Source organism: Apodemus sylvaticus, chromosome 15 (genome assembly GCF_947179515.1).
Source record: "Apodemus sylvaticus chromosome 15, mApoSyl1.1, whole genome shotgun sequence".
In the NCBI taxonomy this organism is placed as follows: domain Eukaryota; kingdom Metazoa; phylum Chordata; class Mammalia; order Rodentia; family Muridae; genus Apodemus; species Apodemus sylvaticus.
In genome coordinates this window covers 83,657,834-83,799,473 of record NC_067486.1, presented here as the reverse complement: position 1 = coordinate 83,799,473, position 141,640 = coordinate 83,657,834, and the positions used below count along the sequence as shown (strand labels likewise).

Here is a 141,640-nt window from a genome sequence, read left to right as displayed (position 1 = left end):
AATAAACATACAACTATATAATATATACCTGATTACATATGACAATGATAGAGTGATATATACATATATGACTAAAAGTCTGTACGTTCATACACACGAATGTTCACGTTTACGGGTGATTACTGGAGCCTAACACGCAGTCTGACAAAGTGGAGGGTGACCTTCCAGATATCTGGGGACACTTGGAACACTGTGACCTCCTGATAGCCGACATCAGACGGTGCTACTGCTGTTCAGGGAACTCCCCCATCTCCTCACACTCACTCCCTGGACTTAACCACGCCGGTGCTCCTCCTCATGAGACAGTTCCACCACAGCCTGGAAACAAGAAAGCAGACCAAGAGACCTGGATGGTTCCGTGCCGCAAACCTCATCTCAGCCCACCATAAGCACCAGCACACAAGTGGCATTTGACAGCAAGGTTGGGTGATGCAGCAATGTGTCCTACAGTCTAGTTACAAGGCTGAGCAAGTGCTTGACCTCAGGGAGCAAGGCCATGACCCGGAGCAGCTTCCTAAAGATGCCATGGAAAGGAAAGACCAAGGAAGACATTTCCCACCGATTCTGAAGGGCCGGGAGCACCTGGCACTAAGGTGGACAGAGACAGTGCATGAGAAACAGAGCTCCTAGCCAGTGATAGCCCATATGTGGGCAGGTTCAGGACTCCTCAGCAGAATGCTAGCGAATCAGGGCTGGAGAGGCAGTTCAGCAGGCAGACGCTTGCTGCGGACCTTGACCATTCCAGTCCCACTCCTAACCATGATGGGAAGAGAAACCCGACTGCGGTCAGCTGTCCTCTGACCACTACATGTGTGCTGCGGCATGTGCACATGCATGCATGCACACACTAATAAGTCATATCTTTAAGATTTTATTTGTATTAACTTATTTTAATTATGTGTATATGTGTGGGCAAGAGACATGTGCAAGAGAATACAGTGTCCACACATGCTGTAAGAGGACATCTGATCCCCTGGAACTGGAGTTGTAGTGTGTGTGTGCGTGTGTGTGTGTGTGTGCACGCGCATGCGCGCACAGTTGCAGCACCTGATGCGAGTGCTGGGAACTGAACTTGGGTCCTAAACAAGAGCAACATACATTCCTGACCACCGAGTCACCTCTCCAGAGCCTAGTTTATTTATTTTTATTTTATGTACATTGATGTTTTGTCTGCTGGTATGTCTGTATTATGGTATTAGATTCCCAGAAGCAGGAGTTACAGACAGTTGTGAGTTACCATGTGTGTACTGGGAATCAAATGCTGGTGTTCTGGAAGGGCAGCCACTGGACAATCTGCAACCACTGAGCACTCTCTCTAGCCCTAAAATTGTTTCAAAAGAAAAAATGCTAACAAATTAAACACACCACACACACACACACACACACACACGGGATATATCCCAAGAATGCAAAGTTAACTTGATATATAAAAAGCAATCTGGCTGGAGAGATGGCTCAGCCGTTAGAGGCTAGGCTCACAACCATAAAAAGCAATCTGTGTAATAGACCAATAAAATAAATAATCAAACCCACAAAATTATCTCAATTGACACAGGAAATATTCTGCGAGCCCAGTATTGGTTTGAATGAGAATGTCCCCAATCCCCCCTGCTCATATACTTGAATGCCTGTCTCCAGGTAGTGACACTATTTGAGACAGGTTAACAGGTTCGGGAGGTGCGGCCTCGTCTCTGAGCAGGACTTGGGGGTTTCAGACACTCAGGCTCAGCCTCTGCCAGTGGATCTGATGTAGCTTTCACTTCTGCTCCCACACCACGCCTGCCGCTGTGTTTCCTTGGAGCCTGTGAGCCAGCCACCAATTAAGTGTTTTCTTTCGTAATACAAGAGTTGCCTTGGTCACGATGTACAAAAAAAACCCAAAAAAAACAAAACAAAACTACAGCTACTGTACTGAATGTCAAAAGACTGAATGTCTTCCCCTAAGATTAGTGATAGCATAAGGATATTCATTAATAGCCAGGCAATGGTGGCTCATGCCTATAATCCCGGCACTTGGGAGTCAGAGGCAGGCAGATTTCTGAGTTTGAGGCTAGCCTGGTCTACAGAGTGAGTTCCAGGACAGCCAGCGCTACACAGAGAAACCTGGTCTTGAAAAACAATACAAAACAAAAACAAAACAAAAGGATATTCATTAATGACACTTGTCCTAAGGCTATAGTGGTGGCGCCAGCCAAGGTGAGGAGGAAAAAAAAAATCAGTAAAAGAAGCCTGGAATAGAAAGAAATAAAAACTATCCCTTGTGTATATAACGACCCAAGGAATCTATCATTTCAGCAAGAGCTGAGGAGCTGCGTGTGGTAGTGCACACCATTAGTCCAGCGCTCTGAGGCAGAGGTGGGCAGAGCTCTGAGTCTACAGAGTGAGTTCCAGGACAGGCAGAGCTCTACATAAAGAAATCCTATCTGAAAAAAAAAACAACCAAACAAACAAATAAACAAAAAACAACAACAAAAGCATTAGAACTTATAAGTTCAGCAAAGATTAATGCATAATAATCAATTGTATTTCTATACACTAATAATGTACTAACGTGGAGTGGAGTTAGGGAAACAATTCTGTTTATGTAACACATAATAAGACACCTAGAATATATTTTAATTAATAATTTATTGTGTGTGCACGTGTGTGACACTCACACGCCATGACATGCATGTGGAGACTAGAGCACTAGTCAGCTCCTGCCTCCTCCTTGTGAAGGTCGAGGACATGTGGTTGTCCACACTTGCAATCAACACTTGGGGGGTAAGGTGGAGGAGCTCAAGGTCCTCCCACACAGCGAGCTCAGGCCAGCCTGGGGCATATGAGACCCTTCCTCAGCAAACCAGAGGGAAAGAACCTAAGGAAGGAAGGAAGGGAGGGAGGGAGGGAAGAAGTGGGGGAGGGAGGGAGGGAGGGAAGAAGGGAGGGAAGGGAGGGAGGAAGGGAAGGAGGGAAGAAGGAAAGGAAGGAGGGAGAGAGGAAGGAGGAAGGGAAGGAGGGAGAGAGGGAAGGAGGGAGGAAGGAAAGGAAGGAGGGAGGGAGGAAGGAAGGTAAGGAGGGAGGGAGGGAAGGACGGAGGAAGGAAGGGAAGGAGGGAGGGAAGGAGGGAGGAAGGGAGGGAAGGAGGAAGGAAGGGAAGGAGGGAGGAAGGGAGGGAGGAAGGAAGGGAAGGAGGGAGGAAGGAAGGGAAGGAGGAAGGAAGGGAAGGAGGGAGGAAGGGAGGGAGGAAGGAAGGGAAGGAGGGAGGAAGGGAGGGAGGAAGGAAGGGAAGGAGGGAGGAAGGGAGGGAGGGAGGAAGGAAGGGAAGGAGGGAGGAAGGGAGGGAGGGAGGAAGGAAGGGAAGGAGGGAGGAAGGGAGGAAGGAAGGGAAGGAGGGAGGAAGGAAGGGAAGAAGGGAGAGAGGGAAGGAGGGAGGAAGGGAGGGAAGGAGGGAGGAAGGGAGGGAGGGAGGGAGGGAAGGAGGAAAGAAGAAAAACATAAAAAATATATATTGCAAACCATTAAACATTATTAAAGATTTAAAACAACTTCCAAGGTGGAAATGTATACAATGTTTACATCCTGGAATGTTACTTTTCCTTTTCAGTGATGCTAGAGCTCAAACCCAGGATCTCCTGCATGGTCCTCAGGCTGTGTGGTCCTCATGCTGCATGGTCCTCACACTGCATGGTCCTCACACTGCATGGTCCTCACACTGCATGGTCCTCAGGCTGCATGGTCCTCAGGCTGCATGGTCCTCACACTGCATGGTCCTCACACTGCATGGTCCTCACACTGCGTGGTCCTCACACTGCATGGTCCTCAGGCTGCATGGTCCTCAGGCTGCATGGTCCTCAGGCTGTGTGGTCCTCACACTGCATGGTCCTCAGGCTGCATGGTCCTCACGCTGCATGGTCCTCACACTGCATGGTCCTCACACTGTGTGGTCCTCACACTGTGTGGTCCTCACACTGCATGGTCCTCACACTGCATGGTCCTCAGGCTGTGTGGTCCTCAGGCTGCATGGTCCTCACGCTGCATGGTCCTCACGCTGCATGGTCCTCATGCTGCATGGTCCTCACGCTGCATGGTCCTCAGGCTGCATGGTCCTCACACTGCGTGGTCCTCAGGCTGCATGGTCCTCATGCTGCGTGGTCCTCACACTGCATGGTCCTCAGGCTGCATGGTCCTCACACTGAATGGTCCTCAGACTGCATGGTCCTCAGGCTGCATGGTCCTCACACTGCATGGTCCTCACGCTGCGTGGTCCTCAGACTGCATGGTCCTCAGGCTGCATGGTCCTCACACTGCATGGTCCTCACGCTGCGTGGTCCTCACACTGCATGGTCCTCACGCTGCGTGGTCCTCACACTGTGTGGTCCTCACACTGCATGGTCCTCACACTGCATGGTCCTCACGCTGCGTGGTCCTCACACTGCGTGGTCCTCACACTGCATGGTCCTCAGGCTGCATGGTCCTCACGCTGCATGGTCCTCACGCTGTGTGGTCCTGTGTGGTCCTCACTCTGCATTGGCAGCCAACCTGCAATTCCTCATTTCTGTGAATCAGCTAATGTAGCTTGGTGGTAGAGTGATTGCCTGACCCGAACAAGGCCTTGGGTTCAATCCCAGCACAAAAACCAGAAAACAATTTCTTGTTTCCTTCCTTCCTTCCTTCTTTCCTCCCTCCCTCCCCCCTCTTCTTTCCCATCTTCCTTTCTTCTTTCTTTCTTTCTTTCTTTCTTTCTTTCTTTCTTTCTTTCTTTCTTTCTTTCTTTCTTTCTTTCTTTCTTTCTTTCTTTCTTGTTTAATGTGTGTATGGGGGAAAGAGTTGTAGACAGAATCTCACTCTGTAGTCCAGGCTGACATGAAACATAGACCAGGCTGGCCTTGAAGGCATAACCATCTGCCTGTCTCAGGTGGTTGTGAGTTGCCATTTGGGTGCTGGGAACTGAACCTATGACCTCTGCAAAAGCGGCAAGTCTCTTATCTGCGGGGCCATCTCTGCATCCCCACTTTCTGTTATTTATTTACTTATTTATTTAGAAACAGGCTGTACTGACTAGTTTTGTGTGTCAACTTGACACAGGCTGGGGTTATCACAGAGAAAGGAGCTTCAGTTGGGGAAGTGCCTCCATGAGATCCAGCTGTGGGGCATTTTCTCAATTAGTGATCAAGTGGGGAGGGCCCCTTGTGGGTGGTGCCATACCTGGGCTGTATTCTTGGGTTCTATGAGAGAGCAGGCTGAGCAAGCCAGGGGAAGCAAGCCAGTAAGAAACATCCCTCCATGGCCTCTGCATCAGCTCCTGCTTCCTGACCTGCTTGAGTTCCAGTCCTGACTTCCTTTAGTGATAAACTGCAATGTGGAAGTGTAAGCTCAATAAACCCTTTCCTCCCCAACTTGCTTCTTGGTCATGTTTGTGCAGGAATAGAAACCCTGACTAAGACACAGGCTCTCACAGTTTAGCCCTAGTGAGCCAGGAACTCATTATAGAGGACAGGTTGGCCTCAGACTCAGGTGATCTGCCTGGAATTAAAGGTATGCACCACCACACCTGGCCCAAGTTCCTAATTTTCATTTTATTGTTAGAAAGACTTATATATTTTGTGTTTATGAGTGTTTTGTCTGCATGTATATAAGTATGTGTACACACATGCATGTTTGCATGTAAGTATGTGCGCACATGGATGCCTGCATGCATGTGCATGCATGCATGTCTGCATGCATGTATCTGCACGCATGCATGTCTGCATGCATGTAAGTATGTGCACACATGCATGTCTGCATACATGTAAGTATGTGCACACATGCATGTCTGCTGAGGGTAGCAGATGGCATTGGATCTTCTGGAACTGGAGTTACAGATGGCCATGGGTCACCACATGTGTAGTTGCTAGGAACCAAACCTCAGTCCCCTGAAAGCACTTGTGTGTTCTTAACCACTGAGCTGGTTCCTGAGTTTTAAACTGACTTCAAAGTAACAATGATTAGCATGAATATTAACATATGGATAAGGCACAGACTTTAACTTTTAACTAGAATTAAAAATCTAGAAATCAGACTGGACCTGGTAGTATATGTATGACTTTAATCTTACCACTAGGGAGGCAGAGGCAGAGGGATCTCTGAGTTTGAGGCCAGTCTGGTCTACATATTGAGTTTTAGGACAGCCAGAGCTGCACAGAGAAACCCTGTCAAAAAAAGTTTCAGAATTTAATCCTTAGAGTTAGGATCAGTTGGTTTTTAAAAATAGACTTTAATTATGAGAGAAATTTTAAGTTCACAGCAATATTGGACAGAAAGTACAGTGAGTTCCTGAAATGCCCTGCCCCCAAGTACACAGCCTTCTCTTACTGCTGATAGCAGGCACCAGAAAGGACACATTTCTTACAACTAGTAACCCCCACGGACACTGTCACCCCTGTCCACGGTTTGTATTAGCCACTCCCATGTTGCACATCCCAGGAGTTCCAGCAGATGTGTTTGCATGCATAATTACAGCACCACACAGAATACTTTACAGCACCACACAGAATACTTTACAGCACCACACAGAATACTTTACAGCACCACACAGAATACTTTCTGCCCCTAAATCCTCCGCTGCTCATCTAGTCTGCTTCTCCCTAAGGTCCCTGGGAAACACTCATTTTCATTACCTTCATAACTAGTTTTACTTCACATCTCTCTCTCTCTCTCTCCCCTTCCCTCTCTCTCCCCCTCTCCCTCCCTTCCTCCCTCTCTCTCCTTCCCTCTCTCTCCCCTCTCCCTCCCTTCCTCCCTCTCCCTCCTTCCCTCTCTTTCTCCCTCCCTCTCTCTCTCCCTCCCTCTCTCTCTCCCTCCCTCTCTCTCCTTCCCTCTCTCTCCCCCTCTCCCTCCCTTCCTCCCTCTCTCTCCTTCCCTCTCTCTCCCGCTCTCCCTCCCTTCCTCCCTCTCTCTCCTTCCCTCTCTCTCCCCCTCTCCCTCCCTTCCTCCCTCTCCCTCCTTCCCTCTCTCCTTCTCTCCCTCTCCCCCACTCTGGGAATTGAACCTGGAGCTTGGCCCAGGGAGATCTACCAGGGAGATACATTCTTAGCACTTTGATGCTGCTGCTGATTTTGTTTGTTTACTGAGACACGGTCTTGCTCTCTGGAAATCTCAGGACCAAACCTTTCTCATCTTGCTGCCTCAATCACCCAGGCCCAGGGATTTTAGATATGAACCACCATGCCCAGCACAGTGGATGTTTAAGACCTGGAACTCATCCTTCTCCTCCCTCAGTCTTCAGGGGGTGGGCAACACTACACCCATCTTACCTTTCTTAGATTATCAAATGGCTGAAAATTCATAGTAGGGACAGAGAGATTGCTCCGTGGTGCACAGTTTGTACTACTTTTGTAGAGGATTCCAGTCCAGTTCCCGGTATCCAGGTGGGTGGTGCAGCACGTTGCTCCAGCGGCAGGGGAACTACTGCCCTCTCCTGGCATTCTCAGGTACTGCACTCACATGCGCCACTCCAACAGTAACACCCACACAAAAATGTATTCTACTCTATTCTCTTCTTATTTTATTTAATTTTTCCTAACAAGGGTTTTTCTGTGTAGACCTAGATGTCCTGGAACTTGGTCTGTAGACCAGGTTGTTCTCGAACTCAGAGATCCAACTGCCTTTGCCTCCTGAGTGCTGGAATTAAAGGAATGTGCCACCCACTGCTGTCTGGCAACACACACACACACACACACACACACACACACACACACACACACAAATATAAAAGAAAAATAATTACACAATATGGAGCCTTTTAGATTAGTTTTTATAGCTTAATAATATGTATTTATGATGCTTCTGTGTCACTGATTTGACCGCTCATCTATTTGGTCACTTGCTGAAAGGTTGCCTTCTTTGGTGGCTTCCAAGGTTTATAAATTATGAATAATGCTTTCATAAATATTTATGAAAGGAGTTTTGTCATTGTTCTCTCAAAACAGAAGACTTTTGTGCCACTTGCCACTGAGAAAGTATAAAGATTTACATGTGTCATGTGCCTTTACTACCAGCAATGGGGAGACGGAGATGGAGGTGGAGGCGGAGGCTCTCTGTGAGTTTAAGGCTGCCCTTGTCTACGTAGTGAGTTCCAGAACAATCAGGGCTACATAGTGAGACCCTGTCTCAAAGAAGAAAACAGAAAGAGAGAGAGAGAAAGAGAGAGAGAGAGAGAGAGAGAGAGAGAGAGAGAGAAAGAGAGAGGTGGGGTTGAAGGGAGGGAAAAAGGAAGGAAGGAAGGAAGGAAGGAAGGAAGGAAGGAAGGAAGGGAAGGAGGGAGGGAGAGCAGGCCTGACAGGGAAAAGGCAGCACATAGGAGTCCGGTGCTCCAGCACCCCACCCTACAGAGAACAAACAAGTTCAACAGTTAAGGCTGGCTTCTTGCTTCCTTTACAACTGAAAGGACTTGAATTCCTGATCCTCCTGCTTCTGCCTCTTAAGTGAAACAATTTAAGTTAAAAATCATTAAAAGAAGGGGAGGGAGATGTGCCCCAGGGGTGGGAGACATGGCCCAGAGGCTAAAAGCTCTGGCTGCTCCTGCAACCAAGTGTGGAAGCCACAACTGCCCATAATTACAGAACCAGGTAACACACACACACATACACATTATATTTTAGGAAATTTAAGATGATCAGAGAGAGATGTTTGATAGAGTGTTTGCCTAGTGTGGAGGAGGCCTTGGGGTCAGTCCTTACCACAGCATAAACTGGGCACAGCAGTGCATGTCTATGGTCACAGCACATGGGGGTGGGAGGCAAGAGATCAGAATTTCAAGGTTGTCCCTGACTACATAGTGAGCATGTAGAGTGACGGGAGCCTGGAACACAGGAGACTGTCTCACACACAGGGACGAGCACTGCTCCACGGCCCTGACAATCATATCCCACCGTGGAGAAAGAAGCAGTCACCGTGTAATTCAGTTGCTTCTTCACAACTTCCTATTCTTTATTGATTGGAATAAATAAGTAGCTGTCTTGAGGTCTTTATTTGCTGGAAAGCATTCCTGCAGCATGTAAATTGGTGTCTTTTTTTTTTTTTTTTTTGGTTTTTTGGATTTGTTTTTTTTGAGACAGGGTTTCTCTGTATAGCCTTGGCTGTCCTGGAACTCACTCTGTAGACCAGGCTGGCCTCGAACTCAGAAATCCGCCTGCCTCTGCCTCTGGGAGTACAGGTGTGCGCCACCACCGCCCAGCTAATCGGTGTCTTATGCCTTTACCTTTTTCCTATTAATCTGTTGTATATTGATTGAAGTCTCAGGCCAGGCTGGGGCACGCAGAGGGTGAAAGGAGGCCTTCTCCAGTCCTTCATTTTCTGGTGAGGATGATGGGATCCCCATTTTCTCTGGGGATAAGATCCTAAGAGGATAAGCCTGATCCACAAGGCCACAGTCCACGATGCTGTATTCTGCCTTGTCTGATTGAGAGATGAGTAAAGTCCCCCTTGTAACAATCAGCCCTTTGAAGTTTTGTTTTTGTGAGTGTCGTTCTGAATATTTATGGCCCATAATCCACAGACTGCAGCCCGTGCTCAGTGTTTTTTCTTATCTCTAGTTTGTGTAGTTTACCAGAAGAGAAAAAACTAAGGTTCTCCTGGCTGGCTTCAGATCTTGAAGCTTTGGCTTCGAGGCCAGTGCTGAAGTTCTGTTTCCATCTGAGGGTCCAAGGCAACAACCAGGTGGAATCTTGAAGGAGTAAGCAGGATGATGAAGTAGTCAATGAAGGAGTCAGTGAACACGGACATGGTATAGAATAGAGTTTATTCAGAATAGGGGATGGGAGTTAGTGGGAGAGAGAGAGAGAGAGAGAGAGAGAGAGAGAGAGAGAGAGAGAGAGAGAGAAAGAGAAAGAGAAAGAGAGAGAGAGAGAAAGAGAGAGAGTGGAGGCCGGCCATGACCACATGGAGGGGGGGGAAGAGCCCCAGGGGCAGAGAGGTAAGAGTAAGTGGGAGAGGGTGAGCAAAAGAGAGAGAGGAGGGGCAAGTAGCCCCTCTTATAGTGGGCCAGATCTCTGGGGCGGGGCATACCTGGCTATTGCCAGGTAGGTGTGGGGTGGAGCTTACACAAAACCCCAACAAATCTGACACAAAGTATCTCTTTGTTCCAAGAGGCGAATCTCTGGGGACCTTTCTCAGTTACCTCCGTCTTCCATGCCTTAACAAGATGGGCCTTGCTTCCTTAGGATATCTTGAGAGAAACCCTGTTTCCTGGTTTTGGTGTTTTGTCTTTTGGTTTTCTTCCAAACAGGATCTCATGTATCTCAGGTTGGCCTTGAACTACCTAATGTAGTGGAGCAAGGCCTTGAACTCTTGACCCTCTTGTGGTGACCTACATAGCAGCAGAAGCTGCACAGTGAGACCTTATTCCAAAACAAGCAAATGGATCTCACCACTTACATACATCTGTGCCCACGGCCAGGGAAGTAGTAACTGGGATGCTATGACAAAAGCCCTCCTCCGGCTCCCACAGGCCTGCCCGCCCTCTCCCCAAATGCCAGGTACAGAGACAGGGTCCTGGAGAGAGAGGGGTGACTTAATCACTGCTTGTTGGAAAGCAGAAAAGACAAAAGGGTCTCAGTGATGGAGGAAGGAGGGGCAGATGGGAGCTTCTTTACGCTCTGTGTTGTTGGCACACAGGTGGACTCCACAGGAGAGAGAGTGACCTGCAGTGCGGGCAGCCAGGAACACCACACTGAGTAACCCTTTACCCTGGGTGCAGAACATTAGCGGCAGAGTCCTGCCCAAACTCGGAGTGTTCATCGTACTCAAGTCCTGTGCTAAAACCCCCTGCTTCTCTCTGTTTAGCCTCATTATCCACAGACATTAAGATGATTAAATCTGGCAGGTAAGATAGTACACACCTTTAATTCCAGCATTCAGAAGGCAGAGGCAAGCAGATGTGAGTTCAAGACCAGCCTGATCTACAAAGCAAGTTCCAAGCCAGCCAGGGATATATAGTGAGATGCCATATCAAAAAACAGAACCGGGCTGGAGAGATGGCTCCGTGGTCAAGAGCACTGGCTGTTCTTCCAGAGGACCTGAGTTCAATCCCAGCATCCACATGGTGACTGACAACCATCTGTAATGGGATCTGATGCCCTCTTCTGGTGTGTCTGAAGACAGCTACAGTGTACTCATATACATAAAACAAATAAATAAATAAATAAATCTTTTAAAAGAGAGAGAGAGATGCAGTAAAGTAAAAAGGTAAATGCAGGTGTATTTTTTGGGCTACTTTATTGAGTTCTTATATCTACCACCTGTCCAACCCTTATTCCACCCTAATCTCTTCCAAGCCCAATACTAGGCAGAAAAGAAAGCAGGTTAGAGGGGAGGGACTCTTTAGACTACTTCTTGCTGATTATGGTCATCCAGTCCCCTGGGGCAGGATGTTTGTCAGAATATTCAGCAATACAGCAAGCTAGCAAGTGCAGCACAGCAGGGAAGCAGCAGCCAGCACAAGTCCTCTGGGGCTCTTGCACTTATATCCTCTCAAAAATCTCCAGAGTTCCAAGAACACTATCGCAGCTGGCAAAAATCCAACTCCTCCTACAGAGCCCGGGGCAAAACGTAGTCAGCTGCAGTGGACAGTCTGAAGCAGCCCCATGTTCCACACCTGGACTTAAAACAAAAACTTAGTCACATAACAGAACTAGATTTTAAAAGTGTTGGTTTCTGCGCTCGCTCGAACGCCCTGTCTGCTCGCTGCGTTGCGGCTGCAGCTGCCTGCTGTGCCCACACACGCGCACCACGGGCACCGTGCCACGGGATGCGGTAGAACCGTGAGCCGCAATGAGACACGCTAGACCAGATAGTTCCTCGTGGGGCTTTATTTAAGACAGGGAAGGGGTAGCAGGCGGGAAGGAAAGGGAGAAGAGAAAAGAGAAAGAGGAAAAGAGCGCTGCCCGGTTATATATCTGTGGTGACATAATTACAGGTAAAGGTGGGCTATGGAATTCTGGGTAAATGGCAGCTGTTGTCTTGGCAACAGACCTATACATTGCTTGTATGGCTTCACAAGCTTTGCAGGCCTCGGGTACCTACATTCCTGCATTTCTTTCATTAAAAAAGAAAAAGAAAAAGGGAGGGGGGGGACCCGATGATGAAAAGGAGTAAGGGCACCTTGTCTCTTAAGCTACTTCCTGCTGCCTAGGGGCATTGTCAATTTTGGGGTATAGCTGACTTTCATCATGGGGTCCACCTGGTGCATGTTGGCATCAGCTACATCTGGGGACGGGGGCTCTGCCGTGGGCAGCGGTTGGTAATTCTGTAACAGAAGCTGATTAATAGTTTGGTTAGAAATTTTTTTGCATTTGCCGTTGGAGGAATGTAGAAACAAGATTAATTAGGCAGGGAGCAAACAATAACACCAGGAAGATGACTAGAAAAGGCATTACAAAAGGGAGTATCCATTTCCATATAGGGTTTTCGAAAATGCCAGAACTGGTGGTCTCACAATCTCTGAAGTTCTTTATGTCTGTCTGAAGCTCCTGGATTTTGTTTCTCACTATCCCGGATTGGTTGACATAGAAACAGCATTCTTCTTGGAGGAACAGGCAAAGACCACCTTGGTTCTGAAGCACCACGGCTGCCAAAGAATCTATCTGTTTCTGGATAGTAAACACAGTTTCAGTCATTCCCTGGAGGTCACTTTTAAACTGAGAAGTAAATGTATTTTATTGGGCCAGAGAAGTTGTTATCCCTGCCACACCTGTACCAACACCTATGGCTATTCCTGTAGCTACCAAAAGAGGCACGATCTGAACTGCTCTCTTGTGTCGAGCAGCTACCATATTTATAACTGGGATTGGCAGGGGCTCATTTCCCTGGATCACTCCCAGCTCAGGGAAAAGGAGTACCAACGTGCAAACTCCTGACCAGCTGGCAGGTAGGCGATGATATACCTGGGTGCCACAAAGAATTGACGTGTTCTGGATTGCAGGGCATTGTGGCAGAAATGATATATCAAGGCTTATGGTTTTATTACAGTCTAGGGAGCTTAATGTTCCTACAGAACGTGTCCCAGAGGTCTTAAAACAGTTTGCCATGCCAAAGAGAGGGACAGAGGTAAGGTACGGAGCCATGGTGACATCGGAGTCAGGACAGCTAACAAAAGGTGAGGTAAGGTTATTTGGCAGTATCACTGGAGAAGCTGTAAGTGACAGTTTTGAGTCAATCCCTGGGGGTACACATAACCAGCAATCTTTAAAGTGACCAGGCCTGGTGACATTAAGGAGCTCCAGGGGAAACCGAAATCTTAGAGACAAGCCTAAGCTTTGGAATGATTGACTGACCACCTTCATTAACACTCCCTGTGTAATCTGCTAGCTGCAGAGAGTTTGTGAGAAACATTAAATCTTCTCTGTCAAACACTCTAAAACTTGTTTCTGAAGAGGAGTCCAGGCCTTTCTCCGTTCCCCACCTTGATACAAATGCTTGAATCTCTCCACTTTGGTTTACTCTAAGCTTGGCCCCCCCACTCACAGACCTTGTTTGCAGCCGCCCTGCAGCTACATACGAACTGTTCATACAAAGGGTTCGGGTTCTCTGGAAGAACCGAACAGAGTGGCTTCTTTGTATATATTAGATATTAGCCCTCTGTTGGATTTAGGGTTGGTGAAGATCCTTTCCCAATCTGTTGGTTGATGTTTTGTCCTTTTGACAGTGTCCTTTGCCTTACAGAAACTTTGTAATTTTATGAGGTCCCATTTGTCAATTCTTGATCTTAGAGCATAAGCTATTGGTGTTCTGTTCAGGAACGTTTCCCCTGTGCCCATGTCCTCAAGGGTCTTCCCCAGTTTCTTTTCTATTAGTTTCACTGTGTCAGGTTTTATGTGGAGGTCCTTGATCCACTTGGAGTTGAGCTTAGTACGAGGAGATAAGAATGGATCAATTTGCATTCTTCTGCATGCTGACCTCCAGTTGAACTAGCACCATTTGTTGAAAAGTCTATCTTTTCTACTGCATGGTTTTAGCTCCTTTGTTGAAGATCAAGTGACCATAGGTGTGTGGGTTCATTTCTGGGTCTTCAATCCTATTCCATTGATCCATTTGCCTGACATTGTACCAATACCATGCAGTTTTTATCACTATTGCTCTGTAGTACTGTTTGAGGTCTGGGATACTGATTCCCCCCAGAAGTTCTTTTACTGTTAAGAATAGTTTTAGCTATCCTGGGTTTTTTGTTATTCCAAATGAATTTGAGAACTCAAGAAGGTAGACCCCAGAGAACCAAATAACCCTATTAAAAAGTGGGGTACAGAGCTAAACAAAGAATTTTTACATGAAGAACTTTGGATGGCTGAGAAGCACCTTAAGAAATGTGCGACATAAAAAAAAAAGAAATGTGCAACATCATTAATCATTAGGGAAATGCAAATCAAAACAACCCTGAGATTTCACCTCAAACCAGTCAGAATGGCTAAGGTTAAAAACTCAGGAGACAGCTGGTATTGGCAAGGATGTGGAGAAAGAGAAACACTCCTCCACTGCTGGTGGGATTGCAAGATGGTACAACCATTTTGGAAATCAGTCTGGTGGTCCCTCAGAAATCTGGGCATGACACTTCCAGAGGACCCTGTGTAAGACCCCCCAAAATCGAGGGTGCCCCAGCACCCCACGCCTCGGAAGGCGACACCCAAATCACTCACGAGAAACGGTCTTGATGCAATAGCATGAGGATTTCTTTATTCCAGAATTCTGGGTTCCACAGCCATACACCAGCCAGGGGTAGAGAACTGAGAACCACAAGTGCCAAATTGTGACAGCTTTTATAAGTTTACTACAAAGCCCGCAAATCACAAACCAATCATCTCTTAGCATGGAGAGCCCGCTAAATGCGAGCCAATCGATTTGTACCACTCCATAACTTTTAGGCCAATCCGTTTAAATTATCGGAGCCCGTGCTCAGTGGACCAATTAGTTTCCTATTTTCTTGGATGTCTACAGCTGCATGAACTCCTGGATAGGGGTAATGGCATAAGCAGTTTACAGAATCAAGATAAGCTTAGCTCATTTCCAGTTACCTTATAGGGTCAGGATCACCTATTCAAGGCCTTTCTGCTAGCTCTAAACAAAGGGTGGGCTCTGGAACGTGACCTTTTACCTACTTTTTAACAAAGAGCACAAAGAATATGTGCTTTGGAATATGAAGTGTTTCAGGCTCCTTAGAAGGCTGGAGTTAGGCTGTATTTTCTATTCTTTCACCTGCTATACCACTCCTGGGCATATACCCAGAGGATTCCCCAGCATGCAATACGGACACATGTTCCACTATGTTCACAGCAGCCCTGTTTGTAATAGTCAGAAGCTGGAAAGAACCCAGGTGTCCCTCAGTGGAGGAATGGATACAAAAAATATGGTATATTTACACAATGGAGTACTATTCAGCCATCAGAAACAATGAATTCATGAAATTCTTGGTCAAATGGATGGATCTGGAGACCATCATACTAAGTGAGGCAACCCAGTCTCAAAAGATCAATCATGGTATGCACTCACTGATAAGTGGATATTAGCCTAGAAATGTGGAATACCCAAGACATAATCCACATATTAAATGATGTGCAAGAGGAACGGGGGAGTGGCCCCTGGTTCTGGAAAGACTCAGTGCAGCAGTGTAGCGGAACACCAGAATAGGGAAGTGGGAAGGGTTGGATGGGGGAATAGGGGGAGGGAAGAGGGCTTATGGGACTTTTGGGGAGTGGGAAGCCAGAAAAGGGGAAATCATTTGAAATGTAAATAAAAAATATATCAAAGAAAAAAAAAAAAGAAAACAGAGTGACAAGAGAAACGTGGACCCAAGGCAAGATTTCTGCTCAAACTTTATTAGGGGTCTGACAATTTAAGGCTTTGGGTAGAGACCTCTTCCCAAAGTCGAAAGTCTGCTCCTTGGCTGTTGGCTCCACTGCTCCACACTGCTCAGCCGGTAGCCTGCTTGATTCTGAAAACTGTAGGTCTAGCAGATCAAAGGACTTCGCCTTGAGCAAAGCACTCCGCCCCAGGCTAGCTCAGGTATTATCTAGTGACTCTCAGGTATTTCACAGGAAGCTGCAGGTTCTTTGGAGAACAATGGGCCAGAACTTCAAAGGCTGAGAAGTAGTAGCTAGCCCCCCTACTGGGGGGGAGTTCCTGACAGGTGGCAAGCGACACCCCAATTATGGCTGTCTACACTTGTTGGCCTGGACTGATACCTCCCCTTTCATTTCCTTTGGGCTGATTCTTTTAAAACTAACCAATCACTTAGGACTGCTAGGCAGGCAGCCCCCAGTCGATGGGATCACCAGGTGCTTGGTTAGAATAAAAAGCAAGTGTCTTCCCAGGGCGCCTGCTGTTCTGCTTCTATGAGCAAGCAATGCATTCTCTTGATCTAGAGTGAAGTTTATCCACATCCATATAGTTTAGTTGGAATTTTCTTCTTAGCAACCCTGAATTTATTTCTCATATATTGAAGGCACATGGTTAGACAATTCTCAAGTCCTCTCTAGAAACCAATAGATATATTATGTAAAAAGGTCTCGAAATTAAACAAAACAAAGCAAAAAGTAAAAAGAAAGAAAGAAAGGAAGGAAGGAAGGAAAAAAGAAAGAAAGAAAGAAAGAACAAAAGAAAGAAAGAAAGAAAGAAAGAAAGAAAGAAAGAAAGAAAGAAAGAAAGAAAGAAAGAAAGAAAGAAAGAAAGAAAAAGAGAGAACACCAACATGGAGGTCTGGCGGCACCTCCTTGGTGTATTATAAAAAGGGTGTGGTGATGTTAGAAACAGAGAATGGTCTCATGGACCCACAAAGCCACCCACAGACAGAGCAGAAGCAACTGGGCAGGCAAATCATTTTTTGCAAAAAGGGTAGGCCAGAGCCCAGACAAGGTGAGGAGAGCACGTAGGGCCAGCATGGCGCCCATCTTTGTTTTGTTTTCTTTTAGAGACAGGGTTTCTCTGTGTAAGAGCTCTAGCTGTCCTGGACTCCCTTTGTAGACCAGGCTGGCCTTGAACTCACAGAGCCTCTGTTTGTAAGTGCTGGGACTAAAGGCTTGCACCACCATGCCTAAGTCCTTTTTCTTTCTTTTCTTCTTGTTCTTCTTGTTCTTGTTCTCGTTCTTGTACTCCTCCTCCTCCTCCTCCTCATCATCATCATCATCATCATCAGAAAGGGATTTTGTTGATGTTTCTCCAGCCCTAAACTGCCTAGTCAATTTCTACCTCCTTTTCATATTATCCCGTCCCTCTGAAGAGATAACTCTCACTAGCATTGTGGGATTGGGGTGATGACCCGTCTGGCTTCTTCCAGCTTAATCTATGGATATTAGGATATGGCAGTTTTGGGGCGCCCTTCCAGAGAGCCTATCAGTAAGACCCTATCTGTCAGATGTAGGGAAGAAAGGAAGTCAGCGACTGTGTCAGAAAAGAGATGTGAGGGAAAGAGAAGACACAAGTTATCAGCGTTACGAATCCTAGGGAGAAGACAGCAGAGGATGTGTCCAGTTCCACTTGTTTTAAGCAGACCCGTCTCTCCGCCATAGATAGGTGTGAAGTGAGGCCAGGTCTGCCATTCTTTATCCGAACAGTACCCTCTTATCAATAAGATTAGCCGGGGACAGTGGCAAACCCTTAGCCCTGGCACTCAGGAGGCAGAAACGGGGATCGCCGTGAGTTTGAGGTCAGCATACTCTACACAGCAAGTTCCAATCTAGCCAGGGCTACACAGTTAGACTCTGTCACAAAACAGAAAGTATTAATGAGAAAATGGTTGTCTAAATAACATCTCATTTGGATTTAAGTCTAGTATCTGGGATCCCTTGGACTGTTTAAAAAATACCAATCATTTTAGGTTTGGGTTACAATTTCTTTGCTGGGTGTTTGAAAGCATGTAAGTGGCCAAAATTAATCATTTGTTTTTACTATCAAGGCCAGTTGAGGAGCTTGTCCTCAGAAGTCACTTGAAAGGAACATTTGGCTCCTCTGTTGGGGTCCAAAATCCCAAACAACCCAAGCAGACACAAGAGTCCAGCAAAGAAAGACCTTTATTTGGATTATGGAGCAAAAACTGACTGGTCAGGGCCAACAGCACAGACTCGGGCATGACTGCATCCTCAAATGTTCTTCTTAGTAAGTAAGCAGATGACAAAAATGTAATAATCTTTGGACTTTTTAATCCCCTGGTTGGTTACAAGAATCATGGCTCCTTGGGCTGCTTGTTTGGCTGCCATGTCAGTCATTTGATTTCTTTTGGCAATGGCATTTCGGCCCTTTTGATGGCTGGGGCAATGTATAATGGCCAGTTTTTTGTTTTGTTTTGTTTTGTTTTTTGGCAAATGTATGGCTTCTAGCAGACTCAAGATTTCTCCTTTGTTTTTAATGTCTTTTCTAGCAGACATGAGTAGCCACCTCTGTTTATAGATTGCCCCATGTATGTGAGCGGTGGCAAAAGCGTACCTGCTGTCTGTGTAGATGTTGATAGTCTTTCCTTCTGCCAGTCGCAAGGCTTGGGTGAATGCAATCAGTTCTGCTTTCTGAGCTGACGTTCCTTCAGGCAGACTGCTAGCCCAGATGGTTTGCTTTTTATCTATTATCACCAGCCCAGCTCTCTGCTTACCGGCAACCATGAAGCCGCTACCGTCCCCGACCAGGGCTGATCGGTGAGGTCCTTCTGCGTTCTGGTTTCTTCTGCCAGGATGGATGATGCGCATCGGCTTGAGGAAGGTGGACTTGTCCAATCTTTGGCACCCAGCAGCAGGATCTTGACCAGCAGCTGCACCGCATGCGCTCGCTCGCAGGTCAGCAAGGCTGCACTGTCGGGCCTCACGCTCTGTGTTGTGCGCTGTGCCCCGCCAAGCCCAGCGCACCCTGGACACCCCTCAGCCAGCGCAGCCTTGCCAGGTCAGGCACTGCCCCATCCATTGCTCCCTCAGGCTGTGTCTGCCGCTGCTGCCCCGAGGTCCTCTCCATTTGAAATCAAAGATCGCCTGGCTGGCAGGATATAGTAGTCTCAGGCAAAAGAATGTGTCTTTTAGGTCCAGAATCGAATACCAATGTCTGTCAGGAGGGAGAGAACTGAGCAAGTTGTAGGGGTCAGGGACAGTGGGGTGGATATCCTGCACTCTTTTATTAACTTCTCTCAGATCCTGTGCTGGCAGGTAATCATTAGTGCCAGGCTTCCTAACTGGCAGCAACAGAGTGTTCCAGGGAGACGGACAAGGAACCAGAATGCCTAGTCGCAGGAGTCTTTGGATGTGCAGTCTGATGCCCTCTCAGGCCTCTCTGCTCAGGGGGTATTGTCGTACCCCAATGCGGATTGCATCAGTCTTTAGGCTTACGATGATGGGGGGCACTCCTTTGGCCTCTCCCATGCCCCTCATCTCTGCCCATGCTTTGGGGAACCTCTCTAGCCATCTTCTACCCAGGGTTTTGCCTGGTGAGGCCGCAGGCTCATGCAATCTGTATTCTTCTTCTAGTTTTAAAGCTAAAATCATAGAAGTGGGGGTCTGCCAATTGACTATGGCTCCCTTCCAGGAAAAACTTATTTGAGCTTTTAATTTTGATAATAAATCTGTCTCCAATAATGGTATGGGGTACTCAGGGACGACGAGGAAAGAGTGAGTTACTTGACCCTTTCTCAGATCAACTTTTTCTGTTGGTGGTCGAAGAGTATGGTTTCTGGCCAGTGGCCCCAATTATTATGGCTTTTTTATTTTTTAATTTTTCTAATGGTTTTTGTTTTAACTGAAAATTCTGCTCCAGTGTCAACAAGGAAGTCTGTAGGGGTCCCCTCCACAGTTAGGGTTACCCTAGGCTCCGGGAGGGGTCCGAGCCCCGCCCCCCCAGACATTATCTTCTAGAGTGAGAACCTTGGGCAGTTTTGCACCTGGTTCCTTCTTGGGGCAGTCCCTTGCCCAATGTCCCTTCTCTTTGCAATATGCACATTGGTCCTTGGCTAAAGGTTGTCGTAAAAGTCCTCCAGAGTTCCGGGGTCTTCTTGGTCCTGCACTGCCCAGGTACCCTGTCTGTCTGTTTCCTTGCTCTGTTCTATAAGCCTCCCTATCACCTACTACTGCGGCCAAAATCCTCGCCAAACTCGTTTCCTGCCTTTTATCCCATCTACCTTCTCTTTCTTCTGCTTCTTTTCTCTTTCTCTCCCTTCTCTTCCTCAGTCTCCCTCTTATGGTGCACTTTCTCTGCTTCCTTAACTAGGTCCTACAAGGATAGTGTTTGCAGACCCTCTAGACGCTGTAATCTTCTCTTACCTTGGTCAAATTGGTGGGACGTCTGCTGGGTCCCCTTGAGACCTGACCCGTCCAGCAGGTCCAGTTATTCCCGGGTCCCGAAGGGGTACTACCTGAGGGTCAAAAATGGAGGGGGGAGAGAAAAGGGAAGCCAAGCACGCTAAGAAAGACAAGTCAGTCTGGGTTATGTCAAGGCTTCATTTAATGTTGGGGAGGTAAGTGGGTTTTAAGGCTTACAGAGAAGGAAATAACCTTCACACCAGCCAAAGGAGGGAAGGGCAGAGACACCCCTAGGGGTTGAAGCAGGAAGCAAGCGAGGAGGTCATCTGGTCATCTGGAGAGGACACCTGGAGTTAACGGAGTTAACGCCGGCAGGTACATTCCGTGGTTAGGGCAGGAACATCTTGTGGTATTCTCGGGATCTTCTCACACTGGGCAGGAACATCTCGTGATATTCTCGGTCGTGATATTCTCGGAATCTTCTCACACCGATAGCTCAAGGAGAAGGCTCTAGTTAATTGTTCTTATATTTTAGCAGCCACCACCTTAGGGCCATGAGTAAGCATTAGTCCGAATAGCTCAGGACGGTTTCCCACAGAGACCTTTTATGAGAGCCCGGCGATAGACCATCAGCCTCCCCTTACCTTTAGCGGTATTATAAGTTGAGTAGGTTCCTGGCACGTTCTTTCGTGCCTCTAGCAGGATTCTTTTCTTCTCCTCGGTGGTAAAAAGGACCTGTAAAAGCTATTGACAGTCATCCCAGGTGGGCTGGTGGGAAAACATGAGAGATTTTATCAAACCTGTAAGGCTAGAGGGATTTTCTGAGAAAGGGGCGTGGTTTGTAATTGTTCAGGGTTGGCCATATGCATGCAGAGGCAACATCGTAGTTAAGTCTGGTCCCCGGGGCTCTGAGCACATCGTATCCGGTGGCTGGTCCTTTTGTTGTTCCTCCAACGGTGCCCTGTTGAGAATTCTGAGGGGGTGTAGGGAGGGGATAAGGAGGCGGGGTACCAGGACATTTTGGGGGCTTCTCAATCTTGGGTAAATCTTGGGGGGGGGGCAAGAATTGGATTCTGCCTGCCAGTGCAGACTCTGACTCGGGCGGCCCGGGTGGCTCAGGCTCCGCCTCCGCTGTGTTTGCTTTTGTTTCCTGCTCTGAGTCGTGGTGCACCAGGACTCGGGAGCCCGGCTAATTTTCCTAAGACCAACGCTTTAACCAGGATGGAGGATCTTGCGCCAAATCCTCCCAAACAAATATATAAGGTCAGGATGAGACCGAGACCCTGGTCTCTTCTGAAAAACAATGTCTTTGATGGCAGAAATCACAGTCAGGTCAAGTGAACCCTCCGGAGGCCAGCCGATGGCCATTCTGAAGAACAAAACGTTCTCCATAATCCCTTCTTAACTTCTATAGACAGATTGCATGCTCTATTTCTAATTTCAGTCCAGTGGTCGAGAGTTTGACTGAGTGGAGTGCTAACAGTCCGTCCCATTGTCCAAGTCACACAAACCACAAACAGAACACTCAGAAAGACCACGAAAGCCGAGACTAGAGCCTGCCTCTTGCGGGACTTCCAACACCAGGAAACAGAATCAGATGGCTGAGAGGACATGAAATCTCTCCTCTCTAGGAGAGATTTGGGTTCCAAGTCGGCACTCAGATGGAAACTCTCTGAGCATTCTTGGAGTTCCCTCAGACTTCCTGGGACATCTCCCAGGGTGACAGTCGGTTATCTCTTGACACTCCCAGACAGGGAGTCCCTTGCTCTCACGAGTGTGGGCGACTGCAACCCAGATTTACCAGATTCAGAAACAGCTGACAGACAAGGACATAGACAAAGACAAAAGACAGAATCTCACCTCCAAGAGGGGTCTCCGAGAATTTGGGTGGTTGCAAATCCCAGACGAGCCCCCAAATGAAAGACTCCCGAATCCTGGGAAATCCTCACTCAAGTCTTGGGATAGGATGACGCCCCCAAAAATTCACGAGAGACTGTTCTTGATGCAAATACATGAGGTTTAATTTCCAGTGCACTGGGCCACTCTCATGTACCGAGTAGGGACAGAGGAGTTCGGCCCCATGCAGCTGCTGCTGGTTTTTTTTTTTTTTTTTTTTTTCTTTTTTAAAGAAACAGACCATAAAGAAAAAGGTGCGGGGATGCTCAGGCTGTGATCTATGTCATAAGGAATGGGGAGATCAGCGGCAATTCATGGCTCAGCGGAAGGTTACAGGTTATCTTGGGCAAACACAGTTACTTTGAGCGGGGATGGGGCACTGGTCCTTGAAGCAAGGGGAGTGCTGGTTCTTTGAAGCCAGGAGGGAGTGCTCGCCCTAGCAGCCAGAAGGAGTGCAGAGGAAGTGCCGGTCTTTGAAGCCGACGGCAGTGCTATCTTAAGGTTGACAATTTTCTAAGTTGCACTGTGTCTAGGCTAATTGTTAGTGGTCTCTCAGGAGCTAACAGGTTCTTCCCAGCTGGCAGAGTCCGCCCCAGGGATAGGCCACTGTTTCTGGACTCCTTGGAGTCAGAGGACTCCAGTCTGACACAGGCTTTGGTGGAATCGGCAGGATGCTCCTGATTGGCAGAGGCCATTTTGGGGGACAGGCTGCCATTGGCTCCCTTTTGGTTTCTTTTCTGGACCCCTGTAGCCTTGTTTTCATGTGTCTGTGTTTGTGTTTTAATTGTTTTTTTTCTTGAGAACCACCATGGGGCAGACCACTGGGCCTACTCCAGTCACAGTTCAGGACTTCAAATGCCTGGTGGGAATTTGGGCTTACTTGTATGGTCAGATAGACTGACTGGTTTTAGCCGGCTTCCAGTGTGGGGTGACCAGAGGAGCCATTTCCCACCTTCCTGCTACCTACTTGGTTAAAGGTGCTGCATGTGGAACTCCCGGGCACTGGGTTCCACACATCAGTGCCTGGCAACACCTGGTGGAGAGTCCCCTACCTGACTAAGACCTTTTCTACCACCTCCCCCAGTGATCTCACAGGTCAAGAAGCCAGAGAATTGTCAGCCAGCAGTCCTACCACTCAGCTGCAGGAGGAGACTCCTTCCACACCCTCATTCCTGTGTCCCGGTACAGGCTGCTCCCTTGCAAAAGGATCCAGGGCCTCCTCATACACAAGCCAGCACAGCAAGGCCAGCAGATCCCACCACAATTGCATTGCCTTTGTGGGTAGCAATTCCCCACCATGGGCAAAGCAGACAGAACAGGAAACACATCCTCTTTTCCATTAGTGATCTATATACAGCTGGAAGAATCCCAAGTTCTCAGAAAAACCCTCCGCCCTCATCGACACATTAAACTCCATGATGGTGCTCACGAACCCACTTGGGGTGATTGACAGCAGCACCTGAATGTGCTCCTCACCACCAAGGAACAAGAGCGGGTGACAGCAGCAGCCCAGAAACGTGTTCTGTGTGCCAATGGCCAGCCCACCACTGTACAAGCTGACATGATGTGGTTTTTCCCATGGTCTGTCCTGACTAGGGTCCCAACAACTCTTTGGGTGAGGAGAGGCTAAAAGTCTATTGCCAGATTCTTCTGAGGAGTCTCTGTGAGACTCCTAGAAAGGCCATAAATTTTCTAAGATAGGACAAGTTATGCAAGGTAAGGAGGAGAGTCCAAGGGCATTTCTGGAGAGGTTGCTGGAAGCCATCACACCTATACACCTCTGAACCTGCTGGGAACCTGGCATTTGTCAACAAGGCAACACCAGACATTCATCAAAAACCTGTAGCTGGAAGGACGAGTACATGGCTGAGCTCTTGGCTATAGCTGAAAATGTCTTTAGCAACAGGGAGGTTCCAGAGACTAGGTGACTCAGAAAGATGGTGCAAGAAGCTAGTGGAAGAGAGAGAGCTGATGTCCACGAGTTGAAGAATACAGCATATGGAAAGGAAGGGGGAAACAGGCCGTCCCCAGGAAGGACAGACAACCTCATCTGGACAGAAGGCCTGTCTCCACAAGGATCAATGTGCACACTGTAGAGAAGCAGCCACTGGAAAGAAGAAAGCCCAAGAGACATAAAAGGGGAGAATCAAAGGTGTTGGAGATAAAAGAACTGAGTAACTGAGGGTACTGGGGTTCACACTCACTCCATGGACTCTGGGTAACCCTAAAGGTGGAGGGGAAGCCAACAGATCTCCTGGCAGATTCCAGGACACAACATTCAATCCTTAAACAACCTATAGGACCCCTATCCAATAAAAAACCATGGGTCCAAGGGGCTACTGGGACCAATCAATAATCATGGACTATCTGAAGAAAAATAGATCTAGGAATGGGACGTGTAACTCACTCTTTTATGGTGATCTCAGGCTGCCCATTTCTGCTCTTAGGCCAAGACATCCTAACCAAAACGGGGGCACAGATCCATTTCAGGAGTACAGGTCCTAAATAAAACTGACCCTATACGTGTCCTGTGGCATTGGAAGAATATAAACTCTATGTCACACCTCCTCCAGACATTAATAAGGACATATACCTAGAGAGGTTATGGCAAGCATCCCCAGGGGTATAAGCTGAGAAGGATCCTGGGGGCCTGGCCAGACATCGTGCCCCAATCCTGGTGCAGCTAAAGACCAATGCCAGCCTGGCCAGAGTCTGACACTACCTTGTGCCTAGGGAGGCAAGACCGGGAATGGTGCCACACATAACTCCACTCTGGGAGCAGGGGATGCTGGGATCTTGACAATCACCTGGAACACACTCCTTTGCCAGTTAGAAACCCTCCCTCCAATGGCTGTCAGCTTGTGCAAAACTTACGAAAAGCCAACAAAAGGAAAGAAGATATTCATCCCACAGTGCCCAACCCTTACACCCTACTGAGCAGCCTGCCTCCCAAACCAGACATCTACACTGTACTGGGCCTTAAGTAAAACTTCTTTAGCGTGCCACTAGTACCAGCTAGTCAGCCATTGTTCATTTTCAAGTGGAGCGGCCCAGAGCATGGGTTCAATGGGCAGTTATGGACTAGGCTGCCACAAGGATACAAGGACTCGACCACCATCTTTGATGAGACATTGCATAAAGACCTGGGTGAGTACAGGCAAGCCAACCCCAGATAACTCTCTCTCTCTCTCTCTCTCTCTCTCTCTCTCTCTCTCTCTCTCTCTCTCTCTCCCTCTCTCTCTCTCTCTCTGTTTGTTTTTGAGACAGGGTCTCTCTGTATAGCCCTGGTTGTCCTGGAACTCACTCTGTAGACCAGGCTGGCCTCGAACTCAGAAATCCACCTGCCTCTGCCTCCCAAGTGATGGGATTAAAGGCGTGCGCCACCACCGCCTGGCTAGATAACACTCTTGCTGTATATTGATGACTTTCTCATAGCTGCCCAAGTGAAGAGACTTGCTGTTTGGCAACTGATGCCTTGTTCAGAGAGCTAGAGCAGATGGGATATTGAGTGTATGCAAAGAAGGCTCTGCCAAAAGGAGGTAACATCCCACCTCGGGTATGGGGTGGGGCAGTGTCTGCTACCCCAGGCTAGAAAAGAAATGATTCTCAGCATTTTTCCGTTCCCAAGACCTGGCATCAGATTCATGAGTCTCTGGGTTCATCAGGATTCTGCAGACTAGGTACCATGATTCACAGAGATCGCAAACCTCTCTACCATGCCACTAGAGGGCAGGAGAGTACCTTAAACTGGACAAAGCTGTTCACAGGCTCCTGGAAGGCCTCAGCTCTTGCCCTTTCCACTTTTATGTCTATGAAAGCAAAGGCATAGCCAAAGGGGTACAAACTCAGACCCTGGGTCCTTGGAAGAGGACAGTGGCCTATCTGTGTAAGAAATTGGACTCTATCGTACGAGGGTGGCCAGCTTGCCCACATATTGTGGCCGCTGCTGCTTTGCTGGTCAAGGATGCAGATAAGATCACCATGAGACAAGAACTGACAATAACCACACCTCATGCCATGGAGGGAGTCCCTGCCCCACATTAAATACCGCCCTGCCTCCACCTTACACCTGGCTACTCTGCTCCCAAACCCGGACCTGGACGTTAAGCATAGCTGCTTGACAATGCTGATCTACTCCCAGAACCTGAGGCCAGACCTGACAGACATCCCTTGGCCAGATATGGTCTTCTTCGTGGGGGGGGAGCAGTTTTGTGCAAGGTGGAACCAGACATGTGGGTGTGGCGGTGGCTGCTCCTGACTCTATAGTGTGGGCTTCAGTCCTACTGCCTAGGACTTCAGCTCAAAAGGCTGAATTGATTGCCTTGACTCGGGCCCTAAAACTGATAAAGGGCAAAATTGCTAACGTCCATACAGACAACCGATACACCATCACTACAGCCAATGCTCTTGGGCTCATAGCAGAGGAGAGACTATCAAAAACAAGGATGAGATTCTGGCCTTAGCAGAGGCACAAAGGCTGCTGCTCAGAGTGGCCATTTTCCACTTGCCAGGACATCAAAAGGGCATGGAGGAGAGGGTAAGAGGAAACAGGCTAGTTGATAAGGCTGCAAAGGAGGTTGTGTCAGACTCCACAGCTAAAGCCATGATAGCTTTAGTCCCACTAGAGCTTCCCCCAACCCCACATTACAGCCAAGAGGACAAATAAAATGTCAAGGACTCTATCTAAAAGAGGGGTGGCTCCCCCCACCCCCCGACTGCTGTGTAGCCCCCCACTCAGAATCCGCTAAGCGGTTATTACTGTTCATCAGAACACCCACCAGGGCCACAGGGAACTCACAACTTCTAAGGACAGCCAAGTATAAAAGCTTTCACCGAGGATCCTTAGTAGATGACATCATTTCCCACTGCCCGGCCTGTGAGGCAGTAAATCCCCTAAACATGGAAACTCAGGACCTAGGCTTCGAGGGCGAGGCCAGGTGCAAACTGGGAAATAGACTACGCTGAAATCAAGCCAGGTCGGTATGGCTACAAATACCTCCTAGCTTTGTAGATACCTTTTCAGGCTAAGTAGAAGCATTCCCCCACCAAAAGGGAGGACACCACTATGGTAACCAGGAAGTTGCTGGAGGACCTTATCCCCAGGGATGGACTGCCCTCACTGTTGGGGTCTGACAATGAACCCCAACAGTGTGACAACAGACACAAATTTCTCAGGTCACACAGTCACTTGTTCAGATACTGGTGACAGATTGGAAATTACATTGTGTTTATTGTCCCCAGAGTTCAGGGCAAGTAGGAAGGGTGAATCTGACCCTAAAGGAGACGTTAACCAAATTAACTCTAGAAACTGGATGTGACTGGTTAGCTCTTCTCCCCAATACCTTATTTAAGGCTAGACACACCCCTTATATTTTGGGTTTGATCCCTTTTAACATACTGTATGGAAGGCCTCCTCCCTACTTCCTAACTTCTAGTCTGAAATTCTTGCAGAATATGACCACCAGAAGTTCCCAGAGTCAGTGCAGGCTCTTCACCGGATGCAAAAGGAAATACGGTCAAATCTATGAGTCTGTACCCCACCCCAATCCCCACTGTTTTGAACTAGATGATGAAGTCTGGATTAAGAGGCATAATCACCTCTTAATCCAATGCCCCTTGAGCCTCGTTGGAAGGGCCCACACACGGTGATCCTGACAGCGTCCACTGCCATAAAAGTTGACAGAATAAAGACATGGCTTCACCACTCCCCCATCAAGCCTGCCGGACAAGAGACAGCGCTGGAACACTGCAGAGAACGGCTCCCAGGCGACTGCACACCCAAGGCCAGCACTGGACTGTGGAGAGCTAGGACCCACCCTTGAGATCCACTCAAGCTAAGGACACAAAACACTCTTGCCTCACACACATCCAGCTGTGCCCTAGACAATGGCGGGCTTCCTAGGTCTCCAAGGGTTCCATCTCCCTGCTCCTCATACGTGCTCTGCTTAGAAAACCAGACTTCGGTGGACACAAACCCTCACCAAGCTGTCGTCACCAAACGGATACCTCAAGGCCCCAACAGAACCTCACGAGACTTACGGAGAGAGGTACAGACTTGGACATTGACTAGCCTGGTGAGTTCCCACCTTTCCTGCTTTTTACCTAGACCTTTGTGCCCTGATCAGACATATATAGAAGGATCCAGGTTCAAGAAGTAAACCTGTTCCTCATATCAGGAACTGCAAAGTGCTAGGCCAACTTTCGGCAAGGATTGACAAGAACAGCAACTCATGAACATGCAACTCTGTGTGTGCCCAGGGACAAGTGACCATGGGACTTGCGGTGGTACTGCAAACTTCTTTTGCCAAAAAATGCGGCTGTGAGATCAATGCCCCACGGGTGCATAATAATCAGGATCTTATCCAGATAGGCAGGCAGCAAGCCCGACACCCAGGGATTGCTGGGGTCAACCTGGGGGAAGAACCCCATCTCCATCTTGATAACAGAGAGGGAAAAAGAGTAGAGGATGGAAGGATGGAAAAGTTTGGGGTTTAATAGGATATCATGGACACAATAGGGGAGTCCTCTTTCAGATCCAAAAGCAAATAGTTCCACCTGGCCCTCTTCCGATAGCCATGGGACCTGCAGCCTTGGTAATGGCAATACCTGTCCTGAAAACCACAACATCAGCCTTAGCTCCAGATCCCTCCTCCCTCATAAGCCTGGCCTCTCCCCAGTCATTGCACCCTCTCTAGGGCCTTTGACTCAATCGTCCTGTTTAAGCTACTTAACTTCACCTCCAATTTTATTAACTCCACCACTAACCTTACTAGAGAAGGTTGTTGTTTCTGTTTGGACCTCAGGACCCCATACTATTCTGGTTGGGCTACCACAAGAAATCTATTGATAACCCTAAAAAGCCCACAAAGGTGTTCTTGGAAAAGCACTCCTGTCCTCACCATTCAAGCAGTGACCAGAAAGGGACCATGTATAATAAATAGGAAAGAGAGAGGACAAAATAGCGTCCCTCACCTTAAACATCTTTGCAATGAAACCTTTACCTTAGAAGTCACCAATGCCTATGCCTTCGCAATGGAACTTGGTTTCTATGTGCCTCAGGCCTAACCCCTTGTGTCCATCCACAGAGACTTTGAAATTCCAGCTTATGTGACCTGGTTCCCCTGTTCCCTCAAGTCTACCACCTCCCCTTCAGTACCTAGATGGAGATGACTCTGAACCAGCACTAGGAAAAAACTAGATTTTGAGGCCTCAGCAATCCTATTTATGATGCCTGTAGGTTCTGGCATAGCTGTGGCCCTTGTCAAAGCAGATGATGAGACTCTTCAGGTCCTAAATAATCTTACAGACTCAGACTTAGCTCAGTCAGAAAAGTCTATCCATCACTTAGAACAGTTGCTAGACTCATTAGCTGAAGTAGTATTACAAAACAGAAGGGGATTAGACTCTCTTCCTGGAACAAGCAAGGTCTGCCAAGCCCTAAGAGAGCAATGCTACTTCTACAACAACCCAAGCACTATCAGAAACAGCCTGGCCCTGGTCAGCCAGAGACTAGAGGAAAGGGCTACACTCTGGCAACAGAATCAACACTGGTATGAATCATTATTTTACTGGTCTCCCAGCTGACTACACTAATATCCACACTAGTGGGACCCACTCTGCTCTTCCTAACTGTTCACACCTGTGACCTTGTGTGGTAAGTGCTCTAGCCAAATTCAAATGAGAACAAATCTCTATGTCCAACCTATAATTCTTAAGCAGCAATATCAGCCCTTGGAGACATCTGAAGGATTCAAGAGGGGCCTTTCTCAAGCAGGGAGTGAAAGGACTGCACAAACGCATTCGTCTCCATTTAAGAACCCCATTCGTCTCCATTTGACCACCTCATTTGTCTCCATTTTGAGGATCAGGCCTGATTTCAGAGATGGTCATAAGATGCCAGCTCTAGGAACAGACCAAGGTCAAGAACAAGATCATAAAACCCTCTCCCAAAGAATAGCCTAGGGATAACCACAAAAATGGGGAAATATCTTATTTCAGAATGGGCCATTGTGCTGGGCAGCCCTATCTCATCACATGGTCGAACGTTAGTGACATAGGAATACAGACCACTGACCACACCTGATTGAATGTAATGACATAAGAATGCAGACCGCTGACCACCAATGAAATTTCAGATTACCTAATCCTAGAGAGTTCCCCCTGTTCCCTATAAGAAGGCCTGAGTGCCTTTGTCTGGGGTCACAATTTCAAAGAATGGTTGGTCCCTGCATGCTGGTTGTTTCTACAGAATAAACACTCTTTGTTTTTGTGTACTATCTGAATCTGGGGTCTTCCTTCAATGATTTTTAGACCCTTACAGACCCAGCATGGCCTGCATCTCCTGCTCCCAGCTGTGGTAGCTGCCCACTAGTGGCAACTTGTTTGCACCTGATTATCTCCCCTTTGGATCCTGGTTGGGTCTCTGTCTTTCCAAGTCCTCCCTGAGCTGCTTCACAGGCACGGTGGTTTTCCAAGTGTAGACAATTCACAGTGTGACTTTGACAGCTGCCAACTTTGGAGGCACATGGTGGGAAAACTCTCAAGTTCCTTCTAGATACCAGTAACTATATCCTAAAGCAATGTGCCAACATCAAAATAAAACACAACAAAAATCTATCATGGAGGTCTGATGTTGCCTCCTTTCTGAAATAAAAAGGGGTGTGGTGCTCATTTTAGGGCTCAGTGGTACCACTGAAGGCTCAGGAAGTTTTATAGGTGCTGCCATTTTGGTTTATGTCATGTGGTTGAATTAGTTAAGATGGTGGGGAAATCACATGACCTTCATCTTCCTGGTTTCCCAAACAAGATGCACCATGTGGTATAGCTATCTCTTTCTTGATATTACTAAATAAATAGTGACCAGATTACAAGGTTGCCAACATCCTGATGAGGTTACTAGACAAGATAGCAAGGAAGCACATGGTGAACTCAGCTCCATGATAAAACAAGCCCACCCCCACCATAGTACAAAGTTCTATGGGGTTCAGGTATCTCATAGATTAGATGTGGACAGTTACTCTCTTTTCTTTAAAAAAAAAATAAAGATATTGCACTTAGGTCAGTGGGTTGAACAAAAAATAACAAAGCAAAGAAATAGGAAGGAATTCTGTGATCTCAGTGCAAGAAAGATGAGTTCATATGTCATACCATTCAAATTATAAGTGTGGGCACTGATAGAATGCCTACATTGTAGCACAAAATTCCTATGAGGTAACAGATATGCTGCCTCAGCTCTCATCTTAAAAGGAATATGATATAATTCATTCTGCAGCCATTTTGAGTGATCAAGACTCAAATATCAGGAACAAATATTTAGGTTACCCCAAATTCCATGTTCCAGTGTGGAAACAGTTATATAGTTTTACAGAACAAAGAACATCACAAATCAAGACGAGTTTAAAATATATTGCTGGATACATCATAGAGGCCTTTACAAAAAGATGGAGGAAGCTTCTCTACAGGTCCAAGATGCTACAGGGTTGCATTCTTAGCTTTCAGATGGGTGGGACCCAGGAGTCTGATATGCCGATAGATTTCTATTGGCCACATGATGTTGGTTCTGACACAGAAGTGGGCAAAGACTGGCTTTTCAGAAAGTTAGAATTGGTGTGAAACAAGATAACTAGCCATTTGGACTTGCTGTACTTTAATCTCTCCTCCGTACTGAAATTCTAATCAATCCATCAGTCTTTGCAGAAACATTCTTTTCAGGAGTCAGTTCTGTAGTAGTGTCCACAGCTAAAGAAGATGGTTAATGGCTTTTTTTCCCATCAGCCTACATACACCCATACTATGAAAGCTAGCCAGTAGGGAAGAAATATCCATCTAAGTTACAGCTTGATTTCTCTTTGGTCCTATAGAACGATGAATGCATGTGATGTTTTCATCCATATATAGATATTGACATAGACAGATACAGATATGTATTATGTACTTTTAACAGGGTCTTAGACAGCTGTGATGGTTTGTATATATGTGATCCAGGAAGTGGCACTATTAGAGGCTGTGGCCTTGTTGGAATAGGTGTGTCACTGTGGGTGTGGGCTCTAAGACCCTCATCCTAGCTGCCTGGAAGTCAGTATTCTGCTATCAGCCTTCAGATGAAGATGTAGAACTCTCAGCTCCTCCTGCACCATGCCTGTCTGGACACTGCCATGCTCCTGCCTTGACAATAATAGACTGAACCTCTGAACCTGTAAGCCAGCTCCGATTAAATGTTGCCCTTGTAAGAGTTGCCTTGGTCAGCCGGGTGGTAGAGGTGCATGCCTGTTATCCCAGCACTCTGGGAGGCAGAGGCAGGTGGATTTCTGAGTTCGAGGCCAGCCTGGTCTACAGAGTAAGTTCTAGTACAGCAAGGGCTACACAGAGAAACCCTGTCTCGAGAAAAAAGAAAAATATGCCCCACAGTCTTATATATTTGAAAGTTTGTTCCCAGTCCAAAGATTGTTTGGGAAGGATTAGGAGGTTTGACCTTCTTGGAGGAGGTGTGTCTCTGGGGGTGGGTTTTGTGGCAGCAGAAGCCTGTGCCAGGCCCAGTCTTGCCTTTTCTATCTCTATCTTGTGGATCAGACATTAGCTCTCATCTCCCCACAATGACAGTCATGGATTCATCTCTGAAACCTTAAGCAAGCCCCCAAATGACTTTGCTTCCTTTATCCATGCTTTGGTCATGGTGTCTCTTGGCAGTAACAGGACAGTGACTAAGACCATTACCCTAAATTCCTGAGCTTCTCACTTCTACTTTATGGGTGCTGGGATTGTAGGCGTACACCTCCATGCCTGGCTTTGCCACCAACTCTTTTTGATTTATTTCATTTTCTCCCTCCTTCTTTCCTTCCTTCCTTTCTTCCTTCCTTTCATCCTTTCTCTCTCCCTCCTTTCCTCCCTCCATTCCTTCCTTCCTGTTTTGCGCTGGTGTTGATTACTTGCTTGACTGATTGGTTGACCAACATGGTCTCTTTGTGAAACCCTGGACAACCTGGAACTTATTATACAAACCAAGCCATCTTCAAATGTGTGGCAATCCTCCTGCCTCTGGAGGCTCCCACAGGCTGCGATTATAGGCCCATGTCACCGAGCCTGTCTTGTCTGGCCTTGCCATACATTCTTTTTTGTTTTGTTTTGGTTTTGGTTTCAGTTTTGTTTGTTTTTGTTTGTTTGTTTTTCTAGACAGGATTTTTCTGTGTAGCCCTGGCTGTCCTGGAACTCACTCTGTAGACCAGTTTGTCCTCACACTCAGAAATCTGCCTGCTCTGCCTCCCAAGTGCTGGGATTACAGGTGTGCGCCACCACGCCCAGCTCTTGCTCTTCATTCTTAATGAAGATTCCTTTTTTTTCTGAAACAGAGTATGCTCTGTAGGCCAGGCCTGGAACTCACAGAGATCTTCCTGCAGCTGCCGTCTGAGTGCTGGGATTAGAGGAAGTATATGCAGTTATGCACATAGGCTTCATTGCACTGGCTGTGATGACGATTCTTTGCTTTGGGATTATCTCCACCGGATGTTGCAGCAGGGGCCTTATTTTATATTGAAAACCTATCAACCCTGTGGAGATTGTGTGTGTGTGATCATCGGCAGAGTTTAGCACTTGTACAAAGTCTGTAAAGCTTGGGAATTTTAGCACTCTGCCCTCTGAGAACCACTTGCTGGTCCTTGCCCCATTTGATCCTAAGCACGGCTGCTGACCCCTCTGCACAAAGTAATTTCTTGGTTCTGAAATGCACGGTGCCTTCCCTTGGCCTCAGGATGGTCTCTTCTCCATCCCTGTGAGCAAGGAGCACTGTAGTGACAACACACAGCAGGACCTCTGTGGTGACAACACACAGCAGTACCTCTGTAGTGACAACACACAGCAGGACCGCTGTGGTGACAACACACAGCAGGACCTCTGTGGTGACAACACACAGCAGGACCTCTGTGGTGACAACACACAGCAGGACCTCTGTGGTGACAACACACGGCAGGACCTCTGTGGTGACAACACACGGCAGGACCGCTGTGGTGACAATACACGGCAGGACCTCTGTGGTGACAACACACGGCAGGACCTCTGTGGTGACAACACACGGCAGGACCTCTGTGGTGACAACACATGGCAGGACCTCTGTGGGTGACAACACACAGCAGGACCTCTGTGGTGACAACACACAGCAGGGCCTCTGTGGTGACAACACACAGCAGGACCTCTGTGGTGACAACACACAGCAGGACCTCTGTGGTGACAACACACAGCAGGACCTCTGTGGTGACAACACACAACAGGACCTCTGTGGTGAAAACACACAGCAGGACCTCTGAGGTGACAACACACAGCAGGACCTCTGTAGTGACAACACACAGCAGGACCTCTGTAGTGACAACACACAGTAGGACCTCTGTGGTGACAACACACAGAAGAACCTCTGTGGTGACAACACACAGCAGGACCTCTGTGGTGACAACACACAGCAGGACCTCTGTAGTGACAACACACAGCAGGACCTCTGTAGTGACAACACACAACAGGACCTCTGTAGTGACAACACACAGCAGGACCTCTGTAGTGACAACACATAGCAGGACCTCTGAGGTGTCAACACACAGCAGGACTTCCTTAGTGACAACACACAACAGGACCTCTGTAGTGACAACACACAACAGGACCTCTGTGGTGACAACACACAGCAGGACCTCTGTGGTGACAACACACAGCAGGGCCTCTGTGGTGACAACACACAGCAGGACCTCTGTGGTGACAACACACAGCAGGGCCTCTGTGGTGACAACACACAGCAGGACCTCTGTAGTGACAACACACAGCAGGACCTCTGTGGTGACAACACACAGCAGGGCCTCTGTGGTGACAACACACAGCAGGACCTCTGTGGTGACAACACACAGCAGGACCTCTGTAGTGACAACACACAGCAGGACCTCTGGCCTTGGGTATGCCATCTGTGCACAGGCCTGTCTACGTACAGGACCGTGGTTGGTGGGCTAGCCGGGGGCTGACCCCAGGCTCATCACAGCTGTGACAGTGTGGCAGTGATCATCACAGCACTTCTTCAGCAGTCACAGGTCCAGTCCTGGTCTCCTATCCCATATTGAAGCTGCTGGGAGACCGACCTTCTGGCCTGTGGGTGTAGAGAAATGGTGTGAGGATACTGCTTCCATCTTGCTAACTTCAGGACAACCTAGGATCTTTGTCACTGTGAGCAGACTGAGATGGAGGAGGTGTACTCTCTCAGGCAGGGAATCCTGGAGTTCCGCCAAGTAAGCAGCAAACCTGAGGAAGCCACCTGACCTTCCCCGTCCCTCTTTCATGAGAAAGTAACCTTGTTTTTAATTATAAGAAGCAACACAGGCTGGAGAGATGGCTCAGAGGTTAAAAGCACTGGGCGCTCTTCCTGAGGTCCTGAAATTTAATTCCCAGCAACCACATGGTGGCTCATAAACATCTGCAATGAGATCCAGTGCCCTCTTTTGTCCTGCAGGTATACATGCAGGCAGGATGCTGTATACATAATAAACAAGTCGAAGAAGAAGAAGAAGAAGAAGAAGAAGAAGAAGAAGAAGAAGAAGAAGAAGAAGAGGAGGAGGAGGAGGAGGAGGAGGAGGAGGAGGAGGAGGAGGAGGAGGAAGAGGAGGAGGAAGAAGAGGAGGAGGAGGAAGAGGAGGAGGAGGAGGAGGTGGAGGAGGAAGAAGAGGAGGAGGAGGAGTTGGACTGCTGACAGATTTCTTGGTCTGCAAAGAGGTTTGGGTCACTTTGAACCAAGATAAGCTATTGCTGGGTAAACAGCAGCTGGTGAGAACTAGAAACTGTGGGAAATCTTTATTCTGTTTTGCCTTAAAAGAAGTTGACACTGAATAAAATGTGCATTGGCTGACTTGGCTGTGCCCTCCGTGTCCTGGTTAATGCGGCTCTACCCTGGGGACCACAGCTACTAGACACTGACATGTGGGACCCAGCCATTATGACCAACTCCCAAGTTCCTTTTTCCCTACTCTTTCCTTGCTGTCCCAGCACTGTGCTTGGGGGAGGTTCCCAAGAATGCAGGTAGAAGGAGGTCCTGGGAGCTCTGGCCAAGGACCAGGGTCTGTGCGGCCGTCCAGCAGCACTATACTGGCAGATGCTTGGGCTCACTTGTTCAGATACACCAAGAAGCCACTGTTGTGTGGGAGAAGGCATCAAGAGGGAGATGTTTCTACGGCCCGTGTAACCTGGCAACTCTGGATGAGCTGAGCATGGAAGCCATAGAAACAGGAACTGGAGAGGCGTAGGTGCAGCTGGTGGGTGTCTCCGCCAGCTTCTCTTACAGTCCCCTTTGCATGGCCACCGTGGCATCATTTGCAATTACAGTTTTTGCAGAAGCCCATCTCGACAGTGCTGCCTGTGTCTGCTATGAGTGGATAGAGTCTTGAAGCATTTGTGAGGGCTGGTCCAGGCTCCAGTGTAGGCTTACATTCTCCAAAACCTGCTTTAATAAGTGTACTGAAATATTTTAACCTCCCTTCTAGCCCACCACCCACCAGAGGCAGTGGAAGGAAAGGTTAATAGGGCAAAGGAGGACATGGACCTGTTTAGAAATAGTTCCTTGGGGAAATTCCGATCGTTGTCAGAAAGGGCAGCCGTTCAGTTCACAGGAATCAGCAGTGGTAGCAGGATCCACTTCAAACACCATTCACAAATCAGCAATGGCGGTTCATCAAGAAGAAACTATGAGGTCTGCCAACTGGCCTGAGTCTGTGGAAGCAGCAAGCAGCCACTAGAACACCACCAGAAGTTCTTTGGTGTGTTTCTCTCTACAAAGTCACATCAAACAATGATCAGCAAAGAGTGGCAGGGTGTTGGGCTATATTTATACCCTTTCCAAACATCACGTCTTCTCTCAAGTGCTTGCTCCAGCAAAGCATCACTTGCCCTGTTTCCAGGATGCTTCCAGAAAAACACCACGTGTCTGCTTCAGGGGAAAAAAAATCCAGAAAAATATCACATGACACAACTCAATCGCCAAAGAAACCAGAAATTTCCACTCCCCTCCAGTCTGCTATATTAGCATGGGCAGCAAGGCCAGCATTGCTGTCTGGTTTGATTCCTAGACCCCACATGGTGAAGAGAGAGATCCAACGTCCAGAAGATGCTCCTTGACTCTTTGACCCCTATCCACTACTTGGGAGAGCTCTCCATTGATGGGCTTGCTGATTACTTCATACAAACTTAGAAATGGAAGGTGTAGTTGAGTATGGTAGTGCACGTCTTCCATCCAGTCACTCAGAAGGCTAGGGTTTTGTGAGTTCCTAGGCCCTGTGTCAAAAAAAAATGAAAGGAAGGAAGGAAGGAAGGAAGGAAGGAAGGAAGGAAGGAAGGAAGGAAGGAAGGGGACTGGAGAGATGGCACAGTGATTAAGAGCACTTCCAGAGGAACTAGGTTTGATTCCCAGAACCAACAAGTTGACTCACAAACTGAAACTCTATTCCCAGGTGATCCAAAGCCCTCTTCTGGTCTCTGCCAGCACCAGGCATGAACATGGCGCACAGACACACATGCTGACAAAACACTCATACACATTAAAGAAGTAGATCTTAAAAAAAAAAAAAAAAAGAACTGGTTCAAAGGTTCAGCTGACAGAAGCATCTACCGCTAAGCCTGATAGCCTGACTTTGACCTCTGAGGGACCACAGGAATGTAATTTTAATTTTTTAAAATTTTAGTTTTATTGGTGGTTTTTAAACCTTTTAATCTTTTTTTGTAACCCACCACCCACCAGAGGTAGTGGAAAAGAAAGGTTACAGGGGGAAGTGGACCTGTTTAGAAAGGTTCTTTGGAACAACTCCTGCCTGTGTTGTCTGAAAAATCAGCAGTTCAGTTCACAGGTTAGCAGCGGCAGGTTGATCCACTTGAAAACACCTCATGGATACACCAGCAGTCCAGTTTGGTAGAGTTGGGTTAGCAACAGCAGTGACACGACCTAGCAGAGTCAGCCAGGCCTCAGCCTCTGCTCAAGTTAGCAGGAGGGACCAACAGGAACACCAGGAGAAGTTCTCAGCTGTGCCTCTCAGAGAAGCGAAGATCGGGGAAGACTTGAGACCCACAAGCGCTGCACAAGCTGCACAGCTGTACCAGCAAGCCGGGCTCTGTCTCCGTCACTCCGTGAGTCCTATTTCTACCTCCAACCATCACGTGTCCTCCAGGTGCCTGGCCTCAGCACGTGTGTCCAGCCAGCCTCAGTCCTCGGAAGTGGCAACACACTGCAGCATGGCACCAGAAGTGTTTTGGTGCATTTTTCTCTATGGTGTCATGACAAATGGAGCTCAACTACACAATGTAAGGTGGGCCAATATGTGCATGTCGTTAGCAAAGAATCTTTTATCACATGTCTTTTCACGTGCTTGCTTTAGCAGAACATTCTTTTCTCCTGTGCCTGCTTCAGCAAAACATTCCTTCACGCGTCTGCCTTAGCCTTTCACACCTGTGTCCACTTTAATGAAACATTCCTTCACATGTTTGTCCCAGCAAAACACCATCCAACCGACTTTCCAAAGAACCCTTAAATTTCTACTTCAAGGAAGGACTCCAGCAAGCTGACCTCTGACCTCTACAGGCATGACATGGCATACATATGCACAAGCACACACTTAAAAAAAAAGAAAATATGTAGATTACTATCTTTTATAAACAGATCGACATATTTTCTAGACATGAAACCTTCCCTCAGATACCAACCCTGCAGTGCTAGCAGACTGGGGTAGAAGTATGACTTTCCAGTGAGCCCGGATATGACGTGGACTAGATATACTGTGCTGTGACTCATGCTTGCTATAGCGAGTGGAGTAAAACACCTCTGCCACCAACATTTAGTCTAGTTTCAGAAATTTCATGAACATTCCTCGCCTAGAGATCTGATTTAAACGTTTTTATTACAATTTATTTGTGTTTTTTTTTTCTACACAGGGTCTCACTATTTAGCTCTGTTTGTCCTGGAACTCACTTACTGATGGACTGACTGCAAACAGACATGGCTCCTTTCTTCCTTGTGTGGTTTGAATGAGAACGGCTCCCACAGACTCATGTACCTGCATGCTTAGTCCCCGAATGAACTGTTTGAGAAGGACTGGAGGTGTGGCTTTTGTGGGAATAGGTCCCACACAAGGTGTGTCCTTGTTGGAGGATGTGTGTCACTGGGGGTGGGCTTTAAGGTTTTAAAAGCCCATCCAGTCCCAGTGCCTCTCGCTCTGCCTGCTGCCTGTAGGTCAGGATGTTAAGCGTTCAGGTACTGTCCATCACCATGCCTGAGTGCTTTCAGCTATGACGATAATGGACTAACCCTGTGAAGTGCTAAGAAAGCCCCAGTTAAATGTTTTCCTCCAGGTGCCTTGGTCACGGTATCTTGTCACAGTTCTAGAACACTAACTAAGACACTCCCCAAGTTGCTTTTGGTCATGGTGTTTATCACACCAATAGAAAACAAACTAGGCCAGGAGTCAGCAGGGGTAGCTCAATATACTCATGAGACAGCAAAAAGTGTGCTTTGTTTCCAGGTTAGTCTGACTGTAGCAAAATCAGGACCCCACATAGCAGGGCCAGAAAGAGGTCTATGCACACGCATAAGTGCGTGTGTGTGTGTGTGTGTGTGTGTGTGTGTGTGTGTATGTGTGTGTTTGTGTGTGTGTGTGTATGCGTGTGTGCGTGCAATTCTGCAGAGGATCTGGGTTCTGATGGTGCCATGTTGCCTTGGTTTCTGTTGGTAATGATCTTGCGTTTGCCTTTTGCCATCTAGTTTTCTCTCTCTAGGAAGTATCAGGAGATGGTGTCTTCACTGTGGCAGACCTCACAAGATTCTGCCATAGCAGAAAGAACAAATGCCCTGAGTGACTGGTTCTCTAGGAAGTATCAGGAGATGGAATCTTCACTGCGGCAGACCTGGCAGGGGGAAGGGCTGGTGGCGGTTTTCTGCAGAAGATCTGAACTCAGTTCTTAGCATCTGCATCAGACAGCTGACAACCATGTCACCTCCAGCTTCCGGGGATCCAACACCCAGTTCTGACCTCTTTGGGCGACCTATACACATAACACAGAGGATTGAAATAAAATAAAAGCTCTTAACACATGGTAGAGAAGTTGGGTATGGAGTCTTATACCTTTAATAGTAGCACTCAGGTGGCAAAGGCAGGAGAATATCTGAGTTTGAGGCCAGCCTGGTCTACAGAGCAAGATCTAGGACAGCCAGGACTACACAGAGAAATCCTGTTTTGAAAAACAAACAAACATAAGAGTGGTAGAGAATGTTTACAAACGTGTTGAGCTTCTCAAAGTGGCTTAAGGGAGGAAGAGAGGTTCAAAGCCAGCCTTGCTGTGTGTCAACTTCAAAGCTAGCCTGATCTATAAGGAGATTTGTGTTTGTTTTGTTTTTTGTTTTTTTAAAGAAAGTGTTAGGTTGGGGCTGGAGAGATGACTCAGCAGCTTAACACACTTGCTGTTGCTGAGTAACTGGGCACCCACAACCCTCACAACCCGCAGTTACTCTAGTTCCAGGGTATCTGATTCACTCTTCTAGCCCTCTCAGGCACTGCATACATGTGGCACATATGTGTACATACACACATACATACAGTCAAAATACCCATACACATACAGTAAAAATAAATGAATATTTAAAAAATTAAAAAGAGGGGCTGGTGATATGGCTCAGCAGTTAAAAATACTGGCTGCTCTTTCATAGGTCCTGAGTTCAATTCCCAGCAACCAGAAATTGGCTCATGACCATCTGATGCCTTCTTTTGGCATGCAGGTGTACATGGAGACAGAATACTCCTACAGTAAAAAAAAATATTATAAAGATAATGTGAGGGGCTGATGAGATGGCTCAGAAAATACTGTTGTGTGTTGCTAAGCCTGGAAACAGAACTTATCCAACAAGTTGTCCCCTGATCACCACATGTGCACTGAGGGGCTCTCATGATCACACACACACACACACACACACACACAGAGTAGAGAAAGTAAATAGCCAATAAAAATTGTTGGGGTTGGAGAGGTGGCTCAGTGGTTAAGAGCACTGACTGCTCTTCCGAAGGTCCGGAGTTCAAATCCCAGCAACCACATGGTGGCTCACAGCCATCCATAATGAGATCTGATGCCCTTTGCTGGTGTGTCTGAAAATAGCTACAGTGTACCTACATATAATAAATAAATAAATCTTGAAAAAAATTGTTAGGATATTTATTGTTTGTTTGAGTCAGAGTACCAGGTACACAATGACCTTGAATTCACTACGAAGCTGGGACTAGTCTTTCCATGTGTACAACGCGTGTGCCACAGTCCTGTAACCCCATCAGGTTATAGGCGGTGAAGCCAGACGGTGACAGGTACATAGCTCTGGAAGGCTTAGTGGCAGGTTCTTACCTGGCACATGTGAGGCTCCAGTGCCCAGGGTGGGAAGCAGAGCAGGGTAAAAAGCTCTAGGTCTACTCCCTAGTATAGTGTCAGGGAAATGTTAGTGATCCCCCCAAAACAGACAGAAGCCAATCTGATGCAACTCACAGCAGGTTTTTATTTTATTGGAGCTAGCTCGCCCCTCAATACACCATTGTCACGCAGGATGGTTTTGAAGGTGGGGGAGCCCTGAGTGTCTGTGGGGCAAGGCTTTACAGTAAGCAGCGAATGGGGGGGGTGAGTGTGCAAGCCTCTAGTTGGAAAACTACTGTGGTCTTCAAAACAGCACGGCTTGTGCTGGGAGTCACATCATAAACTTAATCTCTGCTTTGCTCTGCATTTGATGGTCATTAGGCAGGGGGTGAACTGGGCAGTGGTGGCGCACGCCTTTAATCCCAGCACTTGGGAGGCAGAGGCAGGCGATTTCTGAGTTGGAGGCCAGCCTGGTCTACAGAGTAAGTTCCAGGACAGCCAGGGCTACACAGAGAAACCCTGTCTCAAAAAACCAACCAAACAAACAAACAAAAAAAACCAAGCAAGCAAACAAACAAACAAAAAACCTTAAGAAGGCAGGAGGTGGGCTTGAGACTTGGGGGTACATGTTTGTTGGGGGAATAACCTAGAGATGCTGGTCTTGTTGGGGATTAGCCTAGAGACTGGAGCTAGGTTAGGGTTTTGATGTAGGCAACTTGGAAATTAATGCTAGGTACCAGCCTGTTAGTTTACCTGAGTTCAACTGAGAACTGAGGTCAGGTTCTCTAAAATGGAGTCTGGCCTTACAAGAGTTGGCATATCACTAGCGCTATGGAAATAGCAATACTGAAGAAGAAAGAAAAAAGTATCAGACGGGATGTGCATAGGTTACGTGTAAATACATGTAAATACTATAGCTGTGTGAGTAAAGACTTGAACATCTATTGATTTTGGTTCTCATGGAAGACGGCTGGGCTTAGAATGAATCCTCAACAAATATCAAGGGATAACTGTATTGCCATCTGTGATAGTTTGTATATGCTTGGCCCAGGGAGTAGGATTATTTGGAGGTGTGGCCTTGTTGTAGTAGGTGTGCCACTGTGGGCATGGGCTTTAAGACCCTTGTCCTAGCTTCCTGGAAGTCAATATTCTGCTAGCAGCCTTCAGATAAAAATATGTAACTCTCAGCTCCTCCTGCACCATGCCTGCCTAGATGGTGCCATGTTCTTGTCTTGATGACAATGGACTGAGCCTCTGAACCTGTAAGCCAGCCCCGAATATATATGTTGTCCTTTATGAGACTTGCCTTGATGATGGTGTCTGTTCACAGCAGTAAAACCTTAACTAAGTCATCATCTCAACATGTCATCTGTGTATATTTATAAGCTGTTGCTTTTATTTTCTTTGGGCTTTTGGTGGGAGTGGTGTAGCCTTGACTGCCCTGAAACTCAGAGAATCTGCCTGCCTCTGCCTCCACAGCACTGGGATTAAAGGTGCGCGCCACCATATCCAGCTCCCTCTTATTTTAATACCAGTCCTTTAGTGTGTTCACACAACTAGTGGTCCTTGACAACAGCAGCCTCGCGTGGCTCAGGGCACCGACCAGACAGTATAGCTCATGTGGGCTTCTGACTTCTACACAACAGAGTATACCTTACATGTTCTGATGGGACATGTGTTAAGAAACATGGTTACTCCAAACCTAAACAGAAGTGCTGGAATGACTCACTTTCCCTCCATGACCACAGACTGTTTTGTCCTGTGTCTCTGCGCATGTGTATATATGTAAGCTTTGTATGTGTAAAAAAATGTGTATGTGTGTGGTGAGCACGAGGCCTACTGCTGACCTGATGTGGGTAGAGACTGGACACAAGGTCATTAGCTGCTACCAAGCACACATGTGCTTCAGCATCAGGAAGGAGGCGAGGGGAGCCAGGCTAAGAGTTAGTAAGTCTTGGAGGGTTCTGAAAAAAACAAATTCAGTATTCAGTGAGCTTTGTGGCTTTAGGACAGACCTGGTCCAAGACTTGACCCACTGGGGCCATCTGGGTTATGGTCCTGAAAACCTAGCCTTTAATCCCATCACCCCGAAGGCAGAGTTTGAGGCCTGTGTGGTCTACATAGTGAGTTCCAGAAAGAAAAAAGATCCATAAAACAACAACAACAACAACGACGACAACAAAACAAAAAGCCTAAACAAACAAACAACATCAAAAATAAAAGGGAGAGAGTAGTAGGGAGGAAAGGAAAAGGGAAAACATGGACAGAGGTGTGTATGGTGGTGGTGGGGCCTTTTCAGAGTAGCAGATGAGGTTTGGGAAGAGTTCCAAACCAGGCATGTCTGCAGAGAATATGATCTAGAAGTCCGGACTCGCAGCCTGCCCAAGCTCCATCTCCTTGGTGTCCAGCACCTTTTTTCGTTCATACCCCTCGCCTCCTCCAGATTAGGCTCGCCACCAGCTGTCAGCCGAGCAGCCTGAAGAGGTGAGTGTTGGCTCTCCCCCACTTCCCTCTGCCCTCTCCCGCTGACCCATTCCCCACCCAATTCTTCCCTTCCACCATTCAGAATTCGTAGCAGTCTAGCTGGCGAGGAGCCTCCATAGCGCCAGCTACTGGCCACCTGTTTCCCTGCAGCTCCACAGCCCAGAGCAAGCATCCCGAGGAGATTTTTACATAGTTGCTTGACTTGTTCTGAGTGCCTACTGTGCACAGGGCAGTGTGTTAGCCATGGGTATGGTGTGGTGGGAAGCTGTCCGCTGCCTGACGATCAGATCTCTAATAGACGGGTGGTTTAGGTAGCAGCACCCAGAACAGTGCCTGGCATATGCTGGGTACTTGGTAAATCCTTTTGGATGTTAGGTATTCATGATTGCATGTACTTATCTATTTTGTGTAGGTTTAGAATTTGAGGTGCTCTCTAAGGGCTCTAAAAACAGCTTTCAACATTTTTAATTGGCTTATGAAGTATGAGGATTTTTATTTTGTTTTGTTTTCAAGACAGAGTTTCTCTATGTAGCCCTGGCTGGCTGGAACACACTCTGAAGATCAGGCTGGCCTCAGAATCAACAGAGATCTGCATGCCTGCCTCTGCTTTTCGAGTCCTGGAATTAAAGTTATGCGCTGCCACCACCGCCTGGTTTATTGGGGCTTTTTTATTGGTGTTCTTGTATACTTGTTAGTTATTAACCTGAATTCTTTCAAAGAAGTTCCATTTATTGATTGCTTGATTGTTTTTTCAAGACAGGGTTTCTCTGTGTAATCCTGGCTATTTTGAAATTCGCTAGAACAGGATGGCTTTGAACTCAGAGATCTGCCTGCCTCTGCCTCCTGAATGCAGGAATTAAAGGCGTGTATCACTAAAACACACCTTTGCATGTACTTATCAACACACGACATATATGTATATGTTTGCTTTTTGTTTTGTTTTCTGTTTTTTTGTTTTGTTTTGTTCAAGACAGGATTTCTCTGTGTAGCCCTGGCTGTCCTGGTACTCACTCTGTAGACCAGGCTAGCCTCGAACTCAGAAATCCACTTGCCTCTGCCCCATATGCTGGGATTAAAGGCGTGCACCACCACCGCCCGGCTTTTGTTTTGTTTTCAAGACAGGGTTACTCTGTGTAGTCCTGGCTGTCCTCTTCCCTCCCCTCCCCTCCCCTCCCCTCCCCTCCTCTCCTCTCCTCTCTTTCTTTCTGAGACAGGGTTTCTCTGTATAGCCCTGGCTGTCCTGGAACTCACTCTGTAGACCAGGCTGTCCTTGAACTCAGAAATCTGCCTGCCTCTGCCTCCCAAGTGCTGGGATTACAGGCGTGCGCCACCACTGCTCAGCCTATCTATTTTTCTCGACGTGTATTCATGTTGTCCTCTGCATTTCAGACCTTTGATCAACTCGGATTCCCGTCAAACTTAGGGGGCGTGGCGCCCGGCGCAGCTTGATGACGACATTAGGCGCCGAGTGGCTGAATGGCGGCTCCCTTCTCTGAGAAGCTCGAGAGTTGTGCTATCAGCACGGCAGGTGAGTGGCGGGAGGCGCGCGCGTGGCAGCCCAGCACCGTGCGGTTTTCTCGGGTCCCCGCCGAGGCTGGCTCCGTTCATCCTCGAGCTTTGGGACCCGGGCCTCCCGGCAGCTCGGCCTGTACTGGGCCGGCCGGGAGCCCAGGGCCCAGCTGCAACCTCACGCCGCCCTCCAGGGTCATGGCTTTCTGCCGCCTTCCTGCGTGGTCCTCGCAGACAGTCCGGGTAGGGGTTTGATGAACGCTCGATGCGGGAGTTGAGGGAGGGGAACTTGGAGGGAAAATTGAACCTCGGGCTCAGCTAGTGAGATTGGTAGTAGAACTCGTGGGTCCAGGTTCTACCTTCCAACTTTTCCGAGCGTCAGTTTCCTCCTCTGTAATGTAATAGGGCAGTCTGGAAACTTTGGGAGTATAGAAGAGTTGTGATCAACAAATGAGGGCAAACCGCACTTTCTCAGAGTGCAGCCAAAGGAGGGCTTGACAGTGGCGCGATAAGCCAGGCTGCAGCGCGTTGACTCCAAGCTTGGCTGGAGCTCGTAGTCATCAGAAACCTCAAAAACAGTCGGAAGCCGTCCTTTTTTTTGGGGGGGGGGATTTGTTTTTTTCGAGACAGGGTTTCTCTGTGTAGCTCTGGCTGTCCTGGAACTCACTCTGTAGACCAGGCTGGCCTCGAACTCAGAAATCTGCCTGCCTCTGCCTCCCAAATGCTGGGATTACAGGCGTGTGCCACCAGCACCCGGCCGGAAGCAGTTCTTGAAGAAAGTGGGCTTTGAGGGGTCGACTGAAGCGAAGGCCTTCAGCACTGCATGCACCCTGGCATGGGGCCTAGCTGACAGGGCCTAAAAGCTAGTGTTTTGGCGTCGTTGCCCTCTTCGTGGAAAGACCTTCGTCAGATCTTTCAGCTGCATGCCTCTTGTGAGGAAGAGAGTTAATTACTTGTCTCCTAGAGATCTGCCCTTATCAAGTAGTCCACAATTTTATGTTGACCTGATCATTTCAGGGTAGTTTGCAATGTAGGTCAGGACTGAAACATTTGAAGTTTTCCTTAACTTTGCGACTGAATTAAGAATAGGAAAAAACCCTAAGAATTATTTCTCTTGCCAAATGGCAAGGTTGGTGGTCTCCTTTCAAAACCACAACTGCCTTAAACTCCTGCTGTCTAGCTTCTCTCCTCACAGACTGGCCTTGCCAGCTTAACACCTTTTTTCCTGTAGTGAGCAGAGCTGAGGCAGAAAAGCTGTCACTAGTCCATCAGTGTCGCACAGCAGGCTTCCTCTCTGCTCTTCCTACCACGGGGGGGGGGGGGGGGGGGGAGGGGTTAGGAAGCTGCAGAGCTATGCCTAATTTTTGGTGGTGAGTTCAAATGCTTCCTTCATAGAACTTGTTCTTCATTTGTTGCAAGAAGCACACGCTACTTGCTTTACCCTTCTCTTAACAGAGATTCTTAAGTTTACTAGAATCTTGGCTCTGCTGATTGTTAGGTGGGTCTTGAGAAATCTTTTGGTGCTTCTTAAGCCTGTTTCCCAGTGAAGATGTATTTTCTAGTCCTGCCTTACTTAGCACCCTTTGTGTTTGCTTTCTCATGGTGACATAGTGACTAGTTCAGGCAGGCACTTGAATTATCTGCTTCGGCTATTAGAGGGCCCAGATCAAGACTTGCTTTAATCTTCAGGCTCTAGGGAAGAATGTGCTTCTAAGCTTATTCAAGTTACTGTCAGAGTCTGGTTTCTTTGAGGTCTTGAATTCTAGCTAAGCTCTGCTCTGTGTCTTAAAGTCCACTGACATTGTACTGTAGTTGGTTCTTTTAAAGTGTCTTTAGAATGTGCTTTAGTCAAGCACTTAGATGAGTACTTGATTGAATTGACAAGCAAGAAGAGTCTTGGGGGATAATCAGGAACTCTGCCTGTCCCTGGTTATTAGGTAAGGAAATAAATGAAAAGCTCTTAGAGCCAACCTGGCATCTAACAAGCACTATATAAGCACTACCAAGGAGTCAGCACCATAAAGCTAGTTCTGAAGCTGGCTACTGTGATCTGTATGAGTTTGCATTTTAAAAATCAAAGGAATATGTGGTATAATTTGTGCTGAGTTCAAATGTTCTCCTGGGTATTGTGAAAATCTGTGGTATAGAAGATAATAAGATTTTGCCTTTGTTTTTCCACAGTGGTTCCCTAAGGCAGCCATTTCTTGCTTGCCCTGGGCGGCTGCTATGACGTCCCCTCACCTACAACAGCCTAGTTTTCTCCTGGTATGTATCAGCTGACTTTGGAAGTGTTGATGATGACAGTTCTGAAAACTTTTTTCTACTGATTTGAAGGACTCATTTTCAGGAGACAAGCTGCCTGCCCCATTTCTTTGTTTTGTTTTGTTTGTTTGTTTGTTTGTTTTGAGATAGGGTTTCTGTATGTAGCCCTAACTGTCCTGGAACTCACTCTGAGATCAGACTGACTTTGAATTTACAGAGATCCAACTGCCTCTGCCTCCTGAGTGCTGGGATTAAAGGTATGTGCCACCATACTTGACTGTGTAGGCCTCTTGAACTCAAGTCCCTCCTGCCTCAGCTTCCCTGGGATTATTATGGGCAGGTGGGCAGGTGATTTGAAAACTCTCCTCTCCTTTTTTTTTTTTTTTTTTTTTTAAATAAGAAACATTACTAGAATCAGCAATAGAATGCTTACCATGCTTTCTGTGATTGCGGGATATTGGGTGCCTTCAGTCTGTGAACTCTGATTTTCTTATTACCAAGGTAGTTGATTCAACCATTTCTGGGAAGGCTGAGACAGGAAGGCCATTAAGAGTTCACAGTCATGGTGGCATACTCTCCCAGCTCTTGGGAGGCAGAGGCAGGTGGATTGCCATGAGTTTGGGGACAGCAGGTTCCACATGGTGAATCCCAAGTCAGCTAGAACTACAGTCAAACTTCATCTGAAAACAAAAACAAAACAATAATTGAGAAAATCCCCCAAACAATAATTGATGCAAATGTTATTTTCCTTAGTTTCCAAACTGAGAAGAACATTTACCAGAGTGGTCATGACACACAAGCTCTGTGTCCGCATGAAATGTTGTAATTATAGTTGTTGCCAGTGAAACGGAGGGTGTGTCTCCCTGTCCGGCTTTACGTTAAATATTAGAACAGGAGGCTGGGAAAGCAGGTAGAAAGACATTCTTCATCACAGTTGCCAGAAAATTTTTTTTTGTTTTTGTTGTTTTTCAAGACAGGGTTTCTTTGTGTAGCCATGGCTGTCCTGGAACTCACTCTGTAGACCAGACTGGCCTCAGGTTAGATCTGCCTGCCTCTGCCTCCTGAGAGCTGGGGTTAAAATTGTTAGCCACCTTGCCTGGCTTTTTTTTTTTTTTTTTTTTTTAAAGAATATCTGTTTCTTAGTGTACCCCTCTGTGGCCAGCTGGCTTTTCCCACGACTTGAACAGTCAATCTGCTTTTCTGAGACAGGGCTCTTGCAGTCACTACTGGTATAGAGGTGGTCAGGGCGTTAGATGTCCTTGGCCCAAGCCTTCGTGTTGAGTAAGTAGCGTCTTCTGATCTCTTTCTGTTTGCCCAGAGGCTACTTCTCCACAGAGTCAGTGTTGTGCCCATGTCCAGGCTCTTTGGTAGATCTCCTTGGTTTCTGTTCTGAGTGTTTTGCTTGCTTATTTGTTATCTTGATAAATATTGAGTTGGCTGAGGCCATTTGTAGTTTTAGACTACCTTATTTTTTGTGATTTAAAAAGTATTTCTTTTAATTTTGGAGTTTATAATATAATTATATCACTTCCCACTTCTCTTCCCTCCCTCCAAACACTCTCCAGAATGCATTATTTTTTAAGGTGATGATTCCAGTAAATTGCCATGCTATGCACTGGGTTAAGAGAAAAGAGGTATTATGTACTATGCGTTTTTTTGGCTGTTCTCACGACCACAGTGGTGCAGTCTTGGGTTGTTAAGGAGTTGGGAAGTTTGCACCTTCTGGGTATGAACTCAACACTTGGGGACTGAATAAGGTTTTCCCATACAGCAGGGATCCTAGACTTCAGGGCTGATTCTAGTCTGACCCCTATTTGTGGGTCAGTGGGAGTCAGTTTCCTTTTGATAATGCAGCACTTTGAGGTAACAGTGTGCTTAAAGGAGAGCACTGGGGATTTCTGGTCTAACGGTGGTGGAATTACAGCTTCTCCCTTCTAGAAGCTTGCTGTGGGCCTCTGGCATATGCATGAAATGCTGGAACTGCACCGCGCTATGCATTTCTGTTGCTTGTGTTTCTGTTTTGATTAGACACAGACTATTTGCAGCTGCGTAGCAAGTTTCTTCATGACTCTTTCACATTGCCTCCTAGGCTAGCCTGAAAGCTGACTCTATAAATAAGCCCTTTGCACAGCGCTGCCAAGATTTGGTGAAAGTCATTGAGGATTTCCCAGCCAAGGTACAGCTTTGCCAGCAGCTCCCTTTCCACATCACCTGTAATTCTTATCTGTAGTAGGTAGAGGCCAGAAAGGTAGAACATCCTACAATACACATGGCAGCTTGCAACAAAAAGGAATCCAGCTGCAAGCCTGGCATGGTAATGTATACTATAGTCCCAGCACTTGAACAAGCACACAACAGGGTTGTGTGACAGGTTGTGTTGCTGTCTCACAACAGCAAAGTGTCCATCCCAAACATACATGGTGCTAGTAAGATTGAGTTGATATACTTCGAGAATGTGTATTTAATATACATTTAGAATTGCTGAGCCCAAGAAATTGGCCTGGACAATAAATTAATATGCTGTTATGTTTCAGCGATTTGATTTTAAAAGATAGCCCTCCTTTTTAACAGATGTCTGTTAAGAACAGAAGTTTTTTGGGGAGTGGTGTTTGTGTGTGTCAAGGTATACATGTATTTGTGTGTATATGTGTGTGTGTGTAAAGGTATACGTGTGTGTGTGTGTGCGCGCGCGTGCGTGCGCGTGCGCGCGTAAGCCATGCCAAAGGTTTGTTGCTTAGCAGCTGTCCACCTTTTTGGGGGGGGGGTCTCCCTGGGACCTGGGCCTTGCTGTTTAGGCCATACTGGGTAGCCAGCAAACCCCAGGGATTCTTCGTCTCTGCCTTCTTAGCACTGAGATTATAACACCTCTGTTTTTGTATGGGTGCCGAGTTTATGATTAAATTCAGGTTTTCATGTTTGTACAACGAGCGCTCACTGACTAAGCTCTCTCTGCCCCACTGTAAGTTAGTTAGGTGGTTGTTAGTGTTTTGCGATATGGCGACGGAATGCTGGGCTTGTACATGGTGTGTAAGTGCTCTGTCACTGATTACATCACCAGTCATAGAAATGCTATACTTGGCTCAGTATGAGGGTGCACACTAACAGTAGTCTCAGCAATTGGGAGACTAAGGCGGGAGGATTTCTGTGAGTTGAAGACCATCCTATTACATAGGAAGAGTCTTTTCTCAAAAAAGCAAAGCAAAACAAACAAACAAACAAACAAATAAAATACACATTTTGGAGGGAGCGAGGGAGATTGAAGAGATGGCTCCCAGCTTAAGATCAGTGGCTGCTCTTCCAGAGAAGCCCAAGGTTAGTTTCCATCACCCATGCCAGGCAGCTCACAGCCATGCGTGACTCCAGCTCAGGAGAATTGACATCTGCTCTGACCTCCACACATACCTGTGCTCATGTGCACACACTCATGCATATACATATCATTTTTGAAATAATAAAAATAAATACCTCTTTAAAAATATTTTAGTCATTGGGCGATGTAGCACGAATATAAGGTTGGTGTGTTATGCTAGTGGGAGAATTCAGTTATTCTTCGCCATTGGAGCAGAGCTTCTGCGGGTCTGTAACAGAGTGACGTCCAGTGGGCAGTGTGTGGTGAAACTGGAGCACAGTCGGGGATTGGCGGTGCATTGCAGCCACCTCACTGAGCACTGTTTCAGGAATTGCACGCCATCTTCCCATGGCTGGTGGAAAGCATCTTTGGCAGCCTGGATGGTGTCCTTGTTGGTTGGAATCTCCGATGCCTACAGGGACGTGTGAACCCTGTAGAGTACAGCATAGCAATGGAGTTCCTAGACCCAAGGTACGTCGGGCTGCCTCTTGGGAAGGGCGGCCGGGAACTTACTCTGTTGACACTCTCCTCATCTTCTAAATTCTGTGTTCAGTGGCCCAATGATGAAGTTGGTTTATAAGCTTCAAGCTGAAGACTATAACTTTGACTTTCCTGTCTCCTGTCTTCCTGTAAGTAAGCCCTGGTGGTGAGTAGCTGAGGGGCAGAGGGCCCAGATGGGAAGTTGTGCTGTGAGTGGCTGGGCAGAGGGAATTGTTTTTAAATGGTCACTGTTCTGCGGTGGAGACTGTGGCTCTGTAGTCTGAGGGACAGGAAGCCTGAGTGACTGCAGTGCTCTGCTTTCCTGAGGCCCCAGGCCTTCAGGGCAAGTCGGAGTGTGATGCTCAGGAGGAGAGAGACTCGGAGCTCCATGACTGGAGGGAAGATTCTAAAGCACTCTGTCCACAGGACGGACACTGTTTTCATGAAGCAGGACTGTGTGTGGGGTCTGCCTCAGCAGCCTCCCCACAGTGCTAGAGCAGCTGAGGTCACCGTGCTGTCGACTGCCTCTCTTTGCAGGGCCCCGTGAGGGCATCCATTCAAGAGAATGCCCTCCCTGACAGCCCTCTGTACCACAACAAGGTCCAGTTTCCCCAGAGCGGAGGCCTTGGCCTACACCTGGCTCTCAGTATCCTTTGATGACCCAAGGTGTGGGGGGTTGTGAGGCCAGCATACTGTGGAAGGTGGCCACTGCCTCTGCATCTGCCCCTTGACACTCTCGTCAGATCCATTTGAGTACTACATGTTCTACTTTGCTTTGAGCCTCATCTCTCAAAAGGTACAGAAGAGCTAACTCTGAGTGTGGCTTGTTGTACAGATCCCGTAGTGAAGGGCCGGGGCCTGCGATGCCACTGATTGGAGCACTAACAACTTTTGTTTTCTAGCCAATGCCTATGTCCCTCCATGTTCGTACTTCGGACTGTGCCTATTTCATCCTGGTGGATAGGTACCTGTCGTGGTTCCTGCCCACTGAAGGCAGTGTGCCTCCACCACTCTGCTCCAGTCCAGGAGGCTCCAGCCCTTCCCCTGCTCCCAGGTAAGGCTGCCTTGACGATTTAAGACCTCGTTCTTCTATGGGGATTGACCTCATCAAAGGCATTGACCAAGCACTGCCCAGTTAAGTATTGGCATCCATGTTCAGGGCTCCCCAATCTTTTGGGGGTTCAGTTCTCAAGTTCTTTTGCCCTGGCAAAGACAAGCATGGGTAGAACTTGTCTTTGGCCTCACTGACACAGCCAGCAGCCCTGACAGCAGATGGAGTCTGAGTTCTACCGAAGCAGTGAGTTGAGTGGAGGGGAGGGACAATTGGAGACATTGGTGGGAGAGCCTGGGCTGAAGAGCCAAGTGTGCCATGCTACCCAGGGTAGCTCTGGCTGCACCGCAGTGGGAGGCGTGTCACCCTTGTAGCTTGAGAGTGCCTCAAAATACGGAAATAGACCTGGGAATTGAGGCTTTTGAGGTGGTCATGGCCTGTGGCTGGTGACCTAACTGGATACTCTGGTAGTACTGTAGTTAGGGAGGAGGCCTTCAAGGCCCAGTAAATTCCTACCTACTCAAAGGCAGAATTCAGGTACGAACTGATTTGTGAGGATCTAGTGTGTTGGCTTGTTTTGGCTTTTCATTTTGAAGTAATGTCACACTTACAGAAAAGTTGTCAGCTAGAACTTTCACAAGCCTTTTAACCCAGATTTCTGTCTGCTCTTCTGTAAAACATGCATGGTTGGTGTTTTGTTTTGTCCTGCCAGTCATACTGTGTGGCTTAAGGCAACTTGAAATTTGTGTTTGTTTGTTTGTTTGTTTTTGTTTTGATTTGCGAGACAGGGTTTCTCTGTGTAGCCCTGGCTGTCCTGGAACTCACTCTGTAGACCAAGCTGGCCTCCAACTCAGAAGTCCGCCTGCCTCTGCCTCCCAGAGTGCTGGGATCACAGGCGTGGCCACCACGCACGGCCAGCCTTTAATTCATGGTTCTCTTGCCTCCACTTCTGGAGTGCTGAGGTAACCATTTGGTGTCCCAGCATCGCCCCTAGAAGGCATCACGCATCTTGACTGAGCTCAGTGCATCTGTCCACCGTGGGAAGCCAGCATGCTACCCGCCGACATTAAATCTTAGTCTGGTTGTGTTCACCAGCTCCTCCCCCGTGTCTGCTGGCTGCTCATTGTATGCAGTTGTCTTAGGTTCCTACTGCTGTGGTAAAGATGATACACAAAGCTGTGTGGGGAGAAATGTCTTATTTCCTCACCAGACTGAGGAAAATCAGGCAGGAGCTAAAGCACAGGCCATGGAGGAATGCTTCTTACTACCTTGCTCCTCGTGGCTGAGCAGCCTGCTTACCATGAGATGGAGTAGCATCTCCACAGAGGTGATACGCTCCTCCCCAGTTGCCTGGGCTCTTCTGTGTCAACTGTTGAACAAGAAAGTGCACGGCAGACTTGCCATAGGCACTTTTTCACTTGAGGTTCCTCTTCCCAGGTAAGTGTAGTTCGTGTCAAGTTGACGAAAACCCAACAAGGACAGAGGTCATCTCTAGTCCTGTGGCCCTTATTCTCCCTGTACTTGACTGGTAGATGTCCCTCGGCGTGGCTGCCAGGGAGGGGACCGTGGCAGATGTCCCTTGGCGTGGCTGCCAGGGCAGGCGCAGGCTCCCTCCCCTTGGCTGTCTGCTCATGCCTAGGCCCATCTTGGGAGAGGGCTCAGTAGGAGAGGCTCAGTCCCCACAGTCGTAGCTCTAAGCTCTTTCCAGAGGCCTGTTGGACCTTTGCTGTCCCTGGACTGCATTGGTGCTGATAGGTGCTTAACCATTGGGTTTTCCTAATGTAAATTCAGATCTGTGCTTTGTACCTGACTCAAGGGCTTGGAGGGGAAGAATGTCAAATCGTCATTTGTATTACTGTCTTCTTTTCTCAGTTACAGTTACTAATAGAGCATGTTGTAAGCTGTGACCTCATTGCATCCCTCATAGTTGCTAAGTGGACAGTTTATAACAAGGATGCCAAATGTTCAGCACAGACCTGTGTCACTGATTCAGTGTGTTGTATTGACTGTTGGTATCATTGATTTCGATGTCAGCAGAGAATCTAATTTACTCTTGTCTCTGTACCTCCTGTCAGAACACCAGCCATGCCCTTCGCCTCCTATGGCCTCCACACTAGCCTCTTGAAGCGACACATCTCTCATCAGACATCTGTGAATGCAGACCCTGCGTCCCATGAGATCTGGCGGTCAGAAACTCTCCTCCAGGTAAGAAAGCCCAGTCTCTGCTTCTGTTTCAAATCAGACTGCTTAGTTACCTTCCACTCTGAGAGGCAGAATCCCAAAGGCACCTAGGCAGCCCGTGGCTGGGTCTAAATGGCATCTTCTTGCTGTGGCATTTAGAAAGCAGGTGAGGAGAAACTGGTGTACTCCTGTAAGCTAAATGTCATAAGCAGTATTTTCTGTCTCTGCTTCTTTTGTCCATAGAATTGTTCTCACCGGATCTATTCATTCACCACTCTTCTGGTTTCCAGCAGTTCCGTCTGTGCACATGTTCCGTGTACCATACCTTGTCCCCCCGACTCTTCTGTGTTGCTAGAGTTGGTTTCCAGTGATTACCATCTGCTGGTTATTAGGTCCTGCTGCAAAAGTGCTTGTGTGATGCTGCATGGGGTGGGCCCCAGAACCTCCACTGTGGTCTGTAGCGAGCATTGAGCAGGAGATGCAAGGGATAGGACAGCGTCCCTTGGGGACTCACTGAGTGGCCCTGCCCTCTTCCTTGTCTTGGTGTCTGGAGAGAATCAGCTGGTTCCAGTGCTTTGTTCTGAGGCTGGTGTGGTAGCCAGTGTTGCTCTTGACAGAGAACACCGGATAGGCTGGAATTCTGTCCCCAGCTGTACACTATTGCCAGACTGTCTGAACCCACCAGCCACCCAAGTAAAGACAAGGAGACTTTTTAATAACTATGAAAGCTTGGCTTTAGCTTGGCAGATCTCCACTAGTTGATCTAAGCAAGCCCGGCTATCTAGCCGTGCTCTGCCACATGATTCTGACAGCCTAGCCATGCTCTGCCACACTGATGGAGCGCCTCTCCTCAGTGCCTGCCTGACAAGCCTCCCACCTCGGACTCTTTCCCCGAGTTCCTGTCTCTGCTGGGAAGTTCTGCTTATCCTCTCTTATTTTGCCATAGGCTATTCAACTCTTTATTAAACCTGTCAGGATGTGATGGAGAGAAGGGTTTACGATGCACTGAGAGGGGATGCTTCATAGAAATAGCAGTACAAAGTGGCCTGCACCCAGCTCTCTGTGGCTATGAAAATCAGCATTTGAATAATGCAAAGGCAGTTTTTATATCATGCAAGAGATTATCCCATCTATACAACTTAGACAACCAGAGTGTGGGACCTACTGCCTTTAGAAACCCTGTTGTCCTCCCCTGCTCCCATGGAGTTGTTGGTACAGGTGGCTCTTGAACTTACAAAAGGGTTGGAGTATTCAGTTTCCTAAACCAGAGCACCAGCTCTTTTGTTTGTCTGCCCTCCCTCCCTCCCTCCCTCCCTCCCTCCCTCCCTCCCTCCCTCCCTCCCTCCCTTCCTTTTGGTTTTAAGACATGATTTCTCTGTGTAGCCCTGGCTGTCCACACTGTGTTAGACCCAGACTGGCCTGAGACTCAAAGATTTACCTGCCTCTACCTTCTGAGAGCTGGAATTAAAGGCCTGTGCCACCACTATTCAGACCTTTTTTTTTTTTATTTTTTAATGAAAAAAATTTTAGGGGGCTGGAGAGATGGCTCGGAGGAAGAAATAATTATAGAAAAGTATGTATTGCATGAATTTTATCATCTTAACTTTTCTCCTTTTATTTTTTTGAGACACTTTGTGTGGTCCAGCTGGCCTAGAACTCCAGATTCATGTACCTCAGGCTCTCGTGTAGAGTTAAGTACAGTCGATTGTTGTGCATGTGTGTGCCTGTGTGGGTGTGTGTGCACCATGTGCATATAGTCACCACAGAGGTCAGGAGAGGGCATCGGATTCCTTTGAACTAGAATTACAGATGGTTGTAAGCCATAGTGTGGGTGCTGGGAACTGAACCACTGCAAGAGCAGCAGGTGCTCTTCACTGCTGAGCCCCTCCACACTGCATTAGACAGATACTTTTTAATTAGTTCATTGGGAATTCCACACATGCATTATGATGTATTTGGTTCATATTCATCTCCACTGCTCCTCCCAGATCCACTTCCCATCCCCCACTTCTCCTGGCTTCCTGTGCTTGTCCCGTCCTCCTTCCTTCCTTCCTTTCTTTCTTCCTTTTCTTTTTCTCTCCTTCCTCACCTCCCTCCCTCCCTCCCTCCCTCCCTCCCTCCCTCCTTCCTTCCTTTGTTCTTTCCTTTTTTCCTTTTGTATCTCAGAGGTCAATCTGTATTGCCCATGTACTCATGAGTATGGGGCTATCTATCGCTTAGGGTTCAGGAGGTATACCGTGCGTGCACACACACACACACACACACACACACACGTCATCAGTTGTTAGTTCCAAAGCTTTGCCCTGTGTTTTCTTCTGCATTCCGTGGTTTCAGCTCTTGTCACCATTCCGTTTTGCATTAATGCTCGTGTGGATCAGGTACTTTGGCTTTCTTTGGCAGGTACGCAGCCTGTCTCCAGCACCATTAGTTGGAAAAATTTTCCACCATTATGTAGTGTGGTGCCCCGGTGACAATTTGATACAGTACTGTCCTTTCGCAGGTTTTTGTGGAAATGTGGCTTCATCATTACTCCCTGGAAATGTATCAAAAAATGCAGTCGCCTCACGCCAAGGTACGTCTTCTTATTATCCCCGCCCGCCCGTCTTGAGCCCTGGGGAGCCTGCTCGGTCTTGTCCTCAGCATGAGTCACTTGACTCAAATTGGGTGGGGGGAAGCAGAAGCCCCTGCTCGCCTTCACTCAGACGATGTTCGGAAGAGGTGGCCCTGTCCTTTCTGAGGTCCTCCCAGTGCAGCCACACAGCCCCTCCCCGCCCCTGGGGAATGGTTCAGGTCTGATACACTTTGTCTTCTGGGACAAGACAAGCTGTGGCTCTCTTTGGGGTTTGTGTCTGATTTCTCCACTGTCATCAGTAGTACCCTGACACTTTCGGGTGGCCATGAGCAGACCCCCACATGCTGTGCTGGCCTTGATGGCCTGCTTGCTGCTTTGAATGGTGCCGTTTGTGCTGCTGGCCTCTGGGACTCTCCTGCATGCGGCCTAGCCTGCTTCCCCCTCCTCTCCTGTCCGTCAGCCTTTCCCTCGCCTTCCTCCCTGGGTAGCACACTCATTTGCAGAGATGTGGAGGTGGCAGTGTCCCTTGGGAAAGCACTCTCCTGGGCTGGTTAGAGTCAACCCGTCTGTTCAGTTAGTGAGTGGCCTGGTGGGTGTTGAGAGTCTCAGAGCCAGCCATACACAGGCAGTGTCAGTAGACACTACTGCTGGCCTCTCCTTACTGTGCGGACTAATCTTGTCACTGCTAGCACTTGCTTTAAAGTGGAGTGGGTGGATGATGGTATCCATGGTGAGTCTTGTGACTCAGTTGTGCACCCTGGGTTCTGCTACTGCAGAGTCCCTATGGCCACTGACTCCAATCTTATCCAGTGTTGAAGACGGAGATTCTCTCCTGCTGTTCTCAGTGCAAGCTCCCCAAACCCCCTGTCATGGCATCACAGTGGAGAGGGAGGGCAGGGAAGGGCTGAAGACGTTTCTGGAGCCTGTACACCACAGAGCTGGTGACACCCATCGTGCTTCCAGCCGGTTACTCATGTTCTGGGCTGGCATGTGGAAGGCTGGGACTGGGTTTCCCCAGGTTCCCAGAGCCCCCAGGCTGGCTCAGCCTTGTCCACGTGGCTTGGCCTTGCTGAGGCAAGCTTGCATTGCTGCAGTGTCTTCCTTGTTGTGCCTGCTGCCTTTCTAGAGAGTGGAAGTCACACTTGCTTTCGAGAGAAAGGCCCTCTGGACGTCTCCTCTGACAGCCCTGCCCCTGTGGTCACAGGGACTGTCTTTGTGCTGGGAAGGAGGTCCCTCCTCTGTCCTCACAATTGCTTCCTCTTGGCCAGACCTTGGGTGGGTGAGATGTGCTGGGAAGGTTGGTGCTCCCTGTCACACTGCACTTTTCTGCCTTCTGCTCATACAGAGCATAAAACCCAAAGGTTTCCAATGGCTGGAAACCAGGAAAGATGGCTGCAGAAGTTGCCCTCTCCCACAGCTCCTCTTACTGGGGTCTGCACTGTGCCTTCCAGATAGCCTTTCCAGTACCCACCAAGCCCTGACTGTCACATGCAGACTAGTTGACACCTGAGATTGCACTCTAGTCAGACTGCAGAGCACATGTTCACTGCCAGGACTGGGAGCAGTGCTGGGTGTGGCCTGCGGGAGGCTGACACCTGTGAAGGGAGCCTGGTTCCTCAGCACTGCAGCTGAGCCTGGGGTCTGGCACAAAGGAGCCTGTGTGGAAGGAAGGGCCTTAGCTCCTTCACTGGAGGACCAGTGTCTAGCAAGACTGTTCCTTCCTCTCCTGTTGCAGTCGATGGGCAGCTGGTAGGGCATGGCTTTTGTGCGCTGGTGTTGGGCTGTGCTTTGATGGAGGAGCTTTAGCGGGCAGTGAGCGGTGCCTGCCGTGGGGAAGGTAGGCTAGGGGGTGCTGAGTGGGGCTGGGAGGCTTGCTGGCTCTGCTGTTACTGCTGCTGCCCTGGGCTGCCCCGCCTCTAGGAGGATGCTACTCTGCAGATTCTTGAGGATTCTTTCCCTTGGGGGCCCTGTGTGCTGAGCCGTAAGAAGTAGAAAAGGCTGTCTTCCCAGGTGGAACTAGTAAGCACCTGTAGCAGTTTCTGGTGTAGGGACCGAACAGCCTGGTAGACAAAGCCTGGGCCTGGGCCCATCTCCTCAGATCTGAGAGAGCCAGCAAAGGACGGAGATGTGTGGCTTCAGATGTGTGAGAGTTGACTCTTTCATATACGTACTCCCTGATTGGTCTATATATTCGCTCTTCCCCCTTTCCTGGTACTGGGAATTCAACCTGGATCCTCATACACACTAGGCAATCTATCACTGAGCTATATTTCCCATGAATATGATAAAATTCTTGTCAGATCTGCGCATGGCAGACCCTCAGTACTCCTCACTCTACCTGAGCGGTGGCCTCAGGCCTGCCTCCCAGCATTCCCAGATCTCGCCATTAACTCCGTGTGTAAGATGCTCTTGCACATCGCTTAGCTGTCCTGCTTTAAGGTTTCCCTGCGTGGCCTGTAATCACAGCATGCCAGAGGCTGAGGCAGAAGAATCATAGGTTCTATGCCCACATAGTCTGCCATGTGAGACCCTGTCCCAAGACAAAAGAAATAAACTTCAAGATTACTTATCCTCTCCACACACTCCTCATCCACTCCACAAACTCCAGACAGATGCCTTTCTAAAATACATTCAGATTCTAAGGGGCAGCTGGGCATTGGCCTCTCCTGCAGATCCTGTGCCTTTTTGTTTTTGCTTTTGTTTCTGGGCCTCGAGGCTTCTGCCTTCTGGCCTTGGCGGCAGCATGTTCCAGTGACTGAGATTCTGGGCTTTAGGCCCATACAGGTGACACTGTCACATATATAACCACAAACCATCATCATCTTAGGGACAATGTTATACTTCTGGAAAAACAGAGCTGGGCAGACTTCAGAGTGGCTGAGGCCTTGAGCCCCAGTAGCCTAGGACCTCCTGGTGAGCTTGTACGGGATGAGCAGCTGTGGAGGTGGTCTTCAGGTCCCTCGCTCTCAGCTGGGGCTTACCATGGGACCCAGGGCTGCTGGGCAGGGTTTGTTGGGTATTACCACTGATGAACTTTTGTTCTTGTTTTTTGTTTTTTTCTCCTTTGTTCCTTCTCTTGGGCTCCTTGTGTTTTGTCCCCACCCCTTCCCCTCCCCCTCCCCTCCCCTCCCCTCCCCACCCTGTGTCCTCTGATCTGCCTCTTGGCCTTTCTCTGTCTGTTGTCTCTCAGTTGGAGGTCCTACACTACCGACTCACTGTCTCCAGCGCCCTCCACAGCCCTGCCCAGCCCAGCCTCCAGGCCCTCCACGCCTACCAAGTACTGGCCTTTCCTTCCCTTCCCCCGCCCCAAGGTGGGCTCAGAGTGTGTGTTGGTACTGTGCCTGAGTAAGGGTCTCCCAGAAATTCGCTATGGTCCTTAAGAGGCAAGTCATGAGCAAAATGAAGCCCGTGTGTGTTAGAGGCAGGCCTGACTGGGCCTTCAGATTGACCTGCCCTTCAGGTTTTCAGGCTAGCCTGGCTTAGGTGTATGACACAGCCTGGCAGGACATAGATTATGGAATCTTCCTCCTAAGCCCTAGCCTGCAGAGCTGTCTCAGCTTCTCCAGGTTTGTGGGAGAGCCTTGCAGAGGTGTGACTTAGCCTCACTATTCAGAGGACTGATGTATGATAAGGCTGCTGCTCTGCTCAGAGTTGTTACCCAGCCTGAAGGGTGCGGCTGCTTCACAGGATAAAAGGATTCTCCTAAAACCCTTAGGGCTGTCAGTTCTTCTGGTAAGCCCAGAAGCTATGAGAGCAGGTGGCCTTATGGGGTTTGCTGCCTCCTTAGGCAGAAATGACCAGTGTGTGAACAGATTTGAGGTCAGTAGAGTGCTGTTCAGACCTCAGGTATTTGGGGGAATGGAATTCTGTGAGAACCTGAGAGAATGGGGAGATGTGCTCCCAAACAGGGCTGTGTCTGATTTACCCTGGGGAACAAAGCCGAGGAAACAGTGCTTGCCCACTGACTGTTGCTGGCATGGGATGATCGATGCTTCTCCCAGTGGGGTTCCCTCCCAAGCAGCAGATAGTGCGGAGATCCTATGGGAGGGCTCAGCAGTGCCCAGCTTCCGGGAAGATGACCTGGGGGCTGGCATTGTGGAATGCTGTAGGGTTTGGGAGCACATTCTCTGTCATTACAAAGTGCAGATGGCACTAGGGACACCAGTAGCACGTGAGTTCCCCAGTCAGCACTCTAGGAGAGGGGAGGAGGTTGCTAGGGTGTTTATCTGACCAGGAAGGATGGGCAGGGCTGGCCACCCGGAACTCCATAAGAAGCTGGGTAAGATGTAGCCATGCTAGCTGCTGGGGAGTGGGGCTCCTGTGAGGTGCCACTGGCTTTCTAAACTGAGAGACTGGGCTGGTGGCACTGCTCAGGAGAGATGCTGTGTGCCGAGAGGGGAGTATGAGTTGGCTAGCCTGGCCCAATGGGCTTTAGTATTGATGGTCTGTGTGATTATTTTATGTTCTAATCCATTTCCTATTAAGTGTCACAGACTAGTCAGTTAGGAAGACAAAATTGTTTTGTTTTTGTTTTTGTTTTTTTCTCAATGCTGGTCCAGAGTGGGGGAGGGGGTTGCATATGATGATGGCATTATTGCTGGCTGACATCATGGTAGGAGACAAGTAGTGTTATTGAGACCAAAGTAGATCTGCACTTGTGAGGAAGCCGTGGGCAGATTACCATTTGAGGCCAGTCTGAGCACATAGTGCAACTGTCTGTAAAAGCTCAGGGCTGGGGTACAGCTCAGCGCCCCCAGACCTTGCAAACCTTACTCAAGGCCAGGGTTCAGTCCCCACGGGCCAGACTGGCTTTATGGCTCTCATTCAGGAGGTGGCCCATTAACCTACTGGTCATGTGATGGGATTGATCCCTGGTCAGGATCATCAGGCCCCACCTCTTAGCACTGCCCTGTGGGAGCGAGCGGGTTAGCTCTCTTGTTCAGAAGGGCGAGGCTTGGTTACTGTGTTCCGGCTGTTCTTCCTGAGAAGCAGCAAAAATTCCCATTTAAGTTTAAAGTTCCAATAAGCAGAAGAGAACAGCTCCTCCTTAGGTTTAGCTAGTGTGGTGCCACCTGGGCCATAGGGCCTTTTCTCCCCTTTTGTGTCTTACTGAGAGAGTTTTATTATATAACCTTGGCTGGCCGTGGTGGCCTAGAACTTATGGCAGTCCCCTGTCTCTGCCTTCTAAGTGCTGGGATTGCAGACGTGTGCCATCTGCACAACTATTATGACAGGGAGGCCTGAGTAGACAGAGCCCCAAGGACTCAGGGACTAGGTGTCACAGGCCAGGCCTTAGCCCCACAAGTCAAGACCCAACAGATGCAGTGGACAGGGATGTGCCTGGCTGGGCTCAGTCCTGCCTCCAGGTGGCGTCACTGCTCGATGCCCCATAAGACATTCCAAGCGCCACTTAAATGCATGCCAACAACCAGAGAGCCCAAGAACCCAGCAAAGGATCCCTTTCTCAGAGATCTTGTGTTTATGTATACAGTTCACCTGGCAAGCTTGAGAATGCTCTTGTCCTGGGGACTTTAGGTCTACTGGCAGTGGTGGAAGTAACTCCCTGGCTTCCTCCAGGGTGGAGTCCTCATCTGGCTGTGACCAGTACAGGCAGCTGGGAGGGGCTGGGATTGTGGCTGGAGAAGGAACTGGGAAAAAAACACTCCTGCTTGAGCAAGGTGAGTCCTGGAGAGCCTTTTGCACGTGCTGGGAAGAAGACAGACAGCCTTGGATGCGGAGTTTAGGTGGGCTAGGAGCCTACTGTTCTCACCCTCTGGCTCAGCAGGGGGCAGAGCCCTGTGGCCCAGCATAGGTTGCAGTGTCTGCTGGGGCATGGGCATGTGTTGCTAAGGTGGGGTAGAAATTGCTGATTTGTCTGCTCTCACCACCCACCCAGGGCAGGCACAAGGCACATGTTCCCACGTGTGAGCTGGTGTCAGTTCAGATCTGGAAGCATGAGGTGACATTCATGCCTGGCCTGGTGTTTATCTCTGTGGGGCTCCAAAACCACTAGAGAGGAGCTGAAGGCGCAGTAGCTCTTATCAGGCCTTGACACCCCCCCTCCTCCCTAGGAGTCCTTCACGCCTACTGAAGAGCACGTGCTGGTGGTGCGCCTGCTGCTGAAGCACCTGCATGCCTTTGCCAACAGCCTGAAGCCAGATCAGGCTTCGCCAGGGGCACACTCCCATGCCACCAGTCCCCTGGAGGAATTCAAACGGTGCGTGTAGGGAGGGCTGGGCTTCCCCTATGCCCACTCTGACTGAGTCCTGTTGGCCTGTTTGCTTTTTGGCTGCTTCTGCTTTGAAAACCTTCCCTCTTAGATCAGTGGGTCTCACCCTTTTTTTTTTTTGTAGTCCTGGCTGTCTGTCCTGGAACTCACTCTGTAGACCAGGCTGGCCTCGAACTCAGAAATCCGCCTTTCTCTGCCTCCCAAGTGCTGTAGTGCTGTGATTACAGGAATGTGCCACCACCACCCGGCATGGGTCTCACCCTTCTTAATGCTGGGTGTGACCGAGTAGTACAGTTCCTCATGCTGTGACAACCCCTAACCGAGTAGTACAGTTCCTCATGCTGTGACAACCCCTAACCGAGTAGTACAGTTCCTCATGCTGTGACAACCCCTAACCGAGTAGTACAGTTCCTCATGCTGTGACGACCCCTAACCGAGTAGTACAGTTCCTCATGCTGTGAGGACCCCTAACCGAGTAGTACAGTTCCTCATGCTGTGAGGACCCCTAACCGAGTAGTACAGTTCCTCATGCTGTGAGGACCCCTAACCGAGTAGTACAGTTCCTCATGCTGTGAGGACCCCTAACCGAGTAGTACAGTTCCTCATGCTGTGATGACCCCTAACCGAGTAGTACAGTTCCTCATGCTGTGATGACCCCTAACCGAGTAGTACAGTTCTGTAACATTATTTTATTGTAGTTTTGCTATACGTTATCTGCTGTATTTATCTGCGATGCAGGATATCTGATATGCAGTTCCTTTGGGGGTCTCCACCCACAAGTTGAGAGCCACTGCTCTAGAAGGCCCTGTGCCATGGGAGGAGCCGGCAGAATGGAGATTCGAGCCTTGCTGTTCTATATTATCCCTTAGTCAGGAGGAGGCTGGTGCCACTTACTTCAGAGGCGACTTAGACACTGTCTTCTCCACCTTGGTTTGTTCTGGAGATAGGGCTAGAAACAGATCTTACCTCAGGGGAGTGTGTTCAGTGTTTCCTACTGGCAGAACAGACTAACTAGCCAGGACTAGTCCTTATGGGCAGGCACACACTTCTGGGCAAGTGACAGCTCATGACTCCTATCCCCACAGGGCTGCAGTGCCTCGGTTTGTCCAACAGAAGCTGTATGTCTTCCTGCAGCACTGTTTTGGCCACTGGCCTCTGGATGCATCCTTCAGAGCTGTGAGTACAAACGCTTGCCCTCGTCCTCTCCCTCACTTTTGACCTCTGTGGTGTGATGTTGGCGGCCTGTGGGCTGACAGGACAGTACGGCTGTTACCACAGGCCTTAGGGATGAATCCTTGCTTTGTCTTGTCCTGTTGACCATACTCAGCTCTCAGGCTGGCAGGAAGTACTTAAGTTCCTGCAGGATGTTGGGAAGATGTAGGAGAACTTGTCCATTCACTGGCATCTGCACCGAAGTCAGGGAAGAAGAGCCCAGAGCCCCCAGCACTGCATCGGCTCTTCAGCTAGGGCACAGATCTTTTTAGCCAGGCCCAGATCACCTCTGGTGTGCCTGAAGGTCGAGTGTGCCAGCCTACAAGCAAGGCCTCAGGGCACGTCTATTCGTCCCAGGTCCTGGAGATGTGGCTGAGCTACCTGCAGCCCTGGAGATATGCCCCCGAGAAACAGGCCCAGGGCAGCGATTCCCAGCCACGGTGTGTGTCGGAGAAGTGGTGAGTGTCCCCAGTCCGCCTGTCTCAGGATGCCATGGCCCTCTGGAGCAGAAGCTGCCTGAGGGACAGGGGCTAAGCCAGGCAGATTGTGCTGTGGGTCTTGAGATCCCATCTTGTTTGGCCTAGCCTGGCTCCATGCTTTACCCTAGCAGCAGAGTAAGTGCCGAGTTGGCATTACCTTAGACTCCTGTGTGCTGGGGTCCCAGACCTGCCTTCCCATCCCGGTCTAGCAGGCCTTGCTGAGGTGTCCCCTGCCCTCCTGAGAAAGGGCCTATGTTTGAGGCTCACTCGTACATACCAGAGGACTGAGGTGTCCCCTACAAGGGGGAATTGTGACCCTCTTGTATGGCAGCAGAAGCTGGGGGCATCAGGAAGGGTAGGCTTTGGGAGTAAGGAGTAGTGTGGCCTTGCCTCTAACAAGAGTACACCATGGTATTGCTCCAGCTTGCCCCCATCTTGCTACCTGTCTCCAGGGCTCCCTTCATCCAGGAAAACCTGCTGATGTACACCAAGCTGTTTGTAAGCTTCCTGAACCGTGCCCTGCGCACGGACCTCGTCAGCCCCAAGAATGCACTCATGGTCTTCCGAGTGGCTAAGGTCTTTGCCCAGCCCAGCCTGACTGAGATGCTCCAGAAAGGTGAGCCTGCAGGTCTGACAGGCAGCACCGAGTGCGCTCCCACCTTAGCTGCCGAGGAACCTGGGCTGCTGCATGCCTCAGGGGTGGTCTTTGTGGCTTGGGGTCTTTGTACATCAAAGTATAGTAAAAGTGCTTAGTTTGGTTAACGTCCCCTTCCTAGTGCTCGCAGCCAGGTGATGGCTGTACTGAACTTCAAGACACGGGCATCAGAGCTCTAGGCTGTAGCTCTCTCAGAACTGCTGTTTCCCTATTGACTGGCGGGCAGTGGCAGGCATTGGCTGCTGTCCCTCTGATAGCAGTGTCTACTGTTGGCTGCTGTTGCTGTTGCTGAGGTTTCTAAGCATTAGAGCTGGGCCCTCAAGCTACCCACCCCTGAGACAGTACGCAGGTACCCCTGAGACAGAACACAGGTACCCCTGAGACAGAACACAGGTACCCCTGAGACAGAACACAGGTACCCCTGAGACAGAACACAGGTACCCCTGAGACAGAACACAGGTACCCCTGAGACAGTGTACGCAGGTACCCCTGAGACAGAACACAGGTACCCCTGGGACAGAACACAGGTACCCCTGAGACAGTGTACGCAGGTACCCCTGAGACAGAACACAGGTACCCCTGAGACAGAACACAGGTACCCCTGAGACAGAACACAGGTACCCCTGAGACAGAACACAGGTACACATAGAGACAGAACACAGGTACACATAGAGACAGAACACAGGTACCCCTGAGACAGAACACAGGTACCCCTGAGACAGAACACAGGTACACATAGAGACAGAACACAGGTACCCCTGAGACAGAACACAGGTACCCCTGAGACAGAACACAGGTACCCCTGAGACAGAACACAGGTACCCCTGAGACAGCACACAGGTACCCCTGAGACAGAACACAGGTACCCCTGAGACAGTGCACAGGTGAAGGCCCTGGAGTACCTGTGCCAGACACTCCGGGTGTGTCCTGTACAGGGCCCTCTGTGGGGGGGGTTCAGTCCGTGGGGATGAAGAGCTTCCTTCTTCTGAAATTGAAAGCAGAGGCCTTTCTCTGCAGCCTGGAGCCTGGAGGTACAGCATTGCCATGTCTCTTTAGCAGCCAGAGAGAATTTTCTGGAGCCCTACCAGGACTCAGGCCTGGAAGCACACGGCAAACGTGGCTTACATCTCGCCTTCTAGGTGAGCAGCTGTTTCTGGAGCCAGAGCTCATCATTCCCCACCGCCACCACCACCGCTTCTTCACAGTCCCCAGCAGCTTCCTGTCACCGTGGCCGCCTGTTGTGACAGACGCCTCCTTTAAGGTGAAGAGCCACGTCTACAGCCTGGAGGGCCAAGACTGCAGATATACCCCAATGTTTGGTCCTGAAGTCCGAACCCTGGTGAGTGGCCTAGGGGCCCCCTAATGTGGGGTTCCGGAGCTGTGAGGACAGCAGAATCAAGGAAGGGTTTTCATTGCGGGGGAGGGAAGACGGCTGCGACCGAGTGATGCTCTAAGGGTAATCGCTAGGTTTTTCTCGTAATGAAGATTGTCCACTCTGTTACTTATACGATGTCCCGTTTCCCTCTGGGTGGACACTCCTGGAGCTGGTTCCTCAGGGCCACCCTGCCCGTCGGGCGCCTCCTTGGAAGGGCGCCTGAGCCCGGCGGCAGTGCCTGTGCCTCTCTTGCAGGTCTTGCGCCTTGCTCAGCTCATCACACAGGCCAAGCAGACTGCCAAGTCCATCTCTGACCAGTGTGTGGAGAGCCAGGCTGGCTACTCCTTCCTGTCATGGTTGGGCTTCGGCCCCACAGACACAAGTAGCTGCTACCCAGCCAATGACCTGGATGAAATGTGTCAGGACAGCATCCGCAAGACAGACGAATACCTAGAGAAGGCCCTGGAGTACCTGCGCCAGATATTCCGGGTATGTCCTGTCCAGGGCCCTCTGAGGAGGGCCTCAGTGAGTGGGGTGAGTCAGGAGCTCTCCCTTCCTTCCCTTTGAAATTGAAAACAGCCCTTTCTCTGCAGCTCAGCGAAGCCCAGCTGGCCCAGCTCACGCTTGCTCTGGGGAGTGCTCGGGACGAGAGCGGGAAGCAGCAGCTCCCAGATTGCATTGTGGGGGAAGAAGGGCTCATCCTTACACCCTTGGGCCGCTACCAGGTAAGCCATCTCTGTCACGGGGGAGGGGCATATGATGGTCACATGATCTCTCCTTGCCCATGTTGTTTGCAAAGATATATTTTTGGAATTATTCCCACTGCTTGGGTTTCTAGATCATTAATGGTCTGAGAAGGTTCGAGATTGAGTACCAGGGGGACTTAGAGCTGCAGCCCATCCGGAGCTACGAGATCACCAGTCTGGTCCGTGCACTCTTCCGGCTGTCCTCTGCCATCAACCGCAGAGTAAGTGAGCTGCAGGGACACAGCTTCCAGAGAGCACTCCTGCCCCCTCCCCGTCACAGCCCTGCGGAGGGCGCCCTGCAGCCGCAGCCACTGAGTCCTTGTGTGTTCTCCAGTTTGCAGGCCAGATGGCAGCTCTGTGCTCCCGGAATGACTTCCTTGGCAGCTTCTGTCGCTACCACCTCACTGAGCCTGGCTTGAGCAATAGACACCTGCTGAGCCCTGTCGGGCGGAGGCAGGTCACCAGTCCTGCTCGGGGCCCCAGGCTCAGCCTCCGTTTCCTGGGCAGTTACCGGACACTTCTCCTGCTCCTGATGGCCTTCTTTGTGGCTTCTCTGTTCTGCATTGGGCCCCTGCCCTGCTCCTTGCTCCTGGTCCTTGGCTACGTCCTCTATGCCATAGCTATGACACTGCTCACTGAGCGGGGGAAGCTGCACCAGCTCTGAGCTGTGGCCTTCCTCCTGAGCAGACGTGGCCGGATGCTTAGAAGCCAGGGGTGGAGGGGTAGGTCATCTTCAGAACTCTTGGGAGTGGTTTCCCTGTAATGGTGGAGTTATCCAAAAGAACACAGAGTTGGAAGGGAGAGTGATCCAGGCAGGCCTGACACAGAAGGGGCAGCATCAGAAAGTTCATGAGCTGTTGTGTAAGACAGTACTGGCCATGGCTTGTGGGCCATGGACCTTTAGTCCAAGGGCCCACAAGCAACTGAGCTAGTATTGAAGGACATTGTGACCATTTCAAGATTCTGCTGTACAGAGCTAAGGAACTAGTGTGCCTACAGCAGGCGTTACTTCTAGGCTCTGTGGGAGCTGATCCTGTGCAGGTCTCTGAGGTGTGCAGAATGGGTTGTCCTGTTTTCTCTCCAGGGTACGAAATACCAGGGCAGCAGCTCAGTACAACTCCAGAGAAGCAAAGCTTTTAAGAGACTGAGCTTGGGGGAGGAGCTGCCCCCCCCCCCTCTGTGGACACAAAACACAGCAGCATTGGTTCTACCTGTAAAACTAAGGAATTTAAGGGAACTCACATTTGTAGCAACACCTGTTTGAAAAAAAACCACCTTGACATCAAAGCTAAGACCCCAAAGGGCTCAAATTCACCCTGCAGGTGATGCTGGTAACAATACCATCTCCATGGTGTTGTTGAAACAGCCCTTTGTTTGGGTGTCTATAGCTGTTTTTAAAGAAAAAAAACAAACTGTTTTTCTTCAAGCTTATCACTGGGCTTTGTATTTCAATGTAACTTCAGAATACATCATGGGACCCATGACCAAAAGTCAGCTCAAAACACAACTGGATCCGAATAAACAATTCTTGCTTCAGAGATTGTCTGGGCTGAATCTTAGCTTGTTTACCTGCCTAGGGTCCTGAGCACTTGGGAACACAGTGCCTCCTTACCTCGTGATTTGCTTCTTTCTGCCTGAAAGACCTGTTTTCTGCCTAGGGCATGCTGGATTCAACTTCTGTAGAAACAAGACCAAGGCAAACTAACCCTGAGGTGGGGGGTAGGCCCTGTGGTGCCCCGAGAACTGACTTCTCTGCTCAACACCTCAGAACTGGCTCTAACTGTCATCCAGAACAAATACCACATCGGCTTCCAGAAACATTCTTTTTGTTAAACAACGTCATTTTTATTTTGTGTGAATGAATATTGCTTGTCTGTTCATGACATGCGTGCATTGCTGAGGGAGGCCAGAAGAGGGAGTCAGTGGGTGCTGGAGACCAAACCCCAGGCAGCTACAGTGCTCCTAACCAACTGCTGAGCCATCTCTTCAGCCTCCAGAATCTTAAGTCAGGGGCAGATGGAGCAGCTGATCTATAGCCAGCTCCAGGCCAGCATCTTCCCAGGAGTACCTCCCCCTTATGGTGGGAGGGTAAGTTGCCATTTGAGTGTCCCAGTTCCCAATTCCCCTGGTCAGAGCTGAACGACTAGCCCTTATCAATAACCCTATCAATATCTTTTGTCACATCTACCCCTCCAAGTCCCCCTGGAGTTTAATCTTTTTATATTGACTTTTGGGGGGTGGGGAATGCAGTGCATGAGTGCGAGCTGTGTGCGTACATAGGTCAGGGTTGAAGGAGTCGACTCCTGTCATGGGGGCTAGGTTAGGTTTCAAAGCAAGTGTCACCTGCTGTCATTTAGCTTTCAGTTGTCAACCTGATTCACCTGGGCATGGGATCTTTTCCTGACTGATGTGGCCAGCTTTAGGTGGACCCTTGGCAGGTGAGTCTGGTCTGCATAAGAAAGGAGGCTGGGAAGGTGAGCTGGGGAGGAAGCCTCAAGCAGTGTTTAGTTCCTGCTGCAGGCTCCTGCCTTGAGCTCCTTGGCGGCTCCATGATAGACTATAACCTGGAAGCTAAATAAGCCCTCGGATGCTCATTTGGCTTTTCTTTTGGTCATGGTGTTTATCACAGCAACAAAAACCAAAATAGCTAAGCCATCTCCCTGCTTTGGTTTATATTTAGGATAAGATCTCACTGTAGCCTATGACAGAACTTTGCATCCTAGGCTAGGATTATAGGTATGAGTTTCAAGGGTCAGTTTGAAATTATCTTTTTGTTATTTGTTCGTTTGTTTTGAAGACAAGAATTCACTATGTAGCTCTGGCCGGCCTGGAACTCTGTGGATCAGGCCTTTTGCTATGCAGAGGATGAACCTTGGGCATGGACATGGTAGGCAAGTTCCAAACACTGACTCATTGGGAGGTGACTTCTAGAAACTTAGTTTTCCGGGCTGGAGAGAGTCAAGAACACTGACTGCTCTTCCAAAGGCCCTGAGTGCAAATCCCAGCAACCACATGGTGGCTCACAACCATTCACAACGAGATCTGATGCCCTCTTCTGGGGTGTCTGAAGACAGCTACAGTGTACTTGAATATAATAAATCTTTTTTAAAAAATTACACTTGGGAGGCAGAGGCAGGTGGCTTTCTGAGTTCGAGGCCAGCCTGGTCTACAGAGTGAGTTCCAGGACAGCCAGGGCTACACAGAGAAAAAAAAGTTACGTTTCCAAACCAGGCATTAATCTCAGGATTCAGAAAGGAAGCAGAGGCAGCTCTCTTGAAGCCAGCCTGGCCTATGTAGCTAAACAAGCAAACAATGTTTCAAATGAACGAATGAATGAATAATCTGTCATGTCATAAATTAAGTAAATGGCCCAGTTTTCAAGTGGATAAGAGATGAGCCAGCAGTTAAGAGCGTCCTGCTCTTCCAGAGCCTGAGTTTGGTTCCCAGCTGCTCCCAGCTGCCTGTAGCTCCAGCTCTGGGACTCAGTGCGCACACATTCACACCTGCAGTGTACACTCATGCAGGTACACATAAATGAAAAAATGAAAGCCCAGCAGGCCAGGACGTTGTTTTAGAGCCTGTGGCCTGGGATCTCTATGCAAAGCAAGCACTTCCTTTGAAGACCCCTCCTGGGCTTTTGTGTTCTTGAAGATGTGTTCTCACTATGTAGCTGACTGTTCTGGAACTCACTATGTAGATCAGGCTGGCCTCTGAACTCTCAAAGATCTACTGCCTCTGTCTCCCAAGTTCTGAGTGGACGGCCAGGTGTGTGTGTGTGTGTGTGTGCGCGCGCGCGCGCGCGCGCGCGCGCGCGCGTGCTGACAGCTCTACACATAAAGATTCGGTGAGTGTTAGATTTTTGAAACTATTACTATGTATCCAAAAATGTTAACTATTAAAATGAAAGAGTAAGTTCCACTTTGGCATACATGTATGATCCTGGTTTTACACAATGAATTCCAAGCTAGCTTGCGCTAAAGAGTGAGACCCTGGTTTAAAAGTACAAGCGGGGCTAGGGTGATGGCTTAGAAGGTATAGTGGTTTCTGCCCAAGCAGGAGGACCTAAATTCGGGTCCCTAGCACACACGTGAGCAGTGCGGAGGGAAGGCGCGCGCACACCCGGGATCTTAGCGCTGGAAGCCGGGGAAACGGGAAGATCGGGGGCTCATGGGCCGGCTCAGCTAGCCACAGGCGAGACAGACCTCTTCTCAAAAGCCATGAGTGTAGGGAGGGAGGCCCGGCGTTGAGAGCTGGTTTCCACACGCGAACGTACCACACCACAGAGCACTGTAATAACTACGGTTCCGACCTGTTCGAGAGGCAGGCGTCTTGGTTTGTGCCGAACGCGGCCACAGGCCCCGCCCCGCGGCTCGCCCCGCCCACCCCGCAGTCTCCGGCGCGCCCGTTCCCACGGCGACCGGGTGCCAGGCTCCAGCAGCCAGTACAGAGCGGCTGCGACGCCTTCATGAGCGGGGCCGGGCTGGCGGCCGGGGCGCGGCCCCTCAGCTCCGCGGCCCCAGGCTCCCGGGGTGCGGCCCGCCTACGCCCGCGCCCTCCCGCCGGCCTGCAGCACGCGGGGACGCAGCCGCCTCCGCTTGGGCTCAGCGAAGCACAGAAGCGGATCCTGGACCTGGAAAAGAGCCTGCAGTTCCTACAGCAGCAGCACTCGGATACGCTAGTCAAACTCCACGAGGAGATCGAGCACCTGAAGCGGGAGAACAAAGGTGAGCTTCTGGGTGCTGGCCCAGCATTTACAACTTGAAGGTCATGGCCATCAACTCTGAACAGTTTCCGGGAGGCTTCTCTTCACTAGGGCCTGCCGACAGGCTCAGTCCTGTGCCCACCAGCCCAGATGAACGCTGACCCTCCTGTGCACTCTGTGCAGGGTTGGGTGTAGTCCAGCTCGTTACTTAAAACTGGTGCCGAAGTTAAACAGCACAGCAGATTCCAGTAAATGGTCACCAACTAAGCACAGATTTTAGGCAGGGATTGCCAGGATGCCGCTCCACACCCCTTGAAGCCAGGGCACACCCTTTCTGCCCCCTACGCCCGAGGAGTGGCCTACTCAGAACTCCTGGCCACCTGGTGACATAACTGCTCTTCACTGTCTACATCTCAGCTAGGGTTCCTCTGCTTCCTCCCACTCCATGCCTATGCCTCAGTTTCTCCCCCTGTCTAGTGCTATCTTTACCAGGATAGCCAATGATTCTCTCACTGGGCATCTGTTTGCTTGAGGCTCACCCCATGTCTGACTGACCAGCCCCATGTCACACCCCACTTACCATTGCCAGGGGCTCCTGGAAGGCTAGCCGTCCTGTCTCACTTCTGCAGCCCTGCAGCCCTGCCCCTGCCTGGCCTAGTGGATGGGGACCAGGCAGTGTTGGGGGTGACAGGGATCAGCTAGAGGCATTTATGGTCTGAGATGCCTGAAGTAAAGGCTTGGTGGAAAAAGCTGGTGGGACCCATAGGAGAGGAGGCCACATCTGTGCTCTGAGTGGCTGTAGATTTTAAGTGTGGTAAGGATTCTTTGCTTGTTTTCAGACCTCCACTACAAGCTAATCATGAACGAGAAGCCCCAGAAAAAAGGTAAGACTCGGGCGCTTGCAGGGTTATCACCATGCCTATCTGGCAGCACAGAGCCCTGCATGCTAACCCAGAAGGGGCCAGTTCTGGGCACTCGGACAGGTGGCACCTTCCCCAGCCACAGCTTGCTTGCTTGCTTGCTATCAACACCAGAGGCGTGAAGTCTGTGCAGGAGGACCAGTGAGGAGGCTGCATGCCCTCCCTCTGCTGAACAGGACTCCTGAAACAGGAGCGTCCTGGGCAGCCCACCCCTGGGCGGTGGACGGTTGCTGTGGTGCCTGCTTCTGGTCCCCGCCCCTGTGCCACTGCTTCCTTACACTCGAGTGAGGTGTCTCTTAGCACACTCCGTGTGGAACACAGCTCTGCTTGGGCTCAGAGGGCCAGGTAGTGGCAGAAGCGGGTTCCCAGGCTGAGCCCTGCTTCTTCCCCACAGGCAGCGTCTCCACGTGGAGCCTTCACTCTGGCAAGTCCGCCTCCAATTCCACGACATCCGGTGAGCCAGGGCCCAGGCTGGGCAGTCAGCGGGAGGTGTTGCCTAGAGTTGAAAACCCTCTTTTGCAAAGGGGGTGGCCCTGATATCCTATGCACAGAAACAACCAAGGAGGAGACTGGGCCAGGAGTCCTTGAGGGGACGCTCTACAAGCAAGACCAGGCCTGGCTGTCAGTGTAGCCAGATGATGTAGCAGGCCCACCCAGGTAGGGTAGAGTGAGCGGCCGAGCCATTGACAGAGGAACTCGAGGCCCTGCCAAGTGCTCTCCCTATCTTCCCCGGGAGGAGGAGAGTATGTGCTCCACCAAGGGCCCCATACCCTACCCACGACATCTCAGGGACAAAACAGAGCCTCTTCTCCCACTCACCTCCTATGGGAGGCTACACAACTTCACTAGCAGCAGCCCCAGCCCCCAGCAGGCCAGACGCCAGGCCCCTACAGTCTGTTCTACCCCAGATGGAAAGCAGCAGCCCCCACTGTGGCTTTTCTGGCGCAAGCAGCAGGTCCCACCACAGGCTTCACTCTCCATGCTTCTCGGCAGCCCTCCCTCCCGAGAGCGTTCAGTACAGCAGAGGGAACTGATGCAGGGTCAGGGCTTCTGGGGCACATCCTATTGGTTGATCCTAGAGCATGGGCCCGAGGCGCCCATTCCTTTAGTGATAGCCCTGTTGGTGTGCCCTGCAGCCAACTCTCAAGGCAAGACCAGGCCCCAGCCCAGCTCCTTCAAGAAACAAGAGCTGAAGTCTGACGCCCTCCAAAAGACAGACCTGGAAGAGCAGTCACTCAGCAGTGCTGCCCTGTCCCACAGCAGCAAGCTGGACAAAGTCCCTGGGGCTCAGGGACAGGCCAAGTAAGGCCTGCTTGCACCTGAGGACCAGGCCTGCACCCCAAGGGCCCCAAGCTTACCCTTAACAGGTTTCCACCCTGGGACATCCTGATGGACCTGACTCCATTCTGATGGAGATGCGGTTCAGGGAGCAGGGAGCTGCCGGGCTGCTGTCCATATGCTGGGGGCTACTTTGCTCGCTCTCCTGGGGGTCCTGCAGAGACCCCTGGCTAACCTCACCTAAAGGGGACCAGTGAAAACCCCTAAATTACTGTTTTCTTAGAGAAGAGACAAGAGACAAAGTTGACCTGGCCTTTTATGTTGGCTTGGAGGGCTGGCCGGCGACCAGGTTCTTAGGATGCAGTCCTGGCCGGCCTGGAGCTTACTCTAGGCTTTTAGCCCCAGCAAGCCACCTGCCTCTTCCCCCAAATGTGTGCCACCACACCAGTCTTTAAAAACCAGAACCGAAACCAAGAACAGAGCTAGATTCCTGGGCGGCCTGTGTCTGCTCAAGCTGTCCTCGGGGCGCCTGGGTGAGAGGCAGAGCAGGGCCAACACTGGGACTCGGTTCCTCAGTGGTCCGACCAGGGCAGGCTCACTCTGCAGCCACAATCCCAGGAGCCACTCTGGGCAAGGAACACGCTGGAGGGCTTGCCTGGCAGCCAGCTGGTTGCTTCCTCAACATAGGGGGTGAAGAGCCAGACCCAGGTCACAGCTGGGGCCAGAGCCCCCGGGCAGTGGGCAGTGGAAACAGGCCTCTTCCACACTGGCAGGCATGGGTGCTGCCCCAGGGGGAGGTGGGTGGGTGGGCGGCCAGACCACTCCCACAGGTCGCCTCTGGGCCCCTGTAATGTTTCAGAGACGAGGATGCAGAGGCCTCTAATTCAGGGGCCACGTTGGTGGGGGGCAGCCATGGCCGGCAAGGGACAGGGATGGCCCCCTTAATGAGCCTGCCCCCGCACCTGCGCAAGCCTACCACAGTGCAGCAGTGTGAGGTGGTCATCCGTCAGCTGTGGAACGCCAACCTCCTGCAGGCCCAGGAGGTGAGGCCCTGGGCAGGCACATGACCCCAAATGCCAATGGCACAGGACATCGTACCCACCATGCCTCTCCCTGCCTTTCAGCTACAGCATCTCAAGTCACTCCTGGAAGGGAACCAAAGGCCCAAAGCTGCAGCTGAGGAGGCTGGGCTGGGCTCTCCAAAGTGAGTGGCCTTGTTCCCAGCGCCCTGCCCTAGCCTAGAGGGGGTGTGGGCCTCACAACTAACTTCCTTTCTCAGGGACCAGGACTCCATGCAGTTTCCCAAGGTCACCGCCAAGAGCCTTAGTAAGAAGTGGTGAGTCCCAGGCACAGGGAGCGGGTGTCCCCACAGCTTGGTGCTGCAAGGGGCAGGAGGAGAGGGTGTCCAGAGGAAAAGCCAGGCAGGCCCTGCTCCCAGCCCAGCCACTGGTGCAGGGCACCCTTGAGGCAGCTGGCAGACACTGTCTTGTTCTCCACCCTAGCCTAATTCTGAGCCCAATGCCTGCTGCAGAGCGCGGCATCCTGCCTGCCCTGAAACAGAGCCTGAAGAACAACTTTGCTGAGCGGCAGAGAAGGCTGCAAGTGGTGCAGAGCCGCCGCCTGCACCGCTCCGTGCTGCTGAGCCGGCGCCCTGGAGCCCGGCCGTCCTCTCTCGATAGCGGGTCACACCAACCCTATTTCGCAGCCACACGCAATTCCAAAACAGATAGAACCCACGACAGATAAAAGCACTTGCTCTCAGAAATGAGGAGACTGTCTATTTTCTCTATTTTACTATTCCTGCATTTATGCAAAGGCACATAATAAAATGTTACTGTCCTTCTACCTGTAGACTGAAAATAAAAATTGTTTCTCCAAATCCTAAGCTTCCTTCTTCACGGATATCAGCTGTCTCCTAAGCCAAGTGCCTCTGCTGCTCTGGAAGTGCCCTATCTAGGCAGCCAAAACTGGTGGATCCTAGGGGTGCTATACACCAGCTATCCTGAACGGCATTCTAGGGCCAGCTGGCTTTGTTATCTGGCTGGACTGAGAGCTGCCTCTCTTAGGCACTGGGAATAAGACAGTGTTGCCTGGACACCCAATGCTACTGACAGGAGTCATGCTGGACTGAGGTGCTTGAGGCCTTGCAGGATGACAACTGGAAGAGACCTGTCCCCCACAGCTGTGCACTGGTGGAAGTGGTCAGTCTGTGCACACGCCTCCCCACAGCACAGACCTCAATACCATTGCCCACTCCCTCAGTAGAAGCAGACCAGGGCCTGGGCAGGCCTCATGATGTCAGAAAGCAGAAGACGTCCAAGGTTTGCCAAGATGGACAGTGGGCTCGGACTGGAAAACAGGCAGATGCAATGAACTCCTGACAACACAGGAATAGTAAATTTATTATAAGAATCATATGACAGAGTAGTGCACATATAAAAAGGGGGATTTATTTTCACCAGAGTGCCACCCACTGCTGCCCAGTGTGGCAGGGGCCGTCTGGCAGCATTCTGAAGGGAGGCACACTCTTGGCGGTGGTGCGGAGAATAAGATGGTGTTGAGGCTGCTGGGTCCCAATGACAGTGCCTGGCTAGCTGCCTGAGTCTCACAGCACTGATAGCCCTTCACCCAAGATTGATGTGGGAGTGTCAGGGACATTCTAGCCCCCTGCCCTAGCTGGCTGTCCTCCCCACATGACTGTAAGGAGGCCCATAAACTGGAGGTTCTGTTGGTGGCAGAGAACCTGCTGATGCTTTATTGGCCTTTCTTCCAAACTGAAGTCTGTGCCCTGGATTCAGAAGTATTCCTGTGATGTGTCCACATGCCTCGGGAGGCACAGCCTAAATCCCAGTGTTACTGGAGAACTGTATGTACTGTGAGGGTTTCCTATGTCTTCCACATTCTCCAGAGATGAGTACAATGTATGTAACACAGATGCTCTGATGGGACCCTGAGTTCTCATGCTGCTGAGGGCACATGGAAGCCCAGAAAGGCTGTAGGAAGTGTGGGGCCTGACCTCATGTTAAAACTAAAAACAAAAACAAAAAAAACCCAAAACAAAAACAAAAACAAACAAAACAAAACAAAGCAATGGAAAACCATCTGGGGAAGCCCCAGGCCCTCATGCAGCCAGCTCCACAGCTGACCGGTCAGTACTGCACAAGAATGGGAAAACAGCTGGCAGGTCCACAGCTGGCGGGTCAGCACTGCACAAGAATGGGGAAAGGGCTGGCAGGTCCCCAAGACAGAAGGTAAAAGCAGGAAAGTGAACTTAACCCAGGCCTCTAAGCCAACACTTAGTAAAGTCGGTGGGCGGCGTGAGATCTTGAGAAGGCTGCCGGCAGCCTGAGGTCCCGGTTTGCTAGGCAGCTGAGAGGCAGGCCTGGTGGATGCTCTGGGCCCAGGTGTTGAGCAGGGCTGTGACTGAGTGCTTGTCAGGGAGCTGCAGCAGCCTGGAGGTCATGCACCGATGCACTGACTGCAGAAAGGGGTTGGCATCTGCAACACAGCAGTAGCTGTGAGTGCTGGGCCTGGCAAGGCGGCAGCGCTGGCCGGGGCTGGCTCTTGGAGCGCTTGTGGAAAGGCCCACCATTGCTTAGACTCTGCACCCACAGTGCTGGGATCTTCCGGTCAAACTTTCAGTTAAGAGCTGGGATTTCGATGGGGTCTAGGGCCCCACACAGTCCCTGCTATGTGCCAACAGAACCCAGGTCCTGTTCCCACCCAAGAGACTCTCACACACAGACAGACGTGCATGAACTCCTGATGGTGGCCCTGGGACATTTTGTAGAGCTTCAAAGGAATGTCCTGAACTTCCCTTCCCTCCCGCACTTGACAGGTGCCCTAGAGCTGCTGTAGGCAGAGGGCAGAGGACACAGTGGCCCTCCTGTCTGTCTGCTGGTCCCTGGACGGCTCCTCGAGGCTCACCTACCATATTGCCACTGGCGGTCGATCCACATTGGGCTCTGGGCAGGGTAGTCAGCAGGCACACTGAGCTCCAGTGGTGGCACACTAGGGAGGTCCTTGTCATCTGTAACACAAAACTGCTCGTGTGACCTGGCTGACAGCCTGGCAGGCACCAATACAACCCTGCCAACGTCACCCCTGCTCCTGAAAGGCTCTCTACAGGGTTCCAATGAAGCCTGCTACAGACCTAGAGGCCTCTTAAATCCTCAGGCTTCCAAAGGCAGGGAACACCTTGTACAGAGAGGATGCTGCCAATGGTTGCCCCAGGACCACGGCGACTTTTGTGGAGAAAGATAAATAAATGCACAGGGTCGGGGACTGGAGGATCTGGGGAGTTGGGAGAGGGATACCCCGAGGAGTGACAAGGGAGGCAGAGCAGCACTGAGCAGGCCTCCAGCGTGGACGGCACACTGCCCCCCATCCCCCTACCCCACCCCCCAGCCCCGGCCACTCACCCAGCTTGCAGATCAGGTGGACAGTACCGTTGTTGCTGCAGTGGGAAGGGTCCAAGTTCACCAGGAACTTGGGATCCAGCCTTGCCACTTCCCCTTGCAGCACATTGGGGATGCTCTGCCGCTCATCCTCAAACCTGCGCTTCCGGGGACACAGCACTGGGGACCTGGAGGGATCCACCCAAGTGAGTATGCAGATGTCACAGCCTCTGGGCTGCTGCTTATCACGAGGCTCAACCCGAGGGTACATACACGATAGGTGGGCCGTGGATGGCCACCATGGCTGGCACAAATGTGCGGTACAGGGAATGGTTGAAGACAGGCGAACGGATGTTGGCCAGGACTGCATCTAGGAGTGGTTGGCACAGGTCCTGCTGTTTGGTTGGAAGAACTGGGGGTGGTGGGGGGGTGGGCTAGAGACAAAATAGAATGGGTCAGTGGTAAGGGCTCAAGGCCTCATCCATTCTGAGGAGTCTTCTAAACCCCAGGTCCTCATTAGCATCGAGCTCCGGAGGCTTTGCCTGCAGCCTCCACCCTGACAGTGCACACACTGGCAGCCAGTTCGGGATGGATTCCCAGACTTACAGCCGCTCTCTCATCCTAGTGCTCCCCTCCCCTAGTGCAATGCTGGGGCCCGAACATTCAGGGGATGGAGGGAGGTGCAGAGTGACCTCTCCCCTTCTCGTTCCCTGGCTGGGATCCTGACAGGTCCTGACCAGAAAGCCTCCTTCCATCCCAGCAGGGCGGGTCCTGGCAGCCACTCACCACCGCCATGTCATTCTTGAGTTTCTCCAGGGCAATCTCACACTTCTGCAGGGTCTTCAGGGGACACCTAAGGGGAGGGCACATGAGCTGACATTCTACTGCAGGGAGAGGGTAGGTAACGCTCGTCCCGGCCACCATCCTGGTGGTTTCTGGAGCCTCAGTCACTGGAAACTGTCACGAGAATCCCAGCTAGCCCACCAGCTTCTTTCAGAGCAGATCCAGAACGCCTCATTCTCACCAGGAGCAGCTCTTGCCACACCCTGGCCCTGTGCCTCTAAGGGTCTAACCTAGGAGGGCCTGGAAGACTGAGGAGCTGCAGCGGCCCCATTTGGCAGCGACCGCTAGACATCTGGGAGGACTGAACTGAAGGATGGCAGAGCCTAAGGCGTGCTGAGCGGTGGCACTTGCCAGCTGTGTTGACATCCACACAGAGCCCTGAACACTGGTGGTAGCAGCAGCGTCCCTACGGCTGGTGGGCAGAGGAGCTGTTGCCTAGCAGCCCAGGGTCATCCATGAGCCGCTCCCAGGCTCCGCTGGGGTTCATGTATACAGCCAGTGCACACAGCTCCAGTCGGCCTGGAGCCCCCAGGGCCAGGGAGACAAAGCTGCCTGCTGAAGGTCAGGGGGCAGTCAGGGAAGAGTCCAGGGCAGACTCAGCTAGGCTGTCGTGCCTAGCTGAAGAGAGGGGACACTACAAGCCAGCACCCAGCACTGTGACCCCTGAGCCAGGCTATGACAGCCATGGGTGACAGTGTGAGGACCACAAATCCTTGAACGGGGCTGAAAGGTGGGTGCTGGAAAGGTGCCTGTAGGGTTGAAGTCTCCCTGAACACCTTATTTGTAAAGTCACCTGAGCCTCAGGCATGGTCACAGAGAGCTGTTGAACCTTTTGTTAGACCCACACTGTCACAAGCCTTGGGAGCCCACAGCACAGCCCCGCCCACGCCCCTGCGCACCGCTTAGAGGGGTCGGTAAGGATGTCCAGCAGGCTCTTCATCTTACTCAAGTCCTTCTTCCTGTCTGAGAAGGAAAGGGACACTAAGAACTGGCCCGGGGCCCAGCCCCACCCTGCCCCACCCTGCTCCTGGCCGGCCTACCTTCATTCTTATCGATCTTGTTGATCATGCGCCGCAGGGGCTCGATGTACTTGGAAAGCTGCTTCAGCTTGTCCAGGTACTGCTGCTCCTCCGCCTGGCTGGAGCCCGCTGGGCTCATGACGGAGCTGGGGTTCACTACAGGAGACAGGGTGTGTAAGACAGTGGCTACGACCTGCGGGGCAGCTGTCACAGAGGTCTGAGGGTCTGTGAGCCCTGGGGAGGGGGAGGGGATTTAGGCACCTTGTGAAGCTGTCCACCCAGCCCGGGCCCGACTTACCAGGGGTGTTTAAAGGTCCAGGGGAAGGGACGCTGAAGTTCTGTGGGGTGCGTGCTGTCACTGGGCTCTGAGAAGGCTGTGGTGAGGGGCTAGGCAGGAAGCTGCTGGGAGATGGGGCAGGGCCAGAGCTGCAGCCAAGTGAATAAAAGCAGGTCTGAGCCCAGAACACGATGCCAGCCCTGAGGCCAAACGGGGGTGAAGGAGGCCAGGGAAAGCACACACCCCAGCAGCCTACCTGACATTAGAGTTGGGCTGTGAGCCAGGCTGTGGGGATGGCTGTGGGGGAGGGGGCATCGACTGTGGGGTCTGCACCTGCTGGCCTGGTGATGGTGACGACAGCATGGTGAGGCTGCTTTGGCTGACCTGGAAGTGGAGAGACATTAGCCGGCTCCAAGCTACACTCATACAGTGCACAGACTCTGCACTGCTCTGACATCCCATCTTATCACCCTTACTTCCTTCACCCAGGCACAAGCCTCACCTCTAGGTACACACAACACACGGTAGCCAAGGGGCCAGCGGGAAGGCCAGCCAGGTCGCCTGGCCCTCGGTGGGCCCACAAGGATTCCGGTTTCTGGGCTGGTATAGATATGGTAATGGCCTGCTTCTCAAGTATTGGTCCTATGTTCTGTCGTTTTCTGCCTAATCTAGGGAACTCTTCCCTGAGGGTCAGTAAAGACCCTCCCCTACTAGCCCAGAAGACAGTCTTCCTCAGTGCCTTCATGAGTGTCCCAGGATGACAGCTCCAAGGACAAGGCCGTGGTCAGTGCGGCTGTGGCATGTGCAGGTGCTGCTGCCCTGCCTGGTCTTACCTGGAGAGGTACCCAGGGAGCCGCACGCACACCCATCGTGGCCCTGCACTGGCGCTACCTGAAGGAGTCCATGCCTTGTACCCAAGGCTCCTGGGCTCAGAGAACCTCCAGCTTCAGAGGCCTGGCACTGTCCACAGAGCCAGGGGCTGCCCTCCACTCTCTACGCACTCCAGACAAGAGTCAGGGCTGACTGCACCACCGCTAGGAACGGCAGCACTGGCTTTCTGTAGCATTCCAAGGACGGACACCATAGGGCCAGGACGAGACAGCGCGCACTCCCACCTTTCATCAAAGGAAGGATTGCAGTTCCAGATGGAGAAGCCTGTTAGCCTCTTGCCATCCTGGGGCAGCCTAGAGGCCATACCAACTCCAAAGGTCCCCAAGTATCCAAAGTGGCCCCCTTTCTACTCCAGTCAACCACTGTATACCAAGTAACCCCTCCAGCCTGGCTTTCACGGCTCAGCGGCCAGCCAGGTCAGCAGAGCAAGGCGATCAGATGCCTCTCCCAGGACACCAGGTGCTGGTGCCAAGTGAGGACGCACCTCCACACCTTCCCACACCATCTCTGAGTAGGTTCTTAGCTTCTCAAATTGGGAACAGACACAGATCAACAAGGAAAACGACACCTGCACTCCTCAGCTGCTCACCCCCACACTAGCCAGGCCACGGCAGGTCATGGCAGGTCACAGCCACTGTGGCCTGCTTGGCCATTTCGAAACACAGACTTAGCTCACAGACCCCACCTGGAGCACCCACCTACACGTAATTCCAGCTCCAGAGCCCCAATGCCACCTTCTAGTTTCTGTAGGCACTGCTCTCAGGGCACACACACACACACACCCCACGCCACACATAACACAGATACACATAACTAAAATAAAATATTTTAAACAAAAAGGTGGATCAGACAATGCCATAGCTGCCCGAGGGGAGCAGAGTGGGTTCAGGCTCTGGCTGTGGGGTGGTCCCCCCAGCCTCTCTTAGCAGACTCACCCTGACTGAAGGAGCTCAGGATGAGGCTGGGTAAACAAGCGTGCAGGGCTCTTCTATCCACACCCAGCTCACGTTTAGTGCTGGGATGCACTATGAATCCAAGGATACCAGGGCAGGCAAATGTCACACACAATATAAAACCTGCTTGGAATCAACCTATGTCCCAAAGTCCCAGGACCATACAGCTCCATGCAGACTACAGATGGTACCAACAAAGGCTGGGTCTAAGCCCTGTTCTGTTGGCCAGGCCTTCCTTACAGTGGGTTCTTGCCCTTTGTATGTTCCCAAGAAGAGGCCCTGGAACCCCTTCTCTTACTGGGTGTACACGCTGTCCCTGGCAGCTGCTCCTTGGCTCTAGTTTAAGGCTCAGGTCTACTACATTAGGCACCCAGAGGGCCGCAGGGCTAACAGTGCCATACAGTAGGAAGAGTTCTCACAGTTCATGTCCCACTTTAACACCCATACTTGGGCACAGGACATGGGCTTTGATACCATCTGTTCTTGTTGAGGACATAGTAGAGGCCAATGCAGCTGTCTAAGAAATGCTACGCTGGTCCAAGACACAAACGAGCAATAGTCAGTGGGACGTAGGAGACACAGAAGTCTAGAATATAGGGAACATCCCAGGCAAAGAGTCATGCTGTTGGGGACAAGAGGGTCTCTCCCTTATTGGGAAGTCTGGACTGCAGTGTCTTGATTCTCTTCCCTTAACATACTCTAGAAACTTCTTCTTCAAGGCCTCTGGAGTCCAGACTGAACACGTCTACTTATGCCCAAGGCCCATCCAGACCCATCAGAAACAGCATGTGCCCAGCAAACCTCAGCGCACTTCCCTAGGGCTGGGACTTCCAAAAGAAGACGAAGGATGTGGCTCGGCCTGGACTCACTGGCTACCCCAGGACAGGTCAGCTGACATGCCCTATAGGATGAGGAGAGTGGAAAGATTTAAAATAGTAAGAACTAACCAAGGCGAGGCACCATTCACCTCTATGATCAGGAACGCCAGGTCCACCTTCTAGGAGTCAGTGCCAGGCTGCTCAAGTCCTGGTCACCACAGATACTCCTGGTACAAAGAAGCAGCCCAAGGACTATCTATACAGAAGTGACCTAGCAAGAGTAAGGGTGTGGGGAAGAATCAGAGGGGGCATTGCTGGCTCCTGGGGCTTCTGCTGTGGGGAAGAAGACTTACAGGGAGGCTGTGCTCTCAGGTCACATTCTACGACCCAGGCATGGGCACATCACAGCTGCTATCAAATGCCAGAGTGGTTCACCTCAGGGGAAGAGCTTCTGATAGATCCCTGTGTCTTAGTCAGGGTTTCTATTCCTGCACAAATCACCATGACCAAGAAGCAAACTGGGAAGAAAAGGGTTTATTCAGCTTACACTTCCACATTGCTGTTCATCACCAAAGGAAGTCAGGACTGGAACTCAAGCAGGTCAGGAAGCAGGAGCTGATGCAGAGGCCATGGAGGGATGTTTCTTACTGGCTTGCTTCCCCTGGCTTGCTCAGCCTGCTCTCTTATAGAACCCAAGAATACCAGCCCAGGGATGGCACCACCCACAAGGGGCCCTCCCTTCTTGATCACTAATTGAGAAAATGCCTTACAGCTGGATCTCATGGAGGCATTTCCTCAAGGGAGGCTCCTCTCTCGGTGATAACGCCAGCCTGTGTCAAGTTGACACACAAAACTAGCCAGTACAATTGACCCTTTGTCAACTTGACACACAAACACATCACTATTTAGCCTCAACCCTTACTTTCTTATTCATCTCCCAAACCTAGATAACTAGTCCCAAAGTCTTTAAATTCTTACATATTAAAATTTCAGCGCCTTTTAAATATTCAATCTCTTAAAATTCAAAGTCTTTTTACAATTCAAAGTCTCTTAACTGTGGGCTCCACTAAATTACTTTCTTCCTTCTTTTGAAAAATATCAGGGCACAGTCACAACAATCAGAATCAAACTCAAACTCCAACGATCCAATGTCTGGGATCCACTCACCATCTTCCGGGCTCCTCCAAGGGCGTGGCTCACTTCTCTAGCCCTGCCCTCTGTAGCACACACCTTGTCTTTTAGGCTCCAGCTGCCTGCACTCCACTGCTGCTGCTGTTCTTGGTGGTCATCTCATGGTACTGACATCTCCAAAACACTTCTGTCTTCCACTGCAACTAGGCTTCAACTATAGCCTCTCATAGGCTTTCTTCATGGTATCAAGCCTCAACTCCTTTGCATGACCCCCTCAGTCCTGGGCCATCAACTGCAATTGAAGCCGCACCTTCACCAATGGCCTTCTGTGGCCTTTCACAGTGCCGAGCCTCAGCTGTTCTTCATGCCTTCAAAACCAGTACCACTTGGGTGACTTACACATGACCAAGTCCAGCTGCAGCACAAGGTACAAACTTGGCCATCTCTGGAACATAGCTTCTCTGTGCTCTCAGGAAACACTTCCCAGAAGACTTCATCTCAGTGATGCTGGTCTCTTCTTAATCACGGCTAATTTCTTAGCTCCAGCTAACCTGCATCAATAGTCCCAGTACTGCAAAGGTTTCGCTTTAGTAGTACTGGTATCTTGTTAATCACAGCTGATTCTTCAGCCCCAGATAACCAAAACCATAGAATCTTCACAATCAAAATAGCAACGGCCCTGATAAAAGTCTTTAATCTTCCCTCTGAAATTTCACAAGCCAGGCCCCCATCATTTGCATTGTTCTCAACATTATCTTCCAAGCTCCTACAGAACATTCCACAGAGCTCTTAACACCCAATGGCTCTTCTAGCCCAAAGTTCCAAAGTCCTTCCACAAACCTTTTTCCTCAAAACACGGTTAGGTTACCACAGGAATACACTATGCTGGTAACAATTTAGTTAGGGTTTTACTGCTGTGAACAGACACCATGACCAAGGCAACCCTTATAAAGGACAACATTTATTGGGGCTGGCTTACAGGTTCAGAAGTTCAGTCCATTATCATCAAGGCAGGAGCATGGCAGTGTCCAGGCAGGTATGGTGCAGGCAGAGCTGAGAGTTGTACATCTAGCAGAATACTGGCTCCCAGGCAGCTAGGATGAGGGTCTTAAAGTCCACACACACAGTGACACACCTACTCCAACAGGGTCACACCTCCTAATAGTGCCACTCCCTGGGCCAAGCACATATAAACCATCACACTTTGCAAACCATCTGTCACTTGCATGTTACAGGCAGGAACATTGGTGGCCACAGTGTCACTTGTCAGGGTCACAGAGCCAGAGGCTCACAGGGACAGCAAAGGAGGGCACTGTAAACAGCAGTGCTTCAGTAATGGTGAAGGTAGACAGGGAACTGTAAGCGTGGTTGGGACGGAAGCAAGAATCTGGGTAGACAGCCAAAGAAAATGGGGATTCAGGGGAGCCCCAGCTGGGTAAGAAGGCAACCCGAGGAGCCCCAGCGCCTCAGACAGGCTGGCTGGGGCCGTGGACTCTGCTCCTCTCTCATCATCTCACGCAGCTGTCCTCGTTCCTGCCCCACACCTGAGCATGAGCCACGGAGTCCCCGAGCGTTCCAGAGATTTGAGGAACACTCTCGTCATGGTCTTGCCTGCTTACATTCACCATGGTTCACAGAGAGACAACACGGACAGTGCTGTCCTGGGTTGAGATCAGACAGCTATTGGCCAAAAGGGAGGCCTTCAGGATTTTCTCCACTGATATCTCTCCCTTAAGTATTCTCAGGGCCTCTGAGTAGACAAGCAAAAGTGAATGTGCTTAAAAAAACAAAACAAGCCGGGCAGTTGTGGTGCATGCCTGTAATCCAGCACTTGGGAGGCAGAGGCAGGCAGATTTCTGAGTTTGAGGCCAGCCTGGTCTACAGAGTGAGTTCCAGGACAGCCAGGGCTACACAGAGAAACCCTGTCTTGAAAAAAACAAATCCAAAAAACAAACAAACAAACAAAAAAAAAAAAAAACAAATAAAAACCCTGACAAAAAAAAACAAAAACCCAGCCAGGCATGGTGGTCCACACCTTTAATTCCAGCACTTAGGTAGCAGAGGCAGGGGAAATCTCAAAGCCAGCCTGGCTTACAGAGTGAGTTCCAGGACAGCTAGGGCTAAGGACAAAGAAACCAGGACAAAAAAAATCAAGAAAAAAACAAAAACAATCAAAAAATAAAATAACTCCAAGCCCAACCCAGCATAGCCTTGTCTATCTCCTTGCTGCCAGGGCCCTGGCCAGCGCCCAGCTCGGATTCCTGATGCTGCTGCATTTGTCTTCAACCACAGAGCCCAAAGCCTTCGGGACATATGCCCTGCCTGCCAGCACTTACCAGGACATGGTGAGTCCATCTGGGAGGACTTAAGCTGGAAGGTTACCAGTGACTGCTCCATCAACCAAGCCACAACATTCTTGGAGGGTGACCCAAAATTTTCCATGTACCTTTTACTTTAGCACTGGTCTTTTTCTCCTCGCTCTTCCCTCCCCTCTACCTAAATTCCTTGCTGTCTGGGGTCAGGAAGTCCTGTAGATCTCAGGCTTATGTAGGTGATAAGCCGACAGTGCAGGGACTGCTTACTCCACAGCAGGCTATAGAGGCAAGATGCAGAACCCAGTCAAAGACACACAGACAGGTTCTGTTAGTCAGGAGAGAGAGCAAGGCTGTGAGACCGGCAACAAAAGCAGGGCCGAGGGGTTTCTGGGAGAGTCCTGCTGTTTGACTTTGAATTCTGATCCTCAACATGCTTCCTTTCAGTTCCTTTCCATTTGTAAAAGTAGCTAAATGCAGGAATCAGGACCTGCCCCAGTGAGAACTAACATATGAAGAACCTAGCTCAAGATCTGACATAATCGTACCCTCAAAATGTTGCGGACTTTAGTTTCTACCAAAAGCCAATCTTGTATGCTGTTAGTGGTTTATCCCCACAATCCCACTAAGCCTGTAAATCCAATGCACACTGTGCTAGGGGACCCTCCTTGGAAGAAAGCTACACAAGTGTCCTCTACCTGACTATGCAGAGAGGATAGTTCCTGCTCGTGGGCCTTCAGGCAAAGGCAGGGACTCCATCTGCTAGAATCATAGATGCACTTTCCAATGTAGGAAAAGAACTGTAAAGGTCTTTCAGCTATCAGATGGTGTGGGCGATGGTGACATTTTCCCATGAGGTCAGGAACTATACAGAGCAGTCTTCAGGCTCTATGTGGCGAGGACTCCCTCCGCCCAGAAAGCGGGTGTGGACAGTGCAGTTCCACAGCAGAATGCACTTCCTGAGGAGCAGCATGTGCCCCTAAGAAGCGGGTGCTGCAGAGTGCTATAGCGTTCAATAGACAACAGAGCCCTAGAAAGGCATACTTTATTTTCTTCTGACATAGTATCTCAGGAGGTTCAGGTTGGCTTCAAACTCTCTTCAGGAGTTCTAGAATGACTGCCACATTCAATTTTATACATGTAAATTGGTAAGGGAACCCAGAGCCTTGTACATGCTAGGCAACTATACCCTGCCCCTGTCTTCTGTTTTATTTTACCATGAAAACAAAAGTACAACAATTTTAAAGTAAAAAAAAAGCCCCTCATGATATATCAGCAAGAACTGGCCATGGGGGCATATGCCTTTAGTCCCAGCACTCAGAAGGCAGATCAAGGTCAGTCTGGTCTCAAGAGTGAGATCTAGGACATCCAGGGCTCCACAGAGAAACCCTGTCTCAAGAAAACAAAAACAAAAACAAAAATGGAAGAAAAAAAAAAGGAAAGAAAAAGAAAGAGGGGTGGGGGAGAGAGGGAGAGAAGAAACACCAGCAATGCCTGGCCTCAAATAAAGTTAACATTTCTTTACTGCTCTGAAAGCCACCCTGAAGGAGGTCACTGACAAAGGAAGGCATGTTTCATGGGGTGCTCAGAGGAACCCCGAGCTTTTGGGCCGAGCCCTGTGTGAAGCCCGATCTGTAAATACCTGTGTTGTGGGCTGTCCGCCCAAAGACATGGAGCTTGCCGCAGCAGACATGGTGGAGGTGGGCGGGAACCGGGCTCTTACGTGCATCCCGCCTTGGGCCAAGGCTTCAGCAATCATCTTTGAGGATAGAGGCACAACAGACAAGGTAATTGCAACAAGAACTGCAGTGCATGGCAGGTGAGGGTGTTTGCAGCCTCATGGAACAATCCAGAGGTGAGGCCCCGTCAAATGACCCAGATGTGTAAGGGGAGGGAGTGCTGGAGGGTGTGTTTGAACATTCCACACCTCTAGACTCAGGGAAGCACCAGAAGTCTAGAGACACCAAAGTAAGCCAGACCTTTCTATTCTCCTAGCCAGCATCCTGTGGTGGCTGTCCTGGACATACTTCTGAACTGTAGACAGAACATACCCTACACCTGTGTCGTGCAGAGCCAGACTGCTCAGGTGGCAGTTTGAGGAGACCAAGTTCTTGGGACAAACTTGAAAAGAGAACAAGTCAGCCGGGCTCACAAAGAACAGTCAAGTATCACCGAAGCAGCAGCCTGCTAGTAAGCACTACATTCTCTTAGGGGAGCACCTGGAGCGAGCCAAGGCACACTGACATAGCTGGCCTTCTGGGGCGCTGCTTCTGGAAGTATGGAGGAATGCGGGTGGGTGGCAGCAGAGGCTGGGGTTTTCCCAGGGAGCATGGTTGCTAATGAGGAAGGGCTCTCCACAGGGACATGAAAACACCTGCAGAGTCAGGAGCTTCAAGACCAATAGAGACCTTTCTTTCCCTTGGCTAACTTCTGTTTCTTGATTCACACAGACAGCCAAGGGCAGGCTATCATTGTCATGGCTTTAAAGATGGCTACCCTCTCTATGTTCTGAGGTGGCGGATGGAGCTGACTCCTGGAAAGCAAGGGCTACATGCATTCAGAATGTTACAAACAGGAACAAAATGACATGACCTGGTGCAGAACTTATGCACCAAAACAAAACAAAAACCTAGTAGCAGATGGGAGAGGGTCACTTCAGCACTGAAGTTAAGAGATAAGTGGGGGTAACATGGTAAGACTCCAGTTCAAAAACAAAACCATTGAGGGAGGCTATGAACTAGGTTGTCAGTGTGGGACCTTATTGCAGATTCAATCTGTGCAGCAAAGTGTGCTAGAGAGAAGGCTTCCACGGGATATAGGCCTGTAAAGACTATGGCGTCAGAGGGCTCATGATCACACACGGCAGGTGCATGCAGTGAGCACCACACAAGACTCCAATAAGAACATCCAAGCCAACAAAGGGGCAATTCTCAACATTTCTGCAGCCAGCCCAACAAACCTCTTGATTCTGGGGGTGGCTGTTAAAGCAGAAGTGCTGTCTCAAACAGCCTATTCCCTAAGAGGTGACTGGCAGGCAGACAACAAAGAGGGCTGATGTTTAAGGGCCCTCTGTCTACGCTGGGGGCAGGGATAAAAGATAATTTATTCTAGGGTTCTTGATAGAACTGGGGCTACTTAGGGAGGTCTATTCCCAGCCAGCGGCTACCATGCCAACTTGTCTCCAGGAACAAGAAAAGCCGTAAGGAAGGAATCAGTACAAACCCTCTAACTAATTTTTAAATTTATTTTATTTTTACCTTTTTAAAGATTGCTTTTATTTTATGTTTATGAGTTTTGCCTACAATTATGTATATGTGCCATATACATGCCCGGAAGCTGTAGAGGTCAGAAGAGGACACTGGTCGGATCTATGAAACTGGACTTAGCCGGTTGTGAGCCTTTGTGTGGGTGCTGGGCATTGAACCTACTTCCTCTTGAGGAGCAACAGGTGCTCTTAACTTCTAAGCTGTCTCTCCAGCTCTATTTATTTTTAAAGACTTCTGTTTGCTTCTTGTGCCTGAGTGTTTTCCCTGCTTGTATGTCTGTGCACAAGAACATGCAGTGTCCCTGGGGGTGGGAGAGAGTTACACATGGCTGTGAGCCCCAACACAGGTCCTTAAAGGCAGCCAGTTCTTTTCTTTCCTCTTTTCTTTTTTTTCTTTCCTTTTTTTTTTTTTAAATTTGTTCTTTCTCTGTGTAACAGTCCTAGCTATCCTGGAACTCACTCTATAGACCAGGATGGCCTCAAACTCACAGAGATCCGACTGACTATGCCTCCAGAGTACTGGGATTAAAGTCATGCACCATCACCTCCTGGTGCAGCCAGTGCTTTTAAACACTGCAGTCTCTCCAGGCCCTGATTAGTTTTCTTTATGAAGAACTTCTGACAAAGAAAGCTCCCCCCAACCCTCAAGGCAGAAAGCCCACAGAAACCACTGAAAGTGCTTACAGGCTCAGATGAGCAAGTGCACTCACTGTCAGAGACGACCCTGCTCTCTCCACACACTGCTACCTGCAAAGGAACTCTAATGCCAAGCAGAGTGCCTGGCCGGCTCCCAACGGTGGCAACTATCTAGGAGGGCTCACTGAGACACCAGCCCTCTGGGTCAAGGTTTGGTCAAAGAGCACTTCTAAGTCAGCTATATTGAATGTGCATACATGACAAACGCCTGACTTGGCTGACAATTATTTGTCACTTAAAGTTATCGCTTAGTTTTATATTACTAGAACAGAAAGTCAAAAGACCAGGAAGGAAAATAAAGACATTCTTCTGTTTTTTTGGACCCCAGAGAATTTCATTGAAGGGGATTTCATTACTCTCAGAAACATGAGTATAATGAGATAAGACATAAACAAACATCGGGGCTGGCTGATCTTTCCAGAACACTAAGCCTGGGAGAAGAGCCCTGCCACCACTGCCATAGAAATCACCATATCTGTCACTCTAGCGCTGGTATAGGCTCTACCAGAATACCCCTGCTGAGGGTACATTCTAGGAATGAAGCTCAAGAGCTGCCCACTTAGTGCCCCCACACTTGCAACTCTCCCAGAGCTGCCTGGTGGCCTATTCTGTGGTGTGTGGTATTTCATGTGCACAAAGCATATGTGGTTTCTGCATATTGACAGAACACATGGGCACAAGGTAGGAAATTCTAATCTAGGTCTTTGAGCTCCTGATTAATTAGGTAACTCGCTCCCACTGTGCAAGGGCCCTCAAAGCCACACTGTGACTCCTGGGAAACTACAAAAAACAGTCTGGAATGTATCCAACCAAACACTTATAAGATTGCTTCAAGATCCTAAAACAAGGCAATACTTGAGATCCATGGTAGAGCACTTGCTTACCACACTCAAAATTTAAACATCCTCAACACTGAAAACAATGATTTCAGAGCTTATTCCAAATTTTTAATAAGGGTTAAGGCCTCTACTTTGGGCAGTATATGTAGAAGTAATAGTGTTGTCAACTTGGTGGTCTCTAATCACCAAAAAGACAAGCTTGAAGTATACCTGTGAAGGACTAGCTTAACTAGTTTAGCTGAGTCAGTAACAGGCCTCCAAGGGCTGAGTCCACAGCTACATAACAAGAGAATGCAATGTGCACACAAGCATCCATTGCTCTCTGCTTTGCTCTATAGCTAGGTTTCACTATGTAGCCTTAGTAGGTCTGCAATTTGCTATCTACACCAGGCTGGCCTTGCTTACAGGAGTGCTAGGACCCAAATGCCCTACTGTTCCTTGCTTCTTGACTTTACATGCAATGTGGCCAGTTGCTTCAAGCTTCTGAACCTTGACTCTTCGACATTATTGGCTGAGCCTTGAACTATAAGCCAGAACAACTCCTTCTCACATTTCTTTTGTCAGAGTATTTAATTACAGCAGCCGGAAACTTAGCTACTACAAGATATAGGTCCCTTCCTCTTCTTTATGTCCCAGTTGCCTGATGTGGCAGCTGTGATCTACGACATGTTCCCTATCATTCTGAGCTGCCCCACTATGGGCCCAACAGCAATGGGGGCAAGCAGCTGTGGGCTGAAACCTCCACACCTGTGAGCCAATGCAAACCTTTCCTCTCTGCACCCACTTCTCAGGACTTTTCTTATTTTAACAGAAAGCCACTAACACACAATGTGGGAAACATCATATATAAAGCTGCACAGGGGCTAGGGACACAGATGACAGAGTGCTTGGCTAGAATGCAGGAATCCCTGGGTTTGTTCTAGTACTACTTCATTCACTGAGTGTGGTGGTGCATGGTTGAAAACTAAATACTCAGGAGGTGGACGAAGGAGGAAGAGAAGTTCAAGGTCAGCCTCAGCTCTACAGGAAGTTAAAAGCCAGCTAGATCTACAGGAGACCAAGTCCAAATAAATCAATGTGCACAACACAACTTCAGTGACGAGAGAAAACCCGCAATGCTACCACACTGCTTTCTGCTCTGGGTGTTTCTCTTATATCTCTCTATTTTCTGCAGTTATCAAAGCTTTGTTAAGGTTCACAGATCAGACTACTACAATCCTTGTCCTGACCACTAAGGAAACCTGGATTTCAAAGAACCCCTGATTGCAGAGCCCTTCCCTTCTGCAGGGCTTGTCAGACCCAAGCTAACCAGCCACACTCCTGTGCCCAGTACTGCTAGAACAATGCAACGAGACCAGCCAACCAGCCCCATAAAACTGTGACACAGTAAATAAGACAGAAAAAGGTGGGAGAAGGGTGAGGGGATAGCAGGATAGCAGTGATCTGGGAGCAGATGGGAAAGGTGGGGCTCTTTAGCAAGAAGGAGGGAGATAAGTAAAATAACAAGAAGGAGGTGTACAAAGCCACAAAGAATCATATTAACTATTTACCGGAAAAAAAAGATAAAAAATAAAAAACCTACAATTAATTCCATGAATGTGTATACATATATTAAATAACACATACAGTTTTAATGAACTTTTCTCATCTGAGCTAGTAGTGCTCTCTCGAAGACCCCAAAAGCATATAACAAAACCCCAACAGCAGACATAAGAAGCCCTCTTTTGAGTTGTTGGCCAGGGCTGTCCAAGAGACTCCCAAACCATACGGCCTATTGCTGTTACCCTTGGTTACCCACCACCACCAGAGGTGGGAAACACATCCCTATGAAGATGCCATGCAGTTCAGAAACAGCGCCCACAGATCCCTAAACTGGAACTGACCTGAATGCCCCTACTGCCTCAAGACTAGTTTTCATGATACAAGAAGGCACCATATACTCCTTCCAAAGGAGAGAGGCAACTCCACTTAGTTCTGATGCCTGTGAACTGTACCAAGGACCAGCATGGCTGGCTGGATAACCCTCAGAGTGCAGCTCTGACACACAAACCCTGATAGCAACCAATGGTTTTTCAAATGGCCTTAGAACAACTTAACAAGAGGGGAAACAATGGAAACCTGGTACTGGAAACCTGGCCTACCACTCAGTGCAAGTGAAGTGTAGTCCTTGCCCCCTCATCAAAAAAAAATGTTCTCTTTGCAACAGATGGAGATTGTTACAGAAAACTACAACCAATCAATATGCAGATTTGTGAAACTCTCCTTCACCTAAGTAAGGTTAAGGGAACAGTGCAGAGATGGGAGCACAAAGGTCCTAAGAGCCAGCTAGAGGGTCAAGGAATTGGCTGTGAGATTGTGTCTCCTAAGAATATCAGAAGCTATACCCATAAAGACTCACCATATGACTACACAAATGTAAACTGACTGAGATGACACCAATGGACATATCAAAGGGGACAGGTGAAAAGCCTATGAGAATTCAACCCTACATATAATATAAACAACTGAGAAAAGCTGAGAGCAGGAGAGGTAAGTCTTCCCCAGGGAGGGGCACACCAACTGTCAATAGTAATCGAGCATCCCTAAAACAAACAAACAATACTATACAGACAGAAGAGGAGATAAATATACGCTTTTATACACATATAGTAACAATTAGTGCAAAAAAGTCATGAATTTGAAGGAAAGTGGGAAGAAAGACAAGGGAGTAATGTAAAAATTTTATTAATCTCAAAAAGAAAGAGAAAGATAGTCAGCTGTGTCAGGCCTGATTCCTAAGGCATTAGGTCTGGGTTGAGAAGCACACTGTTTTAGAAACACATGAACCAGGAATGGTAACAGATACCTTTTTTTTTTTTTTTTTTTTGATTTAGTTTTTTTCAAGACAGGGTTTCTCTGTACAGCCCTGTCTGTCCTGGAACTCACTCTGTAGATCAGGCTGGCCTCGAACTCAGAAATCTGCCTGCCTCTGCCTCCCAGAGTGCTGGGATTACAGGCATGTGCTGCCACCGCCGCCGCGGCCACCACCACCACCGCCTGGCTAGTAACAGATACCTTTAATCCCAGTACCTGGGATGCAGAGGCAGGTGGATCTCTGAATTTAAAGCTAGCGAGGTCTACAGAGAGTTCCAGGCCAGCCAGGGCTATACAGAAAAACCCTGTTTCAAAAAACAGGATAGGAAGGAAGGAAGGAAAGCATACATACATACATACACACACATACACACACACACACACACAGCCCTCCCCCCCCCAAAAAAAAGGAACTGGAGGCAAGTGGGTGACACTTCTTAAAATACTGCTCTCAGGTGAGAACTTCTCACTGCCTCACCTGACGAGGTAGGACCTGTGCCTGCCTTACTGCAGCTGCCACTCATCCCCACTGGGCTAGAAGGGACACTAACAAGCAAGCTGGTGCTCCAGGTGACTGTGCAGACAGCTGACCACACCCCCACAGGGGAACTATGGGGAGCCCTGCACTCACTACAGAGGCCTGCTGCGGAGCACTAAGGACACATGGCCATACCCTGCTTCTGGTGGCTGACAAGACACCAATAAAGCTAGTGACAGGATACATACTTCCTCCAGCAAGAAGCCAGCAAGCAATCTGAACAGGTGCAAACCAGTGGCATCTGTTGTCCTTTCAGGGCTACGTGCTGTGCAATGCTGAGATGGATGAAAGGGGACAATCTCCCTTTCTGACTGGGCTGAGCCAGTGACGCAGAGGTTTATCTCTTCAGAGTCCCAGGTCAGTGGAGGGAGGGTTACGAAGCAACAAGAAAATGGCTTCCATCATCAGGGCAGTCACTGTGTCACTGCTGTGCTGATTCTAAGTCACAGCTCCTCTACACAGTACAGAAGAAGCAGCCATCAGAAGCCCTAGATACACGATGGGAAATGGACTGTAATCCCATAAAGTATTCAGCTTCCCCAAGCCACACAAGGCTTTCACACAAGGTCACATCTTAGCATGCAGGTAGCACAGGAACCCTGGACCCAGGTCAACTGGTGCAGTGACCAATTAAAGAGGCCAATTAAACATCTCTCCTCATCCTAGATCTAGCACTGGGGGCTCTCCTCCGCGGAGTAAGATGATGTCCGACACATCCTAAAGCACCTACCTCACCCATGGTACCCACCATGCCTGGACACTGAGCTCACCTGGCTCAGGAACCAGCCAGTGCAGGCCTTCTGAGGATACACAGGGTGGTCATAGCATTTGCTCTGGATAGGATCCAGTAAGAGCCTTGCCACAGCTCCTAGCTAAGCCCCAAATCAGGACCCCCCGTGTGCCCACATGATGGGAAGAGTTATGGCTGCACAAGATGAAGCATGTCTTTGACACAAATCACAGGGACCCTAGATGTCCAATTCCTCAGACACCAAGAAAAGCTAGCCCAGGCCTCTTGCATGCTGTCATCTACTGACATCTGATATGCAGAGAATGGCTATGACTTGTTAGTGATAGGGATGTTGTATGCAAATGCTTTCCTGGAACAGCACCCAAGCCCCTGAAGGTAGCAAGCACAGGATGCTCTCTCCTGGCTCCTGCTGCGGCATGTGCCAGAGCATAAAAAGATAGCTACTACTGTTCTGCCACTTTCTAAAAGCTGCCCTACAGCTCAGCCATCTGTGCTCAGAGGCCGCAGGGGAAGCTGAAGCAGGATGAAACTTCTGGAGCTTCCCTCTCTAAAGCGTCTCCTCCAAGTGCTAAAATGTAGGAAAGATGAGCATACCCGAGGAAAAACACAACCACACACACTAGACAACAAATAGGTTCTAGCAATGACAAAGCAGAGACAACCACCCTGAGGGCTTCAGGGTATTGCATGAGTGTATGTGTGTGTGTGTGTGTGTGTGAGTGTGTGTACATGTGTCCAAGTGACAGGAGATTCCTATACTTTATCAACTTTGTGTGTGTGTGTGTGTGTATGTGTGTGTGTGTGTGTGTGTGTACGTACATGTGTCCAAGGGACAGAAGATTCCTATACTTTAGCAACTTAACCTCTAATCCAACCAGAACTCTCATCACAGAGCTTTATGCATGGGCCAACATGCACCTGCTAGAGACTAAGGAAACCCTGGGCTCCCAAGGCCCTCACCTGAACGCCGGGAGCTACCATCTGGGCAGACTGTGCTGTCTGCACTGCCGCCTGCGGCTGCACCTGGGGCTGTACCTGCTGCACCTGGGGCTGCACTTGCGGCTGCTGGACCACCATCGGAGCACGGACCTTGAAGGAGGAAGGAAAAAGCAACTTGGAACCACCTGCAGAGAGCAGGGCACTCACTACCTGTGTGGGAGCTTTAAGAATGGAACTGACAGAGCTGCTGAGATAGGTGAGTGGGTAAAGGTGCCTGCCACCAAGCCTGAGGTCTTGAGCCCAAAGACCCATGTGGCAGGAGAGAACTGACTCTTGAAAAGTTGTCCTCTAAACTCTACCTTCGAATTGTGACACACACACAGCTCTCCTCCCCCAACCAAAAGAAAAAAAGAAAAGAAACTTTTTTTAAAACAAGAAGCTTCCTCTTGGATGGGGGATGGGACTGTAATGCCACCGTAAGCTGTGCCTGATCACAAAGGGTCATACATAAGCCTATCAGCCAAGCCCCACCTCCTTCAGTCCTGGCAAGAAAGAAGACAGCTCTCCCATGCACACCAACTGCAATCACGAGCTAAGCAACAACTCCAAAGCTGAGCACACAGCCTGCCTGCTCAGTCTGTACATGTCCTGAGAGCCCAGACTCCATGAAGGAAGCAGGCTGGCCAGCTAGCAGATGGCTTAGCTGGAAAGATGACCTTGGGTGATGGAAGACAGAAGAAACGCACACCACTATGGGAGTACCATGTGGAGACACCACTACAGGGACAGGGCAGGCCTTGGCCAGATCCACATTGGGAACTTCTTATCTATCTCCAAGCTACCAGATCCAATACTAGTGGACAGTCTGCCAGGGAGCACACAAGGGTTCTGGTCCCAGTAGGCTGGTTCTGGATAACAGTGACTGCTCCTGTAACCCACAACCTCCCAGCCAACCCTTTCTCACCCTGACTTTCTGCTCAGGTGAGGTCCCTGTCCCCACGTCTCTTAACGTATCACAGGTAGAAAAGACCACAAAAACCCTGGGAGCAGAAAAGATGCTCAAATTGTTTCTTTTCATTGTAACTAGGCTTGGTGGCAATATTCCATTCCCTGTAAATATGTTGATACTTTAATCAAGATGCACAATGAGGCAGGAAATAGTTTTATATGAATATCTGTTTCAGAAATGTAGTAATGATGAGGCTAAAAGGGCTGGGACTGGAGATCATAGTAGACCACATGTTTAGTTTGCATGAAGTTCCCAGGGTCATCCCCTGGTACCAACAGAAAAAGAAACCCATGGATTAGCTGGTGGACGCAGCATATCCTCCTACATGGTGAGCTTACCTCTTAACCTACCTGTGTGTAGCAGACATGCAGCAGTCGTGTAAGTTTAGACGCTGTGCCAGCCCTGGTGTGTGGAGACAGCTCTAGGACACATGCTCCTCACCTACTGTGCTATGGAGCTACACAGACCGCACAGGAAAGAATGCCTGGGGCCAGTGCACAAAGGACACGCTACCTACATCCAAAGTGCCTAGGACACTGCCAACCTTACACACCACCTTACAACATGCGTCTGCTACGCCATAGGCTTTGGGTACTCACAAATTTCAGCTGCTGTTGGGCAGCATACAGCATCGGTCCAGGGAGGGCTTGTGCTTGTGACACCAAAGGCTGGCTCTGTGACTGTGGTGGGAGTTGGGGTTGGTTCTGAGCAGCGGGGGACTGCTGAGCCTGAGGTGGTGGCTGGTGATGCTGTGGATGATGCATCTGTGACAGCTGCTGGGGTAGGGCCTGAGAAGGGGGAGGCTGGGGCTGCTGCATTGGGGGCTGGGCCTGCAAAGCCTGCTGCTGTTGCTGCTGTTGCTGTTGCTGCAGCTGCAACTGTGCCATCCTCTGCAGTTGCTGCTGTTGTATCTAAAGACAAAAGAATAACAGTGACCATTTCCACCCCTGGGGTGCTAGCCTTGAGCCCACGAAGCCCGGGATGTGAAGTAAGCACATCCTCTGTGGACACTGGCTGGATGGCCTCTCACATTGGGAGGGGACTAGGCAAATTCAGGACTCAGAGTCCGCTAGACCAACAATAGCTGTTTTCTAAACACCGCGAACAAATCAAATTTGTCTTGTGCCCTGGACACTAAAGGCTGGTTCACACCTAGGATAATTCAAGTGAAACAGGTTCAAGGAGGGTCCAGGAAAAGGTAATGAAGAACAGACACACATTCACAGCCAGTAGGCCTGAAGTTCTGGTGACTGCAGATGCTTGTACCTCTACAGAAAGGCTCTTTAGCTACTGGAGTAGCCAGCAATGGTCAGAGAATGACCCTCATGAGGATGGACTATAAGGAATACATGCAAGATCAAGGTTAGCATGGGAAAAGGAGATTCCAAAGGGGGGGAGGCCAAAAGACAGAGGAAGTTTCCCTAGGTTTTTCCCCTTCAATCAACACTTGCTGGAAAAATAGATGTGAACATGTCTAGATTCTGCTTGCAAACATAGGAGGATCAAACAACTTCTGACAAGCAGCACTTTAAGTGTGACATACCACTGGCCTACTAACAATTTTGATTCTGACACCAAATAAGAAACAAAAGAAGAGTTGTATGTGTCCTCAAAAGAATGTGCCAGGAGCCCAACTCAAGCACTCCTCCCGAGTCTTAGAGTGTTTGCCTCCCTTCTTTATCCTGTTAGCCTCTAGGTACTGTTTATAGACCTGCTACACAGAGTCTCTGCACTACAGAATCAAGAGCCCACCTGAGAGCCCTTCCTGCTATGCTAGGATTTACCGTGTCCACCTGTGGGGAAGCCCAAGGAGGAGGGCTAGCTTAACCTTGCACCTAATACCTTGGGTGACACTTGTTCCCAGGCTCAGCGACTAGAGGACTAAGGCCCAGTACAGTGACAAGAGAATTTGGTACCTGTTGTTGCTGACTTTGATGATGCAACTTAATCAGGTGCTGCTGCTGCTGCTGCTGCTGGAGCTGCTGCTGCTGCACTACTGCTTGGAACTGTTGCTGCATGGCATTCTGTTGTGCCTGGAACTGCTGTTGCTGCTGCTGCTGTTGCTGCTGTTGCTGCTGCTGCAGTGCTGCCTGCTGCTGCTGGAATTGCTGCTGTTGCTGCTGCTGCTGCTGTTGCTGCAATGCCACTTGCTGGAGCTGCAGCTGAGCTGGAGAAGGCATCCAGACTTAGGCTCTGCCACCCTGCAGGTGTCCCAGAGTGACATGACAAGGGAGGCAGCAACAGCCACTGCCTACTGACAAAGCTATCTCTGGCGGCTAAACACAGTACTAGAAGGAGACAAGACAAGTAGGAAGTGGCATTTGTGCTGATTATGGAATTTAGCATCATGAATTACTCTCTAATAATCAAACAGAAAAGGGCCAAGTGAGTCTTTTGGATAGACCAAAGCTATCTGGCCTCTGGAAAGCAGTCCTGTACTATTATCTAAGGGTACGGCTATCTGAGCACTGCACACAAGAGCATCAGAGAGCATGTGTGCACTTCTTTTGCTTGGATAGCATCTATGAAGTACACTCAGATTGTGGAAGGGTACTAGCTTCATTGGCACTTTTATTGCTAAATAACATGCTATTATATCCCATATTTGGTCTATTCATTCATCAGCTGATAAACATTTGGGCTACTTCCATGCTTCCTCAAGCATGGACGCTGTGATGACAATGTTCTAGAATTGATTAGGATGGCAGTTGTAAACGTAAGAACATACAAAAAGCCCTTAATAGTAAGGTGAGTTTTGAATGAATGAACTATAAGAACTGTATTCAATAAAGCTAATAGGAAAAATAGCAGAAATCTTTTGTACACTTAGCTCAGTGATAACACTGTTTAAACTTACAAGATAACAACCAGATCTGGATGGGTTCAGCCACCATTACTGTAAGACACTCAATAGTTACAATATCCCCTGACCTCCCCTCGGCACCTCACCTAAGATCTCCGGAAGGAATATCAATGCCCACAAGTTTTATTCTGACCTTCTCACACACCCTGTAGCATATATACTCTTTCCCAAAATAATGAATATAATTTTAAAAAATGTGCTATAGAATCAAGAATCCATCTGAGAGGCTTTCCTCCTAAGCTAGGATCTACCTTTCCCACCTGTTGGATAAGCCCAAGAAGGGCTAGCTTAGCCTTGCCTGAAAAAAAAAATAGAAAATTATACACACACGCAAACACACAGACACTGAAACCTTGTCTCAAAAAAAACATATATATGTGTATGTATATAAATATGTGTATATATACACATATATACACACACATATGTTTATATATATATGTATACACACATACACATGTGTGTATGTATATTTATATATATATATATATATATATATATATATATATAAATGTTTTTTGTTTTTGTTTTTGTTTTTTGGATTTGGTTTTTTCAAGACAGGGTTTCTCTGTATAGCCCTGGATGTCCTGGAACTCACTCTGTAGACCAGGCTGGCCTCGAACTCAGAGATCCGCCTGCCTCTGCCTCCCAGAGTGCTGGGATTACAAGTGTGCGCCACCACCGCCCAGCTTAAAAAATGTTTTTTGAGACAGAATTTCACTGTAGTCCTGGCTACCTGGAACTTGATCTGTAGACCAGGCTGGCCTCACACTCATGGAGATCCACCTGCCTATGCCTCTCAAGTACTCAGAGTAAAGCTATGCAACCACAACTGCCCAGCAAAAAATGTAATTTTTAAAAGAGGCTAGTATGAACTCTTGGTGACTGCCATTGACCCATCCATATGAGTTTCTGGTAACCAGGTGCGGTGTCAGTGGCATCAGGAGTACAGCCCCTCGATTTGCCGGTTTATCACAGTATGGGTACCTCCTAGCATGACTACTGACATGGTGCAAGATCTGAGGAGACAACAGACTCAGGCTATTATAAATAAAACTATGAAGGTTTGCACATGGAGTTGTCATCTAAAAGTTCATCCTTCTGTGATAAGTGCCCCCAAAAGTGTAGCAGTTGAGCTATAGGCTTCATTTTTATATGTGTGTAAGTCTGTGTTATCTGTATTCATGTATGCCACATATGCATAGGTGCCCGCTGATGCCAGAAAAGACTACTAGATTCCCTGAATTTAGAGTTGTAAATGAGCCATCCAATGTGACTGCCTAGTAACTAAATCCAGGTCCTCTGAAAAAATAGGAAGCACTCCTGCCTGCTGAGCCAGGTTTCTAGTCCCTGTATGCCTAACTTTTAATGGTTTATTAACTTTTTACTGTATATGTATGAATTGTCTCCTTGCATGTATGTCTGTAAACATCATGTGCAGTGCTCACAGGTAGAAGAGGTCCCTTAGACCCAGAGTTATGATAGTTATGAGCCACCATATAGGTGCTGGGAACTAGACCCAGGTCCTCTGCAAAAGCAATAAGGGCTTTAACCACTGAGCCATCCCTTCAGCTCCCACAGGCTTCATTTTCAAAGAACTATTTTACTTACATTCTCATCTGAAATACATGAATGACTGTCTCTCCATTACTAACACTGCTGTCACAATTTCTTTTAGCCACTGTTGGTAGGTTTGAGAACTCTTCCAATTTATCTTTCTGTGTTTCAGACTTCTAACTCTGACACTCAGAAAACATGTGGACAACAATACTCTGAAATTACCAAGGATTATTTAATGGTTATATTTATAAACATTTATTCATCCTGTACTTTAATTAAGTTATTTATTACATCATCCAAATCTTTTCTAACAAATGGCTCGGTAGTTAAGAACATGTGCTGCTTGTGTAAAGGACATAGTTCAGTTGTGGCAGCTCACAACTGTCAATCCACCAGTTGAAGAAGATCTGACGTCATCTACAGTCTTTCACAGGCAGTAGGTGGTACATATATGGTACACAAATATACATGCAGGCAAAACACTAAAACATGTAAACATATTTTCTAATGAACCAATTTTTGTCTACTTAATTAGCAATTACCTATAGGACTTAGGTAATTATCTAATACATCTTTACCATCTTTTTTCATACTTTTCTGGGTCTTACACTACAGGCAGATCTCTTAAAATGTAATAGAACTCACTACTCAGCCTGATGACCTGAGTTTAATCCCCAGAACCCACATTTTGGAGAGAACTGTCTTCTATAAGTTGTCCTTTGACCTTTACGTGTGTGCCACTGTATGCATGTAAATGTAAAAAGTTTAAAAAGTATATTAACAAGCTTGGCATTTTTAATTATATGTAATAAGTTGAAAATTATTTATAAAACAATAGAAATAATTTATAAATCTATTTTCATTTTTTATAGAAAAACTTGGGGATGGAGAGATGGCTTAGCAGTTAAGAGAGCTCAGCTGCTCACCCAGAGACTCAGAATCAGTTCCCAGCACCTGCTACGGCCAGCTCACAACAGCCGGTAACTCCAGTTTCAGGGAGTCCAATGATCTCTTCTGGTCTCTATGAACATACACATGTATATGTATACACACACACACACACACACACACACACACACACACACACACACACACATTTAAAAAGAGAGCAAGCTAAGTCCATTTCAGTATGATTACTTGTATTTCCAACCCAGCCTTTCCTTTTCTCCTCTGCCCTCCTCTGTAAGTTGAAAAGGCAGGACATGCACACTAGACAGGCAAGCTTACCACTGAGCTACATCCCAAGCCATTCTCTCCCATTTTGCTAGGCTTCTGCCTTTCTGTTTTGTTTTAAAGATTTATTTTTAATTGTGTGTGCATGGGGTGTAGGTTATACAGGAATGCAAGTGTCTGCACAAGCCAGAGGCATTAGAGCCCCGGAACTGGAGTTATAGGGAGTTGTGAGCCAAGGCACAGAACTTGTGTCTCCGCAAGAGCAGTACATGCTTTTAACTGCTGAACCATCCTTCCAGACTCTGCTTTTTTGAATCCCAAGGGTCTGTCTGGATAATTGTACTGAACTTTATATGCTGTTTGTTTGTTGCTTTGTTTCTTACTTTGTTTTTTCCTATTGCTTTGAAGTTTATAAATTATTTCTATTGTTTTATGAATAATTTTCAACTTATTAAATATAATTGTTAATATACTTTTTAAATTTATATTTATTTAATGGGGGACACATGCATATAGTGGCACACACGTAAAGGTCAAAGGACAATTTATAGAAGACAGTGCTCTCCAAAATGTGGTCTCTGGGGATTAAACTCAGGTCACTGGGCTTAGTAGTAAGTTCTTCTTACTAATACTTTATTTTCCAAATTTACCTTCCCCTCCACAGTACTGGAGACTGACCCCAGGGCCCTGATGATTTTAGGGGTTTTCTAACAGTGAGCTGAGCAGCAGTCTCTATTTCTGGCACAATCCCTGACCCAGGCTCTGACCTTTTAGTGACACTGGTTGAAGACTTGAACTTGGCTAAATACACAGAAGTGTTTGCAGAAGGCATAAGGAAGACAGATCAGGAGGCCACTGGCACCTACATCAGGTCAATATAGGAGGAAAGGGTCAAGGGCAGAAAGGGAAAGCAGCTATCAGGAGTGCTACGGGGTGCAGAGGTGGAGGAGAACGGCCAAGAGACCAGCCCTGGAAGCTGACGGGCATGTGGGCCAAGGTCAAATTGGAGAAAGGAAATGGTCAGGACACCATAACCACTCCGCTGAATGTCTGGGAAATCATTTATTTAAAACAAATTCTTAGGAGTGGATTACAAGACAAATCACCAATAAAAAAAAAAAAAAAGAAAGAAAGAAAGAAAAGAAAAGAAAAAAAAAAAAAGAAAATCACAGGGGAAAAAAAAGCCAAATCACATAAGCACTCCAAACCAAACATTCAAAAGCATTCTCCCACTGAGAAAAAGAGCTGGCACTCAGGAGGCAGAGGCAGCAGCACTGAGCAAGTTTAAGGCCAACCTGATTTTACATGGCAAGTTCTAGGCCACCCACAATTATATAGTGAGACTTTGCCACAAACAAACAAACAAAAACCTCACCAATGTAGATAACTATAACCTAAGTTCCAGCCAGGACACCTGCATGCAGAAATCAGGGCAGGTAATGAGTATTTTGGTTTCTTTAAAAAACACAGAAATATTATAGGAATATGTTTTCATTCTGATCCCAGCTGTGGGCTGTGGGGCTGCGTCAGACTGTCCACAGCAGCTGACTGCAGTTTGCCTGTGCTCTAGTGGAGGTACGAGTTTGCCAGCTGCAGCTAGTTTTTTCAAGCATATGATGTTTGGAATCCGGGGGCCTTTTCAGATGCTACGTGCATGCTAGAGCTGCACGGGTGGCTGGCTGGTCTCCTGATGATGAAGATCAAACTTGCCCCCAATCAGCAGGAAGTAGTCTAAGTTGGCACCTTTCCTACCCCTGACTTTACTCTGGGACTCCTCTCTCCTCTCCCTCACCTCTACCCTTCTTTCTCTCTTACCTAGTGTTAGGGCTGGAAAAGAGGGGTGGCAAAGGGTGAAAGAAAAAACAAAGTAGCCAAAAGCTTGGGGACAAGTGAAGAGGGCGAAGCACCTCCTTCGAGACAGAGAGCCAATAGAGGAATGAACATCTGCAGCGCACAGCCAAGACTGACCATGGGATAAATGTAGCCGCAGATACCACAACCTCAAGACACACCCTGGGGCATAGAGTGCCCACTGATTTCTGTCCACGAACCTTAACAAATAGTTCCTATTTTACTGATAAAACACACCTTGCTGATGGTGATGGCAAACACCTTTATTCCAGCACTTGGGAGGCAAAGACAGGCAGACCTCTGTGCCAAGACCAGCCTGGTCTACAGTTTCAGTTCAGCCAGTGCTACAGAGAAACCCTGTCTCTAAAAACCAAAACCAAAACAATCCCAAGTAAAGAAAAAACCCGCAAGTTTTCAAATGACCAAGTCTCTCCTGAGCATCACTCACTGCCCTGGCTAGCAGGCAGGTCGGCACTCCTCTGAACTTAGAGAGGGCTTAGCGCATCCCTGGATACCTGCTGTCCACAACAGAGCTATCTGTGCTCCTGGGCACTTCCTGTTACCACGGCGAGCACAAGACTAGCACACAGTGACACTGGCCAAGGGCTGTAGTACTCACTCTGTGGAGTTGCTGTAGACACCACAGCCATGCCATGAGGGGCCATTCCAGAGGTTCCAGGGGGTGGCTGCCCGGAGAGGGGCAGTGGTTGTCCCATAGCGCCAAGGCCACCCATCCCACCCAGGGACTGTCCTGGGCCCCGAGGAGGCATGCCAATCCCAGCTGCTCCTGGGGTGGGTCCACCAGTAAGGCTCTGCAGTGCATTCATGGGGTCTGTGGGAACACAAGGGCACAGTGTCTTGAGGAAAGGAACCCAAACTGAGTAATCGCACAGGTAAATGGCTCCCAGGACATAGGGGACCCCCTCCCCTTTATGTGCTTGACCCATTTAAATTCCCAAACAAGTAGGAGCCAGAGGCCTGAAGTTTCCCAAATGTCTGGAAACCTTTGAGTTTGAGGCTGAGAACCAGAGAGCATACTCCATGCCTCAGCCAGCCTGTGTCAGCGTCCTAATGTGGATTACAATGGAGCCCTGTGATGTGCACAGCTGCACTCAAGGTCAACCAGCAACCAGACTCTTCTCCTCTGTCCAGATCGCCTCCAGGAAGCCCATAACGGCCTTCCAAAGACAGCAAGTATGAGGCCCTTCCTCACAGGAGGCAGGAACAAGTGGCTAGATTAGAGAAGCAGAGGGCAAAGGCAGACACTCCCTAGGGGAGCACAAGCAGGCTCAATGCAGCATTTTTGCAGCTGGCTCTCTATAGAACAGCACTGAAGCAGAAATTTCTGGTTTCTTTAGAGACTCAGTTGTATCATGTGGTGCTTTTCTGGAAACTGTCTTATGAGAGGCTGTTTTGCTGAAGCAGACACTTGAGAGTACACATGATGTTTATAAGTATCACCCAATAGACAATGAATGGGCTCTTGCATTGGTTCGCCTTGCAATGCTTTGCTGGTCTTCACTGATCTTTGCTTGTCGTGACTTAATAGAGAACTTCTTGTGGCATTCCAGCTGCTTCTTGCCACTCCATGGACCCTGCCAATTTGGCTGAGCCTTGTGTTTTCTTCTGGATTGAGTCGTTGCTACTGATTTGTGTGAGGTACTTGCCGACTGGCTTGGACTAGCACCACTGATTCGTACTTGATGTTCTGGACTGGACTGCTCATATCCTGACAACGAAGACTGATACTGTCCCAGAGAACTACTTCTAAACAGGGTCACATTCCCTTTGTCCTATAAACCATCTTTCTCTTCTACCTTTGGTCAGTGGGCTAGAAGGAAGGCTGAAGTATTTAAGAACCCTTATTAAAGTAGGTTTTGAAAATCTAAGCCTACAGAGCACTTCAACACTGGCCAGGAGCAGGAATGTGGTAAGGCTCCACAGAGTGCTAAGGGGCACAGCCATGCCCACTAAGCCTCAGAACAGAAGTTGTAGTTCAGTGAGCCATGCCACAACCAAGGACCAGGAGTCAGATGCCATCATCACAGCCGTCTACACTCACAGCAAATACAGGCAGCTATCACCTGGCTGGTCATCTGGCCATAGAAGTGGGTCGTGCCCAGTGAGCCCATGCTTCAACACCACAGAGGCCAGGCATTCTCCAGGCTCTATGCACTTGACCAGCCCTGGGCTGGGGAGCTATTTAGGCTTAGGCACTTACAGCTCCAGGCCTAGGGTAGGCCACACAGCCATACAATCTATGATGCTACTTTTTTGTTGGTGGTGGTGGTGATGGTGATTCTGCAGTACCCTGCACACGATAGACAGCACTCTCCTGCAGAAACTCATACCCTTTCTGACAGGCTGAAGATCAGCTGGCCAGAGTGGATCGGCAAACTCCATGATGGCAGCTCAGAAAGCAAAGCCCAGGGTTCAATTCAATGGACACAATTTCCCTTATATGATAAATCTTGAAATTAAAATTTCTGAACTCGCTGGGTGGTGGTGGCACACACCTTTAATCCCAGCACTTGGGAGGCAGAGGCAGGCAGATTTCTGAGTTTGAGGCCAGCCTGGTCTACAGAGTGAGTTCCAGGACAGGCAGGGCTACACAGAGAAATCCTGTCTTGAAAAAAACCAAAAAGCCAAAAAAAATCTGAACTCAAACAATTTTGCAACTTAAGAAAGTGAAAATATTGGGTAATGGTGATGCATGCCTTTAATCCCAGGACTCAGAAGGAAGAGGCAGGTGCATCTTGAGTTCAAGGCCAATCTGGACTACAGGGTGAGTTCCAGGACAGTCAGGGCTACACAGAAAAACCAAAACAACAAAAAGAAAGTGAATACAGTCGGCTATAGTGGTACACATCTTTTGTCCCAGCACCTGGGAGGCATAGGAGATAGATCTCTATTGATTTGAGGCCAGCCTGATCAACGTAGAGTTTCAGCACAGCCAGGGATACATAGAGAGAATCTGTCTCAAAACATACGCCCTCCTTCCCCAAAGCCAGAAATAGAGAAAGTGAACTCTCACAGCTGTCATCTGTGACAGATTACTATGGGTTATTACACTACGCCACAGTGGTCCTCCTAGGTAATGCAGCAAAGCCTTCTAAATAAAACAGGATGGAAAAGCACTGGGTTGACTTCAGCCCGCAAGAAACCAAAGGGTGGAGCAGAGGCTGGGAAACAGCTCATCAGTGCCACTTCACCTGAGATGTTTGAATGTTCCTGTCCAGTAAGTGGCTGACCATGCACACAAGGCATGCACTATCTCATTTCTGCCACACCATACTGGGGGTTGGAACTGTATTTCAAAAGGAAGACTTACCACTGACAGAAGCTTGGGATTTCTTGTTATCTACAGAGAAACACAAACACAAAATCCAATGTAAACAGTTTTGCACGAATACATATTTTCCCTGGGTAGGTCAGTTCTGCAGGTACCTGACCAGAGGTCACTTGCTAAAACTAAGCTGACCTTATATAGATCAAGGCCAACAGAATCTAGAGCCTCAATCTCAAGGAGCTACTGGTACCCTAATAACTAGAGAGGAGAGACCTATCCCAGCACTGCTGCATACAAAGGAGTCTGGAGGCAGAGTGGGCAAAGAAACTTGGGGTCCATCTCAGTTGGGTGAGCTTGGAGACTCAGCTGCTCCTTTCTTCCAGGACTCAGATCCTGAATCAGTGATAGGAGCCCATGCTGGGTCTAAAAGCGCAGCTCTGAGAACTCAAACACCTCCACTTTTAGGCCACTCTATTGTGATGTTATCTCATTTTCTAGGTGAGGCTGGGAACCTTGTCTCCCAGAAGGAGGACCCAAACAATGGTGGTCCAGAGCCTCCTACTTAGTCCCTCCACATGAGCCTGTGGGCTGTGTGTACCTCAGGCCACCATCCTAAAGAGCTGGGCGTGGAAATCCATGCCAGGAGGTCCAACTAACTGTTCTATAGATTCTTAAGTCTTTCTCCTCCCCTAAGTTCTTGCTGGCCATTCTGGTAAAAACTTAGTGTGGAATTGGGCTGGAGAGACAGGGTTAGGGTTAGGGTTAGGGTTAGTTTAGGGTTAGGGTTAGGGTTGGGTTAGGGTTAGGGTTAGTTTAGGGTTAGGGTTGGGTTAGGGTTAGTTTAGGGTTAGGGTTAGGGTTAGGGTTGGGGTTAAGTTAGGGTTGGGTTAGGGTTAAGGTTAGGGTTAGGGTTAGAGTTAGGGTTAGGTGCTGGCTAGTTTTATGTCAACTTGACACACAAGCTACAGTCATTTTGTTTTGTTTTGTGAGAAGGAACCTCAATTGGGAAAATGCCCCCAACTAGATTGGCCTGTGGGCAAACCAGCAATGCCATTTTCTTGATTGATGTGGAAGGGTCCACTTCACTGTGCACAGTGCCACCCTGAGCTGGTGGTCCTGAGTGCTTTAAGACAGTGGACATCAGGCTGAGCGAGTCATGAGAGCCAGCCAGAAAGTAGGATTCATCTATGGCTTCTGCTTTAGTTCCTGCCCTGATGTTCTCAAGTGATGATGTTAGCTGGACCTGTAAGACAGAATAATGCTCTCCTCCCCAAAATACTTTTAGTCATGTGTTTATCAGAGCAGTAGACATGGACTACGACAGTGTTTAAGTGTTTCTCTCTCTCTCTCTCTCTCTCTCTCTCTCTCTCTCTCTCTCTCTCTCTCTCTCTCCCTCCCTCCCTCCCTCCCTCCCTGCCTCCATCTCTTTCTCTCTCCCTCTCTCTCCTTCCCTCCTTCTCTCTCTCTCTCTTTCTTTCTTTCCCTCCCTCCCTCCCTTTCTCCCTCCTTTCCTCCTTCCCTTTCTCCCGAGACAAGGTTTCTATGTATAGCCCTGGCTGTCCTGGAACTCACTCTGTAAGCCAGAGTCCTCAAAGTCCTGCCTCCCAAGTGCTCAGATTAAAAGTATGAGCCACCATTGCCGGGCTCTTTTTTTTTTTTATTTTGAGACAGGATCTCACTGTGTATTTCTGGCTGGCCTCAAACTCACAGAAATCCTTCTGCTTCTGCCTCTGCCTCTGCTTCCTGGAGTGCTGGGACTTAAGGCCTAAGCCACACCTGGCTAAGAATGCACTCCACTAGCAGCAGACCAGAGTTTGGTTCTCAACACCCGTATCTGGCACCTCACAACTGCAGGTAGCTCCAGCCCCAAGGGACCTGATGCTTCTGGGCTCCATGGACACCTGCACTCACATGCGCATACCGTCCCCAGACACACATAATTTAATAAATAAAAAAACAACCTTTTTTAAAAGGTCATGTGGAATAATTATCACTGAGCCTTGGAATTCACAATGTCCCCCTTTGCTCTCAGTGGCCTGACACTAACGCTGTGACAGCAACTACCACCTACATTCTGTCTCCAAACCATACGGGAATCAGGATGGACCCATCAAAATAAGCCTGTTTAGTGCTTATACAACAGGGAGGAGCACTGTCAACTGGAACTCAGTGTCCACCAACCCTGGCCTACCTCTGCCTAACATAGTGTGCCAAGAATCTTGCCCCAGGAGGTTATGGCAACTCACATCTAAAGAGCCAGGGAACTGCTTGCCAGCTAACAGCACCACAACAATACCCACTGAATCAGAGGGATCAAGAGTTGAGGGAATCCTCAGCAAAGGGGGGGAACAGGGACTCAGGAACTGACTTAAAAAACTTCCAGTTTCATAGAAACACACAGTTGGGCTTCCTAGGATTAATAAAACCAACTTTTAGGAAATAAAACCCATTACAAGGTAAACTGCTTACTTAAGAACTCCCCAGAGGCAAACGCTAAATCTTAACAAAGGAGATGGAGTGGATAAGTGAGAACAGCAGCCCACTTTAAATCACTTTGAGGGTTAGGAAGGTGGGGAATCCTGAAGCATCGAGAGAAACATGCAATGTTCCAACTCAGGTGCTGAGGCCTACCTCAAGAATTACTACTACAGCCACAAAACAGGCCTGTCAAAGCAACCACAATCATCCCCACATAAGAACTCTTACTTACGAATGTCTCGGAAATGGATAATGAGTCGGGCCACAAGGGAAAGATATTCATCCTAAAAGTAAAAACAGAAGCACTTTAATTCCAAATGGAGAAGCAAAGACAAGTGACTCTCCCTTGCCACCCCTGACAGCCCAGCCATCCAGCTGAGTTTCATCCTTCAAGCCTTGGCCTCTGAAACTGCCTGAGATGACCACAGTCACTTACATCCATTGGCTTCCGCTGGAATCCATCTCTCATAGGGGAGCTGTCAAGGATTTTCCCCCTCAGAAACACAAATTAAGAAGGGTATAGAGGGCTTTCACCCTACTGTACGAACACTTCAGCTAAGAAAGTCCCCCCCTTGTAGGCACGTAAACACCAGGGGCATGCAGCCTCAAAGGCATCTCCTGCAGGAGGACCTAATTGAAGACTGCCTGAGACCAAAAATTTCTTGAGACCAATGGGGCGCAGGTGGAGGGTATTAAAGGGGCTCACAGCAGCCTCTCCCAGTGTCTGTGTCACTGATTCCGTGCCACCTCACCCCTAACCCCTAAGGGCAGGAATGGTCGAGTGATGAGTAGTCCAGGGCACAGGCAGCACCCTGTTATTACAAGGCAGTCAATGTGTAGCGTCCAAAGCCTCAGCCCAAGGTCACAAGCGTGCACTATTAGTATGTTAGTGCTTTTGCTTTCTATGACAACACTATGGTAGCCTTTCCCCTGTTGATGAGACAGGTAGGTACACACAAATCTGCCTGAGTGTTCCAAAAGAGAGACATGGTCCTTCCTTCTCCAAAGGTCTCTAAACTTCAGGATGACTGAGAATCAATCTTCTCTGTTAGGTGCACAGATGAGAGAGCAAACCTATCTCAAATGTGACAGGAGAAGACTATGGCCTGAACAGGCCCTCTCTCTGTGCTGTCCCATTCCAGAAACCGCCCAGTGGGGCTTGCTTCTGCTGACAGTCTTCTGTCCATCTAAGGACACTCACTCCAGTGTTGTAGGGAAATCACTACTATGAGTCTATACTGAGGCTAACAGAGATGCTTGGTTTACAATCCCATGTCATCCATCTTTCCCTGTACTGAAACACCCTCAGTATCCACTGTTCTCCAGTATGACTGCTCTCCACAGTCATCTTGGGACTGACGAGATGACAAAAAGAAGATGACTATGGACTGACTGAGTAAGCAAACCTTAGGGCTGTCTACAGCTGGTATCTATCTTCAGTAGACTCTGCTCCTCACTGTTTCCCAGCTAAAGGAATCAGCACAGAGTAAGGAGGAGAAGCCAGGGGACTATCTCACTCATGGGCCGAGGCAGAGAGAGAAAGGAGGCACGGCTGGAAGAGAGGGACATGGACGAGGTTCTGTCAACAAGAGGGTCTGGGTACATTTCCAATGTTTCATCAATTTCTGACTGAAAAGACAATGGTCAACAAAAGCCCCACAGAGGTCTGTTGAAGCTTAGTATCCAAAGTCTCATCTTGTGGTGAATGGGAAACAAGGGGTATCTGGGGCTGAAGAATCAGGAATGGACATGAAATTGCCAAGGTCCAGTGGAAGAGAACCCTAGAGTCAAGCAAGTGCTTTTTGTTAAAGGTCGGTACTCTCTTCTCATGTTATCATGAGAATAATCTGGCAGGGGTTTTTTCCTACTGCCATGAAAGACATAACTGGAAGGAGTAGATTCTAGAAGAAATGATCTCTGTTTACTTAGACCCAGGACACAATAGACAAAGCATAGAAACATGTCCCCAAAGTCTTTTCCACACATAGGCTGGGACAAAAGAATAAAAAAAACCAAACTGATTCCTAGAGCCAGATGAATAGACACACCACGCCTAGTCACCCAGCACCTCACTCCTGGCCCACAGTATGACAGCCATTACGGTCCAATTCAGCTCTGCAGACCAGGAGACAGGAACAGGTCACAGAACGCAATTAGTTACTGAGGTTTGTCACAGGCAGAATGCATTTCATGCATCTCCCAAGGACTGAGCATCTAAGAACATGCTGGGACTATGTATTGGCGAGCTGCCTTGGAGACGGTCCACAGGAGACCTCAGCTACTCTCACTGACCTCTTGACCCCAAGGCTTGGCTGCCTTTTGTTCCTTAACTGCTCACCTTCAGTTGTAGGCATTGGTGGCCTAACTGACCATAGGTGTGAGCATTCCCAGCCTCTGTTCCTTCATCTCCGAAGACCTCAAAACTTCCAGGATGGCTGAGAAGAGAGGCTGGGAGTTATTTCTACTCCTCCACTGCTCATCAGCAAATTTTGATGTGTCCAGATTACACCCAAGGCGGGATATCGTGAGACTATAAACAAAAAAGCCAGAACCAAAGTACATATACCCAGAAGGTACAAAGTACTAGGTCCAGGTACAATGTCAGCCTCACAGACTTTCAAAAATACCCCTCAGTCCTGTAGAACAAACAAACAGCAGTGGCCTAGAACGAACTCCCGTATGGCATCAGAATGGAAGGGAAATGCCAATATCGCCCACGACTCTGCATCACATGCTACTGTAAGTAAAAGACTCAAGGAATCTGAATACAGTTATGAAAATCTGCACAAGAAATACTCAAAGGTAGACCAAACCACAGGAAAGTATCAAGTATTAAGAATCAGGCAGGAAATAGCCTTTGCCAAACATATCACATTACTGGGTTTGCATTCAGAAAGCATGTCAAGTTTTCATACCTAAGAATATGAAACCAAAAGAAAGACTCAAAACACAACAGAAACAATATCAAGTTGTTGTTATTATAGAGAAAGAAAAGTGGTCCTTTTCTATGAGAAGAAAAACAAACAAACAAACAAACAAACAACAACAACAAACCCAGAAACAAAACCCCAAACGGCAGTGGGAAGAATACGGACACAAGCACAGCTTGCATTCAGCAGGGCCCATCTCATCACTGGTGGAAGCTGTGTGCCAATGACAGGAGAGGCGAGCCACTCATTCTCCTGAAACATTAACCCCGGGTCTGAGAGGAGGGCCTTCGCACAACTCTGTAGGTCAATCTCAACGGAGAGCTCAGAGGGGGGTGAGCTTTACCCATCATGTCAGAAACACGCTGTTTCCTGGTTCTGTTCACAAGACGAAAAAGCATGAAGCAGGGCAGAAGAGCGAGCTCCAGACAAGACTGGACTACTAAGTGACACCCTATTAAGAAAAGGAAAGGGAGGAAAGGAAAGGGATGCAAGCAGAAACAAAACTAAACTAGCCAACTACAAACAAGAGAAATAAAGGTCAGCCCCCAAGACAAAGCCATGGACTCACACCAAAGCCTCTGGATCTGCAGTCATTATTAGGCCAGCCACAGGAAACTAGTAATTCATCATCAGTCTAACCATTACATATCTTATCAAAATGCACACAAAATGCCGTTGTTGGCTTTTGTTTTGTTTGAGACAGGGTTTCTCTGTGTAGCTTTGACTGTCCTGGAACTCACTCTATAGTCCAGGCTGGTCTTAGACTCAGAGATCCACCTGCTTCTGCCTCCTAAGTACTGGGATTAAATGTGTGCAGCATCACCACCCAAATGCAGTTCAAAATGCAGTTCTTTGTGACTGTTCTACTTCACATACAGACTATCATGTTATTTAGACTCACTTTGTGTTAGTATGAACATTTCATACTTTATGAGGTCAAACAATATTGCTGGATATGGACACATTCTGTTTATCCACCCATCAGTTGATAGGCATTTGAGCTGTCTCTATTTTGGACTTTAAAAATTACTTTAGTTTGTGTATGGATATTTTGCCTGCGTGTATGTCTGTGTACCATGTGCATGCAGTGCCCAAGGTGGCTAGAAGTAGGCATCTGATGCCCTGGAACTGGAGTTACCAATGTTGTGAGCTACCATCTGGATGCTGGGAATCGAGTCCTAGTCCTCTGGAAGAGCAGACCAATGCACCATCTCTCCAATCCTTCCGCTTATGACTTTTATCAATGATAATATAGACATACCAGTACAAGTTTTTAATGGACATGTTTTGTTTATGTTAAATAATACCTAGGAATACATACAAAGAGTGGGCCATTATTCTTTGAGGAATCACTATAGCGCTTTCCATAGCAGCTGCACCATTTATTTTACACTCCTCCCAGCAATGGATGAGGGCTCTGCTTTCTCTATACTTTGTTAACACTGCCTTTTGCCTTTTTTAGTTTTTAATGGGGGGTCTTATAATATTACCTTGCTTGTCTAAAGTTATCATCCTGCCACAGGTCCCAAGTAACAGGGACTACAGGTATCACTATCAGCTATAAATTTTCTTTAAAAAAAAATCATAACCATCATAATAGGTATGAACTGGGATCTTGCCATGGTTTAGAGTTTTGCTTTGTTTTTGAGTCAGGGTCATAATATCTCAGAAATCTTTTTTTTTTTTTCCCGAGACAGGGTTTCTCTGTATAGCCCTGGCTGTCCTGGAACTCACTCTGTAGAACAGGCTGGCCTCGAACTCAGAAATCCGCCTGCCTCTGCCTCCCAGAGTGCTGGGATTACAGTGTTTAGGAGGTAGAGGTAGCCTGGTCTACATGGTGAGTTTCAGTACAGCCAAAGCTGTGTAGAGACTTGTTTCAAACAAACAAACAAAACCATCAAAAAAAAAAAAAAAAAAAAAAAAAAAAACAACCTACAAATCTTTTCATGTAGTTCATGCCTAACCTAGGCTGGGTTTCCTCAGTTCTTACACAGAGTATTTCCAGTGTCTCAACTCTGGGCAAGTAAGTGGAATAGGAGTAAGGAAAGATATATTCAAATGGGACAGGAAGCTAAACAGACAGTCTTGTTGTCTAGACTGTGTGTGCTACAGTCCTGCTCTGCACTCCTGATGTCTTCTCATTCAGTGACTGCCAACCTGCCCCCCTGCAGAGCGGGCCAGAGTCTATGAAGTTTCCATTACTAACATGGCTCATCACCCCAGATCTCAACTCTATTTTCTCCCTTAACCTCCTTTAGAGAGAGAGGAGTCCGGCTCACAGGTATTAAGGACATTGGAGGTAAGTGCGTCTGAATACTTGTGCTTTGGTAGATGGAAGACAGTAAGAGACATGGCTAAAATTGTCAGCTCTGACCACAAACCCCTCGGTCACTCCCTCCTCTCCACAAGCTTGGGCAGAGAATTAGAATCTTTGAGTCCATCTGTACCTACTTATGATGGTTAACACTGGTAAGACCAGGAATCACCAAGGAGACCCCCCCTGTGCACATGTCCATGCGTCCGTGTGTGCTTATCTAGATTAGGTTAACTGAAGTAGGAAGAACATTCTAGCTGTAGGGAGCACTTTTGCTTGGGCTGGTGTCCTGAACTGCATTAAAAAAACAAAACAAAACAAACCTCCCTAGCTAAGCTGAGCACTGGCGCCTGCTGCTTCCTGACTGCAGCTGCAATGCACCATGACGCCCTGGTTATACTGCACTGTATTCCCTTCAACTGTAAAGTGAAATAAACCCCTTTCTCCCATAAGTTGCTTCTTGTAAGGTATTTTGTCACAGCATCAAGATAAGTAACTAATCTACTACTTCACAGGGCTGAGTGGGGAATCAGGTCGGCTCAAATATTTTAAGTACTCATAATATGGACTTATCACGCACATCCCTTTAGAGTCTGTAACTGAATCATGAGATGTGAAGTCAGAAATGTCAGTATGCGGAGAGCTTACACACAAGCTCACGCAGTGGAGGCCTGTGCCAACCACCAACTGAAAGTCTGTACACACGTCCAGACAAGAGCTTCGTGCGTCTATACTGGACAGTCAGAGTACCTAATGAAATCCTGGCCTCCTTCAGGTGGTGGGTGCTTCTGGGCCTGCATGCTTGTCAGGATTTCAGGAAAAGATCATTCTCTTCTTCCACAACTAGAAAGGTTCTCGCAACAGTAATAGGCACCTAGCTCCATGGGGAAGAGCAGGAAAAAGATGGCAATCACATGCCAGTGCTCAAAGACACTGTCTAGAAAAACTAGAGATTTCCAGGCATGGGGGCACATGTTTTCAATCCCAGCACTTGGGAGGCAGAGGCAGGTGATCTCTGTGAGTTTCAGGCTACTCAAAAGCTTCATGGTGAGTCCCTGTCTCAAAAAAATCAAAACAAAAAAATACAGACTGGCCAACACTCTGCCAGTTAGTCAGGGCCTCCTTGTGGAGTTAGGGAGTTAGAGACAGCTTCAAAAGAAATCATCAAGGCACACTTATAACAGTCAATAGGCTATGACTCAAAGACAAGGCAGAGTGAACGGCACTGATGAGAGGCTGACTTCCAACACCTCCTTTGGTATCTACGGCCTATTCATCAGTCACCGCAAAGCTCTGAGATGGGTAATGTCTGTGGTAGCTATGCGATAGTCACTGTACTCCCTGGTCCAAACACGCTACTGATCACACCAAAGGGCAGAGGCAGCGTTTCTCTGAACCTCTTGCACTGGCCTTAAACTTCTGGTACCGAAAGAATGTTCTAGGACTTCTGAAGACTAGAAACTTCTAACTCTTCCCTCTAGAAACACAAACACAGTGATAAAAAGAGGTCTCAGTTATGTCACGAGTGACACTGTAAAAGTCACTGTAGTGGCTATTCCTGGTTGTCAACTTGACTATATCTGGAATGAACTACAGTTCAGAATTGGAAGGCTCACCTATGATCCTAATCTAGAGGCTGAGAGATACAAGTTTCTGACCTGGATCTTGGCATGGAGATCTTGAAGCATAGTGGATATGAATCCCAGAAGCTTAAGACAGGGAGATCTCTGAGCTCATCTCTGTGTCACACACCTTTAATCTGGGCCACACCCTCTGCTAGAGACCTACATAAGGACATTGGAAGAAGGAAGACTCACTCTTCTTTGCCTGTGGGACTGAGCAACTGCTAGATCCTTAGACTTCCATCCACAGCTGCTGCTGATCATTGTTGGGGAGTTAGACTACAGACTGTAAGTCATCAACAAATTCCCTAACTATACAGAGATTACCCATACGGTCTGTGACTCTAGAGAACCCTGACTTTACAGTCACGTAGGCTAAAGGAACATACAATCACGAGAGAAGCCTTTAATGGACCTTCTAGCTCAGACCAACCCCTAAAGCAGCCACAAGAAGTCAGAAATAAAACCAGAAGTGCCCAGCTAGGAAACCCCAGCCACCCCAGCCCAGACCCACCCACTCAGGAGAACCAAAGGACTATTCTTTTAAGTCATTATGTTTTAGACTGGAATAAATAAGCAAGCTGAGCCAACAAAATTTACATTTTGGAAATAAATGATTCAAGTCAGGTTTTTGTTGTAGTTGTCATCTGCTCCTATCTGTTCCCACCACACCTCTCAACCCCAGCACACATACAGTATCTCATTATGTAGTTCCAGCTGTCCTATATAACTGACTATATAGTCCAATCTAGCCTCAAACTCACAGAAACCCACCTGCCTCTGCCTCCCAAGTGCTAAGACTAAAGGTGTGCACCATTACACCCAACTTAAATTAAGTCTTTACCAAAATTCCTTTAACCGTAGAGTACAACTTTAATCCCAGCACTCAGGGAGATAGGCAAACAGATTTCTGTAAATTTGAGGCCAGGCTATTCTACATAGCAAGTTCCAGGACAATGAGGGTTACATAGAGAAACCGTATCTCAAAAACAAAAGTCATTAATAGGGCTAGGGCTATCCCTCACTGATAGAGTAAGTACCTGGCAACAGTGCCAAGTACCTGGCAACAGCAGTGACATTTCCTCCCTCCCTCTCCCCCAAACACACACACACACACACACCATAGACCTAAACAATATCCCATCTCCCAGATATTTGCAAATTGTATGATCTAGGCATCCAAATATATTAAAAAAACTACTAAAAAGATCAACAACTCAATTAAAAAATGACCAAAGGATAAAAATGGACATTTTACCACAGAATGTTTACAAATGGCTCAAAAGCACTACAGAGACATGTGACATCATCACTATGCTGACAGAGAGCAATCAGAAGCACTGGTGACCACTTCTCACATTGACATAGCAAAGACAATGGTGATTGTTGGGGTAACAGAGTCTTATGTGACTGGAAGATGCCACACAGTTTAGAGGACAAACCTATTCCATCTTGGGACTGGCCTCCATCTTTAAAAAAAAAAAAAGAGCCTGAGAACCTGATCTGCAGCTGATCCCAAGCTGCACCGGAATACCAGGAAGGACTCATGGCTTGTCCTTGCCCCAGACCCCTAGCTACTTCCTAGCAACAGCCAATCAAGATTAGTCTGATTGTTTGAGATATACTTTCAGACCTTTTGTGATCGTTTATGGTTTTGCCTCAGAGCACCCACCTGTCATCTTACAGCAGTCATTCAGATGCTTGCCAGGCTGAAATTCCCTCGTGCTCACCATTTCCTATAAAACCTTGTCCCACAGAGGGCTCGGGGTTGCACCCGCCCATCCTGCTGTGTCAGGGTTGGCAGTAAGCGAAGCTTGACTAACAGAGATCCCAGTGCAACTGCATCAGAATCAGCTCCTTGGTGGTCTTTGTGGGCTTTGTGCGCTTGTGAACTAGCACAACACAGCTACTCCAGACAACAGTTTAGAAACTCAAACCCCATTATGTACGGAGGTTTTGTTCTCCCAAGAGAAATGAAATAAATCTTAAAAACTGACAGACAAACAAACAAAAAACTAGTAAATGAAGCCAGGTGGTGGTGGCACACACCTGTAATCCCAGCACTCAGGAGGCAGAGGCAGGCAGATCTCTGAGTTCCAGGACAGCCTAGGCTACACAGAGAAATCCTGTGTTGAGACAACAACAACAACAACACCCTAGTATATGAGTATTTAAAATCAGTCATTATTCATGATAGCCCCCAAATGAAATCTCTCAACTGAAGACTGCTTCACCAATAAACAGAAAATGATACAGCCATCCAAGATGGAATATAACTCAACAGAGATCAGGGATGGTCACAGGGCATACACATTTAATACAGAAGCAGGTGATCTCTGTTGAGGCCAGTCTAATCTACACCATGAAATCTTGCCTTGAGAAGAAAGACAAAGAAGAACCAGGTATGCACTACAACATGGTTAATGTATGAACCCTGATAAGACTGTGCTATGTGAAAGAAGTAAGTTACAAAACCCAGATCATGCTATGCTGATAGAGCAACTCCAGGTGGGAAAGTCCACTGCACCAGAGTAGGTGAGCGGCTGCTGGGGGCTGGGGAAATGGAGCATGACTGCTGATGGCAACAACCGTATGCAAAGTCTCCAGCATGACCCTGCATGACGCCAGTGAGCGAATTTGATATACTTTTTTTTTTTTTTTTTGCTTTTTTAGATTTGGTTTTTTCGAGACAGCATTTCTCTGTGTAGCCCTGGCTGTCCTGGAATTCACTCTGTAGACCAGGCTGGCCTCAAATCCACCTGCTTTGGCCTTCTAAGTGCTAAGATTAAAAGCATGTACCCAGCTTTAAATGAAAATTGTGTGGGTCTAGGGGTAGGGATGGGGAGGGCTGGAGTGGGGGAGGGGAGGGGTGGGCATGTGAGTGCAGGTGTCTACAAAGTTTTAGGCTGTTGTGAACCATCTTCCATGGGTACTGGGAACTAACCAGTATGGTTCTGTAACTGCTGAGCCACAGTTCAGCCTCTTGCTTCTCTTCTAATCTCCACTCCTGAGAACTAACACACGAAAGGAGGACACATAGAGGCCGGTGCTGAAGAAGCCTGGAAATCCTTCTTCCCATTATCCCTGGGAAGTTCCACCCTCAACTATTCCAGCACTGGCCACCACCCTGAACAGAGAAACCAAAGATGACTCTAGACCCCTGCCTCAGAGATGTGTAGCACAAAGCCAGCATCTCTTTTATAGGATCCAAGGAGCTCCCTGTGGGAATCACAGGGCCAACTACATACATATGACATGGTTGATAATGAGGCAAGTGTCAGAGGCAGGGCCTGTACTGCAGTGCCAATCTAGGAATCTTGACTGTGGACACACGGGAGGCTCCAGAGTGCTGTGGAGAAGAGCACTCCCATCCAGGATCCGGGCAGAGGGCTCAGTGTCAGCAGCACACTCCTCCTGGAACTGCTCTGGGGACTCTGGCCAGCAGGTCTTACCCGAGTCTTAGCCTTCAGGAACACATGACTCTCCATGTCCTTGCTAGATTTACTGTGGGCCACACCAGCTTTCCTCATGGCATCCTCACTGAAATACAAAAGAAGAGACATTTACAAACCCTAGTCCGTCTACCCTGGTAGACAGGTGCTGTCCCCGGAGAACTAGCCTGGCTGAAGTCCTTGTGAGGAGCCAGGGAGAGGCACTCAGCAGGGCAGTGGCCAGAGCTAAACATCAGAGAAAAAGAACAGGGATATAAGAAGAGTGAAAAGGACAGGTAATTACCATAATGAAAAGAGAAGCCCTGGGCATGAAGGGGGGGACACAGAACCTGTCCCAATCAGCACTGTTGATTAGGTCAGTGGGTGGCTAGCCAGCCTCTATTTCTAGGCCTGTGAGTGCCTGGGCCCCTCCCCAACTTTACATCTAAGTACTGTGTGTGAGACTGCAGCTGCAGCTCTACAATTTCTCACCTATAAAATGAACAGTCCACACAAGTCACATCCCATTCTGTGCATGTCTGTAATGTCTTCCTAACAGGACCAAAGAGACCATCTCCAACTTCTAACTACTAAGAACAATAGGAGATAGTACACCAATGTAAAACCACAACAAACATCAAAAACACATTTTATATACAGATAGAAAAAGAACTATCTTAATAAAGATTCTATTTCACACCACGGGGGAAAGAGCTATGCACATGGGCCAAACAGAGCTCTGAGAACGCATACAGCCTCCCTCTATCTGTACACACAACACAGAAAGAACAGGTAGGGGGCTGTAGAGATGGTTCAGTGGTTAAGAGCACTCGCTGTTCTCTCAAAGGACCTGTGTTTGATTCCTAGCACCCACATAGTGGCTCACAATCACCTGTAACTCCAGTTCCAGGAAATGTAATATCTTCTGAAGGCATTGCACTTGGTATTTATGCATTCATGCAGCCCAAACACTCATACACATCAAAGAAAATAAGAAAATAAATATTTTCTAAAAAGAAAGAATAGGTATGTAAGTATCTGCTAAAAAGAAGCATATTACTTGGAGCTATGGGTCTGAGATACTGGCTACTCTGGTTGGTTATAGCCTGTCTTCTTGTAGCACTGGATTTGCTGGCAAATTAATCAAAAAATTGGGGACTCTGGGCTTCAACTAATAGTGGGATAAAAGCCCAGTCCAGTTGATACTCAAAAGCATTCTGGGGCTGGAGAGATGGCTCAGTGGTTAAGAGTGCTGACTGAGCCGGGCAGTGGTGGCACACGCCTTTAATCCCAGCACTTGGGAGGCAGAGGCAGGCGGATTTCTGAGTTCTAGGCCAGCCTGGTCTACAGAGACGGCCAGGACTACACAAAGAAACCCTGTCTCAAAAAAAAAAAAAAAAAAAAAAAAAAAAAAAAAAAAAAGAGTGCTGACTGTACTTCCAAAGGTCCTGAGTTCAATTACCACCAGCAACCACATGATGGCTCACAACCATCTATAATGGCATCTGACACCCTCTTCTGGTGTGTCTGAAGACAGCTACAGTGTACTCATATAAATAAAATAAACCTTAAAAAAAAAAAGCATTCTGACCCCCAAAACACAAACTTAGTAGTTACTGAAAAACATGTGTGGACTATAGCACTGCACCGATGAAATCATAGAAAAACTGCATGTAGAAATATCAATAATGAGATATACCAAACACATCATGGGTAGAGTGAGATGCTCAGCAGTCAAAAGCACTTGCTACCCAGGCATGACAACTTGAGTTTGAGCCCATGTAAAGGTGGAAGAACTGGAAGAACTGGCACCACAAGTTGCACTCTGACCCCCACATACATGCCACAGCACACTCACCCTCACTCTACCCCACAATAATGAACAGGTTATTAGAAAACACCACGTTGCTGGATCCTTTATTACCAGCATGTGTGAAGTGCTGGCCTCTTCTATCTACTTTCTGAAGCTCTGACTCTGGCTCTGGCAAGCTGGCAGCAGCAGGGGCCTGCTTGCAAGGCATACAGGTGTGGCACAGATATATCAGAAAAGCTCCCTGGAGCCACAAGAGACATGAGAATAATGAAGTAGAACAGTACTAAAAGCAGCCCAGCCCACAGGAAGCACAGGAACAGACACAGCAGGAGCAGGGCCACTAGACACCCAGTACAAACGTGCAGAGGCTGCAAGGCTTCTCACTGGAAATAGACACATCCCCTGGTAATGATGAAAACCACTGAGATGAGACAGATCTGTATTCAGAATCATGCCTCACCTGTGTCCCAAGAGACCTACTGGTTCCTCCTCCTGCCCTCTGGCAGGTATATAAAAGGGACAAGAGGTAAACAGCCACAGAACTATAGTAAGAATTTAGAGATAGAGAACAGTCTACCGATACCCAGTCCCAAAGGAGGGCAGCAAGTCAATCAAGCACTTGTTGATGAGCAGCACATCCCACCACTCACAGAAAAAGGGGAGCAAGCACAGGTGTCTGACAGGGACACAGTCGCACAGATGAGCTCTGTGTCATGACTGAAGGCTGAGGCAGATTCCTAAGAGGGTCCTTCCAAACTGCTGCCAAGTACTTTCACTACAACCAACTGACACAGTACAGCCTTAGCTCAAAGAACACCTAGTAGCTTCATGCAGGGAACAGACAGATCCAGGACATAGCATACTGTGACAGCTTTGAGACAGTAGGAAAACAAACCACCATCAGTGACCTGAACAGAGAAATGTGCTCAGTGAGCAGCAGGCAAAGTGTACCAGTGATAGGAATTAAAATGCCCTCCCAGTGAGAAACCACCCTGAGTACATAGATTAATAAAGGAAATGGGGAAAGGCTCTTTAGGAGTAGCACACGACTGGCTCTGGCTACTGACAAGAACAGAACATTTTACCTGCTTCTATCGGCCTTGGGCTTATACATTCCACATATGCTGTCATCCTTAAATCTCCCTCAGGTTCCAGCTTATGCTCTGAACAATGTAAACAAAGAAAGGAAACTACAAGTCTGGCCACTTGGGCAGAGGGAATATTTACACTACAGAGGTTCTGCCAGAATTCTTTCTTAAGTACATCAGTGTTGTTCTTTTCACAGTGGTTACCCAGGGTCAGAATTATGGCAGACAGAAAACCCAGCAAAATTATGTTTCTCCTGAAAAGAGCACAGGGGGCTTAATGGTGGGATCCAGACTTAAGAGTACTTGAGACCCTTTGCCGCTCCTGTGAGCTGTCCTTTAAAAGCCTGTTCTTGGATGTGAGGATGGGCCATAGGGGCCGGTTGTAAATCACTGTTGCCTCCTTTTGTTTGGGAACAGAACCTAATTGGAGCTCAATTTCAGAGAACAAACAAAAGCAGAAACTTTCTCAGCAACCCTTCACTTGAATTATAGTACACAATTTTTATTCCTACAGTTCTTAAGTCTGGTTGGTGTATTACTGAGCTTCCCGTAACATTGGAGGCAGTGTTCCTCAGCAAATTCTTTCCTTTCCTACTTTCCTTCTTTTCCTCCCCCCTTCCCCTCAAGATCGGGCTTCTGAGTAATCCAGACTGTCCTGGAACTTGCTCTGTAGCCTAGGCTAGCCTCAGACTCAGAGTTCTGTCCATATCTGCTTCGTGAGTGGTGCGATTAAAGGCAGGCATCACTGCTGACTCCTCAGCTTAATTCTTTATTGTACCAATTTTATTCCTTCAAGTTTTTTGGTTATCACTAGATGCCACAGGACATAGCCAAAGGGTGAGTTCTACTCTGCCAAAAGAGTAATATTATATGATACAGATGGTGTGGGCATTGATTATTAATGACCCAGAGTTTGAAGAGCATCAACTTAGCTAGAGGCCAAAGATAATCCTATTCTGACAGGTTTGAATATACTGAGGGGTAGGGTACACCACAACGACACCACCCCACACCACCCCACACCACCCCACACCACCCCACACCACCCCACACCACACCACACCACACCACACCACACCACACCACACCACAGGGATGGGACACAACCTCAACTAGAGGAAGCCAGGCCTGCTGTGAGCAGTACAGAGCAGTACAATGTTCTGCTAACCTCTTATGCCATTTGCAGTGCCTGCACAGTTTCTTCATAGTTAATAAACCCAGATTCCTTGATTGTTGTTTTCAATCCTGAAAACTGCATTTTGAAGATGTTTTTGCTTTTATTTCTAGTCTAAAGTTCACTCTCCATTAAGTAAAATTACAAAGTAAAATGGCCTTTCTTTACCTTGCACTTAGTCCCTAACAAGCACCTTATCCTTCAGGTCTTGGGTGTGGTCCCCAATTCAGATTCTTACTTAGTTAGGTTCAAGCCCTCCCTTACTCTAAGACCACAGAGGCTGTGATTGGTTTTGGTCCATCCTGGAATAGACTGGGCTGCTATCTTGTCCCTTTTGACCACCCAGAGGGAGGCTTTGCCACTACTACCTCCCCCATTCTATCCCCAGAATGTTTACCAAGCACTTTGACACATACAGGCACTCTTGTCTCCCCTGGGGCAAGGCACTAGCCCCCTTTCCTGCACCAGTTCTCCTGGCCACAGCTGCCTCGATTTAGAATGGAGCCTGGTGGGACTGATCAAGCACTTGACCTAGAACTCCTTTCTCCAGGAGGGTTGGAAGGCACCCTGACTTCCACAGCTGCCCTTCGAACATGGTATATCTGAAACATTGAGAAACTCCGAGGGGGCTGGAGAGATGGCTCAGCGGTCAGAACACCGACTGCTCTTCCACAGGTTGAGTTCAAATCCCAGCAACCACATGGTGGCTCACAACCATCTGTAATGGGCTCCAATGCCTTCTTCTGGTGTGTCTGAAGACAGCGGCAGTGTACTCACATACAATAAATAAATCTTAAAGGAAATAAAAAGGCAAAAAAAGAAACCCTGCTGGGACTAGGCATGGTAGCACAAGCCTTTAATCTAGCAGTTCTCAACTTGTAGGTCTCAACCCCTTCTGGGAGTGAACTGACCCTTTCACAGAGGTCACATAGCAGATATTTACATTACAATTCATAACAGTAGCAAAATTAGTTATGAAGTAGCAACAAAAATAATTTTATGGTGGGGGGGCTCACTGTATAAAAAGGTCAGACAGCATTAGGGAGGTTGAGAACCATAGCTTTAATCCTAGCCCTCTGTGGGGCAGTGGTGGGTGAACTTGAGGCCAGCCAGATCTATATGGTTCCATGCCAGTCTGAGCTACTTAAGAGTGCAGGGAGATGGAATCCTCTAATACTTCTATCACACAGAAATATTAGTCTGTACCCCATTTTTAAATAGGGTTATTTGGTTCTCTGGAATCTTCTTGAGTTCTTTGTATATACTGAATATTAGCCCTCTGTCGGATGTAAAGTTGGTGAAGATCTTTTCCCAATTTGTTGGTTGCTGTTTTGTCCTTTTAACAGTGTCCTTTGCCTTATAGAAACTTTGTGATTTTATGAGGTCCCATTTGTCAATTCTTGATCTTAGAGCATAAGCTATTGGTGTTCTGTTCAGGAACTTTTCCCCTGTGCCCATGTCCTCAAGGGTCTTCCCCAGTTTCTTTTCTATTAGTTTCAGTGTGTCTGGTTTTATGTGGAGGTAAAAAAATGGGGTACAGAGCTAAACAAAGAATTTTCACCCAAAGAATTTGGAAAGGCTGAGAAGCATCTTAAGAAATGTCCAATATCATTAGTCATTAGGGAAATGCAAATCAAAACAACCCTGAGATTTCACCTCACACCAGTCAGAATGGCTAAGATTAAAAACTCAGGAGACAGCAGGTGTTGGCAAGGATGTGGAGAAAGAGGAACACTCCTCCACTGCTGGTGGGAATGCAAGTTAGTACAACCACTCTGGAAATCGATCTGGCAGTTCCTCAGAAAACTGGGCATGACACTTCCAGAGGACCCTGCTATACCACTCCTGGGCATATACCCAGAGGATTCCCTGGCATGCAATAAGGACATATGCTCCACTATGTTCATAGCAACCTTGTTTATAATAGCTAGAAGCTGGAATGAACCCAGATGTCCCTCAATGGAGGAATGGATACAGAAAATGTGGTATATTTACACAATGGAATACTACTCAGCAATTCTAAAAACAATGAATTCATGAAATTCTTAGGCAAATGGTTGGAACTGGAAAATATCACCCTAAGTGAGGTAACTCATTCACAAAAGAACACACATGGAATGCAGTCACTGATAAGTGGATATTAGTCCAGAAGCTGTGAATACCCAAGACACAACTCATATATCAAATGATTCCCAAGAAGGAAGGAAGGAGAGGGCCCTGGTCCTGGAAAGGCTTGATGCAGCATTGTAGGGGACTGCCAGGACAGAGGAGTGGGAGGGGACTGATTGGGCAGAGGGAAGAGGGCTTATGGGACTTATGGGGAGGGGGAAACTGGGAAAGGGAAAATCATATGGAATGTAAACAAAGAATATAGAAAATTTAAAAAAAAGAAAAAGAAATATTAGTCTGCCCAGATGAGGTACCAGTGAGTTCCTGCAGCTCTTTCAGGCAAAGCTGTCCCCATGTGGACTCTGATTCATCTGGGGTATCCTCTCAGTGGACCAGCTACCCCTGGGGTATCACCAGCTACCAATCAAGCACTAAGGACCCTCCCATGGCTGTGCTAATGAGCACAGACTAGTCCTTCCTCCAGTTCTTCCCTGATCCTCTTTTCCATACCCTGTTCTCAGTGCCCTAGTTATCACCCAAGGGCCCCTCCACAGCTCTCAATTACAACTCTTTGACCCTGCTTTCTTCATTCCCATCCTCCACCGCAGGTAATGCCAGGCTCCTTCCTTGGCCTTCTTTCATACTGCTGAAGGGAAAGAGCACCTGCTCCTCTGGCTTCCTACAGATGTCTAACATAGAAAGATTTCTTTCTCCCTTGGGTGTCAGAAATCACCATTCTGAGATCAAAAAAACAGGAGGCTCCCCACCCTCCACCATTTTATTTTATTATATAAGTGGCCTGCTGGCAAATCACTACCTGCGCATACGGTTTGTTCACCCACCTAGGATAGAAGCCCACAGCTTGCATGTGAGACCCCCTCACCCTGAATGTTTAAAATCCAAATCACTAGTAATATAAGTCCTAGACGACAAGTGAGGAAGAGGTGTCCAGTATTAGGAGGACAGATATTTTGTAGGCTTGTTACCAGAGAGAAATATTCAACACTTTTGCCATCTTTTTACCATCACCTCTCAAACAGACAAGGAAAGGCATCTCTGATGCTTCATGCATTCAGAGCATCTGCCCGCCCCTCCTACTTCCCTCTTCACAGTGTGGAACTGTCCCATGGAGCCCACGTGGGACTTACTCTTTGGAAAAGCCCCTAATGCCTATCCTTATCACACCAACAGGCTCCAGAAGGTAGGTCCCAGGAAAAACACTGACAGAGAACATGAAGCCCAAGGTTAAGTGTGCCAAGATACAGGTAAAGGCATAGGAAGAATTAGTAACCAGCCCACAGAAGACCAGCCCCACTGCCCAAAGGCAGAAACAACTGTCGTGTTGTTTGCTTGTTGTCATGCTTCTGTGCTCAGCGCGCTGTTGGTACAGGCATAAAATATGAGCGTTCATCACTGATTTACTCAGTCAAACACTGGGAGCAACCGTAGAGACAAGAGAATGGACAGCTACAGAGCAAGTCTGCATAGCAGTCACACAACTTATAAGGAAGCAGCATGCGCAAGCTCCTAAGGACACAGGCGCATGCTAGAAGACACAGCAAGAGTCATAGGTGGTTGCTGCCTTTGGGAAGAGTTCCTGAGTAAAGGGCCGGTGACTTCTGCAGTTCATATGCATTTTACATTTCAAGGGGCTTCATGAGCACGAGGCGCTTCTGTAGAAGCCAGCACAGCAGCAGCATCTGTAACCCAAGTGCTGGACATACAGAGGGAAGCGGGTGCTGGGCCTTGCTGGCTTCCAGGCAGTGAGAGACCCTGTCTCAAGAAATAAAGCCGAGAGCTGCTACTGAGGAAGACACCTGATATTGACTTGCAGCCTGCTATGGTTTGTATATGCTCAACTCTGTCTCTAAAAAAACCAAATCCAAAAAAACAAAAAAAAAAAAAAAGAAGAAGTGTGGTCCTGTTGGAGTAGGTGTGTCACTGTGGGTGTGAGCTTTAAGACCCTCTTCCTAGCTGCCTGGAAGTCAGTATTCAGCTAGCAGCCTTCAGATAACAATGTAGAACTCTCAGCTCCTCCTGCACCATGCCTGCCTGGATGCTGCCATGCTCCCGCCTTGATGATAATGAGCTGACCCTCTGACTCTGTAAGCCAGCCCCAATTAAATGTTGTCCTTAGAAGAGTTGCCTTGGTCATGGTGTTTGTTCACAGCAGTAAAACCCAAAGACACAGCCTCTATACCTACACACGCATGCGTGCACGAATATTTTCTGAGACAGTATCTTGCTACATAGCTTGGAACTATGTCCACTATGTTGTATGTTGACCACACTGGGCTCAAACTCAAGAGATCTGCCTGTCTGCCTCTGCTTCCCAAGCACTGGGATTTAAGGTGTGTACCACCATGTGTACTCTAATAAATTTTATTTCCTTTTTTGGGGGGCTGGGGGGAGAGAACCTCACCATATAGCCATGGCTGTCCTGCAGCTCACCTGAAGGCCAGCCTGGCTTCAAACTCAAGAGAGATCAGCCTGACTTTGCCTCCTCAGTGCTGGGACTAAAGATGTGTACCACCAAGTCCAGCCACAAAACATTTTAGTCATTAAAAATTAAACTGCCTGCTGTAATGATTTGAATGAAAATGGCCCGCAATGCTTGGTTATCAGACAATGGCACTATTTGGGAGGGACTAAAAGGTGTGGCCTTGTTGGAGGAAGTATGTCACTGGGGGTGAGCTTTGGGGGTTTCAAAATCTCAAGCCACGCCCAGTGTCTTCTCTCTTCCTGACACCTGAAGATCCAGATATAGAGCTCTGAGCTACTTCTCTAGCACATCTTTGCCTGTGTACCACCTATGCTCCCGTGATGGTGATATACTTACCTCTGAAACTGTAAACCAGTCCCAAGTAAAGGATGTCCTTTATAAGAGATGCTATGGTCACGGTGTATCTTCACAGCAATAAAACAATGACTAAGACACCTGCTTACCTAAAGTCTCTAGAATGTTGTATTTCCACACTTTTGGCTCTAAGCAGCACCATAGCAATTAGGAAAAAATGAGTGTGTGACATAAAAGCCAGAGCTGGGCAGTGGTGGCGCACACCTTTAATCCTAGCACTTGGGAGACAGAGGCAGCGGATTTCTGAGTTCAAGGCCAGCCTGGTCTACAGAGTGAGTTCCAGGGCAGCCAGAGCTATACAGAGAAACCCTGTCTTGAAAAGAAAAACAAAACAAAACAACATAACAGCCAAAAGCAGACAGGAAAAAGGGAACCAGGAAGATTCTGGCCAATCCCTTATGAGAAAGACTGATATAATGTGAACACTGCAGCATGTTCAGTACTAAACACACTGGAAAACAGTAGTCATAGGACTCAAGGAGCCAAGACTGTGGCTCCTCACAGGTCATATGTGTGAAGTGGGCCTTGCTGATCTACATTTCAACAAAGTTGCATTTAGAAAATTCGAACTAATTGTTGAGGGCAAACGGGTCTATGTTCCTCTATGTTCCTTGTATGGATCTCACCCAGGACAACATGTGTTCCATGATTTAAAAGGGCAGACCGTGATTGAAGCTCATGTTGTTGTAAAAAGATGGCTATTTGTCCATCTCTTCTATGCTAGCTTTACTCCCAAAAAAATTGTTACTAACCAAATATGTAAGGCTTTCCATGCTCAGACCCGCAGGTCCACTAGAGCTGGGGAAGATAGAAACCCTGACCCGAGAGGTGCAGACACATGGCCTGGGAGAAGTGATAAGCTGAATCCCAAAACTGGAAGACAGAAAAGGCTTGCCAGTCTATCCTCCTCAGGTGTCTTCATGTGGACCCCTGAACAAGCCTAAAAGCAGGGTGAAGCAGAGCACGTCTACTCTGGGCGGCAGCTCCGCCGTTGCAGGCGGAAGCTCTGGCGGGGCTGCTGGGGAAGAGATGAGTGGGGCTGGAGCCGCATGAGCTACCAGTCTCAGAATCTGTTTAAAATTCAGATTTGTAATAATGACAAATAAAGTTATTTGTGTGGGGGACACTAAATAATGAAGGCTGGATGTGGGGCTCACCCTTATCACCTCAGTCCTCCGACTAGCAGCTCATTCCCAGGAGTTGTAGGCCTATCTGCCCCACAGAGTGAGTTCCAGGTCCACCTGGCCTAGAGACTGAGATACTGTCATTAATAATAACGAAGAATTAGCAAGGTATGATAGCTCACACCTGTAATACAAGGCCGTTAAGGCAGGAAAATCAAGTAAGTTTGAGACCAGCCAGGGTTACAGAATGAGACCTTGTGGGATGGGATGCTAGCCTAGCCTGGGTGTGGTGTTACACTTTAAATGCAGCATTCAGTAGGCAGAGGCTGACAGACTTCAGAGCTCTAGGTCTGTCAGGGCAGCAATAGTGCGAACTAGTTTCAAAAAGGGAGTGTGGTGATTTGAATATACTCGGCCCAGGGAGTGGTACTGTTAGAAGGTATGGCCTTGTTGGAGTAGGTGTGGCCTTGTTGGAGGAAGTGTGTCATTGTGAGGGTGGGCAATGAGACACTCATCCTAGCTGCCTGGAAGCTTGTCGACTTCTAGCAGCCTTCAGATGAAGATGATGAACTTTCAGTTCCCCCTGTACCATGCCTGCCTGCACCATGATGCTAATGGACTGACCCTCTGAACCTGTAAGCCAGCCTCAAACATCCTTTATAAGAGCTGCCTTGGTCATGGCGTCTCGTCACAGCAGAGGAAACCCTGACTAAGACGGAGGATGGGGGCAGGCTCTAGAGAAACGGCTCTATGGCACTTGCTGCTATTACAGAGGGTCCATGTTCATTTTGCAGCATCCACATAGTGGGCTGCAACTCTAAAGTCACTCCAGCTCCAGGGATCTCACGTCCTCTCTGACTACCATAAGTGCAGAATTGAGTGCCAGGTGGTACATGCACATGGACAAGACACTCATATACATAAAATAATTATTTTTACAAAGAGAAAATGCACATAATGTAGCACAGAAACAGAAAATTCCTGGGGCTACAGAGATGGCACAGAGGTTAAAACTTTGTACCAGAAGAGTTCAATTCCCAGCACCTGTGTTCAGTGGCTTACAACCACTGGCAACTACAGCTCCAGATCTGACATCTTCTTCTGGCCTCAGGCACCTACATGTACAATACCCTGAAACACAATTTAGAATAAATCTTAAAATAGAAAACTTAAAGTTTAAAGCTAGTTCAAAAACTTGGAAATTTGCTTGTTCATAGCGAGTATAAGCTAAAATGTCTTTCTGTTCTTAAGAAGAGTATATGTCACAGAGAATTATTCAATGAACATCAGCCACTGTTGAGGAAAATCTGATTCATTTTTCTTTGAGATGGAATCCAGGGTTGTACATGCTAGGCAAGGTTCCATTCCCTTCTGTTTCTTATTTCTAACTCTTCCTATGCCAGCTAAAAGACATGAAGCTTCTTTTCGATCAACAACTCATGCATTCTTCAGGCCACAAAGCTGAAGTTGGTAGGGACTTGAAGGTAGGCAAGGCCAACATCTATATATAGCTGAAAGGTGCCTTTTAGCTGAAGCTCCAATGTGTTTCTTCACCCAGGATGGAGAGGTCTGTCTGTCCTTCCCACACAGGCCTGGCTCTCATTTAATCTTCTGACCGACCGCCTTGGGCTCTTTAGAGCAGCAGCACCCAGTCACTGTCCACCTTGTAATGACACAGCAGCCGATTCACTGTCTCAGAATCTAGGTGCTTTCACCTTAGAAGGAGATTTCAGTTGTGTGGCCACCAAAGCGAACACCTGGGTTCTAGACCTCACAGGCAGCTGAGGCACATCTGCCAAACCATACTACAGCTTCTTCCTTTTATTAGCAAATGTGTGGTTTTCAAACATTAGCAGGTTCCTTGACTTTAGATTCATTCACTCATGTGTGTATATGAACACGTGTGTAGGTGTATATCTGTACACACAGAGGTCAGAAAGAGTGTTTAAGAGCTACAGGTCTGTTTGTAAAATACCTAGCTTGCTGCATGGGTGCTGGGATTGAAAATTCAGTAAGCATTCCCAACAACTGAGGCATTTCTCCAGGCCCAGGTTTACAAAATAATATATTTCAGAATTTATTCATCTATATACAGGAATGGACATTTTGGACTTGAGAGAGCAGAGACTTGCATATTTTCTCTTCACACTTCTCTCAGCTGCTCAACTGAACTATCTCCTTCTGCTCCCAGGAAGGCCAGTGACTGAAATCAATGAGGGTTAGTCTAAAGAAGAGCCTCTCGCCTTCAAACTGAGTTGCCTCAAATGACACCAGCCTCAGCTATTTTCTTTTCTTTTTTTCAAGATTTATTTATTTATTATATGTAAGTACACTGTAGTTGTCTTCTGTAGTTGTCTTCTGTAGTTGTCTTCAGACACACCAGAAGAGGGCATTGGATCTCATTACAGATGGTTGTGAGCCACCAAGTGGTTGCTGGGATTTGAACTCAGGACCTCTGGATGAGCGGTCAGTGCTCTTAACCACTGAGCCATCTCTCCAGCCCTAAAGGTGTGAGTTGTTTTCGGTCTTTGCTTTCTTTCTTTCTTTCTTTCTTTTTTTTTTTTTTTGGTTTTGGTTTTACCGAGACAGGGTTTCTCTGTGTAGCCCTGGCTGTCCTGGAACTCACTCTGTAGACCAGGCTGGCCTCAAACTCAGAAATCTGCCTGCCTCTGCCTCCCAAGTGCTGGGATTAAAGGCGTGCGTGACCACTGCACGCCTCGGCTATTTTCAACCAGTTGATTTAACTTCAATAAGAAAACAGGAGTGGTGACATAGGCCTTTAGTTCCAACACTCGAAGGCAGACACGCCTCTGTGAGTTCATGGTCTACAGAGTAAATTCCAGGACAGCCAGAGATATGTAGTAAGATATAGCCTTCAACAAAATGAACAAACAAAAAAAGAACCAAGAGTTGGAAAGACCTATTGATCCCTGACCTGGTGTTAGCCTGGAGTTTCCAAGAGTCTCAATCAAGCAAAATCATACAACACTCTGCCTACATGGTTTTGTGGTACTGGGGCAGGGAGCCCTATCTTTAGAGATCAACACTCACAGCTAAAATCACATGGTATCTGGGTGTAAGTTAAAATAGTCCAGAAGTGAATAGAAAATGCATGTGAAAGAACACTGGTCATACACTGTACCTCTCAAAGGAAATAGGAAAAAAATTTCTAGAAATGCTCAACAATCCATAGAAGAACTCTTTCCCAAAAGACCATTAAATGATATTTTTCTTAAGCAGATAGGAGGGCTATGCATGGTCTATGCCCCCTTGTGAATGGAAGCTGTGGGCACACAGGGACCAGCCAGAGCCAACTGAGGCAGAAAAAACAGCCTCAGGCAGAAAGAAAAAAACTACAGCTCAGAACTAGAATCTGAAAAGTATGTATGTATGCATCTACCAACAAAATAGACATTCAGTAACATTGCAAGCATTCGGGTCTATGGGAAATGTTTCCTTATGTCAATAATGACAACTGGGCAAAGAGATACAGAAACACTTTCCTGTTTTCAATCTCCTGTAATGCTATCTGGTAGGAAACGATGTGCTACACCCCAAATTCTGGCTACACTGACCAAAACAGGAGAAAGAGGCAGGGCTGAAGCTGCTGCCTTGGAGTTACTTCTTTGAGGTCAAGGGCTCAAAGTCTGTATCCCATGATCCCACAGTCCTTCTCTGGAAAAATAAGCAGAGGCGATTCATTAAGGACAGAGCTGAGCTTCTGAGGTACTATATGTAGTAAGCACCTGAGAGGTGGTCAAGCCTTGGCCTCTACTTCCACTCTTCTGGTCTCTAAATTAGGGATTTGTTTTGCTTACCGAACAGAACCACCTTAAGTGATCCCTCTTTGGTCATAATAGTCTCTCTCTCTCTCTCTCTCTCTCTCTCCCTCCCTCCCTCCCTCCCTCCCTCCCCCCTCTCTTTAATGAAAAACAAAATCTTACTGTGTATGTGTATTTGTGTGGGAGTAGGGAAATAAGGGGGAGAGAGAGAGACAAGAGACAGACTGAGAAAGAGAAATATGGGAAATATGGAGGTTAGAGGGTAACTTTGTAGATTTGACTCTTCCTTTCTCCTTTATTTGATTTTCCAAGGACCAAGCCTGAACCATTCACCCCACGTTTTAAAAGCCACAGGGTCTACTTATACAGCAGGCCCATCCTACACCCGTTTCAGAAGAGTGTGTTTCCAGGCTGTTGGGACATTTCCCCTTGAAAGCACTGGTACTGACACCCACAACCCAGATCATCTTGCACCATCTCTCAGAGTCAGCACCGTGTGAGGCTTTCTCTGCAGGGTGGATATTTGACATCTGCTGTAGTGGGTTGGTCTGCTGTGGCTCTATGTTGTTCAAATGCTAAATTCTGTACCTCAAGATCTGGTTGCTCCAAAATGAGGAGATCCTCACATATATCAGCTTTTGTTGTGTACACTTTGTCCCCCAAGTTATCCCTGATTACTTAAGAAAGATGCATACACACACACACACACACACACATATACATATACAGATCATAAAAACATCTCAGTGAGAGATGCTTCTTCTCCACTGACAATGAACCCAGAGCTTCATGAGGACTACATCAAGATCTTCTACTGAGCTACTCTCTCAGCCCCAGGCTTTCATTATCCTCATCTAATATAAATCACTATGGTTTGAAGTGCTTCCCTGAATTTAAACAACAGCATCACCAGTGGAGGAAGTCAGAACCACAGATGTGTGATTAGCCCAGTATAAATCTTCTTAAACTCTATCAACACAGGAAATCAAGTCACCAGCAAAGTAAGCCCTAGAGAGAAAACAAGCAAACCGAAAAAGTGAAAACAACCAATAAGTGTGGTTAGTTTTTAAATGTCTACTTGACACAGGTGACAGTCATCTGGCAAGAGCAGCACCTCAAGGAGAATATGGCCTGCAAGCCTGTGGGGCATCTTGTTGATTAGTAATTGATAGTGAGGGCCCAACGCACTATGGGCAGTGCCACTGGTTAGGTGGTCCTGGGTTGTTAAAAAAAAAAAAAAAAAGCAGCCTGAGCCAGCCATGAGAAAAATTCAGCACTTCTTCAGTCTTTGCTTCAGTTCCCTGAAGACACCAGGTTCCTGCTCAAAATAAATATGTATGAATTGTTTTGCTTTGAGACAGGGTCTCTCCACATAGTCCTGGCTGTCCAGAAACTAACTCTGTAGACCAGGAGGGCCCCAAATCCACAGAGATCTGCCTGTCTCTGCCTCCCAAGTGCCGGGATTAAGGGCATGCACCACCACAGCTGTCTGAGTTCAAAGGTTTTGCCTGCATGGACAGGACTGCACCAGTTTATGCCTGGTGCCCACTGAAGTCAGATGAGGGCTGTGGAACCCTTGGAAGTGGAGTCATGGATGGTTATGAGTCACCTTGCAGGAGCCTGGAATCAAACCCTAGTGCCTTGTAAGAGCTATAAGTGGTCTCAATCACAGACTAACTTCACCTCTCTCCAGGCCCTCGAACCTTCCTTGAGTTCCTTCCTGACTTGGCTTTTCTTGATGGGGGTTGGGAGGGGTGTGTGATAAAGTATACATGAAATAAAACCTTTCCTCCCCAAGTTGCTTTTGGTCATGGTGTTTTTCACAGCACTAGAAAGTAAACTAAGAGTCGGGCAGTGGTGGCACACCCCTGTAATCCCAGCACTCTGGGAGGCAGAGGCAGGCGGATTTCTGAGTTCCAAGGCCAGCTTGGTCTACAGAGTGAGTTCCAGGACAGCCAGGGCTACACAGAGAAACCCTATCTCGAAAAAACCAAATCAAAAAAAAAAAAAAAAAAAAAACCACCAAAAAAGAAAGCAAACTAAGATACCTATTACTCTTAGAAAGCAACCTTTGAGGGGCTCACCCAAATGTAGTAAACAAATGTTGCCCCCTCCACAAAGATACACAGGCCCCAGTCCCTGGAACCTATAACTATCTTTCACTATATTTCAAAAAAGGACCTCATGGTTAAAGATACAGACAATAGGATTATGTTCCATTATTCCAAACTGATCTGTGAAATGCACAGAATGTTTTCTAGCTGAATTTGGAGAGTCTCAGAAAAAAAAAAAAAAACAGCCAATATTAGAATAAGCCACAAAGAAAGCACAAGATACAGTCAATCTCCAGGGACAAAAAACTGGCCCTTGACAAATGGCCAGGAAAGAGGATACCTCAGTCTTACAAATGTAAGGAGTAGGATTTGGACAACATCTTGAATGGAATTAGTTGAAAGTAGATTCTGTCCCCAAAGTTCCATCAAGAAGTGTATACTGCCAACATCTTGATTTCAGTCCTGGAACTAACACTCACTCAATATTACACGAGCCTCAGACATTTAAAAAAAAAAAAGATCAAATATAAACCTGGGTTGTTTTAAAATGCTAAATGCATGGTAATTTGTTACTACAGTAAGACAAAATAATACACAAGCAGCAATATCTTACAAAGGTAGAGGCACCTCAGTACTCACAAGGCAGTTGCATTATGGTGTATCCAGTACACTTGAATCTTCCCTCAGACCTCAGATACTTCTGCAGCCCTCCCCTACTGTCTGTGATAACAACTTGCTCTTTCAGATCTACTGCACTGGGCTTTCCCAAAGAATCCTTGCCCTGGAGTTCAGACCATTTCTCAAGACTTTACTTAGAAAATAACTCAAGTACATCAATACTGCTGGAGACTTGGCTCAGAGGTTAAAAGCACTCACACACTGCTCTTGCAGAAGACCCAGGTTCAATTCCCAGTACTCACAGGGTAGTTCATAACCCGCTGTGGCTCCTGTCCCAGGGAATCTTATACCCTCTTCTGACCTCTGAGATCATCAGACATACATAGCGCACTTATATACAGGCAAGCAAGACACTCATACAAATAAATCTAAAAAAAAAAAAAGAAAAAAGAAAAGAAAAGAAAAAGAAACAAAACACTGGTTTGCTGAACTGTCTGAAAACCAAGGGTTATTTTGTGGTGGCACCAAGCCGCTGGCACAGTACCTATTCCTTCCACTATGCTGAGGCCGCTGGCACAGTACCCATTCCTTCCACTATGCTGAGGCTTCTCTGCTTTTTAGCCCAGCTTCCTTCCCCAGTGCTTCACTCCACCCCATCCCCACCCCCTCCCGGCCAGTTAGTCACCAATTTTCCACATATTCATTCCCCTTTCTCTGGAATCTGTCTTCCTCTTTCAAGTTCCAGCATCTAATGCTGGTCTTTATGATCTCTGCCACCTAAGTCTTCTAAAACCAACTCATGCGACCATACACTAGACAGTGATCTAAGTGAAAAAGACAGACACCCCCCCCCCCACCAAGTCCTCTTGGATCCCTAATTCATCTCCAGGGACGCAGAGGCCTTCCTAACACTAATGCTGCACCACCTCAAAGCAGACCACATGTAAAACACGGGTACAAGTTGTTTGCCCAAAACACCCATCACTAGCCATGGCAGCATCTGCTCATCCTCACGATGTATCCTTGACTACTTTGCTTCAAACACTCCCCCACTACAGCAGTCCTTCGTGACGCTTTCGCAATCATTTGCTGTGAACAGTGGCCTATCACTCTCCTACTTTTTTCTCTCTAAAGCTCAATCTGTCACCTACTCTATGAGGCCGCTCCAGTCTACTCAACTGACACTTTAGCACCCACAAAAATGACTGAGCATTGGCACAACTTGTACTGTTTCCTTACCGACTGACAGTACCAACCCTCCGGGGAAAGGCTGTGCCACGGGCAATTTTCTAAACACTTCAGGAAACTCAGTAAAATGGCTAAGTGAAACAAACACTCAGCAGTGGGCAGAGGGCACCCCAGCCCTTCACTAAGTTCCCACAGCTATTTCCTGCTACCCTTTGGCCAAGTTGACACACCTTGCGGAAGAAACGGGAGCACTCTTCTGTTCCCATTGCCTACAACCCAAATACATATCAATCTTCCAAATTCATCTTCCTTCCACCCTCCTCCAACTCATTGATGTGGTTTTCGTTTTGTTTATTTATTTTTTTTGTAAAAGAAGGCACGCGGCACCCGGGTAAAATCTCTGGCTGCCTCTTTCTCTTTCTATATTCGGTGCGAATCGAAGCAAAGGAAAATCTGCTCTCATGCACACAAATGATGAGGCGGCTCAGGACGATGACTCACAAGCCAGGGCTGCTGGGTTTGCAGAGTTCGACCCCAGAAAAACTAGCCAGCAGTCCCTGTCTGCCAAGAAGAAAGGCCAGGCAGACCACGGGAGGACCCTTGCTCGTCCCCGGCACCCAGCGGACGCCGCAGGTTCCGGCCAGGGTCAACAGCGGGTCTAGCCCGGCCTCGCCCTCCCCGCCCGGAAGGTCCGACCACCCGGTCCTTGCCCCTGGCCACACTCACATTTGGCTGACCAGCTTCTGCCGAAAGGCGGCGCTACGCCAGTCCGTCTCCTGCCCCGAAACGTCCATGCCCGGAGCCCCTACTCTTGTAGCCCGAGTCCCTACCGGCCACCTCCGCCGCCGCCGCCGCCTCTACCACAGCGACAGGCCCGAACGCGGAAGCCGAGCGATCCCGCTACTGGGCCACGCCGGAAGTACAGGGAGAATTGTGGGAAATGGAGTCTCGCTTTTGTATACGCATGCGCACCACGCTGAAGGGGGGGAAGACAGAGACTGACACAGAGACACAGTGACAGAGACAGAGACACACAGAGACATTGAGAGACACACACACAAAGAGTCTACACACATTTTTTTGTCAGTATTGGATAATTGCCAATGTATAAGACATCTTTTGTTATTTTAATTAAATTTGGTATTTTAAATAAATTTGGTATTGAAATATTGGGATTTTAATATCCAACATATGTTAAGTGTACGTACATATATGTACATTCTACAGTCATCAAAATAAAACTAGTATTCACCAGCAAGCAATGCTAGGTTAGGATCTCTGCTCATTGAATCATTAAGCTACAAGTTTAAAGGAAAAGCAGAAGCCAGTTTCTGTTCATGCTTTTCTTACTTCTTTCTTACTTAAGGGTTCAACCCTTAATACGAGGCATTTTGATCTAAGTGGATAATTGTTCCTGTGCTTGGGTGTCTTCAGTTCACCTTTCTTTTTTTTTCTTTTCCGTTTTTTGGATTTGGTTTTTTCAAGAGAGGGTTTCTCTGTATAGCCCTGGCTGTCCTGGAACTCACTCTGTAGACCAGGCTGGCCTCGAACTCAGAAATCCGCCTGCCTCTGCCTCCCAGAGTGCTGGGATTACAGGCGTGTGCCACCACTGCCCGGCAAGTTCACCTTGCAATGTTTATTTGATTCAAGTATAAAGCAGCATTTATAAGGTAACTAACCAGTTTTGTAAGTCTTCATGTTTTCCAAGGCCTCGTTTAAGAACTTTGTCCCAGCACTTGGGAGGTAGAGGCAGGCAGATCTCTGTTGAGTTCAAGGTGACCTGGCCTACATACTATATCCAGGACAGCCTGGGCC

General features: G+C 48.3%; 3 protein-coding genes and 1 long non-coding RNA gene across 15 annotated transcripts; 3 read left to right on the top strand and 1 right to left on the bottom strand.

The window, feature by feature from the left end:
- Positions 1-45,396: 45,396 nt before the first annotated feature.
- Positions 45,397-69,612, top strand: Smpd4 (sphingomyelin phosphodiesterase 4). 2 transcript variants are annotated; one of them, XM_052158272.1, is made up of 20 exons: positions 45,397-45,504; positions 47,667-47,750; positions 49,837-49,923; positions 51,425-51,567; positions 51,650-51,725; positions 52,114-52,222; positions 52,320-52,372; positions 52,479-52,630; positions 54,703-54,832; positions 57,309-57,380; positions 60,571-60,657; positions 63,452-63,597; positions 64,695-64,785; positions 65,179-65,279; positions 65,753-65,916; positions 67,095-67,294; positions 67,586-67,819; positions 67,924-68,055; positions 68,169-68,297; positions 68,411-69,612. In XM_052158272.1, the coding sequence occupies exons 2-20, from the start codon at positions 47,712-47,714 to the stop codon at positions 68,738-68,740; spliced, it is 2,475 nt and encodes an 824-aa protein (XP_052014232.1). In that variant the 5' UTR covers positions 45,397-45,504; positions 47,667-47,711; the 3' UTR covers positions 68,741-69,612. The 2 variants fall into 2 exon arrangements, with proteins under 2 accessions (XP_052014232.1, XP_052014233.1); XM_052158273.1 differs by lacking the exon at positions 60,571-60,657.
- On the top strand, positions 65,924-67,086 carry LOC127665751 (uncharacterized). 2 transcript variants are annotated; one of them, XR_007973497.1, is made up of 3 exons: positions 65,924-66,414; positions 66,507-66,594; positions 66,641-67,086. It is a non-coding gene; the product is annotated as an uncharacterized LOC127665751 (long non-coding RNA). The 2 variants fall into 2 exon arrangements; XR_007973498.1 differs by having other exon boundaries at positions 66,507-66,617; positions 66,663-67,086.
- Positions 69,613-72,475: 2,863 nt separating the features above from the next.
- LOC127666024 (coiled-coil domain-containing protein 74A-like) lies at positions 72,476-76,855 on the top strand. Its single transcript, XM_052158720.1, has 8 exons — positions 72,476-72,800; positions 73,618-73,662; positions 74,093-74,152; positions 74,835-75,000; positions 75,836-76,019; positions 76,101-76,180; positions 76,256-76,312; positions 76,479-76,855. Exons 1-8 carry the CDS (start codon positions 72,542-72,544, stop codon positions 76,720-76,722), a joined length of 1,095 nt encoding a protein of 364 aa, XP_052014680.1. The 5' UTR covers positions 72,476-72,541; the 3' UTR covers positions 76,723-76,855.
- A 486-nt stretch (positions 76,856-77,341) lies between these two features.
- Med15 (mediator complex subunit 15) lies at positions 77,342-140,727 on the bottom strand. 10 transcript variants are annotated; one of them, XM_052158705.1, is made up of 18 exons: positions 140,552-140,725; positions 122,040-122,127; positions 111,954-112,005; positions 109,286-109,315; positions 106,574-106,786; positions 100,424-100,674; positions 99,107-99,418; positions 97,520-97,648; positions 89,260-89,376; positions 81,769-81,896; positions 81,534-81,661; positions 81,257-81,391; positions 81,116-81,179; positions 80,160-80,226; positions 79,647-79,807; positions 79,398-79,561; positions 78,908-79,006; positions 77,342-78,474 (listed from the first exon to the last, which is right to left on the bottom strand). In XM_052158705.1, exons 1-18 carry the CDS (start codon positions 140,617-140,619, stop codon positions 78,338-78,340), a joined length of 2,343 nt encoding a protein of 780 aa, XP_052014665.1. In that variant the 5' UTR covers positions 140,620-140,725; the 3' UTR covers positions 77,342-78,337. The 10 variants fall into 10 exon arrangements, with proteins under 10 accessions (XP_052014665.1, XP_052014667.1, XP_052014668.1 ...); XM_052158707.1 differs by having other exon boundaries at positions 81,534-81,634; XM_052158715.1 differs by having other exon boundaries at positions 78,411-78,474; positions 78,904-79,006; positions 140,552-140,727.
- Between the last annotated feature and the right edge of the window lie 913 nt (positions 140,728-141,640).

Excerpts from the sequence above, each read along its gene's own strand:
- Smpd4 (XM_052158272.1), top strand. The coding sequence starts at position 47,712 with ATGACGTCCCCTCACCTACAACAGCCTAGTTTTCTCCTG. Across the intron at positions 54,833-57,308 it reads GGTCAGAAACTCTCCTCCAG|GTTTTTGTGGAAATGTGGCT; the intron begins GTAAGAAAGCCC and ends GTCCTTTCGCAG. Across the intron at positions 67,295-67,585 it reads GTCCTGAAGTCCGAACCCTG|GTCTTGCGCCTTGCTCAGCT; the intron begins GTGAGTGGCCTA and ends CCTCTCTTGCAG.
- LOC127666024 (XM_052158720.1), top strand. The coding sequence starts at position 72,542 with ATGAGCGGGGCCGGGCTGGCGGCCGGGGCGCGGCCCCTCAGCTCCGCG. Across the intron at positions 73,663-74,092 it reads CGAGAAGCCCCAGAAAAAAG|GCAGCGTCTCCACGTGGAGC; the intron begins GTAAGACTCGGG and ends TCTTCCCCACAG. Across the intron at positions 76,313-76,478 it reads AAGAGCCTTAGTAAGAAGTG|CCTAATTCTGAGCCCAATGC; the intron begins GTGAGTCCCAGG and ends TCTCCACCCTAG.
- Med15 (XM_052158705.1), bottom strand. The coding sequence starts at position 140,619 with ATGGACGTTTCGGGGCAGGAGACGGACTGGCGTAGCGCCGCCTTTCGG. Across the intron at positions 81,662-81,768 it reads CAGCCCAACTCTAATGTCAG|CTCTGGCCCTGCCCCATCTC; the intron begins GTAGGCTGCTGG and ends ACTTGGCTGCAG. Across the intron at positions 80,227-81,115 it reads CTTACCGACCCCTCTAAGCG|GTGTCCCCTGAAGACCCTGC; the intron begins GTGCGCAGGGGC and ends CCCTCCCCTTAG.